Consider the following 144179-nt stretch of genomic DNA (forward strand, 5'->3'; position numbering starts at 1 on the left):
ATAACGGGGTTATTTTTGATTTTTCTTTTTAATGTCATAGTTGGAACCGTTCCAGTTGTATACTACGCTTTCGTCGTTTTTAGTCTAAGTGAAAATGCCTAACTCAATTAATATTCATGCTTTCCATATCAGTTAGTACTAAAACTCCTTCATGTGTACATGTTATATGTAAGGCATGACACAGGCACACGTCCTTCTGGTAGAAGGTTCTAGTTCATTGCGTATATGCAGAAGAACATTTTATATGTGATTATATTATGTTCTTTCTCATTTAATATAGTGCAAATGTTTAGTACTGACGCTTTAATTAGGCCGTTCATTGAAACAACAAACACAAAATATATGCCTTATTTTTGAATGTCGGGTTTGTCATACAAATATTATGCAAATAAAATCTCAAGTACTGGAATATCCTTAGTATTAAACGGGATCTTCCATTCAATATTATCCCAACTATATTGCCCATCCTATCCATTCTTTATCTTTAACAACCCAATTTCGTCAGCATAAAAAGCGCTTTCTTGCCATTTAGCGCTGTTTTCGTCCTTTTACCTCAAAACCGTTGCTATAACACCTCTCCTGGGTGCGGTAATATTTGCATTTAGAACGAACGACTGATATTCCGACCTTATCGCTAGAAGATTGTGTTTGGGGGACTTCTGATGACGTAAGCTAGTCTGTATGAACATTACTTTTGAAAGTAGTACTATCTCGGTATATTTAATTCAGGTATATTTTTACATGGAAAGACTACAATAAAAACTTATAAATATTCCGTACCGAAAATTCAGAAAAAATATTTGCAAACACGACTTTAGCTTACAAAAATCCCCATCGAAACCTTATTACGGATAATTAATTGGACCGAAATTTCCCTCGATAGATAATTAATTTTACTAATTTTACAAGCTTAGTAAAAAGCTGAATTCATTATTAAAACAATTAATTTAAATTGGTTTTAATGCATTGCAGTATCCACTAATTGAATAATGTTTATCATTTATTTTGTATGTGTTTTAATCCGCTTACAAACTGCATTGATATGACCGTATTGACTAATCAGTAGGTTCTCCACCATAAAAATAATTTCATAAGTTCTATTGTATATACTGATAGAGAATAACAAATATTATGTGAAACTCTCTCTACAATAACGCATTTCAATCTACGAATCTCCACTCGGGAGATGCTTCTTACGTCCATTACATTAACCTCATTCTTATTCAACTGTCATGAAATTACTAAAACATCACATTTTGGTGTTAACGACACTCTCTAGAACACATACACACACACAAAAAACGTCGTTGAATAAACTAGTAATTGTAGTTTTGAAGTTATACTTCTTTTTGCGCGATAGGGAAAAATTCTGAGAGTAAATTTTTACGCGCGCACAAAGTCACAAAAAACCGACACCGTGTAGGTAGCTCAAAGAAAACGTCAACATTTTAGTTGTTTTATGTTTAAATAAACTTTATTTAACTAGATAATGCGTTTAAATAAAAATTTTAATGTATTTAATACCTTTTTATATTGTTAGTGTAGTTTTTTCAACAAACATAGGAGAAATTTTTAGAAAAGATTTTTATCTTGTTACGCCAAAGAAGTATAACTTCATACGCTTGTACATTAGTACACAAACGTACTTTTTTATATTTCGTTATATATTATGTAAAATCTGCATGACAATGCCGCATTTCAAGTAAAATTTAAACAAAAAAGCCAGCAAACTTTCAGTAACAAAAAGGTGTATTCAAATTAACCACACAGCAGGATGCTCGTTAGGGGGAGAAACAAAAGTTTAACCCTTCATTTGCCTATTAATTTTGATACAGCTTTTTAAAGGTATTATATTACTATTATGTGTGAAGTAACTCCCCCAATTAGTCATACCCACGGAATATTTATTTGAATTTTGTACCGAAACCAGTATCGCCACATTACAACAGCTATCGTTTCATTTTACACGAAATGAAAAATATATGATTAATTAATATAATAAAATAATGCTGTATATTGCACCTTCCAATGCACATGCTCTGTATATATTGCACATATATACACCTATACGTATATATGGTGTATAATTAGTATAATAATTGAAATAATGTACGTAATAAATGTATTTATGTTTTAATACGTAAATATTTAGCTGCGTTACCTTATATTGAAAGCAGAAACAAATCTAAAGTACTTTTGTTGGTTAATATAGACTAATATAGATTTGTACCGCCAGTGGATTTATTGTTTATTATAATATACACAAACAAGACAGCCATAAAAGCAGCTACCGCAGCTCATGGAAACATAAGTTAGTGGGTGACGGACCTTATATTATTAGTATATAAACGGAATATAACTAACAAAAGTCCATAAACAAAACTTAAATAAAACTTTATCGTTTAGTTAACGAGCATTGAACAAAACGAACACGGCAGTAGTACGTATTCAAAAACTTTTTAATTAATAATAATTGATAACGAAATAGTGGTTTATATCATAAAATAATCGTACAATTACCAATATAATTGTAATTTTACAAAGGCTCCTTATATTGCAAATGTATGTGCGTGGGCGCAAGGTCAGAAAGAAACAACAAACGTTGGTCTCTTTTCCATAATTATTTTAGTACCACAGTTAACCACTTATATGTAAATTTATCCTGCATATATTAAAGTTTTTCAATGTAAATAACAGTTTTGGTTTTGTCAACCCTAAAAGTTTCTTAGTTATAAAAAAAATATTCATATATTTGCGGCACATTTGCCTCAATCATTTTCAAACAGCTTGGTGACCAGCCATGTGCCAAACAGAAGTATTACTCGCCATGTGATACCACTAAACGATGGTAGATAGTTCCACACATTCCTTATTTTTAAAACAAAAAAGCCTACATCATTTTATGACAATAAATAAACTTGAAAACAAAAGTATTCCACTCGGTAATTGCGGGTAATAACATGCTTCTTGATCGTAAAATTGGAAAGCATATATAGCGTTTAATATAAATTTTATTTAAATTAAAACCACCGTACTATTAAAGTTTAACAACAGACCATCAAGTATCATGTAAATGAAACAATTTTAAAAATAGAACGCATTTCTAAAACAATTTGCGCTTCTCTTAATTTAATGACGCACACATCAAGTTGCAATGGCACTGCAGGAAAGCTTTAAGAACTTGTTGGTTCATATTTTATAACTTCTAAGGGCAATAATAATAATAATCAGTGGCACTACAACCTTTTTAGGTCTGGGCCTCAGATTTCTGTATCTGTTTCATGATCATTTGTAAATCTAATAGACAAGTAGGTTAGCCTTCTGTGCCTGAGACACGCCGGCGAATTTTCCGGTTTGCCTTCACTGTTCAAGCGAATATTAAACGCGCAAAGCTATATAATAGGCGCACAGCCGGGGATCGAACCTACGAGCTCAGGTTTGAAAGTCGCACGCTGAAGCCACTAAGCCAACACTTTACACAATTTCTAAGTTTTTTCTTTTCAGTGAAAAATATCTAATGTTAAAAGTCTGTTTTGTGTTTAACACGTTGAATAAAATGGCAATGTTTTTCATACATCATCCAACCGTCAATAGAAAGCTGGGGCGGCAACTAGTTCGTAATAAAATCTCGATTAATGTAACCTCACCTTCATAGTACATTACACAGCCATCGTAAAACTTTTATGATAGCATTAAAATAAAAGAGCTGTAATAATATTAAGATCGAATTTATTGTATTGTATTCTTGAATTGTTTAATAAAAATAGAATGACTATCAATAAAACTACAAGCAGAGAAGCTGATCTTGAAAGCCTATTAATTGGAAAAATATTAATTTGAGAATTTATTACTTTACCCAGATCTAACACCTTTTATGGACCTGCCTTGTGATTCTGTAACTTACTTTTCGAACTCACACAGCTGGTTTCGGAGTGGCTGTCGGGCTCAAATCAGTCGTGAAGCAGTCATTTTATGATTTAGCATTCTGATAAGGAGGGAACTTGTAGTTTATTGTTTGTACCGCCGCGGTGAAAACCGCTGTGTGAGTTCGAAAAGTGAGTTACAGAATCGCAAGGTAGCTTTGCTAGAGGAATTTTTCATTTGCTTAGAAATTAACCTTTACCTAATCATTCTGTAACTAAGAACAGCCTTCATTATTATAATAAAATGTTATGGAACAAAAGTTTTAAGTCTTGATCATGTTTTTAATGTTAGTGAATAATATTCCAGAAACTTACAGGGCCAAGTTGATTAGAGCCAACCAATTAAAAACTTCACTAAGTGGTTTAGCATAAACATTTTAATTCGTTTACAAAAAAGCCGATTTTTAGTTCTAGCTTGGATATACGCCAAAGGAAACTCAGCCCAACTCTAATATAATTTCAGTTTAGTTACGAAACAAATCCTATATCCAGTGTCCGAACGAAATTACTTTTAACTTTCAAGCGCTTTAGCAGGTGAGGCGTAAAAACAAATTTAAATATGGAATTAAATTACGACGAAAACTTTTTAGTTTATTTTGCCGGAAGAGTTGTAAGCACAGTTCGTAACAATCGTACTCAAACACGCCAATGAAATCAGGTATCAGTAGATAAAATATTCCAGGAATCGAACCTAGTATCTCGGCGACAAACCAGCTATACCACAGATGCTTATACTAATACATAATACTTTCCAATCTACCGATTAATAAAATACCGATCTATTATAAAGGCCTGTAACGCATTTTTGACACGAGGCGTTATCATTAAAATCAGATTAGACTTCGTTTGCCCCCCTATTGTAAAGAAATCTAAGAAACGCAGCACTGTTTCCTATAGAAAAAATCGTTAGCACTAACCTTCTCTCATTAAAAAAATGGACACCGTGATTTAATTTTTAATTATTATTAGACCACATAGCACTAATCAAATTAATATATTTATTTTCGCAAACAATAATTGAATACAAAAAAGCTTTACCCGCCGAAACTTACGCTTTTTCCCCAATTCACAGTAAAGCAAGTTATAATGTTCTATCGAACGAATCCGTTTAATTGATGGCCCTTCTGACATTCAAAGTTAATATAATTGGGAACAAGTTCGCTAACGAGGTCTGCATATGCCAAAACACGGAAAACTCAGCAAACTTGCCAGAAGTGCAAACATGCATGCCGATATGAAAATATCCTTAGCCATTGAAGAGGATTCTCGACCGCTTTCGTATAGATTTTCTGCCTCGTTATGTTTAAATAAGAGTTACATTTGAATAGATTGTGTAAGCGAGTATAAGTGAAGTTCGCCAATGCATACCTGTGATCGCCATTAAGTCGATTTCCACCGTTTGAATTCTTAGTCATCCATTAATATATCTGTAATGATATATTTAAAGGCCGGCAATACACTTGTGAGCCTATAATAAAAAAAATATATCTATCTATTCGGTTTTTATGTGAACAACCTTTTAAGATAGAATATACGACATTCTCACTCCTATTAAACATATTCCTAGGCTGTTACTTGTATAATAAATTAAACGAAAAAATTAACATTTACCCACTACCCAAATATAAATGTAAAAGAAAGGTTACTACTTGGCTGAAGACGTTGAGTTATGATGAAACATAAGATCTAATAACTGTTATTCTGTAACACACCCACTCCCCCACACATATACACACACCCACGCACGCATACACACACTTAGAGAGACACACACACACAAACACACACCAAATTTATTTTTAAGACTCCGTTTGAAATGTTTTCTTTAGCACTTAATACTTATTTTCTTCTATTATAACTTATGAAAATGACATGATTGTACGTGTTCCGGTCCGGTGGTGGAGAGGCTGGTTATCTGTCACTCAGGTCTCCTGTTACAGAGACCAGTCTCTCACATACACTTCCTAATGTTATAGTCTTAGTTTAATCATAAAAATCTTGTATGTATATGTGAGAGAAGAAAAAATAAAGATTATTATTATTATTATATGTAAAAAAGAATTGTGCTATTTTAAGGAATGTGACCACAAGTACTGTATTTGTGGTCTCACTCCAAAATACGATATTTTTTTATGATAAAATATATATTATGATATTATAGACATTTGTCAATAACGGTGCAACTTAACAACGTAATATAACTTGTGTTTAATTTATATTTTGACAGACAGCAACAGGACTTTAAGTTTTTAATGTATCAATACCTATTTAATCGAAGAATTAGTAAATGATTAATGTTTATTAATATTAAAATTGAATACGTGTGTTAAACGTTTGATTAAATTCAATCAAATTAAACCATGTTTGAACTTTAGTTATTGACGGAGCTCGCAAACGCAAATGTCAAGTTATCAAACTGATAGTAAATATAGGTGAAATGTACTCGTACTCATACTCATACTAGGTTGAAATGTACCTCAAATAACAGACTTTAATAACCGATTACTATTAATAACTGAGAGGCTATAAGAATCCGTAACACAGGCACACATTCTGTAGAGAAAAGTTCTTTTTAAGAAATATAAGAATAACAACAACAGATTTTAATTAATAACTATCTAGTCAAATCGCGACGGTATTGAATAGATTTTTTAAAAATAAGAAACTTTATTAATTGATTACAAGTGCTATTTAAACGGTGGTCCATGTTAGACTGACTTAATATTCATACATCCTTAATGCTAAATACCTTATGTGATAAAATAATAGAAAATAAGTATTCTGCGTAGCAGTTGCATTGACACTTATTGTGCGTTCCGGATACATGTCTGACAATGTAACTATCTATTTATCGTAATTTGTGTATTCGTTTTGTCTGAATCATTCTGTCGTATTCTATTGTACAATTTTCTTACTTTAATTACACACCAACGTCGCTGTAATGAAGCCTAAGTTAAGCTCTTTTTAATCTGTTTTTAACTTGACGTACTAAACTAAAGTGCTAAAACCGAATTTGTAGCAGATGTATTCAGAATGTAAAGAGAATACCAAATCTGACCAAGTTTAACACAAAACTTCGCAACAACTTGCACGAAGCGCGAATCGCATTGAATCGAGCAATCTACTCATGTATTATCACCATGAAAAAGAGACAATAGAAGAGGAGATAATAAAAAAAATCCCTTTCTCACGTACTTCACGGGTCTACACATATTACTTAGGATAACAACGAACTTTTCCTTGGATTTTGTGAAGCGGACTTTATCGCTATAATATTTAATAAGCTTAGGAAAGTCCAGCACGTAAGAATGGTAAAAATGGTGGCATTTATGCGCACCCAGCTTAGCCTAGTTAACTTTGAGTGGCTTAACTTTAATCTGGTTAAAGTGGAGATCAACCTGAAGCGCTTTTTTATTTTTATTTCAATTTTCTTTCACCGCTCCGGAGATTACAAAACGATTTTTCGATCGGCCATTTGCAGAGTGAATGTTACGCAAGCCTTCCATCGGTATCTAGAATTAAAATGTAATAGAGTTTTTATGTTAATGCTTTACAATAATCTAGTTTATTATGGCAAACAGTTGATTTAACATTTTCATATTTTTGGTGATTGACGTAACTGAAAGTATGGAATCTTTTGACATTGATAATTTAGATTTGATTTGATTCGACAGCAAATGAAATTCACACCACATAAAAAAATATGAAACCATTATTTGTACCTAATTGCTGTTGGTTAGTTGTTAGTCAAACGCTGAAGGTGCGACTAATTTTCTTTCTAAGTGCGCATTTAACATTCGCTTGAACGGTGAAGAAAAACATCGTGAGGAAACCGACATGTCTTAGACCCAAAAAGTCGACGGCGTGTGTCAGGCACTGGAGGCTGATTACCTACTTGCCTAGTAGATTTAAAAATGATCATGAAACAGATTCAGAAATCTTAAAGAGGTAGGAGAGGCCAAGACTTAAAGAGGTTATAGCGCTACTGTTTATATTATTATTTGTACCTGCCGAATATAAAAACAGTGAATTTTTTTAAGCCTTTAAAGTTGCTTTTAAATTTCACATATAAAAATTAAATTACATCGTCACATGTTAAAAACACCAGTGTAAAAAGCAATTAAGTAAATTGACACAGTTTAATATGTTTATTTACGTGAAAAATAAAAAACCACTCTCCTTTAAGTAACGGGTAAGTTGTGTTACTTACAGGCAGGTGTGAAACAACTTAACGACACTCTACAACAAAAATTCAAGTTTTACCAAGTTGGATTTAAGAGATAAGCATTTAATTTGCATGGAATTAATTTCATATAATAAAAATTATAATAGGTCGATATCTGAGTATATCTTTCCATCTGACTCTTGCGTTGATAACATAATTTATTTATGTCTTTACAGCAAAGGCCGAGCAATAATCCTTATACTACATCTTAGAAAACTTTTAATAAGTGAACTCATAGTACAAAACTCATCAGTAATATTATCATTAGTGCTAGACAACTGAATCAACTGCTTCTAAAGCTTAGTTCGCAGGTGAATGTGCGTTGTCCCTTGACAATATAGTTCTTGATCGTAAAACTCACGAATGTTTTGTTTCATTGAGCCCAAACCCCATTTAAATGGATCCCAAAGTTATCTCAGTAAGAGAAAGTGCAACACCGTAGCATCGCTAGGGTGTTAGAATGGTAATAAGTGAAAAATTAATTGTTATGAGTAACATAAATAAGGGGAATACAGTCACGAACGAAATTGTAATTATTATGAACGGCGGAAACTCGCAAATTTCTGTTTACATTTCGCTAACACAGTCTTGAAATGAAATTTCTCTACGAATGTATGTGGAAGATATTTCATATTTGAATAAGATTAAACACGTTTTATATTGTTGAACAATTAATAAATTTTCGTACAGTTTAATGTTATTATTGTAGAAAAATATATCGTCAATTAAAAGTAAAAGCAAAAATGATGTCTCAAAAATAGTTGAAAGCAACTAGGGAGGCGTCGTTAAAAGTTTTTCGGTTAAGTTGTATTTTCTGGGAAAAACATTTTACTTATTTCCCAAAGTTATTACGTTGTGAAAAAGCTCATAAGTCTTTTGGGAAGTTTCTAATGTATGATGCGTGTATTGTAGACATTTAATTTACGAGATATTCCCTTCAAAAAACCCTATGTACATTGTACATGGTATAGTTTATACATATATGTGTGTGTATATATATATATATATGTTACAGGAGGCAGACGGGTAGGAGGCTCACCTGATGTTAAGTGATACCGCCGCCATGGACACTCGCAAGCGCGCTGCCGGCCTTTTATGAATTGGTACGCTCTTTTCTTGAAGAGCCCTAAGCCGAATTGGTTAGGAAACACTTTAGTGGGCAACTGGTTCCACAATATATATATACATAGTTAGTGTATGAATTTAAATTTAAAAAAAATATTTTTATTTCTCTGGTACTATAATACCATCGGACATACAATCAGTTTCACACCTTTACCACTCTTTGGACCATAATTTATAAAAGTCCCCGTAAGTAGTAAAATACTTTACAAAGTAGTTTTGTACGTATTTCGGTTCAAACTCACTTCACCCGATCTGGGTGAAGACGCGTAATTGACCAAACCCTTTGTAGGCTAAATTTCGTATGTAAATCTAATAATCAACATTTACTAAATACTACAGCAGTTCTGTGGCAATAATAGCAATGTCTGTATGTATTCAATTTAACAGTTATCAAACATGAAAAGCCTATCTAAGCAGAAAAACTTCAGCTACTTCAGCTACTGCTGAATCTTCAGCTATTTCATTAAAAATATACTAAGATATATTTTACATTGGGGTCAAAAAGCGGGAAGACACCGTATTCGTAATACAAATTCAATTCAAAATGACGCAGCCTTGAACTACATTTGAATTTGGAATATGCCGTTCTTGTGAAGACTCAAAGTAGGTTTATCAAAGTGATAATGTGATCCGAGGCCGGATGCAAACCACCGTGTAATTAACAAAGCGGTCTTATTTCTAGAGAAAATTTAACGGTTGATGACGACCCACAGTCCGTCCAAACAAAGGACTACTGTAAACTGGACCACAAGGGAAGGGACGCTGAGTGGTTTAAGCGACAAGCGACATTGAAAGTACCATTATTTTCTCAGTATTGCAAAAAATAATAGAAGCGTAACTATTAATTTAGTGTTACAATGTCAAAACATTAATATACAACAATGAAAATATTTATATCAGGAAAGCAATATCAGTAAAGGAAAATAATTGTTATATGTATTATTTCTGCTCCAAGTGGAAGGAACATAGGGTACTCTGCAACTAAACGTGTCATAATTTATACGTATAATATATATATTTAATTCACCTACACATTTAGTATAACTATTTCAATTACACATATTTATACTTCATTTATCTATTTATTTATATTTATATTTTTCTATTTTTTTTTCCTTTGTAGGATTCTGTCCATATACTCAATGGTCTCACTAAAAAATCAGTGCTGTGTACAAGGCTTGCCCACAGCAAGCGTGCTAAATGAGGCTAAATTAACATATATTTTTTATGTTTATCTGGCTTGGTTAATTTGAGTGATTGTTAATAATTGTTTCCTTCAGTCTAATATACTTATTTTCATTTATATCGATAAAAATCCGTTGGCTATTTTAATGGAATACAGATGATTATAACATCCACTTTGCAATTATTATTTTTCAATTATTTAAGTGTTCTACCTGTACTGGTTTTGTTACGCAACGAAGTGTCAAATAAATAAATAATATTTTTCATTGTGAATTAGAATTACCAGATCACCAAGCCACAGTAACTATAATAACGTTAAATGAGTACGGACCTTTTATAATTATAAAATCGCTATAAGTCTATCTCTTGCTTAAATTATGATACCACAGAGGAGCCACCACACCTGCTGGAATTTGGTAGCGGTTACAACAAAGTTTTGAGGGTAAAAGCCGTTTCTGTTTGGAAAAATATACCTTTGTTTTATATATAAATACTTTTTTGTGTAAATTACATAATTTTAGGTTAATGAACTCATAAATAACCTTTATTATTACATACATTCGTCCAGGTTAGGGTTAATTAGGCCTACGTTTCGTAGGCTTTGTATACTTTTAATTCTTCAACAATAAAAGGCCGAGCCCTTCCTCACGTCTTTTTACTTAATTTAAACAAGCTTTTTTATGTTTTGCAAGCGGTAAGAGGAAGGACAGCTTCGGATTAACGTAATATAATTTGATTGGTTTTTTTTTAATTGTGTGTTTAGTGTGTTTTTTATATAATGTGTGAAGATGTAAACCAAATATTAGTGTTGCTAGTGACAGCAACTTTTGTGTTGTCTTAGGTGTTGATTTTGTTTTGTATATTTTCTTTGATCAAATCAATATTTTTTTTATTTCTTTTCTCTTTCTTCTTTCTTTCAAAAAAGTACCATACATAATTTAATATTGAGTTATGTAACATTATTTCCTGCCTGATATTATAACATGATTAAATGCCATATCATGAAAATATAGCCTATAAAATTTTATGAAATCGATAAAGATACTGTTTCGTATAAACATGAGAGTTTTTGTTGCCCTAAAGGTAATAATTTGTTGGATAAAAATAGCAATAGATATAACTAACTCTGTAATGGTCGTTCACCTCGCTTGATCTATATAAAAATTACAAGGAGTATTATCGAAGTAAATTTATTTAACTATTTCGTAGTTTTGTATTGTTTTCTGGAGATATATTATTGCCTATTAATAAAAACCAAAACGGTATATTATGGTATTATGATTTATATGATCCTTGATCTAGTATTTCAAAAATCTTTTGACCTAGTACCTACAGCGTGCGACTCTCATCCCTAAGGTCATAGTTTCGATCCCCAGTTGTGCACCAATGAACTTTCTTTCTATGTGCGCATTTAACATTCGCCCGAACGGTGAAGGAAAACATTGTGAGAAAACCGGCTTGCCTTAGACCCAAAAAGTTGACGGCGTGTGTCAGCCACAGCAAGCTGCTCATCTACTCGCCAAATGACAAATGATAATGAGACAGATTCAGAAATGTGAAGCCCAGACCTAAAAAGTTTGTAGCGCCACTGATTTATTTTATTTTTTATGTAATATAATATGTTAAGTGTTTACATTATATATTTATCATATACCTGACTGGTGTAATACTCTTTTTTATGTAATTTATAATGTTATATTTTATTTATTGATGACAAGGGACAATTCCCTATTTTTAAATTTAGAACTAATTTATTGCTTAGCTCTATACTGCGAATTATAATCGTAAAGAAATGTCAAAGGACGATATTAGCAACCTGCAATAAAATTAAGGTTAAAATTACGTCACGTATATTAAGAACATTTAAAAATCACAGATTTTAATCGATTTCCAAGAGTTTTAAATGCTTTTTACACTTAAATAATTTTCCTCTTTATAGCATACCAAAAATCGCTTCGTTAATTACGCGTTCGCATCAGATCCGAATATTATAACATTAACATTAAATTGCGTTCAATGTAGGTCAACTGGAATACTCATTAATTACAGTGTCATAATGGCGATTAAATTACACGGGAGACCGTAGAGCTGTGTCGTAAATACATCAGCTGTACCGCAGAGTGAGCTCGGCTTGCCAATCTTTGTAGAGTAGTATTGTTGCGAATACAGCTAAAATGTGAAACGCTCTAGTAACTTTCATAGTAAAATATTGTTGTATTAGGTCAAAAAGCTATTGGTTTTACTGCTACTACCCAAAACTGTTATATTTGTGTCACTATATGATTGCAAATATATAGTGACACAAATCTAAAATATAAAATTCTCGTGTCACAGTTTTCGTTGCCATACTCCTCCGAAACGGCTTGACCGATTTTGATGAATTTTTTTGTGCTTATCCGGTATTTATGAGAATCGGCCAACATCTATTTTTCATCCCCCTAAATGTTAGGGGTAGTCCACCCCTAAATTTTTATTTTTATTTTTTAAACAAAATTTTTAATTTCTATTTTTTTATGATACAGCATTAAAAAATACATACGACCCCTAATTTTCATACTTCTACGATCAAAACCTATTTTTTATTATAAATGATATACATGGCAAAACGACGTTTGCCGGATCAGCTAGTATAATATAATTGTGGAATTTTTTTATACGTTACTTTAAATGTTTCTGTGGATTCTTAAGGCAAATTTAAGGGACGCAAATGGAAATAGTAGACCATACACTCCCAAGGATCACTCCCAATCATATTCTCAAGGCGTTTGTATTGGATCCTGCAAGGAACCGGAAGCGTGGCCGTGCCAGGGAAACCTGGCGCCGTACAGTTGCAGATGAGGCAAAGAGAGCCGGAAAGACTGACTCGAGGTGAAATACGAGAGTCAAGAACAACCGCGATGGAGACTCACCGTGGATGCCTTCTGCCCCATCTAGGGATTATTGGACATTAAGTTAAGTTTAGGTGTTATATCACATTTGACAGACTTCTAAATTAGACTCTGAATTATTATAAGGATCTTCATGGTTTAACTGTCTAAGGGTCGATTCGACCAAACAAGAGTAAATCTTAATCTTAGAATAAATCGTCAGTTAATCGAGAGTTAATCAATTTTACGTTTTACCAACTACAAATTCTAAGAATAGTGGGCTTATTCGGGAATTGCTACTATACCGCCGTTTCGCACGGAATAACAGCTATTCCTAGAATAATTTAATGGCGTCAGTCAGTCCAATCAGCTGATTTCTGTCATTTCACAAATATGTATTCTGTGTTTTAATTTCAAGTCAACGCAACGCACTAAATTAATAGTCTGGCATTGTATAATGAAACGTTTAAACAATTTATTATTTATTTATTTATTTTAGATTTTTTATTTTCTATAATATTAGAATGAAATTCAACTAGGCTCAACAGAAGTTCCTTTTTAGACGAGAGCCTCAAACAAACAAGAAATAAAAACTTTTTGTTGTCGTTTGACACCTGTTAAAAGCTACTTTTTCACACTATAATACGGCAAAATCGAGTTGACATGATGTATGCTCTTACACTGTCCCGTTGTAGAACAACATTTATTTGCCGAGTTTTATTTTCGTTCACCATTCTCTTGCTATTCGCGTATTGTTATTCCTAGCAATTATACTATCGATTACGTGGACAAACGACTATGGATTTACTCGAAATTAAAATCATGGAATAGATTATTCTTGGTATAGTTACTCGTGTATAAATTGAAGTTTGGTCGAATCGACCCTAAATGACTTTGTACTCTTGAAATGTAATGTATGTTTGTAATGTATTAAATTTAATGTAATAAGAACACTAATAAAATTATGGGAGTTCAATCCTTCAAGAAAAGAGCGTACCAATTCTTAAAAGGCCGTCACTGCACTAGCAAGCCCTCTGACATTGAGAGTGTCCTTGGGCTGTATCACTTAACAATGAGTGAGCGTGTTGGAAAGTTATTGATGAAGGTATAGATTATTATTATTACTATTTTATACTTATACAAATATTTTTTTTATCGTCTGTTTGTTTGAGGAATTTTGAGAAAGATATATAACATCACAGTAATTAAGACATAAATTGTTATATTATATTTATTCATCTACTTTTATTAAAAATATTTAACGACGACATCGTTATAAAAACTGTTTGATAGTTATTTTATAATTGAATTTTACGATTGTTTAAACAATAGAAGGTGGCTAACACGCACTGCAGATATTATTTGCATAATGATAGCACATTTGCATGTATGTCTTGCCTATAACGGTTTTAACTTGGCCTCATTTCAAATAATGAGATTCCATATTTGACGTTGCTGACTTTACAAGTGTCATATTAAATCTATAGTTTCAGTTACAGTAAATTCTACATTACTGTAAGAGGTACAAAAATAAGTTTAGATTGATTTATATATTTTATTTTTAATTTGATGAATTATTATAAAAATGTCGTGTATATTCAATATGTATATAAATAATATAATATACGTTTATATATATATACGAAGTCAAAATTTTGAATTATTAACCATATGGGAGAAAACTTTTGCACACACGACCTAAATGTCTTCATTGTTGGTGACCTGTTGTCCAATATATAAAATTCTCGTATCACGGTGTTTGTAATTAAACTCCTTCGAAATGGATTTTCATGAAATTTTGTGTTCATATCGATAAGGTCTGCGAATCTGACATCTATTTTTCGTCCTCCTAAGGGTGGTCCACCCATAGTTGTGTTATTATATTTTTTAGACATTCTTATTACTTATTTTTATTTTTTATGATACAACATACGAGTACAAAAATGCATACAACTCTTAATGTCGATCAACGATCAACCCCTATTTTTAATTATGAAAATAAAATGCTTCGTAGACATAATATACAGGCAAAACAACGTTTGCCGGGTCAGCTTGTCTACAATATTGTAAACGCTAGATTTTCTATACGCCCAACTAACACTTAACTCAAATAAATATATCTCTGATCTATCTGAGGTTTGTGTATTTGTTTCGTAAACGGTGTCGACTTTTTAAGTCTAAGGCATGCTGTTCTCCTTATAAATTTTCCTTCATCATACGAGCGAGTGTATAATTCACACATAGACAAAAAAATAGACAGAAAAAAAAGGCAATTGGTGCACAACCGAGGATCGAACTACCAACTTAGGGATAAGAGTCGCTGGCCAACTTTGCTCATCATAGATTTTATATCCAGCCAGTCCCATACCCAAAGAGAGCAAACACATTCAGAACCGCTTTATTTAAATAAACTGACTCAAAATGTCATTACGTGAAATGAGCCGTAGTTAACGATGTCCAATTACTAAATATTTGCATTTATTGTCCATTGAAATTCCTTTAGGTATAATTGTAAACAAGGGTAGCTCTGTGGTAGAGCTGAAGGAAATAAACTACTGCAAATCCACTCCCAATTTGGTGCCCACTTCATGAAAAAAAAAACAAGCTGGCTGCACGATATGACCAGCGCCTTTACAGCGATACTGATCCCGACGTTTTTGTATGCAAGTTCGTTGTAGTTCTCTAAATAAAAAAAACGTGTTTGTACTTATGAACACGCGTTAGAAGTTATACTTATTTGGCGTAACAAGATAAAAATATTTTTAAAAATTTTATCTTTCCCATTATTTTACGTTTGTAGAAAAAACGACACTAACAATAGAAAAAAGGTATTTAATACATTGAAATTTTTATTATAACGCATTATCTATGCTAGCTTCAGGGTGTCGTTTTTTTTTTGTGACGGGGTGCGGGTGTCGGTATTTTGTGACGGGGAGCGCGCGCATTTAAAAATTTAATCTCATATAACTTCAAAAAAAAAATTCATTGTTCACTCATTATTGTGTTCGGGATCACTGTCGGCATCGGTAAGTTACAGAGTAAGGGCTCTGGTCAGATCAATGGTACAGAAGCGTGGTCACTTACCTAATCATTAAATGATGATGATATCTACAGTCAGACCACGGCAAATCAAATGGCTTGTGTCACGTGTGGAGAATATTTACAAAACAATACTCAAAAAAAACTTTTTTCATACTTTTATTGAGTACTGATCGGAACTCATGCCCGAGTATCATGGTCAGGTGTATAGAGAGAACTGGCGCGAATAATTTTCCTCCACCAATTTCGGTTCTGTGCTTCTTTTACTTTGTATAGTTTTGAGGACGACGAGACTTTGACTTGATCAGTCCATCTCGTTGTTCGGTATTGCCAATCACAATGAACTACACTAGGTTTTAGTCCCTCTCACCGCTACGCATTGTGTGACCAAAGTACGCGATGATGCGTTGAAACGAAACGTCCTTTATATACCGAGAAATATACCAATAACTGAAACGACATACAGGTAATTAAAAAAATGTACTGAATTAATAAAAATCATTCCAAAATCCATTTTTGTTGAAAATTAATGCGCAACATAATGAAACATATTCTTATTCTTCTTATATGATATAAGACTGAAATTTCAAATTTGTAACGAAATATTTAGGAAATTTTAAATAGTTCAGCAGTCGCATTCGTTATCCAAACTATAGAATTTTAAATAATCCAATTAAGTGCTATCTATCAAAAATATGAATATTCAACAATTCACGGTACGCGATGTCTATTCGTAAACAATTCTATAGTTTCTAACTGTTTATGATTGACATTTTGTTATTATTTTACGTGTACGGCTGTGTCGGACTAGTGGCTAAGCGTACGACTCTCAAATCTAAAGTAGTGCGTTCAAAGCTGGCTATGCACCAATAGATTTTCTATTACGTAAGACTTTTACGAGAGGCAAACATAGTAAGGAAACCGGCATGTCTTCAGCCCAGTTTATGCATGTCTGGTATCTCACAAAGGGTTGTAGATCTATAATAATCTAATATATAAAATTCTCGTGTCGCGGTGTTTGTGGTTAAACTCCTCCGAAACGGCTCGACCGATTCTCATGAAATTTTGTTTGCATAATGGGTATGTCTGAGAATCGAACAACGTCTATTTTTCATCCCCCTAAATGTTAAGGGTAGTCCAACCCCTAAATATTTATTTTTATTTTTAGATAGTTTTTTCTGTTTTTATTTAATTTATGATACAACATTAAAGATACATACAACCCCTAACTTTCACCCCTCTACGATCAACACCTATTTTTTTATTATAAATGATGTACATGGCAAAACGACGTTTGCCCGGTCAGTAATATTATAAAAAGAGATTAATAATTTTATAATTTGTTTTTATTATGCCTTAAAAGTGTTTTTTTCTGATTAACTAAAATTGCTGTTTAGCGTATCTAAGTAGTTGTACTTAGCTTAGCGTGAATCCAATAATTTCATTAAAAAAAATTTAATTCTAAGAGTTTATCTTTTCATCAAGACGCATCAAAAGCTAAAATAAAAACAAACTCATTTCAGTCTTTATTTTGCATGTCGATGACCTCAGGTATGAAAAATGAGAAATGAAGGGTTGAACGTTGAAACAGGACAAAATAAAATATAAACCACAAAGCGTTCTTGTGGCCGCTTTGTATCGTTTTCAATCTACGTTATGAAAGCATCTAACCAGCGGTACCCACAAAGCAATACATTAAAGCATATATATTGTATAATGTTAAAATATTCAAAATTGTTTCGATGTTAGCACTTTCCGTCCATGCCTATAGTTTTGTCAAACTAATTTCGCCTTATGATAAAACGAATGGACCCATCTATGTTACCATGGTTACAAATTTTATATGAGAACATGCCGACTTCCTCACGATGATTTCCTTCACCGTTCGAGCTATGTTAAATGCACACATAGACATAAAGCCCATTGGTGTACAGCCGGGGATCGAACCTACGACTTCAGGGATGTGAGTCGCACGCTGAAGCCTCTAGGCCAACCCCGCTCTGGTAACCAACCATAGAGTATAATTTTCTTTTGTTTTATTAGGCTTATTGCTTTAGTTCTTGTTGTGTCTCACCCTTTTAGGCGTGGTGCTTGTGTTGTGTTAGTTATTAAACTTTAGTACTAAAATAGTAGCATAAATTATGAGTAAAAAGTATTAATGTAAATAACAACAAAATCATAAAAATTATACATTATTTTTGTAACGAATATTTCTAAACAAAATTGAAACAATAATATTGTTTTAATCTGAAATAACTTTTCATTGTTTTTATAAATACAGTTAAAAGTTTTAGTTCAGCTGGAATAACAAGCTTGTTGTGACTAAATTATGGCTAAACAGGGTTCAATTGAAATACAAAACAATAATTTGATTTTGTTTACTTACTTAAAGTGAACCGTAATCAAACTTTTAGGTTTTTATAATTTCAGTGGAAAGCAGATATCCTAAAACGTATGTAAAGCAATCGAAACGTACCACAATGTAATCTTGAAGAATTTTATAGAATTTAGGTATGTACACTTTAAGTACACTTTAAGCTATGGGGTATGGACTATTTATGTAGGACTCCATCTGGTTCGAAAAAGAAAAAGTTGGTCTTCGTTGTTCTTCACAGACCTAATTTTTTAAATATTTTTAAGCTTATGTGATGGCCGTAAAGCAATTTGACTTAATAAAACAAAATAAATTGATAAAGTTTATAAATCTAAGTAGGTATTTATATTTATTAATTTAGCAATGTGCTCATTAATTTATGAAATGGTATGCATGAGGAGAGAAAAAAGAATTAATTTTCTATATTTTAGTAACTTTAATATAAACAGTATTTTAGTTTTAAACACTTCGATATTAAAACAACATAACCAGCGCTTATAACCATTTAAGCCCCTGTCAGGAAAACTCGGTGGAAAACAATGCAAATTATGAGAAAAATGTTGCGTTATTTTCCTTAAAACTTTAACAAGTTGGGTGTGGGGTAAGGGGACATCAAAGCGAATTAGCGAGTGTTGTCTGGGGGCGTCCGTTTGTAAGCCTCTTTGAAGTATAACTCAGGGGTAATGTGCTAAGCGTTTTAGTACCTGGCATTTCATAGCATTTAGATAGTAAAATTTTGAAAGAGAGACGCCAAAGTTTTATATTATGCTAATGCCCGTCTACGTAGAATTGATGAAATATCTAAGTTGCTCCCGAAAGTTCTATCTCTTCAAACTTAAATCTAAATTGGTTTAGTATGTTAAGAGGTGTCATGTATTTCTTAAAGCATTTATAAATATTATTATTTATCTATCTTTTATAAATGTAGTTTATTCTCTTCATAAAAATTTGGTTTAGTCGTTCTTTTTTCTGCTTACTTAAGACTGACTTAGAACTTTTCCTTGTGTTGATATTTCGTGATGATAAACTCAGACTTAATATTAAGATATATATAATACACAAACATCTACCATCTACCTTAATATCTTTCAAAAGTATACATTTCAGTTACTTTATTTATATGAATCATTTAAATAACAGTATTATCAGCACGCTTTTGTCTATGGCACAATTCCACAGAATAAGCCAATCATATATAGCAGTAACAAAATTCGTAATTTTAAAATTATTACTATACTTAAGGTATTCGTAAGGATAATTAAGGAAAATATTTTTCTACTTCTCCTTTCACCTTAATTTGAGAGAAGCTCGTCTCGAATAGGGTATTATACTTTTAAAAGCTGAAGTTGAGTATAGTTCTAAAACGGTGTTAAAGGCAGATCTTGTGATAACTTGGAGCAGTCGTTCTAAATGGAAATCTTATAGCTAAGCGGAATACATTGAATGTTTTGATTTTAATATAATTTAGTCAAATAATACAGCAGTTGGTTAATTTAATAATGTCGTCTATCACTAAAGTATTAGGGAACAAATACAAGCAATTGCGTAAAGATTTATTAAGTTACATGCATATTGATTTTGCAAAATTTTGATTATAAAAATAAAACAAACGCAATAATCTTGTTTGGTTAAGAATAAATAAAACACAGTAAGTGTATCCGGATCCTTGATTCTTTGTGTCGTATATACTATTTTCAACTTACTTTTACATATTATAAATGAAAGAACAAAATATAATACAAATATAATTACTAAATATAAAGAGCGAATACATAGCCCGAACTAGGTAACTACATAATACATTTTCACTAACATAGAGGAATATAGGAGTAACAATGTATACATAATGTGTTATTTTAAGTGCAAAGTAGCGACGCTTACTCGGTTACTTGAAATTACACTTGCAGGGATTTTCCTCACTTCCATTTCAAGGCACCGCAAACTTGACTACTTACTTGCATTTATTGAAATGGAGCTCTGTGCTTATGTAAAAATTGTTTTTCTTGAGGCACCTTTGAGTTTTTATGAGAAATATTTTCTAGCTTCAAGATTTCTTAGCATTTGAATAAACTTTATTCTTTAAGTTTGTTATAATTTGAACCGATTTGAAGAATTAGTTAAATTTCTGTAAAAAGAAATAACAATAGTTAAGTGGAGCAACTGGGCTGAGTTATTTATCGTTAATCTGGAAACACTACTCTGTCTCAATATAACTTTCATGAAAATCACGTTATTCTAAATAGTAATAACCTCAAGAATCCAGACCACAACAATTTCTAACAAATCTCATCTAAATCATTTGTAACATATACAAAACTAATAAAAATTACCACAAAGGTAATAAAACTGAATATAGCACTGAAACAATGTATGCGGTAATAAAATAATAGTAAATGTAAAGGAATAACTTGTACCTGCTCGTAGTCCGTGCCAACGTAGGAGAATAAATTCATACACAACTAGAGACCCAATTTTCACGCTCTAAGTAAAACATATACCAAGAGCTGGGAATTGTAAATTAATACAGTTGTTGTATTTCAAACTGAAGGGATAAATAATAAACTATAATATTTTAAAAATTGTAACTCAACGATTCGTTGCATATTGTATGTTTATATTATAACCTTTAGAATGTAAGTACAAAATGTAATTGTTTTTGCGTCAAATAAAGTGATTTTTATTATTTAATTTTATTAGTGGAAGATAAAAAAATTAGGTAATTTTATTCGAGAATTGAATTTTAAAAAGTCATAAGCGACATTTGATAGATGGTATTGACACTCTCGAGTGATCTTGCAAGTAAATAAAGATAACAAATTGTTTAACTAACTGAAGCTTTTCATTGCTATAATATAGATTAAATTTTTGATACATCAATTGTTATGACTTTAACATTCATGAATTAAAAGTACATACTTGATACAAACATGATGCCCAAGAAATGATCGAAAAACTTATGTATCGTCATATCCTTTTTATATACCTTTATGTAATACACACAATTTTAACAAAACAAACCTTTATTACCTACACAAAAAGTAAATTATTAACAAAAACTTCCCAAACGTGCAACGAATGATAAACATGAAACACAATTTAAAATACCAATAATCTATACATTATACTACACTGCTGCACAAGTAAATAGATAAATATTATTAATAAAAGTAGTGAAAATTCAGTAGTAACAACGCGCTTCTGAAAATATCAATATCTGTGCAGTCTGCATTAATTAGGTTACATAACCTAATTACGTTGATGCGCGATGACGTTTCGAGAGAGTTTTTAGTCTGTGGACAAACTCTGTAAGCGACACCATCACATTATGATTTCCCGCCAATAGGTAATGTACCCGTAATGTAAAGATGATGTTTTATAATTATTGAGTACTAGTAATGACTCTGTAAACTGTGTAAGTAAACTCGTAAATTGGAAACATTGGTGATCACGACGTGATCGACTTTGACTGAAAAAGCACTGCATAGTTTTGGAAGTAAATTATAAATGAAGATGTCCCCTTATGTGTAGTCTAAAATTGTGCAGCAGTGACGTCAACAACATTGATAGCGATAATAATAAAAAATTAGGTTAAAGCATTGTAATATGAGAAACTCAAAGAGAATTCCACGACCTCTTAGACTATAAAAGAATGCCCCATTCCACTGTAATATTACCCGGTTGAAAACGCAAGCCATGCCAAATACAGTTAAGTAAAATTCTGTTGAAACAGAACTTCTTTTGTTATATCTTGGCTTCGTAAACGATTATTCAAGTCTCCAAATGTCATTGCATATTGACATTTTCCGTTGTAGCGAATTTGGGTCGGCTAAACAATGAGTTTATGTTACATATAACAATAAATATACGCTCGTAAAAGTTAATTTAGCAGAATAAGTTTAAATATGATTTCTTTTCTTTTTTTCAAGTAAACACATTTTATGTATTTTTTTCAAATTGTATCGTAATGTGCGTTCGTCAATAATGAATTCAATTTTTTATATCTTATTTAACAAGAATAATTCGTTAAAGATTTTTTAAGATAGGAGCTTACTAAAACAAATTGAATATTATAAATCATCTTTTATACATGGAATAAATGTTTTGTTGCCTTGCCGAAGCGTTCGACTAATAATTGCAATTTAAGGTGTACTATTTGATAATAAAACAATTTTTACCGGATTAAAGTTATGTATTTTTTTTTTATCATAATTTTAAATTTAACCGATGTTTCGCGTGCTTTACAGCGCGGCGTGCGTGGTCACGGCGACTGACCGTCAGTACTTGTAAATACATAATCCGGTAAAAAATGGTTTTATTATCAAATGTGTGAAAGTTATGTCAATAAAAGACAATATTAAGGTGTACTATTTAATATGTATACTATTTTAGCTGACAATATAAGAAAATTTATTTACCAATTTATATTTTAACTAATATGTGAACTTTTAAATAATAAAGTACAATTCTAGTCAACTGATTATTCAGTATGTGGGAGCTTATACAACGAAACTGAGGAACTATGAGTATTAGAGAAATGAATGCACACCCCCGACATTGTTACAGTGTTAATGCCACATGTGAAGCTATTTTAATTAAAACTTGTGTTTGTGACTTCGATATTAGTATTATAAATTAATTATTAACTTATCTATGATTAACTGGTGTAACTAACACATTTCAATCCTGATAAATAATTTGAATCAGTTATACATAGAGTAAAAAAGATATGAAAATTCGGTATGTGAAAAGAATAGTATATAATTCCTGTGACCGTATTTTACGAACTGCGATTATCGAACTCATTCCTTGACTCCCTCAGTTCAGCGATTGTGTCAAAGGCAGAACTTATCACTAACAATACGTATAAACAAATTGTTCGGTTAATACAGTAACGATGTTTTTTGACGTGATAACGTCTTTAAAATCGTTTTAGTCAGGTGACATGTTCAGAAACTTGTGTCACACCAAAACCTCACGAGCGCGATCGCAGGTATAACGAGAGAGAGACGGACCGATCTCCCGTCTCATCTCGAGCGCTGCCAGTCATTCCGTGAATGTATGAAGAAAAATGTATATCATAGTCGAATAAGTAAACTTGTCATTTTACACCCGAAATTTATCATCAAAAGTGTGAATAAAACGATAGATGTAATTTAAAATTTGAAAAAAAAATTATCTTCATTAATTCCTTACTTCCCAAAAACTTATATCACCAATAAGACGTTATCACGTAAACATCTCGATCGTAAACCTACTTTACAAACAACCAATATTTTTATGGAAAAGTGTTGTGTGTTGTGTTGTAGTATTACTCTACGAATTCGTGGTTGGTTATTGTGTGGAAAAAAGACGTATACAAGGGCGGAAATTTTAATTGTTATTAAAACAAAAACGCTTTTGTTAGTGGACATTTACTCTATAAAAACGATCCAAATCGGTCAATTGATTGTTACATAACAAACACCAAACAACTTGTATAACCTGATTCAGAAACAAGCGTGAACTATGACTTCCTTATGTCAAATTCTAATATGTTTAGGATACTTACCACGTCTGAGTCTTGTTTCTGAATATCACTTTCAGTGCAGAAGTGACTTTGAGTTGATATCCCTTTAAATTTTCTCATATCATGAAATAGGACTGCCGGGCCATCATAAACGAAATTATGTCGTGAATACCTTCGATTTTATTTCTACTATCCCCTTGAGTAATAAGCAAAATCCACTTCATTTTTATGTATACGAGTTACAATATTTATACAGCTCCTTGTAAAATTTGAGCATAGGCTAGCTCTGAAGTAAGTCCCGGGGGAAACGTAACATGTATGTGGTCCTAATACTACAATGCAAATCTTATCGGGTACAAGGGATAAACGAAACATTTTTGACTTTGTAGGCTGTTAAAAATATTGTTTATGGTGGTTTAGGGTTCTTTTTTGGACAGGAGGCAAACGAGCAGGCAGGGAGCACTTAAATTACGTGTTTACAGTCGCCCACGGACACTAGGAGGTTTCGAAGTACATTGCCGGCATTTAAGGTAGTTCTAGACCCTTCTCTTGACAGCCCCTACATGCCTGGAATGTCAGCAGGTTCCATAAAATGGTGGTTTGCCGCAAGAAATGTCTTAAAAAGAGCTCTTAACGTCTTAAAACGTAGAACGCCAGACATCAACGTGGAACAGGTGGAACTTTGTACTCTGTCTCGACGTCCGATAATACAATTTATCCGCGGGTATTAATCCGAAAAGTTCTTCGCTCTCTATGATAAATCTGATAGACGACGTTGAAAGAGCCTACATCTCTACGCAACGCCAAAGGATCTAGCCGATAAATCAGAAGGAAGAAGGTCATCGACGTTTTGAGCCCCTCTGTTCTGCGTTAGATATGGTCAAAAGGAAGAAACTGGCCTGGACCCTGGCCCAGATTTGCGCTTTATAGAGTGGTTTAAAAAGCTGCAGCAAGGCAATTTATGAAGCAGTGCGTGATAATAATAACTTGGAATTAGCTCAACAAGAAACATGCTTGATCCTGCCTATTCAAGAAATTCGTTGTTGATGTAGAGAGTAGAAAAAATACACATCAAGGTAATTGTGCGAAATTATGACTAAATTGCGCTTCTGAAACTATTAACTCTAATATCAATTAGGGTTTCAAAGCAGTAGAGTTTTTGAAAGAAACACCCATACCTTGTACAACACTCAATATAATCAATAAAATCGAACCACGTTTTAAATTAAAAATATAGACATCTATTATCTAAAAGCAGCATAGATCATAAGAGGAAATGACAAAAGAGAAAATAAACCGTAGGCACTTGGACTCCACAGTTTCCATTTTCATACATTGTAAACAATAACCCAGCTCCTAGCTTGTATAACAATAAAAATAAGAGTTAACTGTCACGTTTACGTAAGTTATTGGTATTGCTGGCGGCAGTATACGTTTATCGGGACCAGCCATGCAAGTTCTTTGAAATACAGATTGTAATTAACAGTTGGGATACCTAATAAAGTTATTTTATATATTAATTTATTAAAAACAATTTATAATAAATGAAAATTTTATTTAACTTTATTTAAAATAGGCTATACAGCCCCTTAGTGGGCCATAGCCTTCTCAAGTGTATTTCGCCTTAGCAATCTATTTTGTGCTTCTTACGTCCAACTTCGAGCCCCTATTGTTTCGAGGACCTTGACATCTTCATCCCACCAAAGCAGCCTCGGTCTACCAGGTTTTCTTTTGATGAGTGTTAAGTAAGGAACTTGGGGTTTTGTCGTCCGCCATTCGGTACAACCCAACGACGATTTTGGCGTCGTCGACCATGTTATAAAGTTCTTCTATGTATATACATACATATAAACACGTAGACAAAACATCCCATGTGATTCTTGTAGGTTTATAAACCATTGTAAACAAGATATGTAATGTGTCGTTAATACGTTTTATATTTTAATTAAATTTCTTAACTAAATTAATTGTATGAGTTAGAAATTTAAATTCATAGACTGAAATTCTTGACAAAATATTTTCACAAATGTAAAAAGGGCTTTAATAGCATTTTTAAACAAATGCTAAACCACGCACCTACTTTATTACACGATTGAATACCATGAAGATGTCTAGAATAGCAGATATCGGGTCTCAATGGATTTAAGAATCCGATTGAAATAAGTCTGAACAGTACGGAGTCTTCGATAAATATTCGATAATAATCTTTCAACGACTTTCAAGATCTACTGCAATTTTTAATCTGTGACTAGAAGAGTTTATTAACAGTGCAATAAAGGTGTTGATGTGGAAAACGTATTTCGTTAACAAGCTTTGCTTTGTGTCAGATTATTACATTGACACATATGACGATGTTTTGTATAAATTAATACGCGAGAGAAAATTCTTTAAAACATTTTTTTAAATATGCATATTCCAGTTACTATGGACTAGCCTGTCGGGTCATATACCGAAAGCAAATTGTCTCATATTTCAAAAATACAATGCGCAGTGGCGATTAGTACTTGAAGATCCAGCTTGATGGATCGAACAAGCAAAAGTACACCGTCCTTAAAAATGTACACTGTAATAAGAGCTGACCAGAAGCCGGTGGAAACAGATAGTCCACTGCAGATGTTTCCTTGCTGACCACGACGCTCAGACATGAGCAACCGACTAAAGATATGTGAATTAACAAGATATAATATTGTGAGAGTTAACTAATGGTCCGTTGAATGAATATAAACATATTAAAATACAAATTTGCCTTATTTATTTGTTAAGCAGTGTTGGCCCAGTGGCTTACGCTTGCGCCTCTAAATCTGAGGTCCTGAGCTCGAATCGTGGCTGTGATCGTATTGTGTGCGGAATCTATACCTTCACTCATGTGATGACAAAAAACATCGAGAGGAACGAAATACTGATTACTCACTTGCCTATTAAAATTCACAAAACGGATACAGATATCGTCAATCTTAAAGCTAGTTTTGAGTGTGAAACGATTTTTCTGTATGAATATTGATATTTTTGACAGCGCTCAAGACGAGATTATGAATTGCGATACGAACTAAAATATGGACCACGGCGCCACTGGTTTAATTTAATTAATGTAATATCTAAATAATACATAATATGTATTATATGTATATGTATTATATATATATATATATATATATGATATTATCATATCTAGGCCTTGGACTCCATAAAAGTACGCTAAAATAGAACCTATTAGTCTATCTAGATCTCAAGTTAGCAATATAGCTCCATATAACTTGTCAACTGATCAAAATCTCGACTCAGTGAGCCGAAAAAATTTAATGGTACAATTACATTTAACGATTTCTTAAAACATTGCGTCGTTAGAGATAGGAAATTGTGTGCAGCTCAGTGAGAAGACAAGAAACATACAGGATAGTTATATTATATAGTGTATTCTGGTTTTCCTGGGTAAATAATGTGAACATATTCATATCTAGAGGTCTTACGCCCGAACCCAATAATCAATCCACAATCTCAGATTGTTTTCAATCTGAGATTGTCAGACCTTGACAGTGGATCGATCTTCTATCTGCATCCCAATAACCAAACCCTACGAAGACAATCCATCTTTGGCGACGGATAAAATGCTCTTTGTCGTTCCATTTTACAAGTTTTCACTCATATTTAATAATCAATGTAAACCAAATAAAGTAAATAAAACCATACAAATAACATTAATATATACATGTGTATGAATATAACAAACAGTTTTTTTAAATATTTAAAAAACTGGTGTAAGTTAAAATCTGTTAAAATAAATAACTGTTTAAATCGAGCTTTCGTCAACTGTCATTTTGAAACAAAGGTCTATCCACAGACACCGATACGACCTCCCATGGATAGCTTGTATCGACAGATGGATATTACAAGCTCAGATGGTGGATTATGGATTGAGATATGTTATTGGGTTCGGGCGTTAGTCGGTAAGGATATGTTTTTTTTTTTATTCTTTACGGGTATTTTGTTGGGACAAATTCAATTCTACTATCTATGATGAGGACAAGATGTACACTCCGAAAGTTCTGATTCGTAGTGGAATAATAATTGTATCGGGTCGGAAGTACCTAGGTACTAGGGTAAGTGAGATACTTGTCTTAAAAAACGACCAATGAAATACACGAAAAATAGCTTGAGCCTAAACACTTATTTGTCCATAACGAAGCAATAATGGTAATGCAATTGACACCGAAATGTGTGTTAAGTGTTTTTGACCAAATAATGACTCATATACAGGTTATTTTCTGGACATGGACAAAGTTTTGATAGACGTCGTATGTAGGACCATTTATTTAATAAGGATACATTTTTGTAGATGTATTATTGTAACTCGAATTAATATTTTTTTTGAGACAAACATTAAAATCGATATTAAAGTTATGTGGTTAGCTAGATACTTCGAGAGTTAGAATTTAATTAAACTTTTTAATAAAGTTAAAAAAATACTATTCTCTATAGATTGAATAAGAGCAAACGTAACGCAAGTAAAACAAATTAAAAGCGAGTTTAATTGTAGAGGCCGATAATTAAGCATGAATGTTTAAATTAATTAACGAATTTCGAGGAATCGACGTGTCGAGTACTCAGATCGGAAGCCCTTACTATCGAATTATTTGATTCTGAAAACAATTAATTGGTTAGAGAACATTCAAAAAAGGTTATTGATAAATCAGTGTTCCACTTATTAATTTTAATTACGAACTTCATTTATATCGTTGAATAAAGCCTAAGAAGGCTCTCCAATTAAGAAACTTATCTGAAAGTAAAACGTCAAATTTGTTTATAAATGAATTCACAAATCTATCATAAATTAAAAGAACCCATTGAACCCACATGAAAATCATTTCCGACGTCGATAATAATTAGATAAATATTAGGGTGGAGCGTGAAATTTTTTTTGGGCTTTTGATTTGGGCTGGGTTGGGAATCGGTGCTCCATAGGGATACGAACTAAAGATACTATGACAGGATTTTGATATTTTCAGTAGAAATTGTGCCCCAAAGCCACTGAAAAAAACATGAAAGTCCAAAAACAGGGGTTCAAATTAAAATCAATAAAAAAATAACTGGAAGTATTCTTATATATTTTATTTATTAATATTAATATATGAATACCAATAAAGGCATAAAATCAAATAGTTTATACAATTAAGACAAGGAAAAGTTAGGAAAAATGCTGCAAATGGGGTAAATTTCCTAAAAATTACTTAGTTCTGTACTCTGCCTTGGTATTGAAAATCAGCATGATTTTACAGGATTTCAACGTATTTTTTATCCATCCTTTCCGTCTTTCGGGCCCACATACAGCAGAGCACGCTTCAGTCACAATTTTGATGCACCTTTCACTTGCTTGAGTGTGACACGGCATTTGACGATAGAGTGTCAAAATTTGAGTTTCTACTATATCTGGGTTGGCGATAGCATCCTTCAATAAGTCGGTGCTAATTTGTTTCAGGACTGTCGGTTCAGAAACTTTGTCCTATTCAATCAGGTCATATGCTCTGCGTTGAAGTTCAAGCTTGGCACCTTGAAGACTCTGACAGGAGCGAAGATCGACGTTTTTTCCCTGATAATCACGATCCGCCTGAGAGCTAGTTCTCGGATGTGGCTACTCTTTCGCAGTGACCGAAATAGCCATTCCTTTGTATCACGGGTCGACAATTTTCTTTAAGTGCGTTGGAAGATACCGAGTCAATTTAATTGTCTCATGTAGGTGTTTTGCCCCGTAAACACACAAAGGTTTCGTTTTTATATGGAACCACATTGGGGCGTAAACCTTCAAGACGAATTCAGTCACAGTCATCTGTTTTTCAGTCGGATTCTTGGTGGAAATGTACAGCCTGAGAATTGAGTTGGCTGTCGTCATCCAACGCGAATGACAGATTTTTCCTGGAGACCTCATAGCCAAGTTTTCATCACAATTTCTTGCATTAATAGCCTGACATATTTCCAACAAATATGGGTGATCTGCGTTTATATACACACGAGTTCTTGTGATATCAGGCAGGTAACAATTTATTGGTACAAAATCAACTACTGGGAGGCATTTTTGCAGGTGACACAAGCTTAATTGATTTGCTTGTAACTGGCACACTAGCCACTGCAGCGGTCGTTTAAATATTTTTTCTAAAAGCCGTATGATACCTGAATGAATCCCAGTATCAACGGCAGTACCGTCGCATCCGATGGCTGTGATTGTAGTTAAATCGATCGATTTCGCTACAAAATAAGCTAACAGTTTGTTGGCAATAGTTTTAGCACCGCTAACCTTGCAAATAATGTGGCCAATGTATTGCGACCCAGTTTCTTTTAACAGAGTGATGTGTTCCTCTACTACAAATCTTCTGCGATTGCCCTCCATGACTAACGTTTTATCCTTTCATCCGTCAAACGAGATACAAATGGACTGTCCTAGGTCGAGCTGAGTGGAAATCTGTGAGTTCCTAGTTTGGGTACGGGCTCGGCGGATCTTACTACGATCGACAACATTCTTGCAATCATCTTCAGTCACTAAGCCGATATCTTGTAATGCAGCAGACACAATAGCAGCTCCTCTGTGCTCTCGCCTTCAACTGAAATAGGTCACTAATGCATTTTCATTGGTCACAGCAGGTCATCGCAAAGTCTACCTCGGCGCGTAGCAGAAACAAAAAATTACAAAATTTCGCGATATTTTATTAAATTGTCAACGATATTTCGTGGGTAAATAAATGTTCTTTTATGTTTCTTTCGCAATTATTCTGTTGTTGTGTTCATCGTTAATCAATACTAAGTGAGAAAATGCATATTTTACTTTTAGAATTGATACGAGACAAGTTATTGCACTACCCTCTTTTTCGAAAATTTGTGTATATTTCAAGGACTTTGGGGCACAATTTGCAGTTAAGATATTGAATCCAAATTTTCTGTGCTTAATATGTTTGCACCGGAGCACCGATTCCGTACACCGCCTTTTTGAAATTCGAAAAAAAAAAAAACCTCCATACAAGCACGCTCCACCCTAATAAATATCCCGTTTATATCCAATAAAGAAATTTCACTTAAATGTATTATAATTCTAATGTACATCGCCTCCAAATGTTGCTATTATTATTCTTAACCCCAATATCAGATCAATCAAAATCATTTATTCATTTAGGCAACACAATGTACACTTATGAACGTCAAAAAGAAATACACGTTAAATGCTTGTAATTTTACATTTACTGCTAGTTCCCAAATGAAGAGCGTAGAAGGGAAGAGAAGTACTGGCAATAAACTCTCCACCACTCTTTTTAATCGCCAAGTTTTTTGTTTTACACAATGTATGTAAGGAGATGCAACCATTACACGATGTTCCACATGACGTCTTAAGTAATTAATATATCAGCATTAGATTTCGTATCGAGTTGCTTTCGCATGAAATGTCGTAGTACGGGTATTGATCGGTTCACGATAGGTTCAGCAAGCTTCTATATTTCACGGTTAGTCCGGACCGTCTGATACACATTAAGATTGAAAACAAGTATTTAATTAGACATTATCTTAAACTTAATCTTTTATTGGCTTTATTTACAACGTAATTTCTGTATCAATATGTACAAAAGAAGACATTCGCAGACGTAACGTCCATGAAAATATATAGAAACGTAGAAGATTTTATATAAAACAACTGCTTATTAATCATACACCATCCCTTACTCACCCTTGAAAAGTGTTAGCTTGTGTGTCACAGCACGTTAATTAAATATGGCACGAAAATTTGTACGTTTGTATATGTAAAACTAAAAAATTTGGCAATAACTAGTAACTTTTTGGTAACCAATTGTAGCGATACTTACATTCTACAGCTACAATCATCAACGATGGTTGCGAAGTGCGGACTGCAGACAGTCCAAAATGGCTCTGCCAGCAGTTAACCCGCAACTGACAAAGCAACTTCTAAACTTAAACATAACCAATCTCAAAACAATGATAGGGACAATTACGGGCCATTGTCTCCTTAATAAACATCTTTTTGTCCTAGGCGCGACAGACAGCCCCTTGTTGGCTGTTTCAGCGCAGAGGAATCAGTCACCCACGTAGGGTGGAATGCGAGGCTGTGGCTAAACAACGTGCAGAAATCCTCGAATCCAGTGAGGTCGCTCCGTGAAGCCTGCGAAGTGCCCAGGAGACTTCTGTGCTTCTGGAAGGTGTTAGGATGGCTTAGTTAGCCAGGACTTTACGCACAACGGACCTACTGAGAGTCTAAGTGCGGAAACTGAGTCCACAAACCATAACCAACTACAATCACTGCGGTGTCCATGTCACCGTAAAATTGTAAAAACCGTTAGATTGTAATCTATCTCGCGAGATTGTAAACTGTCGAAAGATTGTCAACTCAACATACTGCTTGCAATTTAACGTATTATTATTCGGTAGTTATATGAAATTGTTGGGAAGTAAAATTAATCTGTAATTGACCAAAGAAGTTTGAATGATAACTAAGTTAGTGTAGTACAATCTACCGAATACCGATAACCGATAGATTACAATCTAACGGTTTTTACAATTTTACGTTAACATCCATACTCTGAAACGCCCTTGTTATTTCGGCATTTTCCACACGATTTTAAAATTTTGGTGGGCTTTCCAAACTTCTTTACTATTATTCAGATATAATGAAAACCACCGAAATGATATTTACAAATTCCAATCTCTTTTAAACTTAAAAAATGTATTTCTAATTACCCCAGTAATATCTATCATTGTGTAAACAATCCCTTTCAGAACAATAAAAACAAATGGATGATTATCTCGGTCTATTGTTTTAAAAGCTGGCAAGCTTTTGTTTCATTATTGCCAATGTTATCTATTTTTAATTGGGACAGTGTAACTGGTCAATCGCATTTTGTTATTTCTGTTAAGAGATAACTATGAGTGGATAGTTTGCTTTAGGGTAGTACCTAGAGTTGGTAATTAATAGCTGTTAATGGTAACATATGTGGGTAATGCGTGGATATCTCAAAAACTGATTATTAACAAACTTGGACAATCAGTTGGAAGATACTTCAATAAAAATTAAGACAATAATATGGTTTGTGATTTTTGATGATCTATGTAGTCGTTTGGCCATGACCGGTCTAATAATATCTAATATATATAAAATGCTCGTGTCACAATATTCGTTCCCATACTCCTCCGAAACGGCTCGACCGATTCTTGTGAAATTTTTTATGCATATTCAACAACATCTATTTTCATCCCCCTAAATGTTAAGGGTGGTCTTACCCTTAAATTTTTATTTTTTTAGACAAAACTTATAGTTTTTTCTTTTTTTATGATACAACATACAAAAATACATACAACCCTTAATTGTCACCCCTCTACGACCAACCCCTATTTTTTTATTATAGCAGATAGTTATTTTTATTGAACTAAAAGAAGAAAGAGAAATAATATATATATTTCTTAGAAATAAAATACATGGCAAAACAACGTTTCTCGGGTCAGCTAGTAAAGAATAATAAATAATCATTTTTTAATACTTAAAATTCCACTATTTACTTTAATACAAAACTAACTAAATTAAATCGATCTTTCTCCCTTAAAAAACGTCAGTCACAATTATAACCTTTAAAATAAAATTAATGTAATAATTCAATTTACGGCTTGTAACTCAATAAATCGACTCAGATTACAACACTTCAGAGACAAAAGTCTTCAATTCATATCGCTATAATATAATTCATTACTTTAATTGATCAATAGAAAACAATTTACGAAAACCGTTTCAAGTTAATTGGCATTATTAATTGTGTAAGCATTGTTTGATAAATGGTTTCAAATGTTTACAGAAAAGAGTAATTATACAATTGTATTTTGTTTAAAATAATATGTGTATAATAAATGGATAGAGGTAATTTTTTTTCTACATTATATAGAAAGTGAGAGCAAGCTTCTGAAGGTCAAAAAATAATATTAAACTTTTAGTTTCTGCTAAGACTCAGTTTTATTATTATTTATTATTATTTTGTTTTAAATAATTGCTTTAACATGTGATGAGGAGCATAATGTAATAAGAGAGAGAGTGACGGGAAGTTTATTTTCAGTTCTTTCTGTCCGTGCTTGATTGGAGAACTGGCAGTATATGTAAATTAGACACCATTTTTTTCGAACACGTGAATAAATGGTATTTTGATTGTATATTAAGTATTAATATACTTAATCTAATATACCTAATATACTTTAATCTCGAAGCACATACAAAAGAATTTCCAAAATATCATCGTAAAATGTAGGATATTAAAAGACAAAAAAGGACGTTAGCAACCCGTATAAATATTATGAAGGAATGAAGAGAGAAAGTAATTCAGTCGGATGTGCGTCAGCTGGACAGCATTAGTTAGGCGATGCGAAAAAATTTAATAAAAGCACTGCTCATACCGTTTGTCTGGACGAAAATGTATCGTACTTTATATACGAGTACGACAAAATTTTACTTTACTCAACCTTTGCTTAGGAACTTTCACCTTTTAGTCTCATAGTAATAATAATCTAGCTACAATCTCTCCTCTCCTCTCAAGCTACAAATCTAGTCTCCGATACTTACAATGGTCCACAGCCGAACATGTATTTACAAAGTTTATTATTTTGTCCTTTCTATAGTTCATCGTTAATAATACATACGCTAGGTATTTATATCTACATATTATGTACTGGTATTATAGAATTTCAGGATTTTTTTTATTATATACTGCTTAAGTATTACTTAAAACACTACTGTTACTAAAGTTCAGGCAAAGATTTGAAACAGAAATTATAAACATGAAAGAATATAAGAACGATATTTCTTCTACAGGTAACATACTGAAGTGATTTGTGTGTATATTTTATTCTTAATTAATTTTCAAAAGTTTAAAGAAAATGCGGGATGGTTTATAAGTTTAAATTCAATCGGTTAAATTTTATTAAGATCGTAGAAGTAAAATAAGACTTACTAAGTTTTACTTCTCTTAATTTGTTTATATTTAATATTATATATGTATTTATATTTTATGTTCAGAAGAGACGATTAATAATATCACTTTTAAAATAACGGTTTATCTTATTTTTTAAACTACATGTCAAATCTGTCCCGAATTTGTCAGCTGGACATTTTAAATATTTTAAAAATAAAGTAACTGTTAATTATATCATGTAGCCTATTTTAAATCGGCTTTTACTTAATTCAATACAAACATACGAAAATACAAATCTTTCTTCTTGTAATATTGGAAAAGATTATCACAGACAGAAAGTATATAATACTGATTAAATTGAATGGAAATAAGACCTATCATCTAGTATATTTATTCAAATATTTTGATAAATACATCAAAAATAAAAGCCAAAGACCGATAAAAGAATTTCTAGTTCACCTATATAGGCAAAGGTTCGTATTGTACCTTTCGTTTTAGCCCTTCCTCTTCAAGATGTATTGTTCCTGTTCGAGAATGTTTTGATGTCAATATACGGGGTGGATAATGAAATTTTCATGCAAATTGTGTTGAGCGAATATTTCTCTATTGAGGGGGTAACAATCGATCTTTTTGAATATAAACAAGCTTTAAAATTCCCTTATTTGCAAAGCGTTGAGTATTTGTAAATGTTTATTTGGCGTTAGACTAATATAAGTCAAAACTATTATATGTCGATAAACGCAATATTTTAATGTGACTACTGACTAATAATCATATTAGCTAACTTTTAAATTAGCTTAGAATTAATATTTATATGAAGTATTTGCAACACAAATTCTCACAAACCTCAATAAAGCATAATGTTTATATTACTTAGTTTTTTTGTTAATCGATAGAAACTGAATGTAGGTATGATTATTTTTTGTTCAAAGTTGAGTAGAAGTCTACCTTATAGTTAAATTTCATACAAAATATAAATTTATAATTTATTCTTTTAAGGCGCTTACAACCAAGATTTTCGGCCCAAGTATACGTAATAGAACTTTTCTTAAAATCTAAGTTCCTCTTCCCTTGTATATTTAGCCGTTTATGTGTACGCTTTGACTCGCCGTCATTTTATTAAAACCGTACGAACGTCATCGTAAACTATTTCAATTTAATTAAAACTAACCACGCATGACGATGCGACGTTGAAATGTTAATATAGAAGCTTCGCATGCAAATATTTTTTGGGTCACAAAAAATATTATAGCCTTGTAGCGTGGTATTGCAAAACGTTTAAGCGAACATGTTTACAAGAGAACCAGCCAGTGCTTTGAACGAATATTTTTAAGGTAGCATTTTTATATGATGTGTTTAATGAAACAAAGGATAACGAAAGACAAATACGGTAGATTTTTTTGCTACGCGATGATGACCGTTGTGTCAGCAAGATTCAGTGACAGCGTCGAGGTACATTGTAATAAAATCGCGTTTCTATTCGTCAAAGAAGTTTAAAAAAATGTAATCACAAAGTGATAATGTTAGGTTGAAAAAAGTTTATTCTCATTAAAAATATACATGTCAATTACGTGAGAAAACAAATTAAAAACATTTACTTCACGCCCCCGTCGTACGCTGTTACTGTTATACATGTCCGTCAACCAAAAAACTTCGCTGGAGTATTCGAACCGGCCACTGTTTTCCATACCTCATGAGGCAAGCTGTTGTAAAGACTCCGAAATAGGTTATATTTTTACGACCGTATTTGGTTTTGATTTTAGGTAGATTTATAAGATTTGTGCTATGCCGGCTACGTGTGGGATTACATTTAAATTTAATGCTTGTGTGTGGCTATTTAAAATGATTTCATTATATACTATGTAACCAAACCTAGAACGCAAACTTTTTAAAAATACATTGACGTTTAGAGCTGCAACACCAGATCAGATAAGCATATACCACTTGAGTGCTCGTCGACACGAAATGTCAATAAACCGACAGTCGGATTTTATGCAAATTGATAAAGTCTTAAGTACTAACAGCTTTCGTATCAGCAATTACTTTTTCTGTTTTATTATTTCTCATAGCAAGTTGTCGTTAGTATTCAAAATGCAAATGCGACCAGGGCAATGCACCCGTCTCACATCTTCAGTAATTTCATTAACTGCATAGCTATGCGCCTATACATAGTTCGCGAAAGAAAATTCGGCGTCTATGCATAATGACGTCTAATGGCAAGCACACACGCTGCGACTCACGAAATAAAAGATCTTTTATTTCAAAAGACGAAAGTGTTCCTTAGGTTTAATAAAGAGAATACATAAAGCGCAAGTACCACATAAGCAAACTACATCGAAATGACAATAAGTATAATTCGTAAGCAAAAGCAACAAATATTATTTGTAAAGATTCTTCACTATTTTATGGCATATCCTTAACATAATTGGATGCATTAAAAACACTTGTATCTTATGTAAAATATTATTCACAAATTGCAGAATGGTGAAATTTCAATTAGGACTTTTAAAAGGACGATGTAACCTTTCGCACCAATTACGCACGGCACATTGCCGATAAGATAAAAGCTTCCATGACAATACACACATTATGTAAGATTTGCTGTTTGAGCCTGATAATTCAAATCAATTCAAGGGACAATAATTAACCCGAGCAAGTATTGTACCCGATTCTCATTCTTGAGAACTCCAGACCTTGGCCGACTTTAACTGACTTCTCCGGTATACCAGTCAGAGAAGAGCTCAATATTATTAACACCGGGATAGGGTTCTATTAGAGCCGTATAGAAGGTTTCGGTATACAAACGATAAGTCAAAGAACAAAGCATATTCGAAAAACTGGACGTCTACTACCGCCCTAAGACCCCCGTGTTGAGAATATTCCATTATAAGTTTTAGAAATTCTTCAAGTTAATGCAAATTTCATTACTCTAGTACAGTGTAGTTAAGTGCCATCAAGATTTTAATATTATTTCACTTTAAAATTCTAGGATATTTTGCATTCTTCTTCTTAACGTTTTAAGGAGCCCATTAGGTTCTTTATAATTAGTTTCATCACATTAAACTTGTTAATGTCCACAGTTTGTAAATAGAAATAAACGACTATGCTGTATTTATTATTCAAAAAATTAGTTACTTAAAAGTTATTCGAAAAAAAAGTAAGTAATTTCGCAAACATGAGTGATGCGATATTGTTTAATTTTACTTGTCACATGTAGTAGTACATTTTCATGTAGCTTTTTACTCAAACTAAAAAAATAAAATGGCCCTTCGAATTTTGGTCTTTGCCGCTGATTTCTGTTTCAGTTTCCTAGAGAAATGGGTGAAGAGCCCTACTTAGTTGAGATGTTTTCCTCACAAAATTTCTCAAGATTCATTCGTGCATTGTCGGTCTTCAAACTCACGACCGAGACGAGAGTCGAGCAGCATCTTGGCTAATTCCAAATGCCATTAACGCTATAAATTATGTTCTGAAACCAATTATCACTGTGTTGTTTTATTTCTCGAAATTAACAGTAAAATATTGTCAGATTGGCACTTAATGCAATCCACTATTATCTTATTTACGAACATGAATACGCTTCGCTTACCTTTGTGTTTGTCATTCGTTGATTATTCAATATTTATATCGAATCATGAAATCAGCGGTTGCAATTAAGTTATTGCGAATGTATTATCTGCTTGCCGTTGTATCGGACACCATACAATTAATATTTAATTTATTTCAAAATTTTTGATTATTTTGGCTATTAGTTTAACACTATTTATATGCAGCAATTAGTTCTTGTTAAAACATTTAATAGTTAATTTAACTTGAATGTTATTAACATTTAACAATTCTAATTTTTCTTTATAGTCGAGTATGCTATCGGCTTCGAAACAGCAATTATTCACCTAAAAAAGCCAGAAATCGAACGCCTTGGAAAAGAAAGTATCACTCCTACTTATAGCTTTAATATAGGAAGACACCCTTCATGAGACAACCAAATAGTTATATAATTAAAGTATTTCCTAGCTAAATGTGTGTGTCTCAGAATTTCTATATAAAATTTCTTATAGTTATAGAAAATTGTTGAACTAGTAGTCTGAGTGTACTACTCTTAATCCTTTGGTGGGTTCTTTTTATGAGTTCCTTTAAGGTGCTGATAGACTAGAGCATTCACTTGTAACAGAACATCGAGCATTCGCCGTTTTAATATTTTTGGAACTGAACAACGAGCCGAGCCAAGCATAGAGCCAAACATTGCTATGAACATTTTCATGAGCATTCTAGTCGATGCTCATCCAAAAATATTCTTTACGAAGATGTCAGACTTGACGCTCGCATGTGCTGCATTTATACTCATTGGTTATGTAAAAAAAAGAAAAATAGAAGATGGTGGCAAACTAATCTGTTTCGTCTTAGAAGTGGAAGTGGAGGTGGAGTGGGCACAGAACGATGACCGAAACTAGGCTAAAAAGCTCGAAGCAATGCTAGCTAGAATGCTAAAATGTTCTCGTATTTTTTTGATGTAACATTCGCGCAAATTCTCATTACAAGTGAATCTTCAAGTTGATCAGAACCTTTAGACTTATAAAAATCGTGAGGCAACTGACGACATCTGCCAGAATGCGGATCACCTATTCATCAATAGAATGTATAATTATGAAATAAACGTATTTTTATTATTACGTACTCACGTGATAGGTATTTATAACAATTTACGAATGATTTTCATCCCTTTAGGCTAAAAAAAATTCTATGTATTGTTCTAAACGCAAAACCTTTGTAATCACAAATTCTGTTTACGTTGTTTCAAAATAGGAGTGTGTTGTTTCAGTCCACTCAAAATATTTGTTGAGTGAATTTTACTTGAATTAATACACTCGCAATACGGAGTTTTCGAACAATAAAGTTGAAAAGCTGTCTATTTTATTAAATTTCATTTTGTCGTTCTCTTCAACTCAAAGTATTATGTCAATATTTTAAGCTTTTATATTTTTCCTTTGGTGCTCAAAGTTTGGAGAATTATAAAAGCGATATTTGTGTTTTCTTAGCATATGTTATTGTATGAACGACTCATCCAATTTAGATTAATTAGTGTTAATATGTATTGGAACCTTGCTTAATTATTAAATATTAATTAGTAGTAAATCTGTAGTGTAATTTTATCATAGAATTTTCTTTATTCGGAACGATATACTTGTATAGGCATAACATTTTTTTATCAGAACAAGGGGCAAACGGGCAGGAGGCCCATGGTAAATGATACCACCGCCCGTGGACACTCCCAAAGCCAGAGGGCTCGCGAGTGCGTTTCCGGCCTTTTAAGTATTGGAACGATCTTTACGTGAAGGATCCTAAGTCGATTTTTTTCGTAAATACTTCAGTGGGCAGCTAATACAAATATAGCATATCATGAATTATATTTTTTTTGTTTTACTAAATGAAAAAGGTATACCTAAACATCAGACAAGCACGGTGCGCTAAAGCCTCTTTGACCTTGAACGTGTCTGCATCTGTTATATACTTATTTTTTTTAAATTGCGTTGTCGAAAATTATGGATTATACAAAATCTGTTTTATATAATTGTTTAAACCACTTGCACATAGATGTAGAATGTATTATACATAGATAGTATTTCATAACACATCGACACTAAAAAATAAAATAAAATTTTACATTAAAAAACTTGACGTTATCCAAGTACTAATTTTAAATCATGACAACCTCCGTGCCAAAAGAGACCCACCGTGACAAATGACAATCTGCAAGATTCACACGCGAGGAAATAAATAACGCATTACAGGTATAAATAAAATACAAATTAGTTTGAATATTAACATAAAAATCAATCAGTTTCCCAGCGAGAACTCGCCCTCATTACCACACCAGACATCAAGACATACACTTGGTAAACACGCAACTGAATTTACGATTTGCCGCTTAGTTGAAATATAATATTTACATACAAATGTCTGAGATTTCTACGTTAGATTAAAATATTATGTTCTTTCATTTATGTAGAGGAATGATTAGCGTTTTCTTTGTTATAAATTAAAAATCAAGTGGAAAAATCAAATCAAAATTTAAATAGATAGGAACATAACCGGAACGTACAATAGCAAGAACATTATGAGGTTGAGGGGAAGTCGGTATCTTCTATATAAATAAATAAACGAATCGCATCGAATATGTTGCTAGAACACCGGAAAAAAATGAAAAATTAAGTTTTTAGTTAGCAAACATAGCAAAATGTTCTATAACTTGGTATGTAGGTACTAAAAAGGTAGGCTAAGTAAAAAAAATCATATTAATGAGAAGTTCGCGGGGGCAGCTGGTATGAAAGCAAATAAGAAACTCAAGTAATTGCATTTATGCATACTTAATAAAAAAGATATGAACATCAGACAAATACGGTGGCGCTATAACCTTTGTTGACCTTAAACGTGTCTGCATCTGTTTTATTAATATATTTTTTATAGATATTGATGAGATTTTGTAGATATATACCTAAACCAGGTTTATTTACAGGTCAGATTCCTTTGAGAAAAATTGAACATTCGTAGTACGAACTGTTGATAATAACTACTAAAGACTTCTGCACCAAATAAATAGATAAAAATATAATACAATTACAATGAAATTATATCATCTAGCGATCCAGGTAAGAAATTTCTCTAAAGAATTGGTTTGAAACAGGCTCATTATTGTTACATTAATTGGAAGAAACCTTCTCTTATGAACATGAATTCTAAATTCTAAATATATTCCCATCCTATCATATTTCCACATATTAACCACGCAAATCCTAACCGCATTGTAAATAATGTATTCAACCGCTATACAGTTTGTATGAAAATCCCGTGAAGTGATCCCCGTATAAATTCTCTTAGTAAAGACAAATTACTGCACCTTTTTTCCCTCTGAATCTCGAGAATGCTTAACAAATCCCTTCCGCATCATTTAATGGAATGATTATGATGCATTTTTGCGGAATTTAAGAGGGTTATGTAAAATAAAATTATATGTAAGGTTTAGGTTTAGGCCCGTGTACCCAAAAGGAAATTGCTTTTTTATAGAATGCGATAATAGCCATTTTTTCAATAGCATATTACGATTCTGTACAACTGATTCTTTAAAATCCAAGCGACAAACTACCTTCGTTCACACCGACTCATAGATTATACAATTGGTATATCCAATACATATAGGTATAAAAAAATAAAAAAATCAGTGGCGCTGCAACCTCTTTAGGACTTGGTCACAGATTTCTGAATATTTTCCATGATTAAATATAATAGTCAAGTAGGTGTTCAGCCTCCAGTGCCTGACACACGCCGTCGACTTTTTGGGTCTAAGACATGTCGGTTTCCTCACGATGTTTTCCTTCACCGTTCGAGCAAATTTTAAATGCGCACATAGAAAGAAAGTCAATTGGTGCACAGCCGGGCATCGAACCCACGACCTCTGGTATGAGAGTCGCACGCCGAAGCCACTAGACCAACATTGCTTAACCGACTGACGAGAAAAGAAAAATTTAATATGTTTTTAAGACCTAAAGATTTTACGTTTCAGTTGTAATGTAAAGATATATCAATATATTAACATACTACAGATACTAATCAGTAACAGCCCGGTCTACTCAAACATGGACAATAGTTTTAGCAAAAAAGTAAATACCAATATTCCAGCCCGCATGAAAGATACGTTTGTTTATCAGGCTTTGTTCTCAAACAACAAGCTACTAACTATTCCCTTAATGAACGCCTATTTGATTCTTTTCGTACGTTTTTTCTTTACAATGATACATGACTGATACCAATTTTCTATTTTGTGTATGTTAATCGTAAATACTACAGAAATACTTAGTTCTATTGCGATGCGATTTTGTTTATTGTTACTTTCTGAACTACATAACAGAGAACAATGCAACTATTTTAATATTTCATCACTCATAGAAGATTGGGCAAAAACAAAGATCACAACTCACCTGTAACAGCTGAACTAGAAATGGGCAGGCCATATTGAAAGGTGTACCTACTGGTAAAAGGTAATAATCCGAAGCCACCCGCTGGACCTCCAGAAAAAAGAATACTCGGGAAGACCACAAAAGCGATGGGCTGACGACATAGTTAAGGTTTCGGGAAAGACATTGAGAGAGGAAGCAAAGAACAGATCCAAATGGAAAGTTCAAGAGGAGACCTTTATCCAAAGGTCCATACTGCAGAACAACATTTAATATGTTATTTTTAATAAGGTATGGAATTAAAGTGGCTTTATTATTATTAATCATTGAATATATAATGAAGCATGAACCTTTTGTTTTGTATGTCAATAAACGCTGATTATTCCAAACTTTGGTTTGGTTCATGAAATAATACGATCGGGCCACGACATATATACAAATACACATATACTTTCATTAACTCCCAACAATTCCCCTATAATGCAAAACTTTGAACGCACAATTCGGAGCACGTGCGGGTTCATCCATCGCAGTAATTGCCGACAGTCGGAAGATAGCTGCTGAGTTATGACGTCACATAACGTGCTAATGACGTCATAACTGCATTGCCCTGAAGCGCTCGACCCGTACAATGTAATTTTCTAAGCAGATACGATGTAGCGACATTTAAATAACGTTAGCACCTGCCATTTCAGCTTAATTCAAATTCTAATGCAGCTTTAAGTTATCCCACCTAAACTAAACCTCTTTGACTAACAATAAACTAAGTGGGAATAGTAACAAATTCACTAATTTTTAAGCTGTGTATGGAATAGACTAAAGAAGAGTAGGGGTTTCGTTTAAATTATAGTCATTGTCAAATAAGTCGCCGGTTTACAGTTTTTTAATGAACGAAATCTGTATGAACGGTGTGCAGCGTTTTTATTGTTCCGTAACCCCCAAATGGCTTGGGGCCATCTCTGAATCATTGATAACTTTTGGGGTATGTCTTAGACCCAAAAGTCGAGGGCGACGCACGCTGTTCTCCCTCACCGTATGAAAAAATGTAAGGTAATAAGTTTTAATTAAGGTAGTGCCACCACTGACTGGCCGGCCCGTAGCGTTGTTCTCATGTCCCACACATAAGTCGATAATTGACACATTTTCTCCTCAGTTCTAGCCGCAACTTAGCCGCTATCTCGTATTATAAGCGTTACAATTTATTCGTCACATTCTTAGCATTTTATATTTGTAAGTACTGTGTATAATTAAGTGCTTTAGATTTGTGTTAATTTAAGCCCTCCTTTTGCTCCTTACAAACGTTGTGTAAAAAAAAACATGGTGATTAAAAAGAGTGGCGGAGAGTTTATTGCCCGTTCTTCTCTTCTGTTCTACGCCCTTGATTTGAAAACTGGCACTAAATGTAAAGTTAGAAGCATTTCATATACATTTCTTTTTTGACGTTCATAAGTGTACATTGTGTTACCTATATGATTAAATGATTTTTTACTTAGGGTTATACGTCATCGTACTGATTGTAGCCATATACTATTGTTACATGCAATCTTGCCATTTTCAGTGTAACGTTTCTCTTTAAGTTTTAACTAATATATTCAAGTGCCCTACATATGTCCAGGCATTTGGCACAAACGGAACGTGTGAGACCGCTATAAATCTATACTCGTCGACACACTGTACAATGAATCACTACTATCGAAAGACATTTTATAAAGCTATTCAACAGTTTTTTTTGTATTTAATATTGTCCAAGGTTTACGCGTGTACTACACATTTAAATTACACACCTCGGACAAAGAATTAGTCTAGCTATTCAAAGGGGAACGCTGCCAGTATCTTCGGAACCTTGCCAAAAGGGACTCCTTTTAATAATATATTTTAGTTATTTATTTATTTCCTAATTAAAACCCTCTAATTTAATTTAATTCAGTTCGTTAGCATAAGGTTAATAAAGAATTTAATTCATATACATAGTCAGTATAAAAATCATCCTCATCAATATCATCATCATCATACGACTTGGTTTTTTAGTTATAACGTGATCAAGCAGTGACCTGATTCTTTTGTTGTTGTCCAATTATAATTTCTACGAATTGTTGATTTTCCACGGAACTACCAGCTGAGGCCCTCTGTATAGAAAAATCTAATCTACATTACGAGTCGTATACGCTTCGTACTTTGTTCCGGCTATAAAACTAAGATGCAAATTTGCAATAAAAAGGAGTAATAATTCGCGTCGCGTGCGTTAATGGCCTTTAAAACTTAAATCTGTTTCATGCTTGGCTCATTCATGATATTTTGATAATGGCGTTTTATGCATCGCTACCTCGTACTGTATAATGACCTGGGTAGACAAGTAGCTTTAGCACGCGTTCAACAAAGTAAATTAATATAAAAAAAACTTCAAGCTTACCACGTACTGCAATTGTGATTTCATGTAAACCTTATCGAATTTGATGTAGTTTTTTCAATACGCTATTTTCTAATCACGCGGTAAGAAAACTCATTCAGAACCACTGAAACTGCTGTTGCATGGTATTATTTTTACACAACTAGAGCTTCTTTAAATATTATTTAGTTGATTGTATTATACTACGCATCATCTATATAAAGATAAATATATTTTTTTATAATACACTACAAAAAAAACTTTATTTAAATTTTCTTGTCCAAATCACGCTTGCGAATAAAGGCATTTGTCTCAGAATTCGAGCTTGTTTTATGCTAAGTATAAAGAATATGCAGATCGGTCGCGTGGGAAGTTGCAACAAGTGAAAATAAAATCCTTAAAACTACTCAGACTTAGGGTTTCCTTCGTGTAAAAATAAAGTCTCGGTTACAGTCTGGAAAAAATGTTTGTTCAATTTAATTGTTTATAATATGCCTTCGCTTTTTGTAGACCAAATCAGTTATGAACGAAAAAAAAATTATGGTTCTTAATTTAGAAATACTGCCAATTCTCATAGTCATATCAGGCTCCTCACTACATGTTAAAACAGTTATTTATTAAACATATATAATATATATATATATTATATATGGTTGTTATGTATATATATTATACAGAGGGGCTAAGCTAAATGTTTATTCTGTTTTAATTATTACAACACACTAGATATTAGACGCGGCTTCACTATTGTAAAGTAAGATTATGAAGAGAGACTATAAGAATTGAAGGACGGCAAATTACACTAACTATTCTCAAAATTATTGATCGGTAGATAGGTTTTAACATTAAAAACTTTGGTAAAGTTTTGAGATGTTATTGAAAATTTAACTTAAGAAACTACCGTTAAATACCATTAATCACACATTTTAATGGGCCTGATTGTACCTCTTTGCTATATTGCATGCCTTGAGTACAATAAAATCCTTAATAAACGAAATTAACCGATGTTTAATTAACGCGGTTTGTAGGCACGAAGCACTTACATCGTATCCTTCGTTTTAAATGAATTGTCGGCTCTCAAATACCGGTTCATATTTCTTATAGTAGAGTCACGTTGAGATGGGAACTTTGACATTATAGAGAAATATTGTCTATCAGTAGACGAGCCTTTAACAAAACACGGTGAAAACGCCACTTAAAAAACCTTAGTTTAAAATTATAAAACATCATCTCGGAAAAAAAGTTGCCATCATACGAAACCAGGCGCACTTTAAAATGTTGCCATTGGAGAATCGTAGGAAATTAATTGATTAAGAATTAGGTTGATTGTCTTAACCTTTTAACTAAATTTAAATGTCGTGTAGGTACCCTCTAGATGGCCCAGGCATCCTACTATCCCATTCGTCCCTCTTTTATGAAGAACGCGTTTTGGTCGAAACTCCGATATCCAGATTGAGCATTCTTATAAACGAGCTGGGTCTGAATATCCATAGTAGGTACCTCCCCTCCCACTTTGAAATCAATTTTCCTTTAGTTTTTATAATTAAATTTTTCGGTTTATATTTTTGTGAGGCACTACTTATTTACTACCTTGTGATAGGCACTATATGGCTTATATAGTCAGCTCCTGACCAAGTGTGGCTTTTAGTTATTCCCGTAAAAAAAAACGTGTGTGTACTTATGTACACGCGTTAGAAATTATACTTCTTTGGCGTAACAAGATAAAAATCTGTTCAACATTTTTATTCTACGTTTAAAAAAAACAACACTAACAATAAAAAACTAAAAGGTTGACTGACTATAGCTAACTTCAAGGTGTCGGTTTTTTGTGACGGTGTGCGCCCGCATCCTAAAAATTAACTCTCATAATTTTTCCCTAACGCGCCTAAAAAAGTATAACTTCAAAACTACGACCTAAGGAAATCGGTTAATTTTAGGCTCTGGAATCAATAAGGTATGACATAACTCAGAAGGCCGGTATATATAGATAGTTTTGATTGTGATAAATGTATCGCTTTAATCTTGTAAAGGGAATTCTTTCAAGTTAAATTAAGTCTAATTCTGGATCTTCGTGTATATTACAATCATGTGACAAAAAATAACACCAACAAAATTATCTCAAAACGGCATTCGTAACGTGGTTTGTCTATAATGGAGTTCTTAATTAAATTATTCAGATGGCAACAAGAGAAGTCGCCAATTAAAACGAAATTGTATGAGTTATTATCAAGGATCGTATTTTTTTGTTTTTTTAGAGAAAATTAAATTATAAAGGAATTTATTACCTCTCTCGTTTCAGAAGTTTCTTGTTCCTTCTCTAGTTATTTATATAGTTTTATAAAGTGACTACAAAGGGTAATTACCTTTGTGAAACATTTCATTCAAATATAGAGAATGGTAAATAGAGCTTCTCTTAAATATTTCATATTTTTGCAGACTTTATGCAACCATCATATTTTTCTTCACAATAATTTTCAAATGATATAAAATTCAAACTTATAAAGGGTTTTTTAGTGACGCTAAATATATGTTAATATTTTTCTCAATATTTTTATTTACTAACCCAAAATAATTAAAGAGTGATATAATACTTTACATTCTGCCTGTGCGCTTCCCATATCAAGGGCATGTAAACGCCTATTCCTTCAACAACAAAAAAACATCGCATTTATGGCACAAATTTTTGGCAATCTCGACATCGTTCGACCGACAAAAGAAAATTATCAGACGATACATTAAGAGGCGTGCCGTGATCCTATCAGGGCTCCAGTAATTACCATCCACTTTTCACAAACGCCTTTTATCTGATCAGTATGTTAATATCACATATCCCGAATACCGCCGGTTTGTAATCTCTTTTTCGGAGAGTAAAGATCGACTTTCACTAAAACCTTCCTTCCTGCTTATAGGTCATGCTAATTATGAGATTTATCGTTGTGTAAGAAAAGAGCGTACCAATACTTAAAGGCCGGCAGCACATTCGCCAGCCCTCTGACATTGAGAGTGTCCATAGGTGGCGGTATCACTTAACATCAGGTGAGCTTCCTATCCGTAGGTATGGGGAAGATATCGTTATTATATTATAATACCTGGTCTTATGAATACGAGTATTTTTTTATTAATCCCTAAGTACAGACATTGGATGGTATTAATAATAATAAAATAAAATACTTTATAACATATCAATTCTTAAATAACTAGCAATTATCAACTTTACAGTGATTTGCGTTTTTTTCTGTATGTCAAAAAGGTTTGGTCTGTAGTTTTTGGAACATATTTCTTTACAACTAAGATATCATAACAAAACGTGTACGTCAAGCTTTACATACTACTTGAAACTGAGCAGGGATGTCAAGTTTTATGTAACGATTATGTCAACTTCCTCATTACACGAAAAGTCACTTTGGTATATCCTTTATAAAGAAATATAATACTTATTACCTACTACCGTGTTTATTTTTTTGCCTTAAATTTCGCAAATGTCACAAATTCAAACATAACCTAACTACTGATACACACACTAGTAGTTACAAGTAGGTTTTTTTATTTCAAACCATTCTCGACTGTATTTATTTTTTAAAAATACTCTAGAAATTAATATATAATTGATATTATCTGGGTAAGATCTAATGGCGAAAGAAATTTTCAAATCGGTCCAGTAGTTTTTGAGTTAATTCGTAAATCATACAAATCTTTATATATCCTATACCAATACGTACTCAGTATAATAACTTTGGTTGTTGACCAATACATATAGTTTGCTATATGATTACCAAACTAAATACTTGTAAGCTTTCAATATTAACTACCTTTATCTGTCAAAGAACCGCTGCTCAAACTGCCTTCAATTATTACTATGTTATTAATATTATTTTTATTATTTTACTGTTATATTTTTAATTATTATTATGATTGCTATGAAGACTAAGAGTGTCAAAAAAAGTGTAGTATCCATGTTCATTATAAATTTCTCATTTAATAGAATTGTATGCATTATGTGTGGAAGTGGTTGCCTGGAAAAGATCAATCGAAAGCGCCGCCAGCCCTGCGATTCTGTAACTCACTTTTCGAACTCACACAGCGGTTTTCGCATCGGCGGTCGCTCTCAAATCAGTCGTGAAGCAGTCATTTTATGATTTGGCATTCTGGTAAACAATAAACTACAGGCTCTCACCTTATCTCTTTGGCATTCTGATAAGGTGGGAGCTTGTAGTTGTTTACCAGAATGCCAAATCATAAAATGACTGCTTCACGACTGATTTGAGAGCGACCGCCGATGCGAAAACCGCTGTGTGAGTTCGAAAAGTGAGTTACAGAATCGCAAGGCAGTTGCCCCCCCCTTTTTATTTATTTATATCAATTCTTCTGTATGAAACGAAGTGTTAGTAAATAAATAACTACAAACTAATTTTAAAGTGCTTTTGATAACCAGTGAGAGACTTAATATCTATTAAATAGTTAACAAAAGACCTATGCAACGCTTAATATGTTTCTATCAACGTTATTCAGAATCGATGATATAATTATCTAAATACTCCACTTAATTATGTCCATCTCGTTATATTTAATTATATCGTACTTAACCTTTCAAGTGCTCTTCATCGGGTCATCAACCCTGTCAAAATGGGTCTGACATACCCCGAAGGCATACGGTGAAAATGATCAAACGGTTTTGCTTTGAAACACAATATTAAACGGCTTTTATGTTGCATGATTTAAGTTGCAATTATTTCATATATAAAATGGTTGATTAAAATTTTATGCTTTCTTCATGTATTGATATTTAGTTATAGGATTTATTTATGTATATAACTATCATCTATTAGATCTTTATATGGCTACAAACAAAGAAAACAATTATTGTTTTTCCAGGTATTGAACTCAGGTTGGACATGTCGAAGTCATGGATCAAGTATCAAACAAGTAAAGTATTTTAGCGTTGTTATGTTTAGGGACTTTTTTATCGATTTTATGTGTATATTTGTACGTCATTAAACTACCCAGACCAGTTACCAGAGATATATACAAACCATATAGATATAGGCATGTAATAATATTTCGATTATGAATATGGTTTATGAACATACGCTTTAATAGGTAATAAATTCTCCTTCATCAATACACGTATCGCCCGTTGACACCTTTATACAAACATACAGAGAAATCAAAATCATTGTGTTAAAATATACACAGTGTAAATTTTACTAACAATTTCCCTGGAAACCTTCCATAAAAGGTTGCCTATTGTTTTCAGAGCAATAAAATAATATTGCGTTAATTGCGCTGAATAATATTATTTGCGCCATTATTTACCAGATAACTGTCACAACGGCTGTGTGAAATTATTTAATGGCTGCTTATCTAGAACATTACAGCTCCGTATCTCAATGGTTATTGCCTTCTTGATACAGTAGTTAACGAAGTTCGCGTATTACACGTCCTGGGTTTAACCCGGCAAAAAATAATTCTAATTAATCACAACGATATTTATGATATTAAAAAAGAAATTCTCAATTTGTAAATGTATAACGAATTTCTATTAATCCTTAGATATTTGTTTATAGGCGTTTCATATAAATCCCGTGCAAGATTGTTCTATTGATTTCAGCCTTGCGATTCTGTAACTCACTTTTCGAACTCACACAGCGGTTTTCACAGCGGCGGTCGCGCTCAAATCAGTCGTGACGCAGTCATTTTATGATTTGGCATTCTGATAAGGTCCCTCCTTGTAGTTTATTGTTTATTTGAGCGCGACTGATTTGAGCGCGACCACTGCTGCGAAAACCGCTGTGTGATTTCGAAAAGTGAGTTACAGAATCGCAAGGCAGAACAGTCACAGTCAGTGTCACCACGACAACGTATTTCTATTTAGTTAATTAACGATTTACATTCGACTCCCGCGCACGTATTATGAGAGCTTATGTATGCCCAAGTAATAAAATCTTGTTTTAGCGTCAGGAAGATGATGAATACCCTTCACGGCAACTGCATATGTGAAAAGATTTGTGGAAACTAAATTATTGGATGTACCTAAAGCGCCACGATGCCATCTCCACGCTATTGGACCCTAAGTGGGAGAACCTAGAATCCCTATTTCTAATGTTTATTCAAACAGTTCTAGTGAAAATCTAAAATAACTGCCTAAAATTTCTATCCCATTGTTACATATTTACTTACTATTATATCAAGATAAAGTTTGTATTATGGATAATATATTCATGGATGAACCAGCCATAAATTTTAAAGTTAGTTACAAGTTTGAACTTACAAGATCTGATAGTCTCGCATTGGGGAAACTATTAAAAGCCTGAGGGAAACCTTTGAATTTTATAGCCTTATTATTAATTGGCTAAGTTGAAACCACAATTTACAATATTTAAAGGCCTCTTGTAAGTTTGACAATCAATCCACCATCAAAACAGATTCGATCTCCAACAATAGACGATCCAATGTGCGTTTTATTTGCTTGGAAAAAGTACTAGAGATATTTTGGATACAAATATTGTTGACATATGTGAGCCAAAGAATTCTGCTCACCTCACCAAACAAAACTATCAATAAAATGAATAAAGATAAAATTATTTTATTAAGAATATTGATGGATCTAACATATTGAGTTCTAATATATTGAATTTTAGTAGATTGACCTATATTTCGCCTTCATTTGTCCGTGTGACACACACACTAAGTGTTATGTTACTCACAGAAATTATTACAATACAGTCGGGCTGGCAATTATTTAATGAATATTAAATCAGTCGTTTAAAGCCTTAATTAGATGAAGAATATTTCGCCGTGTTTTTACATTGTCATACTTGCATATATTAAAATTGTAGTAAAATATATTTACTTTTGATTATTATTAAAATACAGAATATACCAATTTGTATATCTGTTCGAATCAAACGCAACATTATAAGGATATACTTCTATAGTATTTAATGTACAATCCATTGATATTGCATTATCAAGATTTATCGAACTAGAAAGTGTATTACAATCCTGCAATTTGTCCCAAGACCGTACAGCATGAGTGCCTTCAGGCGTAAGTAGCTCTAATAGCTCGATTACAGCCCACACACAGCCAGGAAGTAAGATAAGCCAATATCATCCTAATGGTACCTCGAAATGGTACATTTAGAATCCACTCTCCTATACCCCTCTTTTGTGGTTATAAAGGGTTAAACAATAACAGATTTTTGAAATATTCTATTTACTCGCCCGTATTTAAGTTTGTATTACATGAAAACTAATTAAATATCGGGACCCTGTAAAATACTAAATTCGTCCAAGTTGGTTGTTGGTTTAAGTGTGAGGCGTTTCCTACGCTTCTTTATTTGATATATGAAAATCCTACATTCATTTTTTTTGGTTAACGCGATAACTTTTTAAAACTTCTCTAATTAATATATTAGACGCGATACATTATCAACGATTCGAGTGCTTTACAGCAATCGTGGTGAGCGCCAGAGTTGCCAGATAACTATATGTTATTATACGAGTAATTAGCCGAAATGAAATACTGTCTATATTTTCGTGTATTTAGCGTTAAGTGCAAAATATTTCAATTTTGAGACGTTCTTTTAAAAGTTATTATTAAAAAGGTGCTTTGAATCACTTTAATTTATCTTAATAATTGGGGAATTTTATAAGGCAAAGCTCCTATAATATCGTTAATGATTCGTGATTAATGAAACAATTTCAATGAGACTTTGACTCCGACGCTCGCAAACAAACAATAATAGTGACTGTAGGATGCATCTAAAAATATAACATGGCTGAATTGCTAATATTGAGAGGTTAACTTAATTTATTTGTATTAAGTTTAGTAATCCACCATTGGGTATAGGGTATATACATTTGTGCGTTTGCTCCATTGATTTTTCTTCATAGCTAAGTAGGTTTAAAGTAGGTATAATGAGGCCTTCTTTGCTTTACAGAGGCTGTCTATTGTGGTGCTAAATGCACGAAGAAAGACAACCCCATTGTATAACAGTCACGAACCTATTACCTCAGCCCTGCGATTCTGTAACTCACTTTTCGAACTCACTGCTCAATGACTGCTTCACAACTGATTTGAGAGCGACCGCCGATGCGAAAACCGCTGTTCGAGTTCGAAAAGTGAGTAACAGAATTGCAGGGCTGCACTGGTCTTATTACTAATCACTAGGCTATAATAAATACAGATACTAGGCTATAATAAATATAGATACACTTCGACAAACACAAGTATTTTACACGTTTAACGTATTTTTTATTCAAATATTGTTTCACACGTATAACATCTTTCGTCGTCAGTAATATTTTTATTTGAGTGTCCTATTTCCGTTTCCTGTCGACGAAGAATTAACGACGCTCTCAAGTACGAGCATATTATATGCAAAGTTAACTTTTATGAAGGCCTAACAAGGGGATGAAATGTCGAAAGTAAATAAATCAGGGGTTTATAAATTTCGTCGCCTTCCTCTGGGACCTTGTTATCATTTGTTTATTGTTTGCTCTTGTCCAATTTAATTGTTTGCCATCCCTTCACAATATGACAGTTTATTGTCACGAATATTGGCTTTACGCAATCAAAGGTGAATTTATAAATATGTTTTATTTATGCTTATTGATACCCGAATAATTTTTTTGTATCTTCTAAAATCGATCGAGAAGAATCGATCTTTAGAAATTTAATAAACTGTTTATCGTATACGGACAACTATCAGAGATGTTTATGATGTATATTCTCGCGAGTCAATGTAATCTAAATGAACCACAAATCATATAATTTGTTTCATTATTAAGTGACATATATTTAAAATTTTATAGACATCATTATTTTTATTCACTATGAAAGAAGCTAAATAAGTATTTGTATTAATGAACTACCGACTTGGACATTCTTAACATTTTTTTCGAATTTTTGATCAACTTTGGAATTTCCTAAAACATTGTTAAATAAGACTGCGATTTCACGTGAAAAAAAAAAGAAATTGGGCCGTATAATTGGTGTACGGGCATCAGGCCTCTGTTTTCATGAAGCAACGATTAGCCTATCATCAATCTTGGTATTACAATAATCCCGTAACTAAGATGCGAGGACATGGGATCAAACAGATTGGACTTAATCTATCATTGGTGTCCAATATTTCCATCCATAAAACAAACCCAGTGGACATAGCGCAGAATTGATAATACTTTTTGATGTCAAAAATTAATGGCCATTAAGACATCTTTTTAAATCAAGTAATCTGCGCTGAATTCTATAAGGTTTTATTCAAAATCAATTTATAATCTTCAAACCTACCAATATTGGAATGCAGATTTGTCAAGCGGAGGTTAGCATTTTTTTTTTCTTTTTTAAGACAATTCACACCAATTGACCTAGTCCCATGCTAAGCTGATGAAGCTTGTGTTATGGGTACTAGGCAACGGATATACATACATATTATAGATAGATATACATATACATACATATTATAGATAGATATACATATAAATACATATATAAACACCCAAGACCTAAGCACAACACCAAATGCACATCGATGTTCGTTTCAGCCGGGGATCGAACCCGGGACCCATGGATTCGCAGTCAGGGGTACTAACCACTAGACCAATGAGTCGTCATTTAAATGATTGTCATGTTATATTAGAAATTTTAATTGTATATTGAGTCGTTAGTGATACTCCGTCCCGCTGCACATTTTTGCATTAAATTTTGATACCAAATAGCAGCGAAATAAATACTTAATTTAATAAGCTAAGGGCATCCACAACTGCGCAGCCACAAAAGGCTTAGCGGAAATATTCACAAGACAAATCGAGTGGGCGAAACAACAAACCTTAATCAAACATTAATAGAATAAGACGCGCGACGCGGCGCGTAGGCAGATCGAATCGATGGCTCGATGCTCGAACATCGATACATCGATACCAATTGATTAAAACCCAGATCAAAGATGTGCTTCCGCATGAGAACCCCCACTGATAGATTAACGAGGCGCTTCCTACACGAATACTTAATCGATATTCAATAACCGAGCTTATTGTATCTGAAGAAATGGCTTATTGCCTAGTATCTACCTAAATGCTCTATTTTAAAAGCACTTCTTTTTTATTTCAATTGGAAATTTGCTAAATTACAAATGAAATAAGGATAACCCAGCATGCTATTATCGCAGACAATAAACTTATAAATGTTTAAATTAAGAATCATTAAATTTCACAGCATCTCTAGACCAATAACAATCAAACGAAACGCGCGATCGTCTTTTGTTTTTAATTCTTACACCCTGTTCTGTTTCTGTGCGCCTGCAAGAACAGTTATTCTCTATACAAGAAAGCATTCAGAAACTATAAACACAATGCTAATGCGACTTAAACCTGTTTGAAATACATAAATGCAACTTATTAATTTGTTTCTATGTCGAGTTCTCAATTAACCTGCCTTTTGAATTACTGCGTTGATATTTGTTTTCCCAGCATGATAGCTTCTATTGAATATTACGCAAGTATTTATAGAGGAAATTGGTTGTTATTAAGTATCTTAAGAAATACCGTGGTTGTCAAATGAATAATTAATTGGTATGATGTATTTAATTGCTATGTATGTGGTAATGGTAAAACTTGTGATTGTGTGAGGCTTGTGAACAAGCGTGTTATCGTGGGTTGAAACCTCAACTGTGTTAAAGGAAAACATTATAATTGGTGTCCCGTGGATATATTTTCCTACAAAAAGATTCAAAAATTTATTAAATTTTAAACACTGATTAAACAATTACATTAACCCTCGGTGTTATAGTACATTTTAATACAACATTACAATAAAACAAGACCTGAATATGTTATAATATTGAGTATTTGAGGATATTTCACAATAAATATAAGATATAGATATATTGAGCGCACTATCCACATTCACAGATAATTAGGTACTGTTACAAATTCGACATTACCGGGACACATCAATATATCAGTACTCTAATGAAATCTCTCTGTGATCCCACTCAACAATTTACGAGCAGAAAATTAGGGACTGCCTCACTCTATTTTCGTTTAATTACCTTAAATTTGAATTATTATGTTAATTTCGTAATTGGAAGGGTTGTACGAGTAACTATGGAAGGAAAAGAACTTTAATTACAAGTTACTTCATTCCATTTCTTAATTCATGAACATAAATTATTTTATAAATCGCGATATGAATTAGTAGGTGGAATTAATTATTCAGTAATATGATAAATGCAAAAATTAATTGCGAAATTATGTTATATTATATAACTTAAATGACAGTATTAACAGAAAATCAGTATGATGAATAATTGTATTTGCCTCTTTTATCTTTATTTATATTTTTCTTAACTATGAAGGTTCAAGCCTTCTAAAGAGTAGATTAAACTAAGACTCTTTTTTTGGTGGCTCTTCATTACTAGAGGGTAGCCCTCAGTCTCGTGATGCGTGTCCTGAGCAAGATGCAGCAACTATGCCGCTGTCGCAATACCCGTCCACTCTCTTAGTTTGCGAAGCCATGATTTTTTTTCTTCTTTTCTTCTACCTAAACTGCAGTGTGGATAGCTTAAAAAGTTGTTGGAAGTATGTTCATGTTCAAATAAATAATACTCTTTGTTTTATAGTTAAGTGTTAACTGGATTTAATCTTTTAAAACATGAGCTTGTAATTAACATAAAATTTGTGGTAGTGGGGTTGCGACGCCAAACTAACAAAAATCTAATTTGACCCATTTATGGGTTCTTAAATCAAAGTGACATATCTGTCAGTCGACCTATTGGATATTTTCGGAAACGAGAATGTTATGTTACAATTTTTGAGTGTGCAAAAAACCAAAGGTCTCATTTAGGCTTCAAGTGTAAGATAATTGTTCTAATAATTATTAACTAAAATATACCATTGTAGCTTAACTTATGTTAGGGTACATAACTCACGGCTAATAATAAAAATTCTTTGTACGTGCGTCTTCAAAGTAAACGTTATAAACCAGTAATTTTAAACAGTTATAATATATGCATATAATTAAATTTAACTATAAAAGATAAATAATGACTGCAATTACTTATCTAAATATAAATGATGTATCGATAGATGCGACGTGTTCACAAAATGTCGAGTCGACTGAAGGTTAACTGGCGATCGCTTATCACGATCTCCATCGGTGACCCAATAGTTTTAATGAAAGTCAACCGAGTACTGGAATCGATTAGTCCCATCTCGCTCGATACCATCATTTTCCAGGGCTGAACTGCGATCATTAAAGGCCTTATTCTATTAAAAATCTTTAGTATGTTTATATGGAATCCGACTGTACAGGGTAGACACCCTGAAGTTCATATTTAGTTGATACATTTAAAAAAAGTAAGTCATGTATCAAAAAAGGGTTAATTAATTCTTAACGTACACGTTTTGGGAATTTATTTCTTAAAAATAAAACCGCCCAAATGTAGACCCTCGCGTTCGCGGCACTCATTTAATCGAAAAATAAAATTACTTATGGCTCAGCCGGTGGACTCAGTGATGGCTGCCATTTCGTGACAGATATTTTCTTTTAATTGCGCCAGAGAAGTCGGCTTATTAGACTTTAGATTTAAGATAACCTCATAAGAAAAAATCCATAAGGGTTAAATCAGGACTGCGTGGAGGCCAATTTTTGTCACCTCTCCTGGAGATCAATTTGCCTGAGAAAATTTCACGAACTCGTGGCAGAGAAGTATTGGACGTGATTCTCCGTCCTGCTGGAAAATTTGTAATAGTTACAAATTTGCCTTCATTTACTTGTGCATAAAGCCGTATTTTAAATATGTATGAAAACCTGTGTAACTTTAGAATTACTTTAAGTCAAAGGCCCCATGATACTGGAAGCCTCAATATACCAGAGGCCCTAGAGTTAGACTCTTGCTAAAGCCACTAGTTAGCTATCATTGTCCGTTTAAGCCCCGTTACCGGTAGTCTAGAGATTAATGATAGAAGTTTCATTGTTTGATACGATAGAAAAATCTATTGAATCTACATCGTATATCAATGACAGAGATGAGAGGAGTGCGTAATGCTTGTGAATAATTATTCAACATTTTGTTTTGTTTTGAGTTTTCCCTTGATAATAAGTAAAAATATTTTGTTTATATTTTATACATTACTACATCTATATAAAAAAAATTATTTTGGTGTCTGTGTACGCTTCAAAAACTCAAAAAGTTCTGCACCGATCGAGCTGAAATTAGCATGATATATAAATCGCATCAAGGATTGTTTTTATCTATTTTTTTCACAAGTATTGCAAAATTTTACTTATATGAAATGTTTTCTTTGTTTTGTTTCTCATTTCTCAACCATTCAATCACAATGTGCCACAGCGATGTGTGGAAGAGTTATCTTGTTATCTATAAATCTAGTTTATTTTTTGTGTATTTACATCTTCCTTTTTGCCGTAGTAGTGAGACACCACGGATCTCCACTTGCTACGGTCCTGATATACCTCTCTCGTTTTTATGATATTCACCAAGCATGCACGTCGGTTATGGGAATATATAATGATTCCGTAGAACGTTTATATCTGTATGGGTCATTATTAAGAGTTTATATATAAATACAGTATACAAAAGTTAGAGAGCAGTGTTGGCCTAGTTGCGATTCAGCGAACGACTCTCATCCCTGAGGTCGTAGATCCAATCCTCGACTGTGCACCATTGGACTTTCTTTCTATGTGCGCATTTAACATTCGCTCGGACGGTGAAGGAAAACACCGTGAGGAAACCGACATGTCTTATACCCAAAAAGGCGACGGCGTGTGTCAAGCACAAGAGGCTGATCTCCTTCTTGCCTGTTAGATTGAAAAATGATTATGAAACAGATTCAGAAATCTAAGGCCCGGATCTAGTGAGGTTGTAGCGCCACCGATTTATTTTATTTTATACAAAAGTAAGTCTGTGAAACTAGTGAAGTTCTCCGGTTTTAAAAAACATAACTTTAAAAAAATCTGACGTTACACAAGTATTTATCAGCATTTACTGATTTTAATTACAGATGTCAAATATTACATAACAAGCATTGTTGTTTTCAAACAAAGACTAAATTTCGAATAGAAGAAGAAAGAAAGAAATATTAAGAGGTCATATTTAATTTACTAATTAAATTCTCAAAATGTAATTAATTGTCACACACTCTTACTTAATCTTTATCGATACCAATTTTCATATTGTTTTCCAGGTTATTTCAAAAGGAAAATAGGAGCCATCAATAGCAGACGCGAGAAGCGCACTGCCGACGGACTTCCGAAAAGTATATCCGGAAAAGCTTCAAATATGTGCCAACCTCTAACCGGTACCTATTTAAAGCAGTATTGAACCGATATTTCAATTTTAGTTCTTAAATCAACTTTAACAACTAAAGTTATCATGTTTTAATTATTTTAAATTTTTATAATTGAACTAGCTGGCCTGGCGAACATCGTACCGCCTAACCGTCGATTCTTTTTTTTTTAAATACTTATTCTGCTATTCGGGACATCGGTCTAGCTAGTAAGATAAAAAAAATAAAGATGATAATACAACAAATACATTATGTCAAAAAATCAAAATTTACCTTCCCGGAACCCCTCCAGTAACACTTGAATTTTATGATATGGTATTAAAGTTCAAATTTCCTTAAAATATTATTACGAATATTTTGTATGGGAATATAGATAAGTGTTGTTTTTAGACTTTTTACTCATTTTTTTTAAATTTTTCCGTAAGAACCATCATCGTACTTCAAGGAATATTATAAAAAAGAATCAGACAAACGGTCAAACCGTTTTCATGTTATGTCGTGACAACGGAAAACGGGTTTCATTTTTATATATATAGATAATTTCTATACAATTTTAATGGTATAGAAATTAATACATATAAAATCCGAACCGGTTTTATAACACTTTAGTGTAAAGAGAGCGTAGAGGTTCTATTTAGCGTAAGTAACTCGCACTAATGCTTAGAGTTTGAGGTCATCAAAGCAAGTTGTAGGCATTAATAAGCTTTATTAGTCTCTCTCTTCTGACTTTTACAATCAACGTACAAAATAATTACCTTACAAGTTGGTTTTGCAAGAAAAAATTATTAACCATAAAATTCTTAATAATATTTAAAGCTGTTTTTATTAATACTCTTAAGTATAAAAACCGGTACATATTAAAACGTAATTTAGCTATAAAACTAAAAAATCCGATAATCCTAAACCGGTTTGCTGTGACATGTACTCTATACGAGAGCCCGGCGTTTTATATTTTCCAGTATTTACTTCTTGAGATTAAATTCAATGCGGCATAGATAGTGGATGCTCCAATCTTCTCTGCGGAAAAATATTTTATATTACATTTTGTCCCATATATGAAGGAGGCGTTCATAATATCTATGCTTTAACTTATAATAGCTTCTTTGATGTGGCTTGGGTTTATTTCAGGTTTTTTGAAGTTTTACTTCTTTTGGCACGTTAGGGAAAAATGATGAGAGTAATTTTTTACAATACGCGCGCACACCGTCACAAAAAACCGACTCCTTGAAGTTAGCTATAGTCAACATTTTAGTTTTTCTATTATTAGTGTCGTATTTACTAGAATGACGTAGAATTAAATTTTTGAAAAGATTTCTATCTTGTTACGCCAAAGACGTATAACTTCTAACGCGTGTACATAAGTAGTAGTACACACACATTTTTTGTATATAAAAAGTTTAGATACATTTTAAAATGATGAGCTTTTGATATCTTTAATATTTTATTTTGATCCAGTAACATTAATTGGGCATGTAATAACAGTTACGAAACATAGGGGTAGTTGGTAGGAGGGGCGCTTGTAAAACCCCTAAATTATGGATTTGAATTTAGAAAGTGTGAAATGTGTGTGACGTAATTCTAGTGTCATCAGAAATGTTGTATGGTTGTTGACCGGTTAAATGTCAAATGTCACCCATAAGTATATTCTATAATAGCGCAAAAATAAAATACGCCAATACCGATTATCAAATAATTTTAATTTGGGTAAAATATTTTAAAAACCGAATTAGAAAATCGATCTCAGATGTACACATAGTTGTTATTTTTATTATAGGGTTGTTTGTTTGACCTTATTTTTGGATTATATATTTCATTGTTATTTTAGTGCAAGTAAAATTGCCTAGCCTATCCTGTTAGGGCTAGGTAATTAATCTAACCTAGACTTATTAAGTAATATTCGATCAAGTAATAAAATCTAAAAGTATTAAACTATTTGTAATTGAAAGTAAGTGAAGTGTCAACAGTCTTTGTGTCCCGGCTGTCAGTTCAAAATTAATTTCAAACTTTGATCGAAAAATCCAAACTGAGTTAGAGAAGGAGCTTCGACGTCTTAAAATAACAATTGAATCATATCGACAATATTTACTCAATGTTATGGAGCCTTTTCAAAGGTTTTCACTCAGGGAATTGAAAACTATTGCGTTTTGATTTGTTTTATTTTGATATGATTTTTAGAAATATAAATGGTTAGTTTTCGACTAATAATGTATTACAGAAATAAAATTCAAAAGGGCTTATAAAATATAGAGGAAACAAAACAATGCCATCGCTACATTCGAGTCCCGACTTAATGAATTTACCTATGTGATGATATACGCAGAAGAAAAACATGTGCAGCGGAAGTACGCAGTTCCTAAAAATCGACGGTGTGTGTAAGAAGTTCGGACAAACGATCAAGGTTAATAATATGTACTTTTATTTATTTGTAAAAAAAAATTGCGAAAATATAATAAAAATACAACTTCAACAAATAGGTTAATACACTTTAGTAATCCGCACCGTTATAATTTCCAACAAATTATTGCATTGAGCCTTGAATTCAGCTTTTGATTAAAGTGTTTAATTTCCCGGTAATTTCCACCGAATTTTCGTGAGTCACTCCTAACATAATGAAGTAGTGAATTATATGAAAAGGGTGCTAAGGAACGCCTGAAGTTAATTTATTAACTACGTTTAATATGGGTAGTTTGTAGCTTTTAGGATAAGGATGATATTTATTACGCTACCTTGCTAATAAATGTACAGTCATTTTAGTGTTGGCTTTACGATTGTCGTTTGTTATAGTCTAGCGCCTTATATTAATTATTTATTGTAAATTAGCCTTCCTAGTTTAGTTGTTTACGAACTAGTTTATTTACACGATAGCATTCCATATTTGAATATATTAAAAAAGGTTTGGTCTTGGCAACACAAAGCTAATCATCTCTTTATCACTGCATTATTGAAGCTTACTTTTTGGCTACAAATAAAAATATGTATCGTCATTTTTATAATTACATTTACTACTTTACAATTCAAAAAACGACTGTGTTATTTAACAACCCTGTTTTAGTTTTAAAACAAAACTATTTGGGATTGAATAAAAAAACTCGTTTTTTTTAGTTTTACCGGCGTCGGGACATGGCGACCCCATCGCCCAGTGGTAATATCCTGTAACAGATGTTATTTCATCAGCGCAATCAGTCAACACCTTCCTAGTGTCAGTGCCATGCTGTTGCCTTCAGGATTCAGCCAAATGGGCAGGCACGACCGGGGCGGTACCGCTGTCTCTCAAAAACCGGCGTGAAGTGATGCAATAGTGCGGTGAGAGAGATTTCCGGAGCCCAAACAATCCTCCTCTGGAGACGCTCAGCACTCGGTGTTGGACGCACAGGCTGCACTTCGTAATCTGCGTTCTACGTCCAACATAGGTATTTTTCGGGCAATGTCCAATTGCATAAAAAATCGGTTATGAATGGAGATTGGAAATGGTTTTTGAAAGCCAAAAAGGTAATTTCATACAAAGGAATTGTATTAAAGAAATATATCTTGAACCTGTCATCTAGCATAAGAAAGGTTAATATTGGTTTTATGTAGATTTTTCTAATTCCACATATGAAACGTATTTTAGCGCAGTCGTAAATCTTCGTAGCCGTAAAATGAAAGAAGCCTTCCCGAGTAGCTACAGAAAGATAAATATTGCACATAAATTTCGCATTTTCAACAATATCATGGTATATCTAATAGTCGTAAATAATCTTGATACTTTACTGCTGCACGTTATTTATATTATACGAGTTGTATTAAGTTGTTTAGAGTCTAGTATGCGATTCTGATCCCTGAGTACCAAGGAATATTCCTTTATATACAATATATATAAAAATGAAACCCGTTTTCCGTTGTCACGACATAACATGAAAACGGTTTGACCGATTTGTCTGATTCCTTTTTTATAATATTCGTTGAAGTACGAGGATGGTTCTTAGGGAGAGAAAAATTAATAAAAATTGAGTGAAAAAGTCTAAAAACAACACTTTTGTATATTCCCATATAAAATATTCGTAATAATATTTAAAGGCAATTTGAACTTTAATACCATATCATAAAGTTCAAGTGTTAGTGGAGGGGTTCCGGGAAGGTAAATTATTATTTTTTGACGTAATGTATTTGTTGTCTTATCAACTTTCTTTTTTTTATCTTAGTAGCTAGACCGGTGTCCCGAATAGCAGAATAAGTTTTAAAAAAAATAAAGAATCGACTGTTAGGCGGTACGATGTTCGCCAGGCCAGCTAGTATACAATATATAAGCATAACAAACTAACACTTACGAGAATGATTTTTTGGAACCTGCAAATTCTACCAAATACAACATATTTAAACGTCTAAGTAGCTAATAAATACTTCGAAAACGAAATTATAATAATTACAAATTGTCGGGCCCAAATACGTCATATTAAAATTAATTATTTTCGTAAATACCCCGTGAGTTTACAGAGGGGCTCCTTAAAATTGAAGATCTAAAGCTCACACACGAAGGTGGATTGAAAATAATCCGAGTAGAAAATTAATCCTTGATTACGTACTCGCGTTTAGATTTGAGACACGGATGTACAATAAATGGAAATGTGTACATAAACGTGCAATTAACTTGATTAGCTATAATATTTATAGTGTTTATTTCTTGTCTGTGACAATTATTTGACGACTCATTGGTCTAGTGGTTAGTACCCCTGACTGCGAATCCATGGGTCCCGGGTTCGATCCCCGGCTGAGGCGAACATCGATGTGATGAGCATTTGGTGTTGTTCTTAGGTCTTGGGTGTTTAAATATGTATTTATATGTATATCTATCTATAATATGTATGTATATCCGTTGCCTAGTACCCATAACACAAGCTTCACCAGCTTAGCATGGGACTAGGTCAATTGGTGTGAATTGTCTTAAAAAAAAAAAATTATAATATTCTTGATTCTGACCTCCTCCGTAGCATATCTAGCAACGCTGATGACGAGGCTGAAGGTCATTGACCCAATGGAGGGTTCAGGCTATGGAACAAATAGTAATTAATCTGACATTAGTTATATTGCAGATATACAGATTTTTTCATCACGAAATAAAAATAAAAAATTATTGTGGAATCTTCCAGTAGTTGTTATTCCATGTGTCATCTGCGTATCTTCACGTATGAAAACGAAGTATTTTGCCCTTCACTAACGACCCCTCAGTTTGAAACCTTTGAGTAAATAAATTCCGTAACGAAAGTTAGGAAAAAATTAAATGTCAAGATAAATTCCTTACGGGAGAATATAAGGTAAGTTATTTCACAAGAAGACTTTATGTAAAATTTTATTTTACTATTGTTTAATAGAGGTCCGTTAATGACCTCCTGCTCAAACCCAAAAAATAAAGTATTTTTTAGTAAGGTATAAGATAAACAACAAAAATACAATTAAACCTTCTAAGGTACGAAGACATGCGCTGGTAACTTTTAGATTTTCTTAATGTAACCTAACCCCAACTTTCAAATGCTGGAGGCCTTTTTTAACCAAATACCATTTCATTTACCACTGCTTCATACCACCACCACTACTTTTGAACGTTGAAAATCCAGCAGTTACGATCGAAACTCCTTGTCTGTTAGAGAACTGAGATTTTTCCTTTTCATACTCCCGTTTTCTTTCTATTCCAAATCGGACACTTACTAACTAAATGGAGTGTAGATTCCGCTGTTCCATCGCACTTGCAATTTGAGTTGCCCTTAAATCTAGACCTATGTATTATAGTCAGAAAATTGGGCATGCATGGAAGTCTGCCGTACTCGGGTGAGAGGACGAGTACTGCGTAGTCCTTTGCCAGTTGATCATCTCTCGGTTTCCGCAAAGTCTTGCGGTTGCCTTTTAAATTATGCAGCACACTCATGCAATATACAGTGGATACTTTATATTTTATTTAAATGAGATATTTGTATTGTTCATGCCGTCTTAGCTAATAAGGCATGCTTTAACCTTTAATGTTAATTTAAGTATTTTCTTATTAAGTATATCTGTACATCAATATATCTGCTTCTATTACTTAGTATAGTTATCATAGTACGAAAGTGGAAGCTGGATGCTCTTAGGGTATTCAGAGTCAGACTCAGCGATTAGTATTACTTCCGTAGACCAAAACCAATACATTTAGTACCGGTGACCCCAGAGCTGGTGCTTTCCTCGCTCAACGAATAGGTATCGCTATACAGCGAGGAAATGCTGCCAGCGTTAAAGGTACACTGCCACACTGACCAAACTTTTAATTTGTTTTAATTTTCTTTTTAATTATTTTAATTATTGCTTTATAGGTAAAGAAAATTGTATATAGAAATTATTGGTATGTAGCATGATTAAATAATATACTTTTTACGTACTGGAGTCGTTAAATCTCGAATCTAACCCTTATTTATGTCACCGTAAAATTGTAAACACCGTTAGATTGTAATCTATCTCGCGAGATTATAAACTGTCGAAAGATTGTGAACCTCAACAAACTGCTTACAATTTAACGTATTATTATTCGGTAGTTATATGAAATTGTTGGAAAGTAAAATTAATCTGTAATTGACCAAAGAAGTTTGAATGATAACTAAGTTAGTGTAGTACAATCTACCGAATAATAATACGTTAAATTGTAAGCAGTAAGCTGAGGTTCACAATCTTTCGACAGTTTATAATCTCGCGAGATAGATTACAATCTAACGGTTTTTACAATTTTACGTTAACATTTATAATTTTACTAATTCCCTCGGATAGATTTAGTTTAGATATATTTTGTTAGTTTTGATGTGGTTTTACGAGTAAATGGTAAGTAGTTAGAATAATAAGATGTCCTCTTCTTCAAACCCTATTCAAGACTTTTGTGTTTAATTAAAATGTTTAATGTTTTTTGTTTTACATTGTGTCATTATAATATCGTGCTTCGAATACGTATAATGCACATGTTCTACTTTCTTTCAAAGTAGTGCATTGTTCGCTGTGGTCCTATAGGATTTACTATGAACCACATTCTAAAATCTAACCTCTCATTGCAATCAGCAAAGTGCATTAAGCCTGAATCAGTCACCATAATGACAGGACAAAATGATACGACTGATGGATGAACTTCGGTATTTCGCATTTGCCTTTCGTGCTGGTGATTTAATAATTGATTTCAATCAGTTGCAAGACAATGGTTTTAAATTAACATTTACCGCCAGTTTTCAAATCAAGGACAAAACGAATGAAACGGGAGTCATTTTATGAAACAATCTGTGAATGAATTATCATACCTAAATATTTGTAAATTATTTATTATGAATTATCTTGTAGCACGTAAAGTAAAGGTTATATACTAAATCTGTATCATTGATAATTGAGGCAATGATTATACTCAAAACGAAAACAATCATAATTTCTCGCAACAGTAAGTTACAAAACTAGAAATACAATTAATATCTTATAAGGCGACTAACATCCGCGAACCTGTGCCAGCCCTGCGATTCTGTAACTCACTTTTCGAACTCACACTGCGGTTTTCGCATCGGCGGTCGCTCTCAAATCAGTCGTGAAGCAGTCATTTTATGATTTGTCATTCTGAAAAGGTGGGAGCTTGTAGTTTATTGTTTATCATTACTTCCGTACTCTGTAATCAATGACTATAGCGATAGCGATCGTGTGATGGGCCTATAACGGCCATTTCAGCGGCGCAGCTGAATTAAATAATATAGCAAAGGCTATTGATGCTATTCAACCAGTGTTAAGTACCAAATAGATTTAGTAGAATATATAGTGACGTATAATTTCACAGTCCGGCAAATACGAAATATCAATTGCGCCACGTGGCAATTTAGACAATTTATCCCCTCACAGATCAATTTCGCGCTTCGACAAGTTTAATGTAAACTTAAGTGCTTGGGGGAGACGCCAAATGAAAGTCCCTTGTGCTAACAAATGTCTCTGTTATTCAATTTTTCCTTGTAGAAACATTTTATTAGACTTTAAAATTGCTAAAAGAAACAATGTTAACTTGCTCAACTGACATGAAAAAGAATGTTTAGAGTCGTTCCTTAATACTTATTTTATCTATTTGAATCATCTACTCTATTACCCTATAAAGTGATTTTTTTTCTTACGTCGGTTTTCTGTGAGTTGTTACTACCCCAGTCATGCATGCCTATTTGACTGAAACCCGAAAGTAACCGCATAGCACTAGGTAGAGGCTTAACCGATGGAGTTGGAGAAGACTATTCTGGTGTTTAATTTAAATAATCAATTTGATAAAAATAGTACTTGTAGAATGTAATTGTTTTTATGGAACAGAGGGCAAACGGGTTCATCAGATGGTATGACAGTGTCTATGGGCGGCGGACACTCTCATTGCCAGAGAGCTCGCGAGTGTGTTGCTGGCCTTTTCAGAATAGGTAGCGTACCTAGAAGGACCCTAAATCGATTTGCATCGAAAATACTTCAGTGGGAAGCTGGTTCCACATAGTGGTAGTGCGCAGCAAAAACTGACGGACGTCAAGGTGATTCGGTTGAAATTTCGTATTCTGCCTCGACGACCAATGATAAAACTCAGCTGCAGGTACATATTATGAAAATTCGACAACTCTCCGTGGTGATTGGGTGTCATGAGACTTCTATTAATTATGTGGTATTAAATTTAGCTAAGTTTTATTTTATTCAATCAATTGTCAACATTATATAAGTATTTGTGATTCGTTTATAGTCAAACATATATTAAGATAACTTATATTAATTAGAACCAAGCAGTAGGATTAATTCAGCAATGGTTTAGCTATTACATAGTTTAAAATCGAACCGACTGTGGAATTTGAAACAAATGTCGCTTTAATAACCCACTAAACCTCAAAAGGGACATTTATTAAGGAATATCTCTTGAAACCAAACCTATTTTGCATAAGGACATAGTCACGTGAATACATTATTTGTTATATCAATAGCGTCTTGTAACAAATTACAAATATAAAGAAAACACTTTTTTACCAGATTGAAACGTCGGAAAGATTTTTAATTATGTAAAATAATTATAAATTTATAATAATACATAACTTCAATCCGGTAAAAAAGTGTTTTCTTTAAACGTGTAAAAGTATGTTAATAAAAGACAATACTAAATTACAATGATCTCTCTGGAATTAGGGATTATCCATCGATAAACTAGTATATCTAATTAAATAATTATTGATATACGCAACGTACTCAGATACAGGCAAAAGGTTCATGGGGCTACACGACTGTCAATTTTTTATCGTTTTATCCTAATAGAAAAATAGCCACGTTTTAGAGTTTTATTTACTGAAATACGCAGTGTGTACAGTACCTAAAACAAACATATTTTGTAATAAATTTAGTTGCCCATGGGCTGACAACGCTCATTGGGACGTTTATATGGAGGTTAAAAAAGACTATATGTGAAGATTTGTAATTAGCCCACAATGTTATATGTTATATATAAATCTATTTGTGTATTGTGCTGTGAATCTTCTGAATAAATAAATAAATACTTAGGAAGTTAACTTCCAGAGTCGGTCATATAAAATCTAAAACAAAATTAAGTCTATGATCGAGTTGAGGTTAAGTTCTCAATTTTTTTTAATAAAGGTAGATTGGTCAATGATATTATGTCTGAATTAAAATCTAATATATAAAATTCGAAACGGCTCGACCAATTCTTATGAAATTTTTTATGCATATTTAGTAAGTCTGAGAATCAGCTACTATCTATCTTTCAAACCCCTAAGTTATAAAGGGTGTCAACCCCAAATTTTTATTTTTAGATTTTTTTAAATGTTTTAATATTTTTATGGCACAGCATACAAAAATACATACAACCCCTAATGTTTACCCCTCAACGATCAACGCCTATTTTTTTATTATTGTAGATTACTTTTATTAAACCAAAAAAAATAATTCCTAGAAATAATATACATGGCAAAACAAACGTTTGTCAGGTCAGCTAGTTTAATATAAAAATATAAATGTCGCATTATGTAAATAGTTAAAAATACAAGAAAATCTCATTTATGTATAAAGATAATCCAGGGCCAAATGTAAAAGCTGTATAAAATATAGCAATCATACAAAAAATTACATTAAATTTAGCAGACACAAAAGTCAAATCGTTCAATTCTTACTTTAATACTGAGTCTGAAAAGTTATACTCAGTAAATAGCAGCTTAATCATACCGCGATATGTGGAAAACTCCACTTCGATGGAATGGAAAACTTTGATCGAAAACCACACGTTGTAAGAAACTCGTGGAAATCTTGGAAAAGTTTGGTGAATTTTATCAAATATGCTGCATCCGGTGCGCTTCGCAAACAAGAATACTTGTCTGAGTGTCTGACTAAGGATGTGAGACTGAATTTATTTCTTCGTAAGAGGTTATTTTACTTTCCACAATATATGAATAGTTTATTGACGATAATATTTATCAATTGGCAATATAATACGCGATTACATATTCTTGTAAATTAATCAAATTCTATTTAGTACCCATGTGATTCTAAAAAAAACATAAAATTGATTTTAAGTTTATCTAATTTATTGTTAATATAAATTATTAAAGAAATAAATAAATCAGTAGCGCTACAACCTTTATAGTTCTGGGCCTCAGATTTCTGTATCTGTTTCATGATCATTTATCAATCTATTAGGCAAGCAAATGATCAGCCTCCTGTGCCTGACACATGCCGTCGACTTTTTTGGGTCTAAGGAAGGCCGGTTTCCTCACGATGTTTTCCTTCACCGCACGAGCGAGTGTTAAATGCGCATACAGAAAGAAAGGTTGGTGCACAGCCGGGGTTCGAACCTACGACCTCAGGGATGAGAATCGCACGCTGAAGCCACTAGGCCAACACTGTCTCATAATTATTATATAATGACGCGAAATATATTTTAATACACGTTTCATACCACGCAGTACCCTTTATACTAATACGCAGTCGTAAACCCAAAATTTTATTTCAAATTTCGCAATTCCCTCGCAACAAATGAAAAATACAATAATTCACAATAACACCCACTTTATCTCCACGGTCAGGTGGAAAATTTATTTTCATCCCGAATAATCTAAACAGCTGCAAACCGTAACAGGAGGTCATTTGTTTGCCGTCAGTAAACTTCACCTCGTAACCCTAAAATCTAATTGGATTTAATTCCATTAGCGAAGGTCCAAATGGGACCCGTAATTGTGCTGACCAGGGGTCCATAACATCCCTGTTCGGTCTGATAGCAGGAATTCGTTAACGTGTTTCTGTTGTTCGTATAATGCGACTAGAAAAATACTGTGGATCAATGAAAGGATCGGGCAGGTGTTTTTATTATTTAAGGTTCAATTTTGTACCTTAATGGTTTTCGATATACAGCAACTGACTTTCTATTATGTCTACTTCCTTACATTACATTATTAAACTATTATCGATTTCACTCATTGTATAGTTAATTTTGTAACCATTATTCAAAAGATTTTACACGCTTTATATGTAACCGACTCCTTCGGACTCGATTTTGACCCACTTTTAACGGACAGATTTAATTCAAACTTTGCGCACCTGTCAAAGATCGATGACAATGCAATAATCCGAAAAAAAAATGAAAAGAAAAAATTTACTAAAAAATAAATATAGTTAAAAAAACTAAAAAACACGCTTTTAAACACATCAAACTAAAAAGTGAAAAATAATTCCTAATTTAGGCTGAAAATGGTAATGAACAAAAAATACTGGTATTATTGTGAAAAAGCGTGGGATAGACGAAAAATATGGCACAGAGCGCCCGACGCTTTTTCACAATAATACCAGTATTTTTTGTTCATTACCATTTTCAGCCTAAATTAGGAGTTATTTTTCACTTTTTAGAATTATTAAACTTCAACTTAGACTAGTTACGTAAGTTATTTAGATAAAATATATCATTAAACTATAGTTGATTAATAATCCTCATACATTAATTCCAATAATATACAATCATATATACCGAAATCCTATCGTTATATAAATATGATTCTGGATTAGTACAAAGTCAACCAAAATGCATTTTCTCGTAACTTTAAACGACCGCGACGCTTAGCTATTGTACATACTAAATTTTTCAGTATAATAACCTTTTTTTTGTCTATGATTTATAATATTATTAAAAGTTTTACATGAAAAATAACCATAGTTAGCGATGATTCTTGTTTTTTAATAAAATATAGAAATCTGTGACCAGTGCTTGCAATTTATTTACGTTACAAAATGTTGACAAAAACCCTAAAATATTTGAGTCGAATACGTTCAATTTAGAATATTTACGTATTGCCTAGTAATAAATCCAGGTGGCCATTTACGCGTGCATACATCAAGTATCAACCAACACTAGTAGTTATCTCAATTTCAAGCCTCGCTTAGGTTTAAGACGTAAGAAAGAGCGAAATATTCAATAATTGTCTAATTTGTTCCTACGCAATATTAAACAGAGTTTTGTGTATTTTTATTTCACTATATTGTATTACAACGTCTGAAATTTACAATACTTTTCCAGCATACAACTGCGTTCATAGATTTTGCTTGAACATATGAAGTACTGCCCTGCGATTCTGTAACTCACTTCACGAACTCACACAGCGGTTTTCGCATCTGCGGTCGCTCTCAAATCAGTCGTGAAGCAGTCATTTTATGATTTGGCATTCTGAAAAGGTGGGAGCTTGTAGTTTATTGTTTATCAGAATGCCAAATCATAAAATGACTGCTTCACGACTGATTTGAGAGCGACCGCCGATGCAAAAACCGCTGTGTGAGTTCGTGAAGTGAGTTACAGAATTGCAGGGCAGGTGTCAAGAGCAGTAGAAAATAATACATGTTCAAACCACTCCAACTGATTTTCGCGAAATTCTTTACCAGATTAAACAGTTTAAAGCGCATTATATAAGGGTTAAGATTGTTCATAGTTTTTTAATTAAATAGATATTTATGTATTTTTAATTATTAACATTTTGTTACATTACATATTTTGTACTACAATAATAATAACAAATATAACACAAATTAAGGAAACAAACGGGCGGCCTTATCGGTAACAAGCGATCTCTTCCAGGCAATCCTAGTAAGAAAAATGAAAAATCAAATACTAAGGATATAGAAAAAAAGTGATCAACTAAATTGAAAAAAAAATATAGACACAATCACAAATCCAAAAAAAAAAAACTTATCTTAGGACTCACGAATCACAATCCTAGGTTCTAAAACCCACAAAAATATTTGTTATTATTGTAATAACAGCAGTAGGTTAGTAACAGAAGACGTGTACGAAGGTGTTACTTTATATATTAATTAATCTTTGCGAAGTCACAATACATCGCAAGGTAATTTTTTGATTCGCCGTAACTTATCACATAGGCATATTTCCCATTCTAAGAGGCTTAACTCCATTAGTTACGGCCAAAACGGTTTCCCTTAAATATGCAAACCACAGGCTACGTTTCAATCGAACCTGTCCAACCTGACTTAAATAATAATCAAGCCTCTAACCAATACCTGCAATTAAAGCAACCACAATTAAATTACTAAGTGCTGGTTAGATTCGCAAATATTTGAAGATTGTAGATTTGCTAGAATATTTTTTTAATTTGATTCAACTTTGCATTATTAAGAGGAGCAAATGTTCAAACACTGACAACACCAGGCAATCCCATCACGCCAGCATCTGCAGTCAATGAGATACAGACCAAATTCAAATCGTACGTTAAAAGCTACTTGCTAAGGCCTATTATAATACAAATGAATATTTAAACGATCCTAGTGCTTGGACGTCATTTGCTCCAGTATAAAGAGGTAACGCGACTGAATCTCTCGGCTGCATTTCCAGACTCGGAGGAGAACGTCAGCATACACGACTGTTTTAATGTAGAGTGAAGAGAAACCGTGATCCATGTGGTATCAAATTTTTTCCGTAGTATTAGTATTCTTATTATTTTCTTATGTAGCCAAGTTCATATTTCAAGGATCGTCATAGTTTGTTTTTATTATTATTAATTACTTAAGATGTCATGTGGAACACGGTGTAATGGTTGCAGCTCCTTACAAACAAACTTGCGTTGCCGGCCTTTCAAGAATTGGTACGATCTTTTGTTGAAGGACCCTAAGTCGAATTGGTTTGGAAATATTTCAGTGGGCAGCTGGTTTCACATAGTGGTGGTGCGCGGCAAAAATTGCCTTAGAAAAAGGTTAATTGTGGAACGACGGACGTCGAGGTGATACGGATGGTATTTTGTATTTTACCTTGACGTCTGATAATGAAACTCAACTGCAAGCATTAGACCGAACAACTCCTCTGAACACTCTCCATGGTAAATGCGGTAGAAGATGCAGAGGGCCCCAAATCTCTCCGCAACGCCAAAGGATCAAGCCGCACGGAAAGTGACTGGTCGTCGCAATTCGAATCGCTCTTCGTTAAATACGGTCAATTGGAAGGAGCTGGTACTGGGGAGCTCCCGCCCATATTCCATGTGGGACTGAATTTGCGCTTTATAGAGTTGCAAGCGGTGGCCCGGAGTGAAGTCCGTCTCGCCTTATCGCTCGATATATCCTCCACGACTCTGACACGTTCTACTGGGCTCTGAAATGAGACTTCCTAGATCTGCCCTCGCTTAATGAATTCCGAGCGGAGTGTTATTTGGAGATATATAGATACCATATATATATTCAATAGATAGATTCCAAGGTAGTTAAAAAAAACACACCTTAATGTATCTTGACTTTACGATTAAGTCAATTATTGAAAAACAAATGCCGCTTTTCCCAACACTTATTTCCTTAATATCGATATCATCACCTGTATTTACTAAACGACAAACTGTCCATTAGATAAATTTTACCCTTTGATCTTCTAATATCGTTACCATTGTCTATAACTATGATATAATTTATCTTGAACGAAACGCGTTTGCATGACTCGACTTTTCTTATCGGCATTTGATTGAAATCAAAGACCTCAAAAATGTTAATGAAAAATATATTTTCTAATTATTGTATTAGTTGAAGTAGGTTAGTATAGACAACTCAGCATACTAGACATAAAGATTTTCCATACAACGCGAATCATAACATTTACGGTATCTGAACGTTAACGAGGGAAGAATAATGACTCTCCATATATGATTATTGATCTGAAGGCTACCTAGAGTTTCATTAGCATTGAACGCTAAGGTAAAATATATCTGCGCCATTGTATAAAAAATGTTAGGGCAACTTGACTCTGAATGTGACCTTTTAAGGTCAACCTATGTCCAACCAAGATACGTAGCCTGAACTTGATTTAATTAAAAATACGTCTATTCGAGCCCCGATGCAAAATATTTCGTCTAGTATGGAAAGTAGTGCAAAGCGTAAAATTAGCCTATACTTTTATAAGATTAATTAATTTTATAAGAGAGAAAAGGTGCACAACCGGGTTCAAACCTGAGACCTCAGATATGAGATTCGCACGCACATACATGGAATAAATAAAACGGTTTTCACTTATTTGAAATATATTTCTAGGCCTATACTTTTTTAACTCCAAATATGTTTTTTTAATTTCATGTAAAAATAAATTGATTTTACTTTGATCATTTTCAATATCTTGGCCTTCCTAATGTAAGCTATAAATGTTCATAATTACACGTGTATTTAAATTTCTTTATTCTTATTTGATATTCGATAACTTACTGGCACTCAACGGGGCACAATGCTTTAATAAGTGGAAAGCAAACAAAATTGCTAATCTCCAAAGCGATAAGATCATCAATGATTAGCGATCTGTTAAATAATTAGATAGAATTTAATACCCGCCATTTATAATACTAAACTCGTGTGAGAAAGTGCTAAAAATTTAATTTTACAATAAATTAATTAGTGTCTCAAGCGAGATATAATCAAAATGTCGGTGGATCCTGAAATCGTACAAGGAAGAGAAAATTATCCTCTCAAAGTGTTTCAAGCCACTTTAAATATTCTTTCGCATCTACTAATTGGTATTGTTGTTGGTATATCTCTTATTTTCGCATTTCGTAGAGGATTGCCGTTGGATGAAACCTCGCAACACATAGTTTTGTGTGTACTTGGGGTAAGTTAAATAGCCTTTTTACTATGCGAATTTTACCAAAAATATACACTCTAGATATTCTATTAATATTTGTTATCGATAAATAGCTAATACCATAGCATAATAATTGTCTTATAAGAAAAGAATGTGTCTAATGTGATTTCACCGCTTATTTTGTATACTATTGCCGGCCTTTTAGGAATTGGTACACTGTTATCTTGAACGATTACTTCGTCGAATACTTCAATGAGCACCTTGCACAGTAAAAAGTGCCTTAATAAGTGGTCAGTTGTGGAATGACGGACGTCGAGGTTTATCATATAATATGGGAATTCGCAAAATAAATCATATCTCCTACCCAAGACCGTATTCCGATATTGCTGAATTTGTAAAAGGTTAAAATTGTATCTAATTCTTAGTCAAATGCCTCCTGCTCTCGGCAAATTCCGAACGGCGAGGATAAAACTCTTAAAAAATAACAAATTTAAGAAGAGAGCGCCCCGTTCAAATTCAAATAAGCAAATATATCAAAATAACTCGTTCTGAATCCCTTTTGTCGATTCCGCACAATTTAACATCATTCCGATTCTTATGAGTTGGTCAAATCGTGCCCAACAATAAAACGCCGTTACTCCGCCCTACGTAGCTAAGCAAAGTTTGTTAGAGCCCTCTATGGGCGTCTATTTCGTGGTATGAAAGTTGGAGACAGAGACTGGGGTATTTGTTTCCGGTCGCCGATGTAGCTGAATTTCAGATTCTAGCCTAGTATGGCAGCAATCCGTTTTTTTGGGTTTTTTGGACTGAAGCTTCCACCCATTTAAATTGCCACCAGTTCTTAACCGAAACCCGCCAACTCGATCTTGCTAGGTGTCACGGTTTAGGTGGTCGTTATTTTGTTTTACATTTAATGAATGAGACGTGGTAATTCAGTATTCAGCTTCATAAAGTAACCATTTCCCGGAGACGTATCGCCTAAACACGCCCGGATTATGTTTTGATAAAATATTTAATTTTTAAATCCATAAGATAATAAAGAACACTGATTGATATTGCCCAACGTATAAGTTTCGATAAAAGGTTTCTGATCATGTGATTGTGATAATATATGTGTGATATTTTTTAGGTTTGCCAAAAGTAATACTAACGCCCAAAGTGCATAGGAGTCTTGAAATCGCGCAAACACAGCTCACATAACTAGTAGACATTTTAAGTTCAATTGCCGATGAATTGGATCAAGTGATTTCTGCCAAGGAGCACTGTTGTCCTAGTGGCTTTAGCGTGCGACTCTCATCGCTAAGGTCGTAGGTTCGATACCCAGTGCACCAATGGACTTTCTTTCTATGTACGCATTTAACATTCGCTCGAACGGTGAAGGAGAACATCGTGAGGAAACCGACATATCTTAGACCCAAAAAGTCGACGGTGTGTAAGGCACTGGAGGCTGACAGGCTATTACATTGAAAAATGATCAAGAAACAGATTCAGAAATCTGAGGCCCAGACCCTCTGTAGGTTGTAGCACAAGTGATTTTTTTTTTGCCACTAAATTGTACAGAACATGAGCTTGATGTATTTTGTTTATATATATCCTCCAAACTCGTCAAGTCGCATTAGTAATAAAACATATTCTATTACTGTAACATTTAAGTACTCTTTAGGTACAGGTTTTAAACAATTTCTTATGATGCTTCTATTTCAGTACCAACTTCTAATGGCAGAATCAATTCTGAGTCTATCAGCTGACAACGGCTGGTCTGGTGTCCTGAGATTCAAAGACAAGAGGAGGGCTCATACTATTCTGCAAGTGGTGGGATCTGCAATGGCGTTCACCGGTAGTATCATACTAATGCGCATTAAGACTCAGAACTTCAACACACTACATGGGCAATTCGGTAAGTTCTAAATAAAATACTTTGATTCTTCAGCGTGCGAGTCTCTTCCCTGAGCTCGTAGGTTCGATCCGCGGTTGTGCACCAATGGACTTTCTTTCTATGTACGCATTTAACATTAGCTCGAACGGTGAAGGCGAACATCGTGAGGAAACCGACATGTCTTAGACCCGAAAATTCCACGGCGTGTGTCAGGCACAGGAGGCTGATCACCTACTTGCCTATTAGATTGAAAAATGATCATGAAACAGTTTCAGTTTTTTATTTTATTCTGAAATTTAATGTATGTTGTTTAGGAAGTACCTTTAGATACAATTTTAATCAAAAAACTTTTACTTTACTTTACTTTTTTCTTAACTTTTACTTTAATTTTTTTCTATACTTTGTTATATATGGTTGTTTTTGTTAATTTTAGAAGTTTTAGAAAAAAAATAAAAAAAAGTTGAATATTTGTTTATAACAACTTGGTAAGTTAATAAACAATAGAATTGTTGATTAAAAAAAAATTTTTTTCTGTTACTTTATAGAAGACTGTCAATTATGACTTTTAGAAGAAAAAAAAATTTTTAACTAATTATTTAAACAATAGAAAATTAAAAAAAAACGGTTATAAACAATTAAAAATTGTAATTAAGGAAACAATTTTTTTAAAAAAATCATAAAATATTTAATGTAATAAAGTTGTGTTAAAATTTTTTTTTTAAATATTGATTTATTCAATTTGTTAAAAAAAAATTTATCAACAAATGGCGGGAATTTTTTTTTTTGCAAATCAATAAATATCTTGTATTAATAAAAAAACGATTATATGATGATTTAGAAAAAAAAATTTTTTTTAACAACATTACATGGATTTTTAAGTTTTTGTTTAAGTAAAAAAAATGTTATAAACAAAGTATAAATATTTTTTTAACTTTTATGGCACGATCTTGTTAAGTATGTATGTAAGAAAGGCTCTACGAAGCGAAATATTTTTACGACCATTATTTAAACATTTTTTTTCATTTACAATTAAGACGGTCGTTCGAGAAAATTTCGTTTGTTAACAATTATTTAACTTGTTGAAAAATTAGCTTTAAGTAAAATTTTCAACGGGAATAAATTAATTATAGTGTTCAGAACACACCATAATTTTTTCAAATTTAAAAAAAATGTTCAATACCTTAAATAAATTAATTAATGTGCCGTAGTCGCTTTTGACGCCACGCGCGAATCCTAAAAATGTCACCCGCAGACCTATTTTCAGCGTTAAATTAAAATTATAAGCAATGGAGATAGAGTTCCGGGAGTTAGGAGTTTTTTATTGGAAATTTCCTCTTCTTTCAGAATCTTTATTTGAAATAGATATTATTAACTATTACTATTACTTAAATATTAATAGTTTATTAAATATTGGCAAAAAACTAAATGCCATTTTTTTTTCATCTTTAATTGTCTATAACTTTTGCAATTTTTTATGTGCTAATACACGCTTTTAGCACATTTTCCTAGGCGTCATTCCGGATCCAATGAGCTATCGCACATAATTTTAAGAGCAGTATCTCTATTTTGTTCCATTTTCAACTTGTCGACTAGACTATCTGTGTTGGCTCCCTGGCCTGGTCTCTGTTTGTATTAAGTATTGGTCCGCAGCCGTTATTCGAACGTACTCAAGACAACAATGCTGATTGTTGACAGATAACTATTTGACGTTATTTTGAATTAGATTCTAATGAAAGGTGTCGATAAATTCCGCAAGCATTTATTTCGCTGCCTTTTTGCAAATATAACTTTTTGTGTACCGTTTACTCGTATCTATTAATATTTAATTCACAGGTTTAGCTGCCATGGTTTTCACAACTGTCAGCCTCGTCAACGGTGTAACCTCTCTTTACGCATTTGAATGGCGGCGATTCTGTCCAGGAAACATTTCGAAACTTACTCACATCTGCTTTGGAGTTGTCGCCTTCGCATCAGCCTCTATCTGTTTGTGCTATGGTTTTGACTATGTGTTCTTCAGAAGGTGGGCAACCGATAACTTCACTCATACTTTGATAGGCTGCACAGCCTGTTTTACTGCTATCATTATTATCAATCCTGTTATTAACTTTGCAAAGAAAAGCTACCAATTAGTGAGTAATTAGTTTCATGGTATGCCGAATTCTGGACTAACATATACTTTGAATTCCTGTCTAAACATTTATTGAAAGTTTTGTAATACGACCCTATAAAAGTAAAACAGTATGGAATCTCACTAACAGGATATTAATGAAGCAATAATAGTAACATGAACATGATACATCACATTATCACGATATTTTTTATATTTGTATAAATATATATATACTTTATTACTCGAGTATAACTCGAGAAATACTTATTAATATAATGAATAATAGTAGTTACATCTGTTGTCGTACTCTATATTTATGATGATAAGTAACATTAACAAAAACGTATTACGTCACGTAGGCGTAATGCCTACGTCATCCTTTTTTTCTTTAAAGCTAAATAGTTTAATGCTGTTTTACCTAAAGTTGATCTATCTTCTTCGTTCACTATGACAAAACGAAACAAAGGACGACTTAAATGAAAACAGTGCAATTAGATTTTACCGATGTCATCAAGAACATTTTCTTAACGAAAATATTTGTATGAATAATTTGATACGAAAATATTATACGATGAAATTTGCTTGTTAGTATTCCAAACTAAGGCCAATAACCATCTAGACTAACAATACATAAATACTTCATATGAAACTACTGTTATGCATCACGATAACTAGACAAACCTAAAAATTTAATTCTGTTTCCGTTTATTATAAAAATGTACTATTTAATTTTACCGATTAAAAAATAAGTACAAAATTTGTTTCATTATATATCGTTGATAGGAAAATATCACCATACATTTGATTGATTATTATAAGCATAATTATTAATACGATTCATAATAATAAATTTGTTTTGTGATGAATTAATGTAGAAATGAATTACATTCATATAAGTGAACTAAAAAGTAAGTATTCTTTTTAATATTTAAATTGTTTTTATGTAATATTCTACTTGAAAATAGTTTTATCTATTGTAATTTTTCAGACTATGTAAAATGGAAAATTATTCGAAAATGCCAATTGATATTACGACCATATATAGTATACACATATTTTACATATCTCAGTCCCTAGATTTGCAAACTCCACTATCGTACTGATCCATTAACTCAGCCCTTCCATGTCAAATTAATCTCGAACGAGATAAGAAAAACGATATTCGCGCTCATAAATAAAATAATGGAATTTAGTGGAAACCACTCATCTTTAAGCGCTTCTCGCGGACAGATAAAATGACAGTGGACATCGAGAGTAGTAAGGCCGAAGGTGCGCCATATGTACTGAAGATTTTTCAGGCAACGCTAAACATTCTAGCCCACCTTTTGATTGGTTTAGTTGTGGGAATTTGTCTTATTTTCTCCTTTAGCAATGGATTGCCGTTGGGAAAAACTGCGCTGCACATAGTGTTATGTGTTATTGGGGTAAGTGGAATTTCAATTAAGATTGTCATAACGTACTTAAATCAAGATAAATATTAAAATCTTTTTCTATTTATGTGTAGCTCAAGTTTATACATTTTAATTAATAAATAATAATAATAATATAATTATAAATAAAGTGATTTATAAAATAGACAACAATTTATTGTTTTAGTCAAATCTACAAAATGTAATTTTTTAATCTTTGCAATGAAATGCACTTGAAATCAGATAAATTACCCAAAACATAGTAAGACTGACATATATACGTAGATTAAGAAATCATCTTGAAAACCTAAAATGCAATCTTACGCAATGCTGAACAATTAAGGAACACAAACTTTTTATTTTAGTACCAACTCCTCATGGCGGAAGCTATACTTAGTTTATCCGCTGACAATGGCTGGTCCGGAGTTTTAAGATTCAGAGACAAGAGACGAGCGCATACCATTCTTCAAGTTATCGGCTCTGTTTTGGCACTCGGTGGTAGTTTCATCAAGATGTCGGACAAGACTCAGAATTTCAACACTTTACATGGACAATTTGGTAATTCTTTAATCTTGTTTATTAAGTTAAAATGAATTATCATCGATCTCTTGTGTGAAGTTTAACGAGCCAATTTTATTCATTTCGGTACTTCAGTTTCGTATCTGATAACTATTCAAAATAATACAAAAAAAGTGCGTGCGTACAAAGTACACATGTCAGAAGTGAAACATCTTTGGTAAACGAATTTTTAACTCTTGTTCATATTTATACAAATCTAAAACTTTAGATTTTCGATACTTAGAGGGAGGGAAAAAGGAAGATATGTTAGGAATTTAATGAAATTAATTGTCATTAACATATTAAAAGTATCGAAAATTAATACAAATAATATTTTTTTTTAAATTTGTTTCTACGATAATAAAACCCGTGGCATTTTAAGTTACAATTCGTCATTTGAGATTTCAATAAATTATTTTGCATAAAATGTATAAAATTATCTTTACAAAATTTTAATTTTAAAAACAAAATTTCTATAAGGTAATTAACCTTTCTCTCTCAATTGGTCTCAATCGCTCTCTCGCTTTTCTTGGACAAAAACGCTGCACATCTTCATGACGTTCCGTAAAAATTTTACGCTCATGCGCCTTAAGAAGTTTCACTTCAAAAAAAGAAAATATGATAAATGTAAAAATTTCAACATCGGTCGTGTTTTCAGATTTCTATTTCTATGTAAGCATCACCTACTTGTGTCTGATACACGTCATCTAAAGTTGTAAATCTGAATTCTGTTTTCCTTACAATTTTTTGTTCACCATATAAGGAAGTATTGATTGTATAAATCAGTCGAAAAATGTGTAGGTATGACAGCATGACCTGATGGTTGAGGTCTAGGCTAACTCTGCTCTGATTGTAAATAAATGAAACAGTCTTCGGCGACTTTGGCGTTTGATGTAAAGAGTGCTAATGTATGTAAAAAGTTCGAATATATCTAAATCCCAATATAAGATAACATGGATTTACTCGTCATTGTCTCTACACTGCCAAATATTAATCGGTCCAAGGATAAATATTCATGAAGATAAGTAGACCGTATATATTTGGAATGTTATGTTATTACGTGAATACTGTGCTCCTACTTTGGTATGTATATGAGGAATAAGATACAGATTTTCATTCAAGAATGACGTGCACCTCAAACAAAAATATTTTTGTGACAGACTTTTTAATTACTCCAACCAGCGGTCACGATTATGATCAATTTGCAATTGCTGTTAATGGATGTGTTTAACTTAAAGGTCCCGTGTTCGATACCGGTCGTATCAATAACTGTCAGGTTAGAAGACCGCAGATCATCGATCCTCTTAACGTAAAATAAAACACAGTTCATTCATGCCCCATGGAAACAAATAACGACACGAGTAGTATTACTACTTCATAGACTAACTAAATTCTAAGCCCGAATGTAAAGAAGTTCTGCGCAGCAGAATATTCTCTCTAACATCTGTTTGTTGTTCCAGGTCTCGTAGCCGTAGTGTTCACCAGTGTGGGTCTCGTCAATGGGCTTACTTCCCTTTACGCGTTCGAATGGCGACGTTTCTGTCCCGGAAACATTTCTAAAATCACCCACATCTGTTTCGGAATAGTCGCTTTTGCTGCTGCCTCCATCAGCCTGTGCTACGGTTTCGACAAAGTCTTTTTCCGGGACTGGGCTACTGAGAACTTCACTAACGCACTCATAGGATGTACAGCTGCATTCACTGCTATCATTATTATTAACCCAACCATCAACTTCTTTAAGAAAACCTACAACTTGGTTTCCAACTAATTTGTGTTTTTATAACTTCTATAGTTACGGGAATCTCAAATGCAGATAACTAAACATTCATATTTTCATAACTTATTTAATAACAATTGGTTGTTGGCAGAGACCGAGAAATTTTATTTATTAGGTATTCAGTCTTGATTTAGCAATATCTTGTCCGTGCATGGCGTCCTTGGCTTGTAACGCGAGTACCTACTACACAATGAAACAGCTCATTGGACGGATATAGACGAAAATTCATTGCATTGTTTAAATAATTTGACGTTTTGAGTGATTTATAATAACAGTAGTATTTCAAATTTACTATATGTATATCTTTACTTATTATAAATAAATGTATAATTAATGAGCGAATAATTAAACAATATCAAAACAATATATAGTTCAATTTATTCACGTCAATTTTAAAATATTATAATATCACTTAACTATAGTTACAGTTGAATGAAATACTGGGAAATGTTTTATTTTAGTTGAAGCTTCAATAATACCTGTTTACGCAAAATTGATATGTCGAAAACAATATCGCCTCTAGTTATTTTTATTTTCATACAAATGTATGATTAACATTTAAAAATATGGAAACATTTTCTATATTTCGATTCAATTCAATCAATGTAATAACTAAGTACTATTGATATTTTATCAGATTGTTATTGTCGTTAATCAGTCAATATTTTACGTTTACAACCCAAAATATTACAGATAATATAAAGTAACCTATGTTTTACATTATCCTAAAATTAAATTTATAGAATTCCTTATTGAAAATGGAATATATATCAAAAGTATTTACTCCATTTACAAAAACTATTGATACAAAAAATATTGTATACAAACATTTTTTACCTTGAATAACTAATAAGATTTCTATGTAATTTAACATTTGTTTTATTGTTTAAAAACCTCCATACATTACGATATGGTTTCCGCACAATAATACCGGTATAAACCAGAACTAGTAGAATCAAAATGTAAGCTGTGAATTCTGAAGACCACCGTATAAAAGACTCCTTGGTGAAGCCGAAACATAGGCAAATTGAGGAAATTACAAAGGCACTGGTGCCGCAGAAGAGGTGACTGTACTTTACAAAGGAAAATCGGCGAAAAGCGTTGCACAGCGATGTAACTCCGTTGAAAATGCTGAAGAGGGTCAAGATGAGTGCTGCTAACGCTGCAACCAAAAAAATTTGCACGGTTTCATCTTGAATTTCGGTGAGACATGTGAATTATGAGATTCAAAGAGTTTTTAATTCCATTGTAATATAGGTTTAGATTAGTATATTTTATTTATAAAACCTTTGTCATTGTAACCTTTGTTTCTCAAATAGCTTCTATCTATCTAATATCGTGAGACATTTTATATAATATATTCATTAGAATGTAAAGGAATAGAAAGAAAACCAAACATATTTTCTTTAGATATAAAATATGTCGAAATTTGATGTTCCATTGTTCCAGCTATATAGAAAGTAAAGCCCCAAACACATTGTGCAGGTCACGCGTGTGGCTAAGAATTTTGTTCAGGGCCCCCGATAATTCAATTACATACGGAATGTGATAAAAAGTAACATTACCGAACTAAATTATTTATCATCGAGGAAATAGATATAGTCACACTATTTTAGTTTTTATCTAGTAATTTTATTTACCTATTTTATAATTCTTTATCGAAACCAGAAAGAATGTTTAATTTTTATCACTAAGTATTTATTGGCATAAAGCCGCGTACACGTGCCCGTAATGAGTCTTGCGAACACACTTTAATTACGCTCTTTAATTCGATTTAATTCAACATTTTAAATCAAGGAAGTAGTCTTCTGTGCCTGACATCATCGATTTTTGGGTCTAAGACGTGCCGTACGAGATTCTGTTTCACCACCAAGTGTTAAATCCATTAAAGGATAAAACATGTTTTTCTATTTTATATTCAAATAATTAATTTGGCTTTCATTTGCGAATTCATAGACGGCGTGTACGATATAATTTACACGTGTTGAGGAATTCCTAACTTAAATTTACGATATCACTAGAAATCAATAATAATGTTATCTTGACTAATTAACCTCAATATTATCTTAGGAAGACGTCAGCAAGATTAACACACACACACACATCTGTTTAAGGAAGGAAAAGTCCGTAGAAAACATCGTTAAAGATGTTTTGATGTAAGATATTTTGAAATGTATTGACTAACTGTGTGGTTAGAAACCGATACGCGACTCAAACATTACAACGTGTTTGGTAGTATTAAACAATGCCGTAAAATCTGCGGCAAATATTTGTATGAAAAATTTATGGTTTGCGCACAATGCGATCGCTGTGAAAATGTTCCTAATATATATATCATGACGGAGAGACTATAGGTTTTATTGGTTGAATATTATGTCAAACTAATGGCAAAGACTTTAAAAAAAAATACGCGTTTAGGAGCGAATACGTTGAATATAAAAATAGTAATTGGACGAGGTAATGTCACTTAAATTAGTGGTAAGTAAGCTGTAAGCATTTGCATATTGCCACAGCCGGCCACTAGATAGATACTGAAATCAAACTAGTACTATTATTATTCATAGATTGTTTTTCTTTCTTTTTTTTCTTTTAGAAATCGGTCGTTTAAATATAAAAAAAATCCTGGATACATACATATACAGGATATATAGATTATTATAAATGGAACTCTGAAATACTTTTTATTATCTCAATATTTAATTAAGAAGTGGTATCTGAGTAAAAAAAATCAATTATAGTTTCGCCGGGTTTCCAACCCGGATTATTAACCGGTCGGTATAGTTCCCAAAAAATCTTACCTAATTTTCCATGTATAGACGTAAAATTAACCGTTTTCTGCTTTATCATAATGCAGGATCCAAGTATTGCCAATATAGACCCTAAAGTTTGTAAAATCCAGTGCATTCGACGACGATTTTTAAGTCTAGAGCTGAACCATCTGTCTCCATGAAGGCAGTTAATTCCGTTGGATATTAGCAATTGATACTGAAATACATTCGTTTATACAGTTTGTGTTCGCTTAATTTGATCTTTTTGTGTAAAAACATTCTATAATAACTCGAAGTAAACCAGTAAGCCACTGACTGATTATACATACCCCGATAACGCAAAGTAGTATATGAAGATGAAAAGCACTTATGCTGTCTTTCAACGCAAACCAGCTCGTGATAAACACACATATACATGTCAAAAAATGCACTGTACACGATCGCATAATAAAACACAAAACTCACTAAACATTTATGTAACACAACGTTTATTACTTATAACTACTCATTCTTGTCGGTTTTACTCTTCAGATAAAAAGAGTTAAAGCATTTAAAATACGTGAAGATTACTTTTATCTTAATAAATTCAAATCTTGTGCTTATCATTTATATCATTCAACTTGATAACTAATACTGTGTGGCTGTAGAGACGTACAAAATATAACGACAAATTATAAAGATATTCTGTTAAGTAAAAGTGAAGTAAAAAATCATTTAATCATATAGGTAACATAATTTACACTTATGACTCGTCAGTAAAGAAATACATATTAATGCTGCTAATTTTACATTTACTGCCAGTTCTTAAATCAAGGGTGTAGAACGGGAGAGAAGAACTGGCAATAAACTCTCCGCCACTCTTTTTAATCACCATTTTTTTTTACACAACGTTTGTAAGGAGCTGCAGCCATTACACTATGTTCCACATGACATATCAAGTAATTAATAATAATAACATAAATTTAAGGAAACAAACGTGTCAATACTATGACGGTTACAGGTAAAAATCGGCTTTCGAAAAATTGATATCAACGCTTACTGGGTTTTTTTGGACATAACATCGCCCAGAGTCTTACCGAAGACAGGGGAAAGTGAAGGAAGTTGTGCGGTGGCTAACGCGACCTTTAGAAATGGAGAGTGTGACTGAAGAAGAAGAAGAAACTGATAAAAATTCAGTTACCTTTTAGCATTAAGTAATCATGTTCTTCTTTGGTTAATGGATATTACTTTATATATAGTTAGAAAATATTAAATCACAAGCGAGGAACTCATAGTTGACTACGTTAATATAAGCACCAGAATCCAATGCAATTATGTATGTCATTCAAAGCGAATTGCGAATCAATTTAACTAACCTAATTTTATTAATAGTGCAACAAAATCATTACCTTATAATCTTAAAATAAAAAATATTACTTTATTAAATGGACAATATAATCTTGATAACGATTCTCACGTCCAGAGATAACGATAAAAAACAATAAACCATTTTTTATTTTATCATGTTTACGTGCAATAATTTTTTCAATAAAAATTTATTTTATTATCACGTTATTCGCATGTTTAACGCTTTCATAATAATAATTATAACTTATTCCGAAATATAATTCAAATCCATTTAGTTAGTAAGTACAACTTAAAACTAATTTAAGTACCAACATCAACAACAAATAAATATAAATTAAAAATTAAATAAAAACAACCTACTTGTACACTTGTCTCCCGAGGCACTGCAAAAGCGTGGCAGTCCCAACAGCATCCTAAAGGCTAAATATTATATTGAAGGCACTTAGCGGCCCGGCAGTACAGCTAACCCATAACCAGCGCGCAAAATAGTGATATTTTTTTCAACTGTTTTTTGCATTGACAAAAATCAAAACAATAATGGTGTAATCTCGCTAATATTTATCATATCTATCTATGCAGTTCTGATTTTTTAAACTGTTGGTAATGCTCCCGTGATTACCAACTAAACAGGAAAGCACACCATATCAATCAAACAAACGCAAATCAATCTTTACTAATATTATAAAGAGGAAAGATTTGTATGTAAGTATGTTTGTAACGAATTGGTTCAAAAAGTACTTGACCGATTTTGAAAATTCTTTCACCATTTCCATACCCATTAGCACCAATTAATATAGGTTATTTTAATTGCAAGAAAAAAATAAGAATCCTTACTAAAACTACAATAATGTTACCCAAGGTGTAAAGAAAATGCCTATAAAATATCTTGTATTGTAGATATTTTCTTAAATATGTTCCACATCTTTTATAGTTACGTCACCTTGTTTTGTAGATATTTTCTTTAATATGTTCCACATCTTTTAAGCGTCCTTTTATTATTATTTTTTTTCACCGCTAGAAAAGGCGCTTTATTCGTACCTAGGTATTGAACCTTATCAAAATAAATACCAAGGTTTCACATAAGCTACAATTTAATGGCATAACCACCAAAAAAGCATCGTGGATTGATGTTCTCCTGCCGTTTCTCTTGAATAGTTTACTACTGTGTAATATAACAAAAATCGTAGCCACAGCAACGCTTGGCCGAGTCTACTAGTCTTGTAAATAAAAGACAAATTATGAAATGATTATATTCTCATTGCATACTTAATAAAACACGTAATCATAATAAAAAACGTATAAAACATAATAAAACCAAATAAAATGAACACCATAGTCGATCCAGCCCATTCCTTAAACTCTTTAGTGAAAAGTCCAAAACAGAATGAGATAGATGACATCAGAAAGGTTGGTATTCCGAATGTTATGTGGAAAAGTTTCAGATTGCGACCACCGAAAAGACCACAAGCCCCCGTTAAAAATGCGATGCACGCTAATACACCAGCTATTAGTCCTGTAAAACGTTAAACAATTTTAAGAACAGATTTTAAATAGGTTGGTTTAAAAAAAAACAGTGGCGCTACAACTTCTTTAGGTCTGTGCCTCAGATTTCTGAATCTGTTTCATGATCATTTTTAAATCTAATTGGCAAGTAGGTGATCAGCCTTCAGTGCCTGACACACGACGTCGACTTTTTGGGTCTAAGACATGTCGGTTTCCTCACGATGTTTTCCTTCACCGTTCGAGCGAATGTTAAATGCGCACAAAGGAAGAAAGTCCATTGGTGCACAGCCGGGGATCGAACCTACGACCTCAGGGATAAGAGTCGTACGCTGAAGCTACTAGGCCAACAATGCTCTGGTTGGTCAGGTTGGTTTTTAAACTAATTTATTACTACACAATATTTGTTATTATTTAGGCACACTTAAATATATATGAATGGTATTAATAACTAAATCACCTGCATCATGAGCACACCCCTCATATACAGTATACACCCTCACGAACACACTTTTAAACCATCACACATCAGAGGAATAAGGTATTACTTAGTTAAATGTATTGAATAATTTTATAGATTTTTCCTTTTATAAATGTTTGAACCTTTTTGTAACTATACCTTATGTATTCGTTGTTAATCGGTTTTTGTTATATATTATTTAGGTTACCTATAGAATTACGAAACGAAATGAATAAATAAATATTACAAGCCACTTGGGATGTATGCGAAACCATATCGTTTTGAAAAAAAAATCAGGATCCCATACTTCGACCCTATCTAAAATTATTGCGGAAAACGCTATTACATAAATGTACATTAAGTTACCTACGTTCATAAATATTTTATTAGGATAATCTCAGAAATTGAATCCTTACAAAATTTCATCAAAAAAAGCTTAACACCTTATAACACAGCTTATAACCAAACTACCGTAGCCGCAAATGAGTTTAAAACTAGTTAAAATTTGAAATTGTGAATAAAACAACGTTGTTTTGCAACTTTGTTTAAAACGTATTGAACTTTGTAACACTGTATGTTACGAAACTGGTGAACGATTAAAAGCCAAATCAATATTAAAAATGTAATGAAATGGCTGATATATGAGTTTTTACATTGTATGTATGATTTCCTAATCAGAGTCTGAGGTTTTAGCACGAACTTTAATACGATAATTTCAGTTTTTTATACCTCAATAGATTTTTCATACAATTTGTGTTAAATACATGTATACATGCTTATGCCTTTTTATTCCAAATACGCTTCTTAAGTTTTCCATACAAAAATCTATCGTTACTTTTCCAATACGATAGCTTTTTTATTTTACGTATTGTTGCTTCTAATCCCTCTGGGCTCAGACCCTTCCATGTATGTAATGTATAAAAATGTTAAAAATCTTTTATGCATACACAAGTAGCGATGTACGAATTTTAAGTACTTTTGTAAATATTTGACTCGTCAAAAGCATATTTGATATGATTGCAAATGGAATTTAGATAAAATTTAAAACTACTTTTAAATAATAAATTGTTAACCCGTTCTACAGTGTACTAACTTTATCTTTTTCCTTAATTAATGTATTACTTTTTTTTTATAGAACAACAAACGGGCAGGAGGCTCACCTGACGTTAAGTGATACCGCCCATGGACACTCTCAATACCAGAGGGCTCGCGAGTGCGTTGCCGGCCTTTCAAGAATTGGTACGCTCTTTTCTTGAAGGACCCTAAGTCGAATTGGTTCGGAAATACTTCAGTGGGCAGCTGGTTCCACAAAGTGGTGGTGCGCGGCAAAAACTGCCTTGAAAAACGCTCAGTTGTAGAATGGCGGACGTCGAGGTGATACAGGTGGAATTTCGTACTCTGCCTCGACGTCCGATGACGATACACGGAAGAAACAAATAAGCCATTATTAGCTGTTTGTTTTATGTAACATAAAATGAGGATCACAAATAACCGTTTCAGGTAGTACCTGTTAATCCATGAGGGCTGGAAGATAGTCCTTTGTCAACAGTTATCAGCAATGTACCAGTAATTGCCAAAGCCATAGCACACATTTGGAGTAATGTGTGTGCAAGCCTTCTATGTCTTAATCTCATTGGTGTTGACCAGCCATTTGCGTAGTTAAGACTCAATATTGCTTCCGCTGAGAAAAAATGATACTGAAAACATTTTGAATCTAATAAAAGTCAATAGTTCACTAAGCATAATACTTAAATCATGATCATGATCATCTTTATAAAGTTTTTTTTTATAGAACAGGGGGCAAACGGGCAGGAGGCTCAACTGATGTTAAGTGATACCGCCACCCATGGACACTCTCAATGCCAGAGGGCTCGCGAGTGCGTTGCCGGCCTTTAAAGAATTGGTACGATTTTTTCGTGAAGGTCCCTAAGTCGAATTGGTTCGGAAATACGTCAGTGGACAGCTGGTTCCACAAAATGGTGATGCGCGGCAAAAACTTCCTTGAAAAACGCTCAGTTGTGGAACGGCGGACGTCGAGGTGATACGGGTGGAATTTCGTATTCTGCCTCTACGTCCAATGATGAATCTCAGCTGCAGGTATTAATCCGAACAACTCCTCTGAACACTCTCCATGGTAAATGCGGTAGAAGATGCAGAGTGACCGCACATCTCTACGCAACGCCAAAGGACTATTAACTATTAAAACGCCAACGTTTATGTTTCATGTTTGCATGAAAAATATTAGCATTGTACTGCAATGGGTTTTCACCTCAGATTGCATATTTTGGTGACCCTTCAGAGCTAGTTATATATAGAAATAAATAGCCAACTGTTAGTACATCACCGGGTTTGAACTTACCATCTCGGGATCAAAGAGAAGCACTTAATCACTAAGCCCAGGATTCTTTATACTTACTCCAAAAACACACAAAGGTACGTGTATATCGCTGCCTGTCTTTATTAAATATATTATTACTGAAGTCAAAACTCCACCTATACACATTTGAGATAATCCCACACCTACTGCACAAAATACTACATTCCAATATTCTCCGACAGGATCTATGATTATCATACGCATATTTAAAATTATGTCATAACCAACTGAATTTACATTTTCTTAACTATGACAGATTTGTCAGATGACAGACGAAGTCAGTGTCAACACTAACGTCATTAGATTTTTGGCTGCGTCCATTCATACGGATATCCGTATGAATAGTCACTGCGTTATTCATCCGTATATCCGTATGAATAGACGCAGCCAAAAACCTTAGTTTTTTTTTTAATTATATACTATTATTTTATTATATACTAACCTAACCGAACAATAATAATAATAGATTTTTTGGGCAGCTCCGGCGCTACGGGAAATGCAGCCCCTCCACCCTTGTGTACCAAAGCACAGGCATTTTATTCATGTCTGTGCTTTGTTACAGCGGGTGGGGACTGCTCTTCCTCCGCGCCTCCGATTTTTTATATACACTCTCTTTATTCTAGTAAGAAAATTAAATACAAGTACTAATTAGAAAATACAAACGAGTAGGTATCGATTCAAAATTTTCGGAACCCTATAATCTATCAACACGAAATTAGAACTTTTCGGGTGAATAACGCAGTGACTATTCATACGGATATCCGTATGAATAGTCACTGCATAGATTCTTACTCTCAAATTTACATAGATAAAAATTAGGTAATCATGAATGATCTCGATGGAATATAAATTAATACGCAACCATAATATTATTTAAGTCAGAATATTTTATAAATCTCCATTTAAAATACTTAGAACATAAACCTGTCTACTAACGGCCCCTGGGAGTGTATTATTCTAAAATTCTGAATGTGCTGATTAAGAAAAAACATTATAGAACAGCTAAAACGCTTTACACCTTAAACTTAAGAAAATGTTTCAATAATCTTGCTCTATTTTGTTAATACATCAATATTTTAAAATACTTCCCAATTATTAATTTAAAAGATACTTACAGCAATAGCACACAAGGCGGCATGTGTATCTCCTTTCATCATAGCATATATTAAAACTGACATATTTGTGGCACCAATTAAAATGTGAACAAGACCCAAACCAATAGCACACCATACACTTCTACAATACCTTCCACTAGGCTCAATTATTAAAATCCTAAGAGGATTATGTCTAGATTTTTTCTCATGCTGCTTTGATTTTCTATTTGTGCCAATATCTTTAATGATGGGCGTTGGCTGCGAAGATTCCATTTAATCATCGCGTATGTTAACGTAAAAATAATTTAAACTGTTTTGTACCATTTTGAAATATCTATAATGCCACTGTCAAAGTACTGGCAGACATTCCGCCAAAAAGTAATATAGACCAAATACATTTCATTCCTTTTTGACGTGAATATGTCTTTAAAATGTTACCATATGGAGGCAATCCAAAAAACCTAAACATACCAAAATCGGGGGATACAGTATGGCGTTGTAGTTTCGAATCTATCCCCTAAATCCAAAATTAAATTTTACCACTAAAGGATTAAAAGAATCATTACGATCCACGAGAACAGTGACGTATCGCGCTCAGTAGAGGTGGAAGCGCAGCCATTTTGAGGTTATTATGCTGCGAACACAGATTTGCAATTAGTATTACTTTTGACTCGAAGAAGCACAATTTTTTCGTCGCAACTTGTCTAATTTTTTCATTGGTATTATAGTTGATTAAATGCGCACTTAGAAAGACAAAGATCTAGGGTTAATATTCTTAACATAGATAATAAAACACCCAAACAATATTAATGTTCTCTTAACGGCTTATACAAAACAACAAATGTATAACACACACAGAATATACCAGTGATATAAGGTATTTCAACTACTGGAGCCCATTCCACAAATGTTTCTTTCAACAATCCCGAAATAAAACATGCAGATGATACAGTAAAGGCTAGCATTCCTAAAAATTTGTGAGTTTTGTAGCAAAATTGTCGCGCAGTACCTAATTCAGTGTGATCTATCCTCGTGCCGCTGTAGTCGTAAACAATTATCCCAAATATAGCATTTAAGATAGCTATTAAAGTTACCGCTATACCTGAAATGAAAAAAAACTATTAAATTGACATATATCCGTCTTTAAATTAAAAATATATATTGTCTTCATGATCCATAAACATTGTTTCTATTATAGAAGTTTTTTTATAAATTGTCTCTGCACTGAGAAATCATTTAACATTACGATCTAACCTAACTTAAGACTAATAAGTAATTTAAGTCTAACCTAGTTTACTAATAAGGATAGTTAACATAAGAAAGTGCCCAATTACATTAAGTTGAAGACGCTGTTTTTGGGTAAGTACTATTTTATCAACTTACCACTATTATACCACATAATGCTTACCTTAGACGCAGTTAAAAACAGGTAACGTTACAAAATTAAAAACTTACTTTCCACACATACGAATATCTAATATATTTTCATACTATATTACATTCAAAGTCTACTGATTTTATAGTTCAAAGCATTTCATAAATGCCATTTTATAATTTCATACTAACCTGTTACAGAGTGAACCGTGATCTTAAAATTGCCGAAGAAATAAGATGCCAGTGCCGACAAAATGCCACAAATAATTGCAAAAAATTGAAATAAAAAGTGTTCGAATGGTCGGTGAGGTAGTCTTAATACGGCGGTGGAACCAGCGAGTTTATGCACAGCAAGAATACCCGAAGGCATGCACAGTTGCAACTGTCAATAATACAAATAAAAATGATATTACTTTTAATTGTGTAGCTTTTACGAATTCCCTATCAACAAGTAAAAATAAGCTTAGCTTACTCTTCTAGTATTATCTTATACTTTCTTGAAACAACTTCTACCAAATTGTAGAATAAATAATAATAATAATTTTCTAGAGAACAAAAAATAGAATTTAACAGATATTTTCTTTCAATAAATGAGGCATTATTAAATTATTAATGCGTGTCTATTACAGATACTGGCAAGCTTCTTAATCATTAAACAAGGGCGTGGAGGAAAGTTTGCGCATCGCGGGACACATCACACAAACGTCAACTGATTTACCAATCACGTGATACCTAAAAATCGCCTCTGCGCAGGCAAGGACATTTGTTCAAGATGTTTGCCTGTATCTATATCGAAATCATTTATGCAGATTTTTGAAAGTATCAATCTTAAAAAGCTGCTGTCTTAGTTCTCCATTATGCCACGAGATTCATAAATATTATTGTTTTCCTAGAATTAGTTCATAGTATCTCATTGTATTCCCTTTCAAAAAATATAATATAGAGAATTAAGAATGCAATACCCCAGCTGTTCCTAATACTATATGCGATGCGAACAGAGCTGAATCCTTCTGGTAACTCAATGTGTAGTAAAAAACGGTCATACTAGTTGCTCCCATCATCATGTGTGCCAATACTATAGCCGCAGCAGCAAACCTCTTCCTCATATACAAATTTTTTGGCTGGTCAACCAAAATAATTTTGACAGGACCCATAAATTCAATTACGTCTTTACCAGCATCATCTCCCTTAACGCACTCAAGGTTGCAACCACGTCCTGCCATTTTTATGAAATAATACACAAAAGTAAAAGGAAAATTCTACATATTTCTGCTGTCAAGTTGGCATGTCAAGTGTCTGATAGTGAATCCTTGACGATAAAGTTCTTTGCACGGTCTAGTTGTTTCTGGCTTAGTGAGTCATAGAGAGCTATCACCGTAATCCTACAGATAACGTGAAAATTGTTCGTTACATGAAGCCTTTTAAAAGTTTTCAACGAATATTGTGAGATCTTGTTAATGAAAATATTTATCCTTTACGAAATTTGTAGTTATCCAAATGGTATTGAATTCATCTAAGAACAAGCAATTTTGAGCATACTTTAAAAATATTAACAAACACATTACTGCATCTGCTTAGTCCCTACAGGGAATCAAACCAAGATTTGATTGAAATGCTTTAATGTTTCGTGTAGGTATGTATGTATGGTTAACATACGTTTACTAGTTTATTCACCATGTAAGAAATTTAAAAAAAAATCTGTTTAATACAACAACAACATCTTAATAATTATTAGAAGTAAGCCCAATTTGTAGTTCGACCCCATATTTTCGTGAAGCCGCAAGGAATAATAAAAAACATTTTCCATTAACGTTTCCTCCCAACCTTTATAGCTTCATTTATATTTATATGTGAAAAAAGCGAAACCGTGTAGCTTTATAGTAATAAAATGTAATGAGGGTGGTCCGAGATCGCTATTGTTTTGCTTCTCCGAGAGAAAGTAATTTTGTTGGGATTACGCTATCCGCGAATGAGCCCTGAAACATGGTCACTTAATGCCAGGAAACCAAGGGCATGTCTAATGAAGTTTTTATTAGTCGTAAAACTACTGTTCCTTAGTAAATACATGTGTAGTATTTCTTTGCCGCAGTGTATCTGTATAATAGTATTAAAACTATTTACGACTTTACTAAATATCTAGATAAAAATCTTTTTAACTAATAACGGTAAAGGTTTAACTAATTATTTTAATGCCATTTTTTATGAGCATCCGCAAATGGTAATGACCTGTAACTATATGTATTTCAAATAAAGGCAAATAACGCTCGTACTATAAATTTATACTCCTATATTATATATGTGTTATCTATTTGATAATAAGCGAAAAAGGGGGATATCTTGTAATATGAGAATTCAATGACGTAAGCGTCATATGATGTTTAGATTAGATATAACTTTAAAAAAAAAACGGTTAATTCATCATAAGTATCAGCCAGTACCCGTCATTTATGTTAAAACTTTCAAAACAAAGTCATACTTTAACAAAAAGTAGTAATAATTAAAAATAAATAAAAAGAAAATTAAAACAAATTTTGGTCCATGTGGTAGTGTACCTTTAACGCTGGCAGCATTTCCTCGCTCAATTGCGATACTTATACGTTGAGCGAGGAAACTACTTACTATAAAAAAGTACAGTAAAAATTTATATCATAAATTTAGTCCTTTTAAAAATTGGAACAAAACATGGAAACTGACTTAATTTACAGGGAATCAAAATTTCTTTATACTAATTGCAAAGCGTAAATCCGATTGCAAATAAAATAGTGAAACCGTAACGAAACAAAACAAACTTAAATTACAATCACTGTTTTAACACTGTAAAGGTAGAAGTTGTGCTTATATATCACTAATATCAAATTCACTCAACTTGATGTGACAGACTCTCGCTGACCATGACCTCTGCAAAGCACTGCATACGTCGAGGTAAATATTATGTAACACAAAATCGTTAAAGTTTTAGACCAGTCTAACAAGACTGATCAACGATATGTGTCGGAGGTTCTTAATTTAAAATGTGAAGTACTCGCTTTGTTATTTTTAATTTAGTATTACTATTATCGACTGCTTCCGCAAAAACAATAATAGTTTTAGCTAGTTAAATATCAGTTATTTCCATATTTAAAAATGTACTGATCGTCTCATGTTGGGAGGTTGCTGGTTCGAAACAGTTTATATTTTATCAACTTATGCAGTTATAATTATTTATTTATGCAGTATTTGTTTTTTTTATATTATTTCAATCTACCACACTACCAGACTCAGACTAAAATGCCTATATAGTCTGTCTCATTCTAACGCGTACCGGCTGCACCGGCGCGGCAGCGCTCACGTTACGTCACCGATCTCGTCAGAGAGATGGGAATGCGCAGTATGCATTCTGTCCCACTCTAACGCGTATTTGTCGCACCTATATTACGTCAGGTTTTTTCGTTACGGAATTTCTTGATTCGGTCGCCGCGTTCAAAGCCCGCGATAAAATCTATGCAATAGCTTAAAACCTAGGTATTACTCGTATTATGAAGTTGGAGTTTGATAACTGAAGTCAAAAAGAATACAATTTAATTTAAAAAAACATAAATGTCAAAAGGATTGCTTTTAAATCTAACAGTGCTGTGTGCAGGCTTCGGTAAAGCTATATTATTTACCTGTTTTAAGAACTCTTTTTAGTACCCAATAAGTTTCATTCCTCTCCGTTACTATGACTTTACGAACCACGACCGCATTAAACATTTTAAAATATAGCCAGCAGTTACTTATTGATGTCTAGCTCGAATCAATTATTGAAACTCCATAAAATATAACCAAAAGGATTAATTCGATCGAACCAATTACCAGTGGTCACGACGCCATATGATTCATGAAGTATTAAATAAATCAACAACCGACTGTGGTCGATAAATATGCAAATTATTTAAGAAATTTCAATTAGTTTTTAATCAACTTTTTCACTGAAAACACCCACTCGTTTTTCATGCTAATGTTGTAATTTGTTCTTCGTAGAAAACCATTAAAACATAGTAAAACATTGCATGTTGCAGTACGTAATTAAAAATATAAATTCGTATCGATCATGAAATTTTAAAAAATCGTAGCTCTTGATAGCTTAATGTATATAAATTACATGTCACGTTGTTTGTCCGCTATGGACTCCTAAACTACCGAACCGATTTCAATCAAATTTGCACACCGTGTGTAGTTTGATCCAACTTAAAAGATAGGATAGCTTACATCTCAATTTATACCCGCAATATTATTTTATTGCAAAATATTTGTTTATTATTTGATAGTCACAATTCTAACAGGAGGCGCTGTGTTGAACGTACCAACGTTTCAAATAAGTTACAAATTAATGGCATTACCACCAAAAAAGCATGGTGGTCCCCATGACTGGTGTTCTACCGTTTCCCTTGAATAGGTTCCTACTATGTAATATAACTAAGACCTTAGCCACAGCAACGCTTGGCCGGTCTGCTAGTAGGTTATAAAATGGCTTCAAAGAATCTAAAAATATAAATGGTTTTTTATGTATGAGTTTAATAGGAATAAAACAACAGCAACATTACATAACTCTGTAACCCCTAACCACAGATTCATTATTCAAATATATCTTAAAGTTGTCGAAAAGTACTATATAAGTATTAGGTACCTACCCCTGCATTAGAGGAATCGCTTAAAAGCATTGTCTTGTTTCGTTGCGAAATGAGATGTACGAAGTTCCAAGTGTCTTTGAGCATGTTTAGAAGCTACTGTGCTCATATTCTATTATTTGCAAAGTGAAGTGGAATAAGTACTTAGGAAAATGGAACACGATTGAAATATTCGATGAACTGAACTATTTTGAGTTATAAATTCATTATTCTGTCTTGTAAGAAACTGTATTTTTGGCAATTAGTTAAATGTATATAAATTTATGACTTATTTACTTTAGTGATAAATTGGTATTGGTATCATACTTGTCCAATTCTTTTATATATTCTGTTACTTTCTTCTTGTTCGGCTTAGTGTAAAGTGTCGGAGTAAAAAGGTATAATAAGGTATGAAAATGCAAAATAATTTAGATTCTATACCTATCCCTTAGGGGTATCTATGAAAGTCATAAGGGCTTAATGAAATCTACAATCAGAGCCGAATTTTCCAATAACACAACTAACATTCTAACAATAACGACTTAAGTCAAGTAAAAGTATATTATTTAGCTTTAAGCTAATAAATATGACATTTATAAACTCCTTCTTGCATTAGAAAATAGTCAATTATTTTGAAATATCATAGCTTTTCACAATTTCAAATTTCAAACAAAGCTTCAATTTAGTAATTATGGTGTAAAATATCTATTGAGTGTTATGTTTTCGTCACGTAACAGCCTATTAACAAACTATTTTGTTTAGAGTCGAAATGTTTGTGCTGCGTATATTTTATAACATACTAAAAATAATAATATATAGATTGTAAAGATAGTTTCATCATCATCAGCTCTTCATTTCTGGACGTAGGCCTCCTCCATTTTCCTCTAGTACGGCCTGCACTGGCCCACTGGGACCTCCTTGGCGCGGCCTTTTGTTCTACCAAGGTCTCCATTCAAGAAGCTTGCGTGAACCATTGGTTCTCGTCCATGCGCGCTATGTGGCCTGCCCAACGCCACTAAGGGTGAGATCTATAGTGCGCACTTGGACTTTGCTCAGACTTTACTTACGAAAAACACTAAGGTTAAACTATGATTTAGTATATTTATAGACATTTTAACGGTGAGATTAAGCTAAGCTCAAGCTAAGACAGAAATTGATGTTTCATTTCATGCAATACCTTCTTTATTATCCTTTAAAAAAGTAAAGAATGGTTGTAGTTAAGTCTGAGCAAAGTCTAAGTGCGCACTATAGATCTCACCCTTAGATGTTGCGACAGCCCTTACTACGTCGCTTACGCCGCGCCGATCTTTTCACGAATGCAGAATGCACTGATTGAAGACTTTTCTTTTATAAAGACTATCATGCTAGTTGTGGTAAAAGGTACAGTTTCAAATAATGTAGATAAAATCTCCAAGCGATTAATAATTTCTTTACTGCTTATAGAAAGTTCATATATATAAAAATAAAATAACTTGTTTTTTACTGTTTTCGCTCTTCCAATTCACTTTTTACGACCATGTTATCTCGAAGATATCTTAATAGGTTTTATAATAATTTGCATGTAACATAACCTGTGTTGCCATAAAGGCTATGTATCACGCTACTTTATATTTTATCACGTCTATAATCTATGGACATTGTATTGCCTCTGGTGTTGCCATAAATTTCATACCGTTTCAGCAATAATAGTACCTATAAAGTTCGCTTTGACAAGCAAAAAGTAATAAACGCGCATAGTTGAACATTCACCAAACTGTGAAACTTTATTAGCCGATGTAAAATCAAAAATGTTATTACCAAAATACTAATCTCTAAGATGCTAACATAAAAACGAAAAGTAGGTCAATTAAAAACCTCTTGAAGTATATAAAAAGGGAGCAATCTTAGAAAATACATTTTAAATAAACTTCTACTTACGCACTCTCACTAAAATGTGTTACAATTATTAAAATCATTTTTTTGTTCAAATTGCATTCATTTGGGTTTCCTAAAAAGCTTGATTACACGGCAGCCCGTTTCTCTGTGAATCGTTTATTAAATATACTACTTTATCTTATTTTGTTGTTGGCAATGTAACAATAATATAACGTATATTGTATAAAACTATGTATATAGTATATGCTTTCATTCTAAATCATCGAAACACATACAGCTTGCCAAGAAGCTAGATTTATTCATGCAAAATGCTAAAATTAATATATACACATAGTATACTACATATAGAGTTAATAACAGTGTCGTCCAGTTAAACACGACGAAGCTCTGTTTGTCAATTTATAATCAACATGTGCCAATTTATACCAGGTACACGACCTAATTACTAAACAACACACAAACACTTCACTGAGAACCTAACGATAGCATGTTATGAGCTAATGAGTAAATTTTAAATTTCGACTTCCACTTCAGGCAATGGACATTTTGTTTGGCTTTTTACAGGACGAGAGACGCCTACGCAGAAGTTTTATCACTTGAATTGCAATTTTTCAACCAAACTTGTTTTGAAGATCGCACTGGTTAGGATATAACTTTATAAAATGCTGTGGTTTATGGTAGACACTTTTAAAAATAAACTAAAGGTTTCATAACCTTTTAACTAAGTAACAATAGGTCTTTGTGAAAAAGCATTGCAAATTTCTTTGAAAAAATAATTAAAACTCCTTTATTTGTTTACAAAGGTCATTATGGTCATTCAAAATTCTTGGCATAGCTGCTAACTTCACGCATATTCTATTTCTTTTTATTTGTAGATTGTCTTATTCCCATCTCGCTCGCGCACGCTCGGCGCCCGGCTGGTTTAAAAAGATTTCGGTAGTGGGCAACTTCATACTGATAACTGGTGAGCGCGCATCGTAAAATTTCACTCCCATAAATTTTTCATAACGCGCCTAAAGAAGTATAACTTCAATAACTTCAAAAACCTTCAAATATTTGAATATCGAAGTCGAAATCAATGCGATGTCCGTATCCGAAGCCGTCTCCGAAAATCTCACTTGTAAAACAAGAATGTAATTACATAATTTATGTTTCATATAAACAATGATTTTTTAACTATCCAATAGCCAATATTTCTATTCACGTATAGAAATTAATTTTCTTACGAATAGGAAATCGCTTTACATAATATATTTCTTAACTGCTATTCAATTAGTGTAGAAATAGTATGGAATAAAGTTGTTAGCACAATCTTAACTGTCATTTTAACTGTTCAGTAAACGTATTCAGGTTTGGTTTCATTTAACCAAGGCGAATGTAGGTTCATTGTTGTCCTATCCATTGTTGTCGAGCTATTTTCATTCAGCTCTTTTATTCTCATTCAAACACTTACATATTGTCTTATTAACGCTAATGCGTCAGAAGAGGACTTTTGAATAGGCGTTACTGCCACTGGCGGCTCGCAATTGGAACGAAGATTTATGATAAAGAAGATTATGGTGGGACGTATGCGTACTTCATGTAGGGGTACATTTAAATAAAATTAATTATAGTGAATAATGCTCCATTTTTTATAGAGCAATGATGGCCTAATGGCCTGATCAAGACCCTCAACCCTGTGGTACGCTCGAAACCCCACCATTGGACTTTTCACTTGTTCGTACGATGAAATAGGTGACGGCGTGTTTCACCGACTAATTAAAAAATAACTACCTGAAGCCAAGATCTGTTTTTGTCTTCATTTACAAAATGTAGCATGGTATTAAAATGAGTGGTATGAAAAGTTTGTTCAGTGTTTGCCCTTGGCCATGAATTGAGAACTGCTAGTAAACGTCATAATTTTTTTTTATTGTGTGTACCTATTGGATATGATTTTTTTTATTTTTCTATCATTTTTGTTTGTTAGCTCTTATGAATGTGTAATCGTAATTAACCAATTCACATTTCGAGTCATGTTGAACGTTATCATGAAACACTGAACGATTTACGAATTCATAATGCAACTACTAATAAATTAGCCAGTAGGTGAAATAAAAAATTATACGTATACTTAGGTAAAATATATATTAAAATTTTTTTTTACTTCTGGACTAAAATTAAATAAAAAAAATATTTTTGATTTGGTTTAACAATGTAAACAAGCAAATGGAAACAAATTTTGCGTCCTATTTTAGCATTACTAAAAAAACTCCCGTTCCATTTATCGCAAATTATAAAAGACTTACCGATATTATTTTTCCGGTTTGTTGCCCCATGCCCCATCGTTAGGAGCGACCCCAGGTGCCGCCCTTCATTAATCTTATTCGTGAGGAACTCGAGGAATCTTAATTTGAAGTTTCGACGCCTCTTCATTAGAACTATGCGAAAAGAATTCTCCGTTCATTTTAAGGGTGGAGAAATGTGCCTTTTATTACAACTTGGATTGTGCCGTGACTTCGTTTACTATGGAACGCATTACAATCTATTTCAAGACTAACCATATATTTACGTTTGGAAAAATACATGCAAGGAACAGAGAAAAGCTTTCATATTTTTTGTTTTCATCGTTAAAAAATATTAAACAAACTACTTTTTACAAATCATAGCTCTTAACATTTCTTATATTCTTACATCTGTGTTTGACTGTAACTAAAATTTTTTTCTCGTAAATATTCTGATTTTAATTTTTCAAAGTGATTTCTGAAAATGCTGTTATTACTTGGATTTTATACACACTCTAAAAAGTACAAATCATTATTGCGAACATACTTATTATACCTGAAGCTAAACGTCTTCATTTATGCAAGCCCATCCTAACTTTGGCTACACCGCTGACCACGAAACTCGAAGCCACTTCAACTTTAACAAAGGAAATCTAAACTTATTACCAAGTACTAAGTTCTAGGTTTGAGGGCTCCCAACAAGTTTATTAAGATGCCACGCTTTCCTCGTATCGGTTAAGTTCCTGCCCGATCAAGCACCTTTCTGTTATATCAAATATTTTCAGTATGCAACGTAAACTAATAGATAAATTTAATACGCCGTTCCCCGTTCCTTATACATATTATTTGATTATATAAAATAGGTTACCTACAATTTCTTCACAACGAGAGACTACATATTTGTCCTAGAGTTAGCCTATAGATCAAGTAAGAACAGCCAGCCATTTTCAAAAGAGTTGTTCCGATTAATACCTGAGTTTTATCATCGGACGTCGAGGCAGAATACGAAATTCCACCCGTATCACTTCGATGTCCGTTCTTCCACAACTGAGCAGTGTTTGCCGCGCAACACAAGTATGTGGAACCAGCTGCCCACTGAAGTATTTCTGTACCAATTTGACCTTGAGGGTCCTTTAAGAAAATAACGTACCAATACTGAAAATCCGGAAACGCACTCGCGAGCCCTCTGGCAGTGAGTGTCAATGGGCGGCGTTACTTAACATCAGATGAGCCGGTCGGCTTGCCCCCTGTTATATATAAAGAAAATCACTTCAGGCTTCAGCAGGGTTACCCGCATTTTTATAAAAACTGCGGCAAAACCCGGTGGCCGAAATTCCGTTACCAATATTGAATTTTCTTACCATGTCCAAGCTGGCAACATCAGTCTTGATATTGATAGAACTATCGGAATTAGGTCACGTAGTTAGATTATGTCATAATTTTCCGGTCTTTGTTGGATAGTGCTTCAGCAAAAAGCGGTACTAGACATTATTCTGACATACAACTAACATTAACTTTCATAACATTAAAGACGATGTTTTATTACTAATACTTTATTCTGAAATAATAGCAAATAAATCTCAATACATAATAGAGCTTTTCAAAAACAATTCTCTACTTCACTTCCCTCATGTAGGATAATATCGTAAATTTTTTATTAACTATAGTAATGCGATATTTATGACGTGAATAAAGTTATTGTTTCATACTAAAGTGGCAATGAATATGGCAATTTAATACTACCCGTAAGCGACTGCAAACTGATGCCACAAATCTTTCATCGTAAAATATAAAAGTGGTCTTGACATATTTATCAAAGCAATTTTTAAAACTAAAGTATTTCTTTTTATTTTAAGATCTTTGATATTGTGTTAATATTTAATAGGTTAAATAAAAATTCTTTATTCTTAGAATTATTAATGGTGACCTGTTACCACAGTACTTCTATAGTTCTATTATAGGCACCAGCCTCTTACAATGTTTCCATAACAGTATTTCTTTAAATTCTAATAAGAAACAAAAAATAGCTGAATAAAGAAACAGTATTTTAGTATTTTTAGTCGTGGGCTGACACATAGATGGCGCTACTTGTAAATAAATATGATTTTTAGTTAGTCTGCACAATTCGTTATATATTATATTAATACGAACATGTTAATATTTTTGTATCCTAATCAATCCGGAGTAATTTGAGTATAGCTTTAACTCGTACTTAGATTATTTTATGACTTACTTTGGAGTATTTTAATAGTAATGTTGAAGGGTACTACAATGCGATGGATGAGATTATGGCACTAATTCCTTGATTGATGTTCCGACACCCCTCTGCTGACGTATGCATAATAGTCACTATTTGGCATCACAGATTTCGTATTACTAGAAATGAAGTTTAGTGGTAAAACTATATTTTTAGTATCATATGTACATAATAAATATGATGTCGTTTCAAATGAACGTAACGATAACGATATAACTATACCCTATCTGTTCATCATACTTGCTAGTCTGGTTTATATTTATTTAATGTTTAATAATAAAACGTCCGTCCTCATATTGACATTCTTGCTCATTTATCACCACCCCTGAAAATTAATACCAAATAATTATTATTAGTAAACTTCATATGTGAATGTTTTAATTTGTGAACAGATTTATGTTTTTTACACGCTTTATATTAGCTTCACCTGTATGTATGTATGTAACCGACTCCTTCGGACTCGATTTTGACCCACATTAAACGGACAGATTTAATTCAAACTTTGTACACTTAAAAAGAATCAGCGACAATATAATAATTTCATAGGTTTATCTCGAAAGAACAATAAAAAAAATTTAAGTCCACAAAGCAATACGATTAAATTGAGACAACACGTATTGCTAGGACTGGTTTGCTCGATAGACGATAAATATGGCACAGAGCGCGCCATGCTTTTTCACAAATATACCAGTATTTTTTGTTCATTACCATTTTCAGCCTAAATTAGGAATTATTTTTCACTTTTTAGTTTGATGTGCTTGAAAAGCGTGTTTTTTAGTTTTTTTTAACTATATTTATTTTCCACTTTTTTGTATGTTTGTTTGTAATTGATACAAACAAAGAAACGATTATTTAAACCCTCATAATATAAAGCTACTATCGACAACTTTAATTTCGTTAAAAAGATTTCAGAATTAATTTTATGTAGGTACTATGTTTGTTTTTTAAATGATGTCGGGCAACCGAATAGGAACATTCGTCGAAAACCTACCTACTAGTTTGTATAATGGAATTATGTAAAAGCTTTAAATCTGCTTTTCATAAGTCACTTCACACGCGGAGTAGGTATATTAATCTTGCAGGGTGGCTGGGTCAGGAATTCATCCAATAAAGGTTACATGGAAAACAATTTGTTATTCTAAAATATAGACTATAGAGCAAATTTAATTTCCTTATAACGGTAGAGAATTTCACACGAGAACATTTTAACAACATTCTAGATTTTATTGTTCATGTATATTTATAGTTAACGAAGAAAGTTCATTAAAGTTAATGAGTCTTGGTTTTTATTTATGTTTTTTCTGTGTACATATAAACGGTTACACAAAAAAACATGTTTGCAATTCACACGTGGTAGAAGTGAACCCTTCAAAAATTTTGTTTTCAAGATAATGACGAATTAATTTTAATTTTTAAGTTTAATATCAATTATTAATTTTGATAAAACTACAATGACTAAAGTTTTTATAGTTAATAATAATTAATATGTAAATTACACTTTTTTCACTATCTAAATGTAGTATTAGAATTTTCTTTAAATTAGTTTATACACTGTATCTCATTTTCTTCCACGTTAAATCTTATGAATTTATGTGTCTGTCTTTTTTTCGTTTCATCGACTTTCAAATCACAACTATGCTAAAGAAGTTTTCACTTCAAAAACTTAATTTAAATGATAAGACTTCGTTATTGGTCAACAATATCTTTAGCCGTTTACATGCGACATGATACATATTATGTCAGTTTGTCCATTCACAATCAATCACAAGGTTTCGTCTTTCATCTGTAGTTTTATATTTTACATTCTGACGTGAGGACGTGACAAGCATGCAGTGTTGTTTTAATATTGTTAATTTTGCTAAATCGCTGAATTAATTTTCACGGACCAATTTCCGTATAGTTTTAGCAGACTTTTTCCACGCGTCCATTATTATATTATACGATTAATAATCATATATATTATCATGATTCAAATACGCTGAAATATTTATTTTTATCTTAAATTACACTTTTAGGCGTAGATTACTCAAAAGTTTTAAGTGTATTTTTACATCATAATAGAATCTGTCCAAAGTTCAGCTTCTGCGCCATTTACAAGAGTATTTCTATATTTATAAATTAATAATACTTTAATTTAAGTTCTTCTAGATATTTTATTATTTATTCGGTGCCCGTCAAAAGCGGCGTGCGGTTAATATTTCAATGCCGACGTTAAGTCGACGGAGATTTATTGAGCAATTGCCTCTGTTTTAAAATTAACGACTATTCGCACTTACCTCCCAGAGAACATGTAACGACTCGTTATGTTGTATATACTTCCACAAACCTTTGATATTATTAGATATAAAGACATTTTTAAAGGATTTTAACATACAAGAAATTACAAGAGTGGCCACTACGTCATCAGGTATATTGTGATAGAATTATAAATTTATTTATTATAAAAAACCGCATATCAGCCATATAAAAATACGCATGCAAATCTTAAAATGAATAATCATAATGTCATAATAATAAAAACAGTTAAGCTAATTACAAACGTTGTATAAAAAAAACATTGGCGGAGAGTTTATTGCCAGTTCTTCTCTTCCGTTCTGCGCCCTTGATTTGAGAACTGGCACTAAATGTAAAATTAGAAGCATTGATATGTATTTCTTTACTGACAAGTCATAAGTGTACAATGTGTTACATATTATGACTATATGATTAAATGGTTTTTGAATTTTGATATTTACAATTGTTGTCAAAACTTGCCTTGAAAAATCTAATCACCCTCAGGTAATACATGTGAGTGATTTCTGAAGGGAAGAGAAGAATGATAGCATATTCTTTTAATATATTTTAGGAACAAAATATCTATCGCGCTTCGACCCTTGAACTTGACCTCAGCCCCGGTACTCTTAAACTTCCAAAAAGAATAGCGACAGCGTTCCCAACGGTTTTGTAATTACATGCAGTCTTATATCCGTAGCTCTAATTTCGCAAATTCCGGTACCAAAGTCTCTGCATTGAAGTAGGAATCATAATCGCTATTGAGAGTTACAGAGCCGCTGCACGTACTTGATTTTTGAAGTTATACTTCTTTTGGCGCGTTAGGGAAAAATGATTAGAGTATTTTTTTACGATGCGCGCGCAAACCATCACAAAAAACCGACCCCCTGAATTTAGCTATAGTCAACATTTAATTTTTTTTCTATTGTTAGTGCCTTTTTTTTTACAAACGTAGAATTTTTACAAACGTATTTTTTTTTTAATTTGTATCTTGTTACGCCAAAGAAGTATGTACCACTTCTAATGCGTGTATATAAGTACACTCACGTTTTTTTACTCATGAATGAGTAGGTTATCAGCTTTACGTGCTTGATACATGCCATCGATTTACATGTGCTGTCGTCAAGATATTTTTCTTCAGTAATAATTACAGCGCTCATAGGAAAATCCGTTAGAGCATAACCACTCTTCGAACGTACGACTACAAAGTAGAGACTCACGCGCCTACACTAGGCTTACACTCCAGATTGGAAATAAGATTGTGTAAATGTATTTTCGTTATAGCACTTTTTTAAGCATCAAAGCTGTTTAATTACTTAGGCTAAACTTAAGATTTCTTTCATTCGACTTCGCCTTTCAGTAACTAATAAAAATACGTATTTGCAACTTTCTTTCAACCTTTGAGTAATTAGAAGCTTTTATTTATCGAGTGAATACAAAAAAGTTTTTTTTTTTTAATTAACGATATTGGGTTATTTTTATACGAGTAATTTTCTTTGTGAGTAGTGGCAGATTTCCGTATTTTTTATTTTTTTTATATTAATATTATACTTTATAAATAGCATATTATGCACACGACATAGCGTAAAAAAAAGAAAACTAATATGCCTTATTAGTTTTCTTTTTGCCGGCCTGGAAATAAATTAATAAAATAGCAATAAATAAAAATCCAAAAAGGTACGTACATATATCTATTCGAATAGGTATATTCTAAAATATAGTTTATCGAAAATTATTGCCAGCAAAAAAAAATAATTTAAAATGTTTTATCAAATTTTGGTGAATTTAATTATTAAAAAAACATACTATTTATACCTTATAAATAGTTGTTTTTTTGTGATCCCAACGTTTGCAATTCTCTCAATCTACTTATTATTCATAAAATATACTTAAAATAAACGAATTTGAATGAAAATGTCACGTGACAAATCGTGTATGTGTTAACGTAAAAATGTAAACACCGTTAGATTGTAATCTACCTATCTCGCGAGATTATAAACTGTCGAAAGATTGTGAACCTCAGCGTACTGCTTACAATTTAACGTATTATTATTCGGTAGATTGTACTACACTAACTTAGTTATCATTCAAACTTCTTTGGTAAATTACAGATTAATTTTACTTCCCAACAATTTCATATAACTACCGAATAATAATACCTTAAATTGTAAGCAGTTCGTTGTGGTTTACAATCTTTCGACAGTTTACAATCTCGCGAGATATATTACAATCTAACGGTGTTTACAATTTTACGGTGACATATGTAAGCATGTAGCGTAATGTCATTCCCATACAAATTCATTTAGCATTAGTGAGTCGCGCCTGTCGAAAAGTGATTTTGTCTCAAACCCCAGTTATGTTATACAATACACTTCTAACTAGTAACACAATCTACAAGCTGGGAATAGGCATTTAGGTCTGCATTGACATGCTCGTCCACTAACCACCACGGAATTCTAAGTATTTATTGAATGCGATAGGTATATTTGGAAATTCTGTACACAACCAATAAGAAATAATTCTTACAATATTCAATTTTATGCCAATATTCATACTAATATCTATTTATAATTCATAAAGATTTAGTCAAAATACACCGTTTTATTAAAGTATTTCTGTCCTATCTTTATGCTGTGACAAGACACAGAGTAAAATACGGCGCTGCAGACTGATTTGGTTTTTTATAAATAAGCCAGTGAATATCTAGAGATTACCTAACCTTTTATGAAGATTGATAAATAAATAGAAAACACACTTTCATCGCGTGTAGCCAAGTTGTAGTCGCGGGCACCGACTCATCCGTCAGCTGTTTGGAAAAACAATTACTTAATAAAAATAAGTAAATAAAATTGCTAAAATCATCATCTCAAGGCCGACTTACATTATCTTAAGTGTTTAGGAGGGTGCTTTAGGATAGTACATTAGTTGAAACATGTAAACGCTACTTGCTTTAGTAAACGCTACTTGCTTTAGTACGGTTCTACTTGACTTTCAAGTTGAATCAAAATAGAATCGCTTTTTATTTTTGTTTCAAGTGATACCCCTCCCGCGCCCGCGCACCCTCCGAGATCTTCCCTCGTTGTGTGTAAACACGTAATTTAGTAAAATCTTTAGGAGAGTGCATAAGTGCCGTGAAACGCGTGCGTGTTTTTTTGATTTTTAAAGATGGCTAAATGGTCGGAAGATACAACTATCAAATTTGTGTCTGAATATGTTGTTCACGAATGTTTGTGGAACGTTAAAAACAATTTATACAAAAACAAACCGGCTAGGCATTCGGCATACACTGCCTTAAAAGAAGCTATTTTGTTTATTATTTATATTTAGTTTATTTATTTCGAATAAAATCTCGTCTTCTATTTGTTCCATAACTACAGTTAGTATTTTGCGTAGAATAGAGCGTATTTGCCGACGTCGTTGCGCGTTCATTGTGGCGCTGTAATGATACTCTACTGGAAGAAATGTAAACGTTCACTCGCAACGCACTAAAGCACTAAAGAACTTGCCTTTCAAGTTGTACTAAAGCACTCTCCTAAACACTAAGATAATGTAAATCGGCCTTAACGAAGTAGTATTCTATTGGTGTAGGTATATTCGAGAAGCTAAGCTATATAATAAGTACATTTACTGCGTAGAATATAAATAAGCTTACTTAAAATAGCATTTTTCTCAGCACAGAGGCAACCTTTCAACTTGTTTCTTCGTTGTACCAAAACTTCAAACACAATAACCCACAGCAACTTTTAAAATCTCGAAGCACTTAAGCCAAGCTTACGTCCACAGACTATCAATAGAGCAACTTTTTTATATCGCCTTAAATCGAAGTGTAAATGCAAACTCGTTTATTACTTTCCCAAAGAGAGGCGTCGTAACTTCTTAACCCCAGTTGACGTAGGGCGAATAACTCGCGTTGACAGTTATAAGGGCGCGAAACGAGGAAATCTTTCATAGACAAACTTTGAACAGAGTTCCTAGCCACAGGTTAAATTTTATTACGAAACATGTCAATTCTTAGTAGACAACTAGGTAGCGTAGTTTAAAAATTAATTACATAATTTCTTTATACGATAACAGTGTTAGTAGCCAAGCCTCCAATTCTTAACCTATGAATATTTTTTTAATTGTTTACTAATATTTATATTAACCATTGGTTATTTTTTTTAATTCCACAATAAACGGATGACAATGAAGAAAACCTAGAAACAAAAGTGAGGAAATCTGATTGATTTAGTGTAAAATTCAGAGTTGTAACTTAGCGGGAACTATGACTCAATCTCAAAATCAATAACGTTTTTTTTTACAGTCATAATTCGCGGACGTCGTAGAACACCGATAAATTTATCAGACGCCGAAATTAAATATACGTATTTTATCAAATATAACTTTTGCATAACATCCATATTAATAAAAATATTTACAATGATCCATAATTATTCTGTGCATGCATATAATCAGTTATTACATTTAAAGCAATTTCGATTATGTTATATCAGCAGGTCTATGAAGTAGTTTAATCTATATAAAGCTACTCTGTAAAACTTTTCCTTTTATTGACCTTTCCACCCTACAAAATGCATTTTCCAATACAGGAATACATTACAGTAAAATTCTTATGGAAATTCAAAAATAGTTCCAAAATAGAGACATTTCGAAGTGATAAAAATACGCGTAACACGCGTTACGGAATAAGGAGAGGGCCACAAATGTGATCTTAGGTTATGGCTTTTGTTTATTCAATAAAATACTGAAGTAATCTGTTCGAAAATCCATTTTGAACATACAAAATACTTATTAGCTAATGAAGGTAGCGAGGTTTTAATTTTGATATTTAGAAGTTATATAGTAAAAATACACTTTTTAGTTTAATAAAAACGTAATCAAACCTAATTAAACATTTTATAGTCCACTTAAAACCACTTGAATAGTAATTTAAGTACAACGCTGGAATGCATTTTATGCTAATTGCAGAAAATTACGCAAATTTTATAGTCCTTTATCATCAAGTACCAACTCTCAGGCATAGAGGATCTAAAATATTTACATAGAAAGTAAAATGTTTCCCTTTTTAATATCACGCGGTTAATTTTAATTCTATAATTACTTATTGTGATTAGAAAAAGATCTAAATTATATTTATTTAATAAATTTAATAAATAAATGCTATTATTAATATATACGATGATAAATTATAAAATAAAACGTAATTTCCACTCGCTCTCTTCTTAATTTGAAACTATACCTACATCTGGGCGGGACGGCGTACTTTCTCCCCTTCTCTTCGCTATATATATTGACTGATTATTTTTGATTGACTTGATTGACTAATTCTTGATACGCTCATGATTTTCAGTTTTCAGATCTACGTTCAATCAAGTCAATCTACAAACGATGAGCTGGCAAAGATATTTGACTGCAGTAAAGATTCTCCAAATCAATGCCAACAAAAGCTAAGTTAAATAAAACAAAAAAAAAAGCTAAGTTATCATTGGCGGTCCATATTTCACATCGAGAACTAATTGTGCCAGGTTACCTTGTGTATATATCGACGGTGTGACTTTAAATATTAGCCCAATTGTATTATCTTGCAACGAAGTATTAATAAATAAATATACTACGCGAAAATTGTACGACTAGCTTAATATAAAAAATAATTCTAAATTACTTCCAGTAAATAAATAAAAAATCACGATGTTTCATATAGCTGCATTCTCGTGTTCTTTTTTCAAAACGGTCTAGTTTCCATAGAACAGTAATTTAAAAGCGGACAGGCTGTCTAGTGTCAACTAATGAGAGGTCCTTCGAACCGGAGCCAAGCGACCGCAATTGTGGAAACAAATCGAAATCCCTGAGTGAGCTACGAGCATAATTACCGTGTATTACTTTAAAAGATTTTTCTACTATGTATTTATATACTTTTTATCTTATACTAGGTTTTAAAATAAATAGAATTCAATTTCTATAAAGTATTTGTATCTTACCTTTAAATTTATTTAAATTATTGTCCGAATACTTCAATGATTTGAAATGCTTCATTTCGAAAATAGTTCTTCCAGCAACAGCTTCCACAAAGTATGCAAATTATACATATTTTACATCAACCTCTTTTTAATTTAACAGCTTGGCTTTGGTACGACATCATAATTATTCATTGAACAGCACATTAATTCTAAAACATTAGCAAAGTAACACTATGACGTATTTCGCTCCTGGAAATTCTGTCTGAATTTGTGATAGTGACAGCCGAAATAGGTCAAGAGCCTGACTATTCAGCTCTGTGCCGAATTATGTATACACTAGGGAATTCCGGCAACGGTGAAAAGCTTGCACTAATGATATACGGAAATGTGGCTAGATTACAATTCTATTTAAGTCTGAAACACGTCGTTTACTTTGACCTAAATCTTCAAAGGGAGTTGAAGAACACGAAATCTTAATTGTAAGTATTAAAACACGTTATTTATGTCTACGTACCATCGATAGAGTATCATTTTTATACAGTTAAAGTTAGTTCGCTTGTATACTCGTGAACGGGTGCTACTTGTGACTGGTCGGACTTGAATTTGTGTATGCGGTGATGTTAGTTATTTCGACTATGTATTTGAGTGTTGTTCCCACGAGAATGTAAGTGCGTGCTCCTATTTCACCATGCCTCCTGCTGATATAGGACAAATCTTTGTGTTTAATTTATTTTTTTATAATGAATTACTTTAGATGTCATGTGGAACATGGTGTAATGGTTGCAGCTCCTTACAAACATTGTGTAAATAAAAACCTGGCGATTAAAAAGAGTGGCGGAGAGTTTATTGTCAGTTCTTCTTTTCCGTTCTACGCCCTTGATTTGAGAACAGGCAGTAAATGTAAAATTAGAAGAATTTATATATTTATTTTTGTTACCTATATAAATAAATGATTTTTTTAATTTTGTATGGGCTTAGGAATGGGCTAAGCATCCTTTAAAATGGGTCTGCGATGATTGTCCTTTTTATGCGTCCTTTATGTTTGTCCCCCAAAAAAATCTGTCATCCTATAAAAAATGGCTTGTTGTTTCAGGCAACTCATTCTTGATTACTTGGAAACTTATGTATGCATACAAATATAACATACAAAATAATTACATTTATTTAATTTTTATTATATTTGGATACCAATATAGTTTATACTAACCGGAAATTTCAAACTTCTATGGAAGTAGGTAGTGTTACAAATACAATTGCAAATAAATGGTTTAAACGAGTGTCGGTTGGTAATTCAACACGCCAAATACAGTGACAGCAATGAGCCATCTATGGTGTAAGACCATTATAAGTAACAAATATAAACACTTGTTTTTAAGTGAGTAACCAGATTCCTGACTGTAGCGGTGAATTATTATGTTCCTAGTTCCACTGGTTAACATTCTGATTTATATGTTAGTTACCAAGTACGGTTTTGATTGAGATATCAGTGCATATTAACGTACAACTATTAGAAGTACAAGCCGATACGGTATTATTTTGTGAAATAAATCTACAAAACATAGATAGAAATGTTTTATTGAATATGGCTATATAGGTACAGCGGCTAATATGTATTTAGAGGGAATTTTTGCACCGTCTCATTTTTCATTCATTTCGTTCGATTCTGTTCATCTTTCATCGTTTTCTTTCTTTAATGTTTTCGATAATGCAAAGGGTATTATCTTATAATTAGGTATATATCGTATTTATCATTAGATGCTCTCTTACTAAAATAGTGGAAACTGTTGTGAATAAATATATATATAGAGGGTGTCCGGTCCAGTGCCCAGCCTAGGATATTTTGTTTCGAAAAAGACACTCTGGTAACACAAATAGAATCACGCTGAAAAGTAACGTGAGGAAACTATTTAAAGTTTAAGACACTATATTTTTACGTTCTAAGTTTAAGACCGAAAGAGCTTTTAGAAACTTCATTGAAAAGTTAATGAAGACCGTGCATTGACCGCAGTCATGTCATAAAGTCGGATTCCATTGGGTAGATGCCAGATGAAAATGCAACTTTGTTATAAACTATGCCAAATGATAAATCTTTGTGGTACATTTGCAGGTGACTACGTAAATATTTAAACCTTGTTCGTCTGAAATTTTTTACGATTATTATTTAATTTGAAGTGGTAGAAGGTTATCTTAAGGAAATATTGTTAAAATATAACAGCAGAAGATTGGAAGAAAATGACTGATCATGTTGTACATGTGGAAAATAAATATAAAGAAAGGGACAGGACTACAGAGAAAGATTTAGAAAGTTTCATAATCAATGTGAGAGACAGTGATAACAGCAATGACTCTGATGAATCTATACATATTGATTTTTTGGATTCTGATTTTGATTATTCCGAATAAAGTTGTGTTTTATAGTAAATATAGTTTTAGTTTTCCATGCAATGCTAGTAATTTTAAGTATCAATAGTAAAATACTAAATACGTATAGTATTTAATATCATAGAAACACAGTTACTATCAATGTAAAAAATAATAAAATAAAATCAAGTATCAAGTAAGTTTAATCCACAAAATATATCAAACTTTTAGGAATACCATACTATGTTTTTTTAATTTGCCGCGCTTTTTCGTTATCTTCTTTCATTAGCCAAGCTCTACTTGGCGGACCACTGCGACTTCTTCGAAGTGCTGCGATATTGCGGGCTACTCGATTCAGAGGAAGTTGCATGGATCGAGTTAGCGCTGCACCTTCCTTTGTCCTCATGTCACACGTGTATGTACTTTCTATAAGATATTTTCATAAGTATCTGATTGTTCTCACTTTAACATGTGTGGTGTTTGAGAGCAAAAATAAAATCAAGATATCTGCGGTTCACTATTGTTTTATCAGTTCCTTAATTTCAGTTTTAAATAAAAGGTTTTCGCATCTCTAGTACATATATTAAATGTATTCTTAATTCAAAATTATCAGTCAACTTTTATAGTCTTTATAAGAATTTAAACATCTATAGAAGCTTTTAGTTTGAGTTAATGTGTAATAGGCCACTCTGTCCAAAACTCGACCTGTTGGAAAATCCTGTATAAAACAAGGTCGTGGTTTACTCTAAGAAATTACTTCACATAAATAAAAATAAGCACTCAACTCAGATGCGGTTTGTTTCTCAGAGACTCCGCAAATGGCACTGCTTTCAATTTTAAAACTGCTCTCTCTTGATTGGCCTTACTTCGCTATATAAGATTTTCTTTAAAGCTGTATTCATAGTAAGATGTTACATTCATATTATATGAACCGAATTCATCTTATTTAGATAGATTTGATTTTTTGTTCATAGCTGCATCTGCAGAATCTTTAGGAGTTAGCAATTAGTTAGTTAGCAGTGTCGTATCTTAAATTTACATAATATTTTATTGGCGCCGAGGTATATATGAATATCTACTATCATACTTCAGAAGATTCTTTTGACGACTCATTGGTCTAGTGGTTAGTACCCCTGACTGCGAATCCATGGGTCCCGGGTTCGAACCCCGGCTGAGACGAACATCGATGTGATGAGCATTTGGTGTTGTGCTTAGGTCTTGGGTGTTTAAATATGAATTTATATGTCTATCTATAATATGTATGTATATCCGTTGCCTAGTACCCATAACACAAGCTTCACCAGCTTAGCATGGGATTCGGTCAATTGGTGTAAATTGTCTTTAAAAAAAAAATTATAGTGACTAATTGATAATTTGGCCAGTAACATTATCGGCACAAGAGTTATTTCCTAATAAGTACATGCGGAAACTTTTTCCCACCACTGGATAACTTCTATGTTAAGACTAATACGTGATGACTGATGAGTTCAGCTACCGGTATTAATAAGAACAACTCCTTGGAATACTATCCACGTTAAATGTGGTAGAAGATGGAGAGAGAACCAACATATATCTACGAAGCGCTAAAGTTCGAGCTGCTCGGTAAGCAAGTGCTCGTCGACGTTTCTCGTACGCAATTCGCTAGAAGAGGGAGCTGGTACTGAGAAGTTCAACTAGTGGGAACGGTGCTGCTCGCGCTTTACACGAGTTGCAAGCCCGGATTGAAATATCTCACAGCCAGCTGCAGATCAAGCCTCTAAGAAATGTTTCATGGACCCTACCTACGGTTTATAATAACGGAATAAGTAGAAAAATCTCAAGTAATTTGTAAGAGTCAGAGTGTTGGCCTAGTGGCTTCGTCGTAGGTTCGATCCCCGGCTGTGCACCAATGTACTTTCCTTCCATGTGCGCATTTAACATTCGCTGGAACGGTGAAAGAAAACATCGTGAGGAAACCGGCTTGCATTAGACCCAAAAAGTCGACGGCGTGAGTCAAGCACAGAAGTCTGATCACCTAATTACCTATTAGATAACAATAGATCATGAAAAAGATACAGAAATCTGAGGCCCAGACCTAAAAAGTTTTTTTTTTAATTTAATTTGTAAGAGTTAGGGATAAGTGGCTTTCAGCTATAAAAGTAGAGTGCGCACAATCATATTTGTGTTTTTTAGTCATTTTATTTGTTCATTGCTAAATGTAGTTACTTTTTTCATTTTCTCCAATAAAAATATACATAAAGACCGCCCTTCATCAATTACAATAGCATATAAAATGGAGCGTACATAACATAAATCTATAAAAAATATAATATCTATACAATAAAAAAAAGAAAGGTAAGCTCGGGCATTATTTTATTTCGTCCATAAAACGAAACAAGCCTCGCGGAGGTCCACTGTCCCCACGGTGCTATTCTATGTTCGCCCCAAAAATTACACGACCTCAGTAATTTTGTGTTATTCTTTGAGGCCCGGGAGATTCAATGTTATGATCTCATTTTAGTTAGAAAAAGTCCCCCGTCCATTGTCTTGGGGCGTTTACTGAAATCTTTTTGAATTTCACTTGTTTTTCTTTTGCGTAAATTGCCTGGTTTCTTGAATTGTGGTACATCATTCACAAAATTAAACCAAAGTAGGTCAGCTACCTGTTGGAAATTTATAGATCTTTTCGCTAAGAAAACAAACGTTTTAGTCGTTTTTTAATCATAGAACTTTACAATTTTAACTTTTTTATTGTTATGATTATAAAAGGTAAGCAGATTTTTTTTAAATTCAATTTCATATTTGTAACCGACCTCAAAAAGAAGTAAGAATTATGTTTCGTATTTGAATTGGTATTTTAATTATCATAATGTTATTGCAGAGCAAATTGTACCTTCTATATAAAATTCTATCTTTTAAGACCAATTTGCACGGTATTATGTGTGGCAGAATATGCGAACTATAGATTGTACCACCATAACATTTTTTAACCATATTCTTGTAAATAAATTATTATTCTGAAATATTAAAATCAATAAATATGGATTAATTATTTTATACTTGACAAGGTCATTAAAAACACATAGACAGCACGTACTCACAGTACCACAGTGCCACAATAGAAAAAACGACCTTGAATTACCCACCCGTCTTTTTGTCTTACCATTTCAAAATATAGGGCTATAGCTAATAATGAAATATCTTACGTAAATATAAACTTTGAAAGGTAAATTTACTTCCTTTTCTCCAGAGAGAAAAGAACAACAAATAGTCTATAGTTTTATTAAAGAAATAACGTAATAATATTATCGTAATGATTTTGTTTCTACAAACAATCGTAAAAGTAACTCAAACTTATCTCAAGTCATCCCATTTTCGCGCTTACGATACCTTCGGGTCACACTTCAGACGAATTTTACGATTCCTATTTCTTACTTTATGTACTTTTGAACATTTCGACGTAACATATAAAATTAATTCCCTTACACAGTGTGTCGTTACCTACCGTTCCATATGATGGCTGGCCATGCGTCATACTCGTGAAGGGGTGCTACTTGTGGTGACTGGTTGTACTTGAATTCGTGAATGCGGTGATGTTAGTTATTTCGACTATATGTTTGCGTGTTGTTCCCATGAGAATGTAAGTGCGTGCTCCTATTTCACCATGCCTCCTGCTGATAGAGGACAAGTCTTTGTTTTTAATTTATGTTATTATTATTAATTACTTAAGATGTCATGTGGAATATGATGTAATGGTTGCAGCTCCTTACAAAATTGTGTAAAATAAACCTGGCGATTATAAGAGTGGCGGAGATTTTATTGCCAGTTCTTCTCTTCCGTTCTACGCCCTTGATTTGAGAACTGGCACTAAATGTAATGTTAGAAGCATTTCATATACATTTCTTTTTTTTTGACGTTCATAAGTGTAAATTGTTTTATCTATATGATTAAATGATAGTTCTAAAGGTTGAGGACGTATAACACATCGACTAATAGTATGAAAATTGCGGCGCGTTAGCATCATACTGTTAAATGTTTCATTCAAATCTTTAACTTGGCGGATTTCAATACTCCTTCCAACGAAATTTCCCATATAAACTTTTCGACTACCAATCAATTTTAACATTCAGCATTCAGCCTTGGAAATAATACACACTAAACTTAGGGAAGATAAACTGTAAAAATGTATATACAATATTATATACAGACTCAATGTCATGCTTAACAGCTTAACTAAATCTCTGAAAATGTAGAACCAATATTCATGGAAATAACATAAAAAATGGTATAGAATTTGTATTCCTAGCCACCAAGGTACCGAGAAAGGTGAAATTAGGCAACGAGAAATTTGACAAACTAAAAGCACTGCATATGAAAGTGAAGTTGATATGTCAATTAAAACATAGCCACCTGAAAAAAAATTTATTTTAAACAGACGAAATTCGGTATTTGTAACCGACCTGGACCTAAATTGTTTTTGTGTAGAAAATATCAAGGCACAAGTTTACGACATACTAATTGATCTCATATTTCCTTAACTACTAGTAATCCAAATAAGTGTAAATACGTACCGGAATTAACACATTTGTTGGTGAATTGTGTATCATACCAATATGAAAGAATGCTGAATAATTAAAAGGATTGTCTTAATGATAATATCTATGTACAAGCAATTCAATTTGTCAAGGCTATAGATATGTATAAGTTGGTTTAGGAGCTCAGCTATTTTTTTTTATTATTATTGTTTTTCTAATAACTGTAAAATTAACACATGTATTATTGTTTATATTTATGCCAGAAATATACCTATAAGTACAGTCTTGATTTTTTTTTGTGTAATATTGAGTATGTATATTTATGTGGTCGTCAAAGACCTTGATATTAAAAGGCGACTTAAATAAATGAAATAAAAACTAATACAAGTAATAAATTAGAAGCGTCTGCGTCGTCCACATTGTAATTATTACAAGTCATTATTTATAACTGTTACTGTCTGTTTCGTAATACGTTGTTACAACTAACAAGTCCATAACACGAGCAAAAACAGGAACATTCATATTGCAAATTGCGAAGTCACGCCCAAGTAGGTATGTACGTAGTAGTGTCACCGCGCATACAACGAAAGGGGCAAATCTGTTGTAACATTGGCTTAACAGCCTGCGATTTGATGCGGCTTGAGTCATAAGCGTTTACTAAACATATCTTGTTAAGGTATACTATACAGGAGCTTACCTATATAGCATACATATCTATATGTAATTCATATAAAAACGTAAAAATTAAGACGAGGTACTTGTAATATTTATTACAAGATTCATGGGGCCGTCACTTATCTCGAGGAAAATCAATTTTTCAGTAAAAAAATAAAATGCTGTAAGAAATATTTTTTTGTGTTTGTACTTACAAAAAATGTGTTGAAGCACAGTATTTCCACTAAATGCGCCATGTTTTTATGTCACTTGCCAAAATTGCATAATACAGCACGGTTGGATAGTTGAATATAAGAAAGAATCACAGGTTGCATAAAATTCATTTACTGTTTGAAATTTAGAAATACTGACAAAAATATTACCCGATTTCAAAGGTCAACTTGTACAATGTCAAATTTCAGGCACAAAAAAGTTTAGATTCCTATTATTTTGGACTACGTACCTTTGATTGCAACGCATCTAGATCAGACGGGGCTTAGAAAGGGATAAAAAAAAACGCTATTGCTTTCAACTCGTGACTGGCAAATGCACTCTCCGTTCAGCGCGTCCACTAAAATCACATAGCACTCTGCAGAACTTTTCCTGACATCTACGTAACTATTAGACTACAGACAGCTAACTCTATACGAGATTGAATAACAAATATTCTTGAACAATATATTATATCGAGTTCAGCACGTTGTCTGCGCTGTGTCAGTATCTTAAGAGTTTACAATTAATATAAACTTACGATATAGGCGGCTGTAAATAATCGTAGTATATATGTTCATCAGTTTAATTAATCATTTCTTTTAAATTAACAGGTGACAATAGTTCGAGATCCCGCTGCAGGATTGGTGCGCTCATCGACTATTTGTTTAAAACCAAATTTTTATGTTTATTTATAATTAAGAGAATAATTATGTACTAGGGTGCCTATCAAAATTTGGCCGCAATTATTTTTAATTAAATTATTTTTAATTGATTTTTGGTAAAAAATTTCGTTCATTTATTATTTAAATAAAATAACGTCTACATCACGGTAATTAATATGAAGATTCTAAAAAATCACGGGTGCCGTTGCGCATCTGGCCGCACCTCTTTGCAGCCAGGTGTAAACAGGTATGATTTCGATAAATTTATACGTTTATAACCTATTTTTATGAATTATATGTCAAATTGAAGCTATTTTTTTTCTATTAATTATCATATAAAGTTGCTTAATTAAATCTGGCCGCAAATAAGGGCTACTGGCTGTTAAAGATAATAAATATTTAAGGTAGAGTGAAAGAGAGTTAGCGCGTAACATCATTTGTCAGACGAGGACAGCGATTGTCGGCTAAGCGACGCGCTTTTAAGCCATTGCGCATGCGTCGAACGTTAGTGTTCTCAACCACCGGGGAGTAATAGAGACGACTTATAAAAAATATGTAATTTTTTTCAAAATGACAAATTTAAAAATTGCAACAAAAAATTAATATTGATTTGATATAATATCGACGGTCTAGTTAGCAATTTGTTGAACATTTTGATGAAGCAATAATCCAATTACAAATTATTTGAATGATTCAAACTTAAATATTATATCTCTATTAGATATTAATGATATTAAATGGTTTTTTAAAATGATAATAAATTTTGAAGTTTATATTTTTTTTTACGACGAAACAATAACATTAGCGAGCACTTTTGGAATGATACATTATTAAAGTCGAGTACATTGCTTTTTTCGTTACACAAAAAACACGACTTCATCTTTATCAATTTTATTTTACATTAATTAATATAATAATTTTTAGATGCACAAATAAAATAACAATGTAAATATAAAACGTTGTTTATTACGAACTCCAAAACAGCGTGGTTTTTTATGTTAGAATAAAAATGTTGCATCTATCATCAGTAGAACCTCTATAAGTCGAACATCAAGGGAGACGCCAAAAAATATGTACCAAAATGGCTTGTAGGGACTCGGTGATTATTTCGATTAACAGAGGGTCAAGATTTCAAGTAATGGAGGTTTCGGTGTTTTAAGGGAAGGGAACAAAACATTTTTTCGAGATTTGGAGGTTTTTGACTTATCGAGGTTCGACTTAACGAGCTTCTACTGTATTCAGTTTGAGAACACTGACATTCGACGCATGCGCAATGGCTTAAAAGCGCGTCGCTTAGCCGACAATCGCTGTCCTCGTCTGACAAATGATGTTACGCGCTAACTCTCTTTCACTCTACCTTAAATATTTATTATCTTTAACAGCCAGTAGCCCTTATTTGCGGCCAGATTTAATTAAGCAACTTTATATGATAATTAATAGAAAAAAATTAGCTTCAATTTGACATATAATTCATAAAAATAGGTTATAAACGTATAAATTTATCGAAATCATACCTGTTTACACCTGGCTGCAAAGAGGTGCGGCCAGATGCGCAACGGCACCCGTGATTTTTTAGAATCTTCATATTAATTACCGTGATGTAGACGTTATTTTATTTAAATAATAAATGAACGAAATTTTTTACCAAAAATCAATTAAAAATAATTTAATTAAAAATAATTGCGGCCAAATTTTGATAGGCACCCTAGTACATATGTATTCTCTTAATTATAAATAAACATAAAAATTTGGTTTTAAACAAATAGTCGATGAGCGCACCAATCCTGCAGCGGGATCTTAGACCACAAGGCAAGTGACTTTGTCGTGTATTTTTTGGTTTAAGAGTTGCTGAAATCTTCAGTTAAACAAATGGGAAAAATGAAGACCAGTTCTTATCGTAATTACTATAACAAGTAAAATACAATACATCCTTATTTTCATGAATCCGAATACCACTTTATGAAAGTGTCTAATTAAATAAACAAGTTGTAACTCAAAGATGTTCTGAAATTGTTCGTCCAAATGTCGTCTTTAATTATTCAGGGATTTCGTCGCCTCGTACAAACAGTCGGCGTGTTCAAAGATTCAAGCACATGTTGCCAACTTGAATATACTACAGAATGTCATTATTTATCCCTTTAGAGAGGTTTAAATATGCAGCATTACCAAGACTTTACAACCAACTTCCTTTGCTTTCCTGTCCTGGTCTTAAAATTGAAACAACAAAAATCAGCACATGTTGCCTTTCTCATAACAAAATGAAGTTCTAATATTCATAATAATACAAGTCAAGGTTTAATCCCACGAAGTTTGTATTACCCAGGTGTGTAATCCTTTATTATTTTCACCACGAAAAAATCGATTTAGTAGTATTTAGTAGTTTTCAATAAATTCAATTTTATTACGTTGATATGCTCAATCCGGATTTTCAAAACTCAACTTTATATAACTAAAAATATTATTAAAATCTCCTACAAATCTTTCGTTGAGTAATTTATTCAAATTACTCAACACAAAAAAAATGTTTTTTAATCATTTTATCGTGAATTACAATTGACAGGTTTGCAACAAGACAATAAGTGCTAATAGTGCTTAACCGCGCAAATAATAGAAATGCAAAAAATTAATTAAATCCCATGACGGGCTCAAATTTCCTTGCTAAGTTTAATCTCAAACGGAGCTTTGAAAAACAATTGGCTACGAAGCCGGGAACAAGATAGATTGCCATATAAATCTTCAGCGTGTCTAATTGACGGCTTGGTACAGCCACACTGCTGATTTACTAACTTTATTTGGAAAAGGTCCTTAAGCCTTGGAAAATTAAGTAGATAAAATCACTTACAGCTGTACTACTCAGAGTGGTTCATTAGGAATTGAGATTAACTAATGCCATTGAGAAATAATTTAAATTAGTTCATCATAGATCCAATTAAGTCTTTCTTGTTTAAGGTTCCATAAATTTGTTTTTAAACGGGCATTAACTTTCGTAACTGAATCTTTCGTTAGTTATATAATTATAATAAAGACTATACGATTATATAAAGACTAGCTGTCGCACGGTGCACTCGCCTGCAAAAAGTGGTGTAGGGTTAGGTTTCACCTATGAATTAGGGGACAAGATCACATTCCCAAAACGAGGAATTCAGCAATCGCGATATCTGTGAAATATGTGAATGATTTTAAATGCTTGGCCCGATACCTTTCACTCTTAGCTAATTCTTTATGTAGAGGTTGCACGGTGCGCTGGTCTGCAAACGGCCCGCGTGGTTTTGGTGTAGTTGGGGTGTTGAAGGGATTGGTGCCACCTACACTATAAGACTAAAAGATTCCACGTCCCCTAAAAGCGTCCCAAGTTTCTAATCCGTTTCCTTCCCCACATTACTATTCCCCCTACTACGATTTCCGCGGACCGTTGAATTTAGAGTTGTATGGAGGATAAGAAACCAGGGGTTGGAACTAAATTTCAAATACTTTGAATTTCTTCTACTGCCTCAATCAATTACTTAAGATTTTCTACAACTTTTTTTAATACACTCCAATTCAATCACTTTCGGTTTAGCTAGGCCATTGGCGTCTCCAAGGAAGCAGGTGGAAAACTCCAGATTTCATCATTTCTCTTACATCTTGAACCTGAAATGAAAACTTAAATCCATACTCACAATTTTTCCACATAGCGACGGTTACTCCAATTCAGTTTGTATTGGCCAAAACTCGAAAAATTAAACGCCATACTACCACCACCTATCACCATCCCAAGTTGTTGATCAAACTTTCTTCGTGGTATTATAGTAAAAGATAGAAGTATTAGTAATATTAAAAAATTAAAAAATACAACAACAATAAGGAGTCACAGACACTAACCGACCATCTCCGTGCTTTAAAAGTGCACATGGCGTAATCAGGAGCTCCTGGTTTTGATTCACGACGAAACCATTATTTTAATATGTCCATAGCCACATCACCTGTTTTACATTTTCTTTACAAGAATTTTACAGAATTAATAAACTCTAAATAGTTTTTCATTAAATACTATAACATAATAACATAATAAACTTCTAAAGTTGACATTTCAAATTAATTTACCTAGTATAATAAGTTTTTTAGGTTAAACAAGTATATTTATCACTTTAAGGGCCTATAAATCCTAATTAAAAATTTATTCTTTCTCGAGTTGACTGAAGCACAATGAAATGAAAAATTTAAGTCGCAAGGTTATTTATTATTCGTTGACTTGACATAAATTGTACAACGAATAAACATTATTTAGTTTAATTTGTTCACGTTATTTTTATACGTGATTTTTTCTAATGATATTATGAGTCCGATCTTGACAAGTGATTAAGATGAAAAAATAAGGATAATAAGTATTTTTTATTTTATTTATTTACAATGTTTTCCTTATCAATTTATACATTACAATATTTTCTAATCAAAACACTCGAGATTCCCAATTTATTTTACATTTCCGTCACGGAATCGAAAAAACTCGTATATTGAGTAAGAAACCGCACTGATTGCACAAAGGGGTCCCGTGGGGTCGAATTATCGTCACGTCCCAAACCCCACTTCGTTAGACCACGTCTGATGACGTGTTATACAGATCCGTATCCATAGAGAAACAAATCAATAAAATATCGATACTTAATAATATAAAGCTGCACAGAAGTTCCTGAGATCAAATTGAAAAATCGCTTTTGTGTTATTCCATTAATCGAGGAAGAGTATAGGGTGTTTCCAAATGGAATCTTTATGTATATTATTACCTAAAGGTAATATATACTAACACGCTACGACCATATCAACGCAGGGGAACTACGAGGCACAGTTACTATATCAAAATGATTTTAGCTTAAAGATAAAGTTACGTCTTTATGAAAAAATCGCTACACTCTGAAGACTTGGTATAGACTACAGTAGCCTTGAAACTTGCGTATGTGTGATGACGTCCGTACCCTATGTACATTGTACAAAGCAACTTCCAAAAAGTCCAGTATATTATAGACCCTTCATTTTACCAATATGATTCATTTTATGCCTTACAAGTATCTTGTAGAAAACATCCTTCTTCTTGTGCGATCTCTTCCCTTTATTTAAGAACTAGCAGTAAATATAAATTGAACAATTACTGACGTTCGTAAGTGTCCATCAGCTTACCTAAGTAAATAAATAATATCTTGACTTTTTTCAATAAGTACGAGATTTTTTAGAGATTTGACTAAGAAATGCAGTACGCTTTAAACTACTAGTCAAACGTATCTTACGAAGATTCTCAAGTGTATACAGTCTTTAAAAATCTGCTAGTACGACCTTGCATTTCTTTCCTAGGTCACCCTCACAAATAAATGTTGATTGCACAAAGCCCTCAGCTCAATCCCTCTGATTGCATAGTTGGTTTGAGCTCTTGACAGCAAAACTATAACTAAATCTGTTTTTTTTTCTATGAAACTGTATCAGATTTTCTATTTTAATCTTCACATACTTATTTTATAAATAAACCATAAAGTATTCATTATTTATACTGTGTATATTCGAGATAAAATCTCAAAGAGGGACAAAACTTTATTTTATTAATTTAAATAAGTACCCTTACCACAGCTTATTGTTACAGGCTGTGATATGTCTAATGTGATATGTCTTAATTTTATAAGATAATAGGTATTTTTACATACACCTAACATACTGAAGATTTACATAAGATCACATTATAATTTTAGTAAATATCTACACACAGCCGTGCTCAAAGTCGTCCATTTAATTATCTATTCTTAGAGGACATTGACATGCTGACTACATCGCCTGATTCTTTGGTTTAGTGCTTGGTCGCCACGGAGGTGTGATAGGTCATTTTCAATGGATTTTTTAGTAAATTAACTGACTGATTAGCTAACAATTCTTATAGGAAAGCCTATGGGCAGCGAGATTTATTTATACCCTAAGCATAAGTAACGTTTAACTTGTTATAAACATTTATAAGTATGACTGTAAGTAAAAAATATAAACGAGAAATTCAGTATATTTTTTATAAAACGTAAAAGAACTTTTTATAGTCTTTATGAACTAAAATTAGGCAGCAGGTGCTCGAAATAATTATGTATTCAAAAGGGCTTCTAATTAATATTGCGGTATTTAATTAGCCAGCCTTTGTATAAAGCGAACATATTATTGCATAAATTTTCACCTACAAACTTTTAAAATTGCTTCGCCACAATTTAATACGTGTTTTAAATAAAATTGCTTTGATCAAAAATTTTAAGATTAATTAATCTGTCAGTCGTTTTTAACCACGTGACTACTATATTTATTATATACGTTGTTTTCTCGCTGATAGCCTGAAAGGCCTTTATCGTGGCCTGAATGAAGGGTTTAACATATTATGTCTCTATAAATTCATCTTTGTTAATTGGTGGCATCGCAAGAAAGCCTTGCCCCGATTCGAGAAAATGTATGAAATGAAACGTGGTTATCAGAGGCTGAGAATAAGCTTGAAGCAAAAGCTAGTACAAACATAAGAATAAGTTTTCTTGTTTCTTAATTCATTATAGATTGACAGGTTGTATCAGCAATACGAAACATCAAATAATTAATGTCTGTCAAGAATAGTTTAAAAAATATTAAGTACATTGTCAAAGGCATTAAGGTTCAAGTGAAAGTTTTCACGTTACGAATACTTGAAAAGTCCATTACACGCCTGACGGCGTTTGTGACCTTACGCCAACTTGTTTGTAATTACGCAGACACAGCCCGAGATTTCATTTAAACTTTGTGACAGCCGCCAGTAGCAGCTTTCGGCAATACTAAAAATTCCTACATAGCGCTTTAATGGAAAGAATGTGGACTTTCAATGACAACTATTCTATCCATTAAACCTTCGCTAAGTACGTTTCTCCAGATTCGATAAATTATATAGAGATTGAGCAGTGTTGGCCTAGTGGCTTCAGCGTGCGACTACCTGAGGTCCTGAGGATACCTGAGGATACCTGAGGTCGTAGGTTCGATCCCCAGCAGTGATCCAATGGACTTTCTTTCTATGTGCGCATTTAACATTTGCTCGAACGGTGAAGGGAAACATCGTGAGGAAACCGATATGTTTTAGAGCCAAAAAGTTGACGGCGTGTGTCAGGCACTGGAGGCTGATCACCTACTTGCCTATTAGATTTCAAAATGATTATGAAAGAGCTACAGAAATGTGAGGCCGTGACGTAAAGAGGTTGTAGCACCACTGATTTTTTATTTTATATAGAGATTAGATCATTTTATATATTATTTTTGGAGTTCCACCATGGACAATGAACTGTATCAGCATAATATATGTGACAGTCTTAGGAGTGCCTGTGAAAATGTATAAACAATTTTTAGATAAAGGGCCATGTAATTGACGTATAAAATATTTTTTTAAAGAAAAATACTAAAAACGAAATTTGAATTTTATCAAAAAACTGTTCCTAGCAGTACGCTTTGATGTCTTTTGTCTTTTTAGAAATAAAAATGCCATATATTTATAGATTCTTTCAGAAATTTGTTATAGCAGTAGTATGTGGTTTTTGGTCTGTTTAAAAAAAAATTGCCATACGAAGTTCACCTAAGACGAAGACCAGTATCACATCATAGTTTCTAGAATTTTTATTGAATGAATTAAATTCTAAAATGATTTATTTCTTGTTTCCCTTATTGAATGTTAATTGCATATAAGGCGGCCCTTTTAGCATATTTGTAATAGTCTTTGATATAAGTTAAACAATAACTATTCTGTACTATAATATTAACACAAACAAAACTTATAAAAGCAAGGAAATAACAAACCTAACAGTTTTGACCGAAACATAATTGAACCGCGATTCCAATCCTAAAACAAAAAACAAAATCATTTCATTAAGAGGCTACGATATCGCAAACATAGATACACGATTCAAACTTTTCTGTTCGGGTTAAAATCTGAAGCCAGAAAGTTTTTTCCTGTTTTAAACTAATCTTAAAACTGGATGTCGATCTCCAAATTGATCCCAATTAAAATTTATGCGGTTTAAGTGGTAGAGCTAACGATATACTTATGGCTATAATTGCTTAGTCTACTACTTGTTTGTGCACCATAACACTGCCGAGACTCACTACATCTATCATTAATTTTAAAAATATCATAGATAAAGCCAATTTGATTTAAGATAAAATTTTATTATCTTTTTTATTTTATGTAACATGCAAACGGGCAAGAGGCTCACCTGATGTTAAGTGATACCGCCACCCATAGACGCTCACATTGCCAAAGAGCTCGAAAGTGTGTTGCTAACCTTCAGCCGGACATTACACACGTCAATTATAGTGGAACATAGATATAACATACACCTATAAGCAAGGAAAAAAAAACACATAACAGCAACGAATAGGAAAAACCGGAAAAACTTGTCCAGGACATCTGCTGTTTATGAGAGGTTTTTTCATTCTTAAAAAAATTTATAAAAATATTCTCGGTCTAAAATAAATCGTCTAAATAAGTAAATAAACTATCGCTTACTATTAGTTTAATATAAACACTAAGTGTATCAAGCCTACTAGCTATTAAGTATAAAAATTGTTTGAATCGAATTTCAATAGTTGTGCATCATTTAATATAGACTTATGATTTATTCAAATAATATTAGTCATAAAAAAGAATGTGTTAAGACGCTTTTTCTCTAAAAAAATATATTAAATTAAAAAAAACCCCGAATCGGACTCGGAGTTCAATGCGCTAACAACAAGAGCATAATCGGCAATTTAGTTTTCTAAGAAAACATTTGAAGTATAAACGTACGAAAATATATAAAGTATCCCTCGAACAAAATAAAAACAGCAAAATGAAGCTGCGAGACCGAGCCGCGAATTTTTAGGACGACCCACTCATTTCTAGAGCCGAAACTCACAGGTATTAAAAAAAAGTCTACAAATACTAACGCGTAATGAAACACGAATCGTGGAAAATGAAAAGCAAAATCCTCTTTTAAATAAACCTGAGCGATTCGTGTTTATTCATAATACGATTACTTTTGTACTCAAATATTTATACGAATGTCGTGTGCGTAATATGCTTTCTCAGGTATTTGAGGATATAATGCCGCTTAGAAGCTTTGAACTGTAAACATGTCTATACATGTACATAGTGTCTGTGAATACCGATTTTTCGATAGATTGACACCGTTTTTTTTTTAAATTTAGTTTTGTATTCAATTAATATCACAATCAGCTCAGTTTAGTAATGTGGACTTATGATGTGCCGTTAACAAACACTAGCGGTTGCAATTTTATGTCTCCTTTATTTATGTTGTTTTATTCTTAACAGAACACTTTAAATGCTCATGTATTCTGTACGCCCACTTATGATCTATATGTAAATTAACAATTATTTGCCTAGTTGACGCGTCACACCTTTTGTTTTAGCCCATTTTGAACAAAATAAAATTGAGATTAAACGTTGAATTGCCGCCAAAATAATAGAAAAAACCAAAAAAGAAATGTTATTCTCCAATTTCTATTAAGGTTTATAAGCAAGATCGCCTTTTTGTTCCTGGCACACGCCGGCGACTTTGCTAATGACGGGCTGGTCTCTTCACGAATTTATTTTTCATCAGAGTTTATTGCTATTGGAAATTAAAATTAATTTGAATAGCTTGGATTCAAACCCACGAAGGTGGAGTGTAGCTTATTTAGTAGGCTAACACTACTTGTAATCTAATAGTAAAATTGCGATAATTATCCTAACTAACTAATTTAAATAACCTTAACGGTTCTTATACGTATAATGAGCATTTTACGTCAATTGTCACAACATTAAAGCGTGAAATCGTTGAGCTACTTTCGGGTTTATCAATTCGAATTTAAGTAATTAGAATGAATTTATTGCGAAACGACATTTAAAATTACAGTCAATATTCTTTTAGAAGGTAAAATGTCAAGTTTAAGCGGGCCCCAATCAATAGGTGATTGATGAGACCTCTCTCAAAATGAGACAGACTCCGTTTATTTAAAATCCCTTGAACAAATTAAAATGGATGGACTTTGAAAAATCCATCCATTTTAATTTTGCATGTATATACGTAGTAATAATTTTATTTCCCGTTTACCATTATATCACAATTAATATATTTTCTAAAAGGAAACATTGTTTTAAATTTATAAGTGACGTTCACATTAAGGAGTTTAGTTAATAATTGCATAAATCGCTGGTTCTATTTTGTTCTCAAGGTCATAGGTCCGAATCCTTAAAAAACAAAATCAGTTTGGAACGACGTCAAGAATAATCTCTATTAAGTAATATAACATTGACTTAAAAATATATATGCTAAAATTAGAAGTGCTGATATCCGGCCAATGTTAAAATTGCAAACATAGCATAATACTTGGTAATTTTGTAATCCATTCGTTAAATTCAATTTCAAAGTTTTAAGTAATATAAACGAGGTTTAAGTGAATTATGTGCCAGTTGGCCACTGCACCACCCGGAGTTAATCGTTTTTCTACGAAAAGCAACCAAAGAAACGTTATTTACTTCTTGCACGAGTATTTTTAGAACTAAATTTTACGTAAAATGCAAAAGCTTTTTCTAAGTCGAAATTCAAATGAAATTCGGCCGCGGCTTTATCATTGTATTAAAACACTCCATTGAATTTATCACTCCGACAAAAAAAATTCAGTGACCTTAAGAGCACATTTAGAAATTTACTTTTTAATAAGTTAGCACTAATATAAACATGTTATGGATAGAATAAGAGAGAAAACTTCTAATAAACATGCTGCTGGTGAAGACGTGCGTGACGTACGATTGACGATGGTACTCGTCATTATAATACAGTGGAATATCTATAACTCGAATGTCAAGGGAAATCCAAAAAAATCGAGTTAACGAGTTTTCGACTTAACAAGAACTTCGATATACATAGGTATGATCTAACTGTTGAATTTCGAAATTTCTTCAATAAGTATTTTTCGATTGAATGACAATTCAACTTAAGCTTTGTAGTAGGTATATATTTTTACATATAAATGAAGTAAACTGTATACAAAAAAATGAATGTATTTATTAATTACGAGTACAAGACAAAAATAATAGATTAGATATTTTACTAACTACGACTTACGGAGTCTCCGTATTGAAATTCGAATTATAGAGAATACATATGCATTATCAATTCTTCGTAGGGAAATAACATTTTGTTCGAGTCACAATGTCAAAACAATTCGAGTTACCGCGTATTTAGGGGTTCGACGGAAGGGAATGGCATTTTATTCGACTTAACGAAGTTCGAGTTATAGAGATTCCACTGTATACCTATTGATATTATTAAGTATAACTAGTAATATACACGCTTAAAGACATATAAATCTTAAAACACATAAATGACCTATGTTTCTTTTAGTAGTATTTACCCCCGTTTTATTAAATTACATTTTAGACTGTCATTAATTAGCACTAACGTAATTGTCACGACCATTAATTATTAATCTCCACAAAGCTATTAGTTACACCAATCGTCAGCGATACAGTTGATTGATCTCAGGTACCAACATTCTAAGCCATACATTAATTTCGCTTTGAAACCAACAAGCCTGTTTGTAGAGACTTTGTGGTAAACAAAGCCGACCGTTATTGCACCTCGGTAGTCTGGGCTATTTCCGTGATATTAGATGCATTTACGAGTTTAAATTACAAGAGTTATATGTAATAAATACCCAAAACATAAATACAATAATTATTTAAACTAAAATAATTTCGTAAAACATTTCAATAATTTCGTTGATTATAATCTGGTAATGGTTCAGTTGTAGATAGTAGTGCTCAGTCCGAGCTATTGGAAAAAAATACCGAATTATATGAGTTAAGAAAAATATGCCTCGTGACTCGTAAACTCAATTTTCCTGTTAAAGAATAGAAGCGCAGATTTTTTACATTATTTAAATTGTTAAATCCATTATATAATGTTTAAATGTGTGATTAATATTATTACATTAGGTACTCGATGCTGCCTCTCCATTATATACGTAGATACATTCGTATAATGGAGAGGAATAAATTCACATTCTTCTTAATGCCCTTGTAATCGATGCAGGTAATTTTAAATGCGATTTTTTTATAACCCAATGACCGCATTCATCAAAACTAGAAGTTAAAAATAAGTTTTCAATGAGCCATTTAACTTTTTTAACTCCATAAACGAAAGCTGTCAACGCTCGCCATTGAAATCGGCCGCCTTTAATTTTGAAGCCAATAAATTCTGTAATCCGCCAACGGAATTTATATCTGCTATTTAATGTCAATAAAAGAAGTTTGCTGACTCACAATCCATTTAACATACAAAGGCAAAGTTAATAATGGTTTCACGAAATATTACTTACCTAAAGTAGAATATGGGCAGCGACGGCTAAGACAAAGTATTTCTAGAATCTTCCCTGTGCTTATACTTAATATTTTTATATAATAAATGGTCAACAAATATTGCTTTTAACAACGGTTTTTTAAATGTATGTTTTACATAAGTTAGTGTTGTTGCTTTGTGCTTATAAAAAATGTATATAGTAATACTTTTGTAAATTTTGTATGATGTGCAGAAACTATTGGATAGATCATCACGACTCGTTCGTATAAATTTAACAATGTATTACATTAACTAAAATTTTATGGCGAGAGAAAATGTTATCGTCATTCAAAAAAGAATTGACTCCGTACGAACATGACAAAAATATTTTTTTCAATGCTAATACAATACATCTTCGAATTGCAAGACTCGTTCAAGAAACTCACTTAACTGAGTTTATATATATATGATTTCTGATATATTACAGTTAGCTTTTTTATATTTTAATAACCCCTTTAAAAACTTTTGCTGCTCTGCAACTCTGAAAGATCTTTGAGCAATAAGTGCGGTTATTTAGCAATTTCTGTAAACGAAACTTGTTTTTTGGAACAACTAAACGATAAATAAATATTGTGTGTGTATATAGAGATCACTGAACAATCTATCACAGATACACGCGTGTTCTCAATCCGTCACTTCCCATTAAGCTGATCGGGCTCCATTGAGCCTGGGATTGCGTATGACAGTATACTTGTTCGAATCTAATCGTTCGAGAGTCATGCAAATTGCATCGCTTGTTTACGACAATGTCTACCTAACTCAATTTGCCTACTATTGTTACTGGGGACCGTTAACTCAAGCTTTTATTGTGTCGTGTCATAAACAGACTATTCTAATTTCGGTTTCTACTTTGTTCGTCGATAATGTTGCATCTGTCCTCCTTTGCGATATTGCGGGCTTTTGAGCTAGTCCGCTACTTATAAGTATTCTATGGCGTTAAATCTATTTTTTTAGTTTTATTAATTGTATTTTTTATAGTTGAACTTCTTTACTGCAACCATTGGAAGTCCTACACATTCCATATTCAAATTTTCAACTCAAAACACGTAAGTAAGCTTTAAGTAATTTGAATAGCGATTTTATTGATATACTTGCATCGCCTAACGCTATACCCTAATAATAATATAACACTAAGTAATAGAGGGACTTTGTCGTAGGTATACCTTTACATACTGTTACGCTAAGTAAAAATATTGTATAATACGAATAACTAAATAAGCATATCTATTATATATGGCACATAAGGCGTGTAGATTATTTTCAATAAAAGCATTGTTCGTAAAAACTTTACATGTAAGTGCCTAATAATTTCGAACTGAAACTCCCATTCAACAAATGGTGGAATCGTGAGGCATTGTCGTCTGGCATTCGGCTCGAATTGAAAAGGGATTCGCTATCGTGCGACGCAGCTAAACGGCGATCGCAAAGCTGAATACCTACCGATACAAAGAACTAGTCGGAATATTGATGCTTTCACGTCTGGATCAATATAAGGCTTATTGAATTGCTTGAATTTCTAATCAGGGAGTTGTGTTGGAACTCGAGGTATTTGCAGGGCCTTTGCATAAGTAATCACGGGGCCCATTAGGGTGATATCCAGAAACCACTTGCTTGCTATATCTTATAGCATAATAGCTAGCCAAGGTTTAACGATAAGATATGTATTTATAAGATTAAAAAACAATTATTTAAATTATTTTTAAATATTGCGAGTTGCGACCTTCATTTGAGAACTGGCAGTAAATATAAATTAGAAGCATTTAATATATATTTATTTTTTGACGTTCACAAGTGTACACCTATTTGAATAAATGATTTTGACTTGACGAACTAAGGTTTTTCAAGCAACGCATACAATATTGTTTATAATAATATCAAAGACAATTGTTACTTTAAAATGTCCAAAGTCATGTCCCACCGAATAAAACTTTTTAAAGAAATACAAAAAGAACGTCAAACTTGTCATTTTGATAATCAACCATTTCGAGATGTTTTGAATAAATTTTAGTTACAAGTTTGAAAATGTTACAAAAATTAAATCTACAGTGTGGTTACTGTTACAGACCAACTGCCAGGCGGTTAGCAAACTTCAAAGTTAAAGACGACTTCGAATGCTATTCGGAAAGTTATATTAAATGTTTCTGGGGACTGTGTGACCATCAGAGACATGAAAGTGAATTTGTCTCTAAAAAAACAGAGAAAGGTTGTTTTTTTATTTATTAAGTAGAAGAATATAACTATCTGCTATTACTACTTCAAAAAATATACGCCACCCTGTCGAATATATTGTCATACGAAAATATTCTGGTGCCAAATAAAGTATACCGCCATGATTCAATCACAAAAGCCCACTGAAGTAATATTTTTCTTACCGAAATAAATGCGAAATCAAATTAGTGACATCGAGGTCCTATAATGTGTAAAGTGGTTGTAATTGGTGTCATAATTTTTAGTGCCTCTGTGGTTTAGTGTTTAAGCCTGCAGATATGCTCCCGGCTAAACAAAAATTGTTTGTGGTTGAGAAAAGGCTCTAACTTGCCTTAAAAGAATTATCAATCAGAAAGTGGTCTGAATTACCCGATAAAAAAAGTCGAGGCATCTTAAGATCGAAATTCCTTATAGTATTAGTTTTAGTTTTATATTATTAAATAAAACTGTTTTGTTTCAGTGATAACCAAACAACCAAAAAGACAACTACCATTCTAAAAACACAACAAAATATATTAAAAAAAGTAGCTGTTATAAACATATTTGATTTTCATTTAGTACTTGTCGCACATTAACATTAATTCTTGACTCTTCAACATATGCCTGGAACTTTGTCCACTCTTTCAAATTTCTATTCATTGAATCAATTATTTCATCTTCCTTTATGTATTTAAAATTTTCATCCGTTTTTTCAACAGAAGTAGGATCATTCCATGGTTGTTTTGAGCTGGGTAATATTTTTGGTACAGCATGGTAGCATAGACGTGCATCTTTAGACATGATAGCTATATCACCACTTGACAGTAAAATGGCAGAGGGTTCTATTGACTTTTCATGTCCACCGAGTAAAAATATTGCAGATTGACCAAAACTGAAATAAATCGTAATTAGATAAAGTAACGGAGTTTTTAAAGTATATTTTCGTCTATTAAAATAAAAATAAACATAAAAGTAACTATTTTTTATATGTACCGTACTTTTAAGTTTTATCGTAAAACAGAATGAGTAGTAAGTAGCAGACTATATTGGTCAAATGAATGAAAATTTTCGAGATATAAAATTCAATTACTGGCATAGTAAGCTTTAGATTTTACATTAAGTGTATTAAGAAAAATTATCTCTGAATTTATTTTCTGGACTCCAAAAGGACATTGATGCTTGTATATTTTTATTTGCTTTAAAAAAACTATTGAACAATAAATGCAATATGAAGTGATAATTTGGATTCTCACATGGTTCTCTCCTTTGTTCAATTTTGATGCCTAGGTAGGGTAGTTTTGGGGTACAACTGTTTTTTCAATATACATACTTTAAAATAAATTACTTAAAGAGTGTCAAGATTATGAGAACAACATTCAATTGCTTTTATGTTTAAGAAATATGCATAACACAATAGTAAAATGGACTTATGATTGTCAGCTTAAATAAACTATTATTATTATAACTACAAGGCTAGCAAAGATGAAAATTAAAAGTAGGAAATCCTTACCTTAATGAAAATAATGGTGCCTCCAAATTCACTTCAGAGTGATCTGTATGAGCAGATAATGTAGATCCCATGTGGTAATAATTTACAATTGCTGCTTCAGCTCTGAATTTATTGTAGCCAAGACTGAGGGCTATAGCATCACATAACTCAGCTAATTCTGCTGGAAATACACCTTTGTTATCTTCAATGTAGACCTGGAATTAGACAGATTATAATGTTTTTTTAAAGAATATGAGAAATTAATTTAATTTACATTTGGATATATAGGAAAAAAGCATATTGTAATATATACACATGTTAAATACAGTAGAACCTCGTTAAGTCGAACCTCGATAAGTCAAAAACCTCCAAATCTCGAAAAAAAGTTTTGTTCCCTTCCCTTAAAACACCAAAACCTCCATTACTTGAAATCTTGACCCTCTGTTAATCAAAATAATCACCGAGTCCCTCCAAGCCATTTTGGTACATATTTTCACTCTATAACTCGAAAAATTAAATTTGACCTCTGTATCTCGAACATAGGAACGTTTTATTTTACAACCTTTACAACTTGATCATTTGGAATTTATTATCTCTATTGTTCAAACAAAAATAAGTTACCGACTTTAAGAACTTGCCGACAATGTGAGTACACTATTGTTTCTTAGAAAACATTTTAGGAGTATACAATAAATTTATGACTCATGGAAACCCGTGTTTGCTTGCTTTGTGTCAGGTGTTCAATTTATAACAATAAACCTCAAACTCTTTATGTCAAATCAAAATACGCCTAAGTCAAAAATCCTCCATAAGTTGAAAACTCTATAACTCGAATTTTTTGGCGTCTCCCTTGTTGTTCGACTTATAGAGGTTCTACTGTATTACTATAGTGTTTAATGATTACTAAATTGCTTGAAACAAATATCAGTTACACAAGAGATCTTAAAGTCCTTCATATTAAATGTGTTAAAAAGAAATATTAACATTTTACTTTTGTGTCCCAATCATGATGATATCCTAAAGTTGCCCATCTCAGTTTCTTCTGTAGCTTCCTATCTACTTCTTTGTTCTTAAAGCACTCTTCCCACCAATTATCTACATCAGTGTCTATGTCAATGTTCCTTTTATTGGGCTTTTTAGCATATTCTTCCAAACATTTTCTTATCCAGTACCTTTGTCCTAAACTAGTAAATGGATTTTTAATAATAATAAAACCAGGGTGTCTGCTTAACGAAACTGCTTTCCAATTAGAAATGTCATGTAAACCTAGAGCTCTCGTTCTTGAATCATGTTTTACAGTAAATGTTATGTTTTCGACCTGTAATGCATATGCATTCTATTATAAATGACACACTGCATGTTTTTAAAGGAAATTAATGGTGAGAACTTACCTCTTTAGCAAATTTATAGGTTTCTAAAGATATGACCTCGTCTAATGAGGGCTTTGGTTTGTTAGATTTATAGTACTTGAATTTTTTCATAAAGCAATCTTCACTATCCATAGAACGCTTCATTTTTATCTGATCAATCAGACCAAATGACTATTCGGACACTTTAACACACGATAAGGTGAATACATTCATTTCATTCATAACGTCAGTATAAACAATATCCATATAATAAACATATCGTGTAATGTACTTAAAGTACAATTATCTAATTTATAGGTACCATTAAAAATGCTTACAACACAGTATTGAGTATATTTACAATTGAAATTGGCCAAAAATCACCTCTGACCTTTCAGAATTCAGCCAGACCCTAGATTTTTCAGACATTGACAAAGAATTTGAGAAAAGTCAAACGACAGCTACAAAGTACGAGCTATCAGCTAAAGGCAACTTACAAAACAGACAACAATAAATCTTTGGTCGATACCTGTAACCTGTCTATTTGACGTTACTTTTTCCGTTTATGATTATACAGAACAGCTGTGTGTTCATAATTTTTCATACTGTTTAAAATAATATATATTTCATTGAAATATAGGTTTTAATTACTGATTACTACTTTTTTATCAATAAAAAAAGTATAACTGTTGTAAGTTTCTTTCATTTACCAGAGGAAGGAAATAACAATTTGAATGAAATATGAAGTCTGGTCAAGAAGTTGAAGATCCTAAGGTACTTTGTTTCAAATTTTGATTTATTGCCGCTAAAATTCTACGAAACAAAAACACATGCATCGTGTAAATTTAATTATGACTGCAAAAAAATAATTACAAAAAAGTAATGAGGGGTTTTGTTTTCAACTTTGCAAATATGTATATCATAATATCCTAAAAGCACTTTAAATGAATCTTTAATTTTTATATAAATTAAATTTTAATTTTTTCAGGTAGAAGAGTTAGATGGTAAAGCAAAGTTACGAAAATGGCTCAACATGAATTTTAGAATAGAAATGACTGATGGAAGAGTTCTTATAGGTGTATTTTTGTGTACAGATAGAGATGCTAATGTGATTTTAGGTAACCTTATTTACTTTTATTGTATTTTTTCGAGATTTTTTATTTGTTTCCACTTTTTGAAAGCCTGCACGAGTATGCGGGGACCTAAATAAAGTTTTGTCAAACAAGTACTTTTATGGTCAAATATTATATTGCTTTTCATTGAAAGTACTGTAAATGAGCATAATTTATTATATATAAGAAAGCTTGAAAATAATTTAAATTATTCTTTTAAAGGTGCCTGTTCAGAATATTCTAAAAACAGCGATGGAGAGCCACAAGAACCTCGAGTATTAGGACTAGTTATGGTTCCAGGACGACATATTGTGTCTATACAAATTGATGATACAACACCGCCACAGAAATATTATTATGATGAGTAATTTTACTTAGTAATTAGCTAGGAACTATAAATTTTTGTTTAGAAAGTGGTAGATACTATTTTAACTCTGGTCACAGTTCCATTTTAACCACATTAATCTGTACTAAATAATCTATAAAAATTTTACATTTTGTAAACATGGCCTTTATTATACAATGCAAAAAAATATAATAATATTCCCTTTCTGTAGAGCAGTCACCATAAACAATGTATTCATACATGTTTTTATAAATAATTTTCTATGATCACAAAGTTCATTTATGATTTAAATACATACTCATAATAGAAGATGGAATTTTTATTCATATTTTTTACATAGATTATGTAACAAAGTTTTTATAAAATTATCCTCTAAATATATGTTTTTTGAATCATTAGCAAAAGGATTATAATTCTCTATATCTTTTTCTATAATTAACTCAATAATATTATTCAAATCTGAAAAAATAAGATTAACACCTTGTTTTGGTTCATTTAAGACTGAATCCATAAATTCTTTACTTAGTATTTTAATTAGACAAATAAAGGCATGATAATGCTCTTTTTTTATATTTTTGTAAAAAGCTGTACTTGTGTTTCTGATGTCTTCATCTTCGTCTTGTAGTAAAATAATTGCAGATTTTATGGAATTAATTTTAACTTCATCTGTTAAATTAATAAATTTCTCTGCAAGCTCATTGTTAGCTAATGCAGCTATATATCTCATGTCTGTTTCATTTTTGATAGGATCACAAAAATCATAAATAATTTTTGATATGACATTATTTTGAGAATTTGATAGAATTTTTGCTGCAAAAGGAATTAAATAGCGGATTTTATATAAAGACTCTATCCCAATTAACAGCTCCTTTACAATATGAGTACACTCAAGAGCCATTAAATGATTTGTAAGTGTTTTGGTTAGTTTGTATATAAATTTCCAAACCCCATAGCAATTTCTGCCAATTCCAGATGATATAATTTTATTTGCAATATTTATCAAGACCTCAGGAATATTTTCATCTTCATCAATTTTCGTATAAAGATGTTGACTGTGTTGTTCAAAATCATCAAAAGTTAATAAAATGTGTATATTATCAGCTATTTCATTCCACGTTGCAGTTCTTATAAACATTTGAATTCTATTGTTTGCCCATACATATACCCCAGGCAAATATTTATTATTTCTTGCTTCACAACTAACTTTACACATATTTGGAACTTCATCGAAAAACATTTTATCAAATATAGTCCGACTTAAATAGGAACAGCGTCCTCGGAAAAGGCAACTATACTTTTCTTTTAATTCACAAAATTTTTCATCTGATAATTCAGATTTGAATAGTTTTAAAAAACCTTCCAGTAGGAACATAGTCCCATGTAAAGAGTTTTCAGAAATTTTATCGTAACTCATCAAAAATGTGTAAATATCTTGACATGAATAAATATTTAAAATGCAATTGGAAGCCAATCGCCTTACAGTGTATATTTGACTACCAAGCAACAATTTGAAATTCTGAATTTTTAAAATTTCCTTCGATTTGTATGAAAAATTATAACTTCTAGCAACACTAGCTAGTATATTTAAAATTGGAACCAAATCTGAATGGCTTAATAAATTATCGTCAGTATTTTCCAATTGATTTTCAATAAAATCCCATAATTTTGGTGAATGAGTTCTAAATTCATCACATGCAACGGTAGATACAGTTTCTTCATCAAGACCAGAAGCCTTTTTCTGCCCTATTAATTTAGGGATAAGTGCCCCATATAGTTGCAGAGCGGCGTTTCTGGAATGAAGGAAAAATGTGTTATTTGCAAACCAGTGTAATGCAACTATTATTTTCACTACAACATGATATTGGATATGACTTACTTACTAAATGTTTTTTAATGTTTGTTTTTCATGAGTTCAACTGAGCGAAATTTTTATTTTAGCACAGCTCGGTCTTCTGAACACCACAGTTACAACATTAACATTCCGAAAGATTTTGTAAACTCATTATTTCAACCTATAATAACTGGATTTAACGAACTTGATTTGTACACAAAGTATATTTGGTATATACATATATTTATATTGGTAGGTTCCATGATTTTAGTTTGAAATGTATATCACCTATTTATTCTACACTTAAATTATATTAACAAAAGTATATAGCGCGCGTTTCTTGCATTAATGTAAAATTTGCTACTAAGTAATAGTAATAAAAATGTTATGAATACTGCAGCAATATTGATGACTTTGGCTGAAAATTAAAAATAAAATAAATATTGAAACAAAACAAACCTAATTTGCCAGTGTGAACTCCTTAAGTTATTGAATGCAAGTTCTGCTAATTTTGCTGAATAAAACATCATTTCTGAAGCGAGACTACTGTCCATCACGATTCGAGTTAAGAAGTGTATGTGGATGGCTTTGGGTAAATCTTTATCAGGATTACAATCGTTTATACCGTCCAAATCCTTATAAGCTTCTAGCAAAATATTCATGAAGTAGTGAAATAGAGGCTGTAAAAAATGAAGTATAAAATATTTTGTTTTTAATAAAACAGTTCGAATATTATTCTATTGTATTATCTATGCGATATTTTATAATTATTTTTGAAAATCCTCATCATATAGTTTATATATTAGACGCTAGACACTAGAATGTAAACACACTCAGACTTATTTATTTCCCTTATGGCCGATTTACATTATCTTAGTGTTTAGGAGAGTGCTTTAGTACAACTTGAAAGGCAAGTTCTTTAGCAAGCAAAGAAAGCAAGTAGCGTTTACATGTTTCAACTAAAGTACTATCCTAAAGCACTCTACTAAACACTAAAATAATGTAAATCGGCCTTTAGACATACTGGTAAAACACATTGCGGAAAAGACGTAAGACGATTATAAAGTAAACAAATATCACCAACAATATAAAATCTTTAATAAAAACGAAGCTACCTTTCCTTTCTTCATATCGCTGGAAACAATCCTATGTACCATGATAGACAATCCAGCACCCCTTCGAGTAACAGACGCCATTTTGGCTTCCAGTAATAATTCCTTTAGTTTTCTCTCTAACAATATCAATGGTAATTTCGTTAAATTAGAACCAACTGGTAGTGAAGTTAAG

At 32.6% G+C, this 144179-nt stretch overlaps 7 protein-coding genes and 1 long non-coding RNA gene across 9 annotated transcripts in view; 3 read left to right on the plus strand and 5 right to left on the minus strand.

Annotated features, from left to right (window-relative positions):
• Positions 1-75568: 75568 nt before the first annotated feature.
• On the plus strand, positions 75569-80384 carry LOC125051944. The gene is made up of 3 exons (XM_047652574.1): positions 75569-75922; positions 77600-77792; positions 79605-80384. The coding sequence occupies exons 1-3, from the start codon at positions 75737-75739 to the stop codon at positions 79910-79912; spliced, it is 687 nt and encodes a 228-aa protein (XP_047508530.1). The 5' UTR covers positions 75569-75736; the 3' UTR covers positions 79913-80384.
• Positions 80385-80513: 129 nt separating this feature from the next.
• On the plus strand, positions 80514-83991 carry LOC125051943. Its single transcript, XM_047652573.1, has 3 exons — positions 80514-81305; positions 81656-81848; positions 83309-83991. The coding sequence occupies exons 1-3, from the start codon at positions 81117-81119 to the stop codon at positions 83614-83616; spliced, it is 690 nt and encodes a 229-aa protein (XP_047508529.1). The 5' UTR covers positions 80514-81116; the 3' UTR covers positions 83617-83991.
• Positions 83983-86852, minus strand: LOC125051945. Its single transcript, XR_007117373.1, has 3 exons — positions 86723-86852; positions 86424-86610; positions 83983-84787 (listed from the first exon to the last, which is right to left on the minus strand). It is a non-coding gene; the product is annotated as an uncharacterized LOC125051945 (long non-coding RNA).
• A 4344-nt stretch (positions 86853-91196) lies between these two features.
• Positions 91197-93504, minus strand: LOC125052013. Its single transcript, XM_047652653.1, has 2 exons — positions 93193-93504; positions 91197-91397 (listed from the first exon to the last, which is right to left on the minus strand). Exons 1-2 carry the CDS (start codon positions 93442-93444, stop codon positions 91197-91199), a joined length of 453 nt encoding a protein of 150 aa, XP_047508609.1. The 5' UTR covers positions 93445-93504.
• A 473-nt stretch (positions 93505-93977) lies between these two features.
• LOC125052014 lies at positions 93978-95882 on the minus strand. Its single transcript, XM_047652654.1, has 3 exons — positions 95508-95882; positions 94738-94927; positions 93978-94273 (listed from the first exon to the last, which is right to left on the minus strand). The coding sequence occupies exons 1-3, from the start codon at positions 95766-95768 to the stop codon at positions 93978-93980; spliced, it is 747 nt and encodes a 248-aa protein (XP_047508610.1). The 5' UTR covers positions 95769-95882.
• Positions 95883-137282: 41400 nt separating this feature from the next.
• Positions 137283-139988, minus strand: LOC125051483 (nucleic acid dioxygenase ALKBH1). Its single transcript, XM_047651790.1, has 4 exons — positions 139646-139988; positions 139246-139572; positions 138276-138469; positions 137283-137657 (listed from the first exon to the last, which is right to left on the minus strand). The coding sequence occupies exons 1-4, from the start codon at positions 139766-139768 to the stop codon at positions 137318-137320; spliced, it is 984 nt and encodes a 327-aa protein (XP_047507746.1). The 5' UTR covers positions 139769-139988; the 3' UTR covers positions 137283-137317.
• Positions 139989-140158: 170 nt separating this feature from the next.
• Positions 140159-141128, plus strand: LOC125051485 (N-alpha-acetyltransferase 38-B, NatC auxiliary subunit). Its single transcript, XM_047651792.1, has 3 exons — positions 140159-140377; positions 140592-140721; positions 140938-141128. The coding sequence occupies exons 1-3, from the start codon at positions 140345-140347 to the stop codon at positions 141081-141083; spliced, it is 309 nt and encodes a 102-aa protein (XP_047507748.1). The 5' UTR covers positions 140159-140344; the 3' UTR covers positions 141084-141128.
• A 231-nt stretch (positions 141129-141359) lies between these two features.
• The window catches only part of LOC125051482 (cytochrome c oxidase assembly factor 6 homolog), a 7214-nt gene continuing 4394 nt past the window's right edge, over positions 141360-144179 (minus strand). For both annotated transcript variants that reach the window (XM_047651786.1, XM_047651787.1), the window contains exons 5-7: positions 144008-144179; positions 143352-143572; positions 141360-142851 (exon numbers count right to left, since the gene is read on the minus strand). The exon at positions 144008-144179 is cut by the window's right edge and continues 16 nt beyond it. In XM_047651786.1, coding sequence (XP_047507742.1) covers positions 141381-142851; positions 143352-143572; positions 144008-144179 — 1864 coding nt within the window. In that variant the 3' untranslated portion in view covers positions 141360-141380. The remainder of the gene's footprint in view (positions 142852-143351; positions 143573-144007) is intronic.

This window comes from Pieris napi, chromosome 8 (assembly GCF_905475465.1).
Source record: "Pieris napi chromosome 8, ilPieNapi1.2, whole genome shotgun sequence".
In the NCBI taxonomy this organism is placed as follows: Eukaryota; Metazoa; Arthropoda; class Insecta; order Lepidoptera; family Pieridae; genus Pieris; species Pieris napi.

Excerpts from the sequence above, each read along its gene's own strand:
- LOC125052013 (XM_047652653.1), bottom strand. The coding sequence starts at position 93,444 with ATGGAATCTTCGCAGCCAACGCCCATCATTAAAGATATTGGCACAAAT. Across the intron at positions 91,398-93,192 it reads CCGCCTTGTGTGCTATTGCT|TATCATTTTTTCTCAGCGGA; the intron begins GTAAGTATCTTT and ends AAATGTTTTCAG.
- LOC125051483 (XM_047651790.1), bottom strand. The coding sequence starts at position 139,768 with ATGAAGCGTTCTATGGATAGTGAAGATTGCTTTATGAAAAAATTCAAG. Across the intron at positions 139,573-139,645 it reads CCTATAAATTTGCTAAAGAG|GTCGAAAACATAACATTTAC; the intron begins GTAAGTTCTCAC and ends TATGCATTACAG. Across the intron at positions 138,470-139,245 it reads ATCATGATTGGGACACAAAA|GTCTACATTGAAGATAACAA; the intron begins GTAAAATGTTAA and ends GTCTAATTCCAG.
- LOC125051943 (XM_047652573.1), top strand. The coding sequence starts at position 81,117 with ATGACAGTGGACATCGAGAGTAGTAAGGCCGAAGGTGCGCCATATGTA. Across the intron at positions 81,306-81,655 it reads TAGTGTTATGTGTTATTGGG|TACCAACTCCTCATGGCGGA; the intron begins GTAAGTGGAATT and ends TTTTTATTTTAG. Across the intron at positions 81,849-83,308 it reads CACTTTACATGGACAATTTG|GTCTCGTAGCCGTAGTGTTC; the intron begins GTAATTCTTTAA and ends TTGTTGTTCCAG.
- LOC125052014 (XM_047652654.1), bottom strand. The coding sequence starts at position 95,768 with ATGGCAGGACGTGGTTGCAACCTTGAGTGCGTTAAGGGAGATGATGCT. Across the intron at positions 94,928-95,507 it reads TAGTATTAGGAACAGCTGGG|TTGCAACTGTGCATGCCTTC; the intron begins GTATTGCATTCT and ends TATTATTGACAG. Across the intron at positions 94,274-94,737 it reads CACGGTTCACTCTGTAACAG|GTATAGCGGTAACTTTAATA; the intron begins GTTAGTATGAAA and ends TTTTCATTTCAG.
- LOC125051944 (XM_047652574.1), top strand. The coding sequence starts at position 75,737 with ATGTCGGTGGATCCTGAAATCGTACAAGGAAGAGAAAATTATCCTCTC. Across the intron at positions 75,923-77,599 it reads TAGTTTTGTGTGTACTTGGG|TACCAACTTCTAATGGCAGA; the intron begins GTAAGTTAAATA and ends CTTCTATTTCAG. Across the intron at positions 77,793-79,604 it reads CACACTACATGGGCAATTCG|GTTTAGCTGCCATGGTTTTC; the intron begins GTAAGTTCTAAA and ends TTTAATTCACAG.
- LOC125051485 (XM_047651792.1), top strand. The coding sequence starts at position 140,345 with ATGAAGTCTGGTCAAGAAGTTGAAGATCCTAAG. Across the intron at positions 140,378-140,591 it reads AAGAAGTTGAAGATCCTAAG|GTAGAAGAGTTAGATGGTAA; the intron begins GTACTTTGTTTC and ends TAATTTTTTCAG. Across the intron at positions 140,722-140,937 it reads AGATGCTAATGTGATTTTAG|GTGCCTGTTCAGAATATTCT; the intron begins GTAACCTTATTT and ends ATTCTTTTAAAG.